At 33.7% G+C, this 124368-nt stretch overlaps 6 protein-coding genes, 1 long non-coding RNA gene, 2 other non-coding genes and 1 pseudogene across 21 annotated transcripts; 2 read left to right on the forward strand and 8 right to left on the reverse strand.

Annotated features, from left to right (window-relative positions):
* Positions 1-15249: 15249 nt before the first annotated feature.
* Positions 15250-37697, reverse strand: LOC137818850 (uncharacterized). 4 transcript variants are annotated; one of them, XR_011082156.1, is made up of 4 exons: positions 37531-37675; positions 37322-37426; positions 17045-17755; positions 16362-16892 (listed from the first exon to the last, which is right to left on the reverse strand). It is a non-coding gene; the product is annotated as an uncharacterized lncRNA (long non-coding RNA). The 4 variants fall into 4 exon arrangements; XR_011082153.1 differs by lacking the exons at positions 16362-16892; positions 17045-17755 and adding an exon at positions 15250-16158; XR_011082154.1 differs by having other exon boundaries at positions 16362-17755; positions 37531-37683.
* Positions 37698-46663: 8966 nt separating this feature from the next.
* LOC137817978 (uncharacterized) lies at positions 46664-47458 on the reverse strand. The gene has a single exon (XM_068621204.1). It carries the CDS (start codon positions 47456-47458, stop codon positions 46664-46666), a length of 795 nt encoding a protein of 264 aa, XP_068477305.1.
* Positions 47459-51317: 3859 nt separating this feature from the next.
* Positions 51318-55100, forward strand: LOC137818863 (protein-ribulosamine 3-kinase, chloroplastic). 6 transcript variants are annotated; one of them, XR_011082158.1, is made up of 10 exons: positions 51383-51492; positions 51830-52007; positions 52210-52300; positions 52401-52475; positions 52546-52634; positions 52739-52857; positions 53728-53868; positions 53948-54013; positions 54357-54433; positions 54786-55100. XR_011082158.1 is itself a non-coding variant. In XM_068622493.1 (9 exons), exons 1-9 carry the CDS (start codon positions 51405-51407, stop codon positions 54930-54932), a joined length of 987 nt encoding a protein of 328 aa, XP_068478594.1. In that variant the 5' UTR covers positions 51318-51404; the 3' UTR covers positions 54933-55100. The 6 variants fall into 6 exon arrangements, 5 of the variants coding, with proteins under 5 accessions (XP_068478594.1, XP_068478596.1, XP_068478595.1 ...); XM_068622493.1 differs by lacking the exon at positions 53948-54013 and having other exon boundaries at positions 51318-51492; positions 51848-52007; XM_068622495.1 differs by lacking the exons at positions 53948-54013; positions 54786-55100 and adding an exon at positions 54526-54686 and having other exon boundaries at positions 51334-51492; positions 51848-52007.
* Positions 55101-56320: 1220 nt separating this feature from the next.
* LOC137818925 (two-component response regulator ARR14-like) lies at positions 56321-75595 on the reverse strand. 5 transcript variants are annotated; one of them, XM_068622586.1, is made up of 9 exons: positions 75279-75595; positions 74410-75161; positions 71066-74309; positions 66871-67037; positions 58600-58752; positions 58124-58498; positions 57962-58035; positions 56654-57252; positions 56321-56549 (listed from the first exon to the last, which is right to left on the reverse strand). In XM_068622586.1, coding segments are annotated over exons 4-9 (1341 nt in total). In that variant the 5' UTR covers positions 67010-67037; positions 71066-74309; positions 74410-75161; positions 75279-75595; the 3' UTR covers positions 56321-56548. The 5 variants fall into 5 exon arrangements, with proteins under 5 accessions (XP_068478687.1, XP_068478686.1, XP_068478688.1 ...); XM_068622585.1 differs by having other exon boundaries at positions 66871-67370; XM_068622587.1 differs by having other exon boundaries at positions 66871-74309; positions 74410-74516.
* Positions 75596-83606: 8011 nt separating this feature from the next.
* LOC137819509 (pentatricopeptide repeat-containing protein At2g36730) lies at positions 83607-85760 on the reverse strand. The gene has a single exon (XM_068623384.1). It carries the CDS (start codon positions 85335-85337, stop codon positions 83829-83831), a length of 1509 nt encoding a protein of 502 aa, XP_068479485.1. The 5' UTR covers positions 85338-85760; the 3' UTR covers positions 83607-83828.
* Positions 85761-92917: 7157 nt separating this feature from the next.
* On the reverse strand, positions 92918-96310 carry LOC137818926 (RAP domain-containing protein, chloroplastic). The gene is made up of 4 exons (XM_068622589.1): positions 96051-96310; positions 94001-95844; positions 93814-93896; positions 92918-93163 (listed from the first exon to the last, which is right to left on the reverse strand). The coding sequence occupies exons 2-4, from the start codon at positions 95835-95837 to the stop codon at positions 93071-93073; spliced, it is 2013 nt and encodes a 670-aa protein (XP_068478690.1). The 5' UTR covers positions 95838-95844; positions 96051-96310; the 3' UTR covers positions 92918-93070.
* Positions 96311-96783: 473 nt separating this feature from the next.
* Positions 96784-96854, reverse strand: TRNAG-GCC (transfer RNA glycine (anticodon GCC)). The gene has a single exon. It is a non-coding gene; the product is annotated as a tRNA-Gly (tRNA).
* A 5546-nt stretch (positions 96855-102400) lies between these two features.
* Positions 102401-104331, reverse strand: LOC137817979 (uncharacterized; annotated as a pseudogene).
* A 2904-nt stretch (positions 104332-107235) lies between these two features.
* On the reverse strand, positions 107236-107306 carry TRNAG-GCC (transfer RNA glycine (anticodon GCC)). The gene has a single exon. It is a non-coding gene; the product is annotated as a tRNA-Gly (tRNA).
* Positions 107307-115603: 8297 nt separating this feature from the next.
* On the forward strand, positions 115604-118165 carry LOC137819442 (pentatricopeptide repeat-containing protein At3g18020). Its single transcript, XM_068623297.1, has one exon. It carries the CDS (start codon positions 115645-115647, stop codon positions 117547-117549), a length of 1905 nt encoding a protein of 634 aa, XP_068479398.1. The 5' UTR covers positions 115604-115644; the 3' UTR covers positions 117550-118165.
* The last annotated feature ends 6203 nt before the right edge of the window (positions 118166-124368 follow it).

The raw sequence follows: 124368 nt of genomic DNA on the forward strand, positions 1-124368 counted from the left end.
GAATTTTTAAGAAATTTTATATAATCAACATTTATTAATATAAAATATTACAGAAAATTAAGAGTAACCTACCTTGACATTATTAGGGTTGTTGTTGGTGTCAACCCACCAATGTAAATTTGGACATTCATCACCAATTAGACAATTACCGTTTATCTAATATTGACATGTAGTTGGTGATATTTTTGAAAGATCAGCATTGTCTTTAAAACTCTTATATGGACTTATTAAATAAAAAAAGTTAACCTTATTTCCGTTTAAGTTTATTATCTTCTATCCTATCCTATCTAGTTAATAACTAATATTATTTATTGGGGATTGATAAAAATATTAGAGATAGTAGAAAAAGTTGTTCACATTTAAGTCTCCTAACAAATTCATTCATTATTAAAATGGATAAGATAATAACTTATTTATAAGATTCTAATCAAATATTTTTTTCATAAATATACAAATCTTTAAAAATTAAAAAAATAAGGAAAAAAATAAGAACATAAATAACAATGGAAGAAGAATTGTTAATTTCAAAAATTGAATCTTAATAGACTAACACAATAATCTTAATAGAAAGAGTTGTTCACTTTAAGTCTCCTGATAAATTCATTCATTATTAAGATGACAAGATAATATCTTATAAATAAGATTCTAATAATATCTTATACATAAGATTCTAATAATATCTTATACATATATATACAATTAGATCTACTAACAAATTCATTAATTATTAAGATTCATTCATTATTAAGATGAAAAGATAATAACTTATATATAAGATTCTAATAATATCTTATATATATAAATATAAATCTTTAAAAATTTAAATGAAATAAGAAAAAAAATTAGGAACATAAATAACAATTGAAGAAGAATTGTTAATTTCACGAACTGAACACAATACTCTAGCTACAGATGTAAGTTTAATATACTAAACCACAATATGTTACTCTCTATTTTCTTAATCTAAGAAGGAATAGGTTTACTTTGTTAGAATTAAAAAAATAATGTTGGACTAATGTTTTTTAAAGAAAATTTTATATAATCAATATGTATTAGCATGTTAATACAAAAGACTACAAAAAAAATTAAGAGTAACCTACCTTGACATTATTAGAGTTGTTGTTGGTGTTTGGATCTTATCACTGCTTAGACAATTACCGTTTATCCAATACTGACATGTAGTTGGTGATGATTTTTGAAACATCATACTTTCTACCTCCATCTCTCCTTGTAAGGAAATGATTCTTTAATGAAATTCAAAGTTAGATGAGTCTCATTGATATAGATGAACTTATGTAAATTTTTGTAATCTTATTTTCATTTAAGTTTATGATTATCTTCTAGTAACTAACATTATTTGTTGGTGATGATAAATATATTAGAGATAATAAAAAAATTTGTTAGACATTTAAGTCTCCTAACAAATTCATTCATTATAAAAATGGATAAGATAATAATTTATTTAATTTATAAGATTCTAATAAAATCTTTTTCATAGATATGTAAATCTTTAAAAATTAAAATGAAATAAGGAAAACAATTAGAAACACAAATATAATTGAAGAAAAATTGTTAATTTCAAGAATTGAATATAAGACTAACATAATAATTTTAATAGAAAAAGTTGTTGATGTTTAAGTCTCCTAACATATTCGTTCATTATTAAAATGGATACGATTATAACTGATTTATAAGATTCTAATAAAATCTTTTACATAGATATACAAATCTTTAAAAATTAAAATGAAATAAGGAAAAAAATTAAAAACATAAATTCAATTGAAAAAGAATTGTTAATTTCAATAATTGAATGTTAATAGACTAACACAATAATCTTAATAGAAAAAGTTGTTGACATTTAAGCCTCCTAAAAAATTCATTTATTATTAGCATGGATAATATTAAAAAAAAAATTATCAAATTTTATGTAATTATAATATGCAATTTTTGTACGTTAATGTATAATATTGTACGCAATTATATGCAATTATTTAATAATAATATAATTTTGTGATTAGTGATCCGAACATAATTAACTTGTAATTTGGAGAGAAAAAGTCTTTATATACTTGTATATATTTGTTGTACATTGAGTAATCTAAATACACATAATGTTGTTGTTGGTGTCCACCCACCAATGTAAATTTGGACATTCATCACCGCTTGGACAATTACCGTAAATATAGACATGTAGTTGGTGATGATTTTTAAAAGAACATAGTTTCTTTTTGAAAGATCATAGTTTCTACTTCCATCTCGTCTCTGAAACTCTTGAAAGGAGAAATGATTCTTTAATCAAATTCAAAGTTAGGTGAGTCTCATTGGTATAGTTGAACTTATTATATATATTTTTGTAATTTTATTTTTATTTAAGTTTATGATTATCTTCTAGTAACTAACATTATTTGTTGGTGATGATAAATATATAAGAGATAATAGAAAAATTTATTAGATATTTAAGTCTCCTAACAAATTCATTCATTATAAAAATGGATAAAATAATACATTATTTAATTTATAAGATTCTAATCAAATCTTTTTCATAGATATGTAAATATTTAAAAATTAAAATGAAATAAAGAAAATAATTAGACGCACAAATACAATTGAAGAAAAATTGTTAATTTCAAGAATGGAATCAAAGACTAACATAATAATTTAATAGAAAAAGTTGTTGATGTTTAAGTCTCCTAATAAATTCGTTCATTATTAATATTGATACGATTATAATTTATTTATAAGATCCTAATATACAAATCTTTAAAAATTAAAATGAAATAAGAAAAATATTTAATAGAAAAAGTTGTTGATGTTTAGGTCTCCTAATAAATTCGTTTATTATTATTATTGATACTATTATAATTTATTTATAAGATCCTAATATACAAGTTTTTAAAAATTTAAATGAAATAAGAAAAAAAATTAGAAACATAAATACAATGGAAGAAGAAGGGTTAATTTCAAGAATTGAATCTAAGACTGACATAATTTAATAGAAAAAGTTGTTGATGTTTAGGTCTCATAATAAATTCGTTCATTATTAATATTGATACTATTATAATTTATTTATAAGATCCTAATATAAAAATCTTTAAAAATTAAAATGAAATAAGAAAAATAAAATAGAAACATAAATACAATGGAAGAAGAATGGTTAATTTCATGTATGGAATCTAAGACTAACATAATAAGTTAATAAAAAAAAGTTGTTGATGTTTAGGTCTCTTAATAAATTCGTTCATTATTAATATTGATACTATTATAATTATTTATAAGATCCTAATACACAAATCTATAAAAATTAAAATGAAATAAGAAAAAAAATTAGAAACATAAATAAAATGGAAGAAGAATTGTTAATTTCAAGAATTGAATCTTAAAAGACTAACACAATAATCTTAATAGAAAAAGTTGTTGACATTTAAGCCTCCTAACAAAATCATTCATTATTAGGATGAATAATATTAAAAAAAAATTATCAAATTATACGCAATAATAGTATACAATTATTGTACGTTAATGTACGATATTATACGCAATTATATGCAATTAATTTAATAATGATAGAATCTCATGATTAGTAATTCTTACATAATTATCTTGTAATTGAGAGAGAAAAAAAAAATCTTCATCCATACACTTAGTATATATTTTTTGTACGAAGTTATGTAAATACACATAATGTTGTTGTTGGTGTTAACCCACAAATGTAAATTTGGACATTTATCTCCGCTTGGACAATTACCGTTTATCCAATACTGACATGTAGTTGGTGATGATTTTTGAAAGATCATAGGTCTCTGAAACTCTTATAGGAAGAAATGATTCTTTAATTGAATTCAAAGTTAGGTGAATCTCATTAGTATAGATGAACTTATTATATATATATATATATATATATTTATTTATTTGTAATCTTATTTTCATTTAAGTGTATGATGATCTTCTAGTAATTAACCTAATTTGTTAGTGATGATAAATATATAAGGGATAATAGAAAAATTTATTAGATATTTAAGTCTCGTAACAAATTCATTTATTATAAAAATGGATAAGATAATAACTTATTTAATTTATAAGATTCAAATCAAATCTTTTTCATAGATATGTAAATATTTAAAAATTAAAATGAAATAAGGAAAAAAATTAACCGCACAAATACAATTGAAGAAAAATTGTTAATTTCAAGAATGAAATCTAAGACTAACATAATAATCTTAATAGAAAAAGTTGTTGATGTTTAAGTCTCCTAACAAATTCGCTCATTATTAAAATAGATAGGATTATAATTTATTTAATAAAATTCTAATAAAATATTTTACATAGATATACAAATGTTTAAAAATTAAAATGAAATAAGGAAAAAAAATTAGAAACATAAATACAATTGAAGAAGAATTGTTAATTTCAAGAATTGAATCTTAATAGACTAACACAATAATCTTAATAGAAAAAGTATTTAACATTTAAGTGTCCTAAAAAATTCATTCATTAGTAGGATGGATAATATTAAGAAAATAATAATTATCAAATTATACGCAATTATGGTATGCAATTATTTTACATTTGATATTGTACGCAACTATATGCAATTAATTTAATAATGATAGAATCTCATCATTGGTAATCCTACATAATTAGCTTGTAATTTGAAGAGAGAAAGTGTTCCTACACTTGTGTATATTTTCTATACATGGAGTTATGTAAATATACACAAGAGAATAAATATATCTTCATTTTTCTTATGATGCTCTTATATAACTTTTTTATATGGTATCAGAGCACAAAATCGGTGCTCTGACAACCTCTCCATTTTTATCTGCTAAATAAGAGATCATGGAAAAAATGCACCAATAAAGAGTTTGATGGAAACCTGGTACAAGGTTTCACTGTCGAACAAATTCAGCATTTGGCAAAGGCGATTTACTCGCTCAACAATAATGGTAAAACTGACACGTTTATAAACGTTGCAGGTTTGTTTGCCCATAACTCGTATATTAATTCTGCTTTTATGAAACCATGGATTTTGGATAGTGGAGCAACTAATCACATTGCATTTGATTCACAATTTTTCACACACTTCATCATCATTTCTTCCAAATGTCAATTTGCCCACAAGCTTAACTGTGCCCATCTCATCTACGTGCACAATTAAATTCAATAACAATATCACTCTCAAAGATGTTCTTTGCATTCCTTCTTTTAATTTAAATATTTAAATCTCATGTCAGTTAGTAAGATAACCAATTCACTAAATTGTTGTTTCATTTTTACTCTACATGGTTGTGTTTTGCAGGATTTGGCTACGGGGAGGATGATTGGCTCGGGTAAACAACACGCAAGCTTATACTACATGTCCCCACTTCCAAACCAAGCCCACACATCTCAAGTTTCGACCGACCCTGATTTATGGCATAAGCGCCTCGAACATCCTTCTCCCGCGTGTCTACAACTTGCATCTTCATTATTACCTATCAGTAAAAATCTCATTCCCAGTCATAATAATTGTAGTATTTGTCCCAAAGCTAGACAGACAAGGCTACCCTTTCCTTTAAGCACAATAAAATATCATTCTCCATTTAATCTATTGCATTGTGACATTTGGGGTCCTCATAAAATCCTAACTCATTTTGGAAAACGTTTTTTTTCTCACTATAGTCGATGACTATACTGTAGGTATTTGGCTAATTCTTTTGAATCACAAGTCTGAAACTCAACATCTCTTAAAATCATTCATTACTTTTGCACAAAATCAATTTCAAACATTTATTAAAACCATCCGCGTTAACAACAGATTGAAATTTATTTCAATACGTAATTTTTTCTCAAAAAATGTATTCAATGTCAACGCACTTGCTTCTACACTCAATAAAATGGAGTAGTAGAACGCAAACATAGACAGATTTTAAACACAGTACGAGCCCTCCTATTTCAGTCTCATTTACCATTAGAATTTTGGGAGAATGTGTTTTAACCGTCACGTATATCATTAATCGCTTGCTATCATCTTTACTAAAAAATATATCACCTTTTGAGATGATATATAATCGCCAACCTTCACTTTCTCACCTACAAACTTTTGGTTGCCTTTGTTACGCAACTGTCGTTTCACTTAAGCAAAAAATTGATATGCATGCTCGACAATGCATATTCATTGGTTATCCTCTCAACCAAAAATGATACAAATTATTTGATATAGATGCAGACACCTTTTTTACAAGTTGGGATGTCACCTTCCATGAAAGTGTTTTCCCATTCTGGCAACAGTCGCAGCCGCAATCCTTACCTCCATTACAAGGTAATTTGCCCGTTATTGACATTGACTTACCCACTTCTGTCCAACATTTACTCGATCAACCTTCTTCTCCTACTCGTCACAATGCACCTGAACCTCCAGCAAACCAACTTTCCCCTCCTACTCATCACAATGCACCTGAAGTTCAACTTTCTTCTCCTACTCATCACATATCACACTATATTTTCTATACATGGACTATTCTGAAACTTTTTCACCAACAACAAAATTAACAACTTTGAGGTGTCTCCTCACCATTGCATCCGCCAGAAATTGGTTTACTCACCAGCTAGATGTGCAAAATGTCTTATTACATGGCACATTGCATGAAATTATTTACATGGACTTGCCACCCCTGCATCATCGACAGGGGGAGAACATTGTATGTCGACTCAACAAATCTCTTTATGGTCTCAAACAGTCATCCCAGATATGGTTTTCAACATTTTCTCACATGATTAAATCTATAGGATTTCAACCGTCCAAGACAAACTACTCTCTATTCACAAGACAAAATAACTCATCATTCCTTTTGATTTATGTGGATGATATTCTTTTGACAGAAATGATTTGACAGAAATTCAGTGTGTTAAAGATAGTTTATTACAACAATTTCGCATTAAAGATCTTGGAGACTTAAAATATTTTCTAAGGATTGAATTTTCCCGTTCCAAAGTTGGTATTTACATGTCAAACAAAAAATATGCGTTTGATATTTTGCAGGATACAGGACTCAGGTGCTCGTCCAGAAAAATCTCCAATGGAGCAATACCTAAAACTCACACCAGACAAGGGAGAGTTATTAAAGGATCCAGTCAAATTCAGGCGACTCGTGGGACGACTGATATACCTCACGGTTACTCGACCTGACATAGCATTTTCGGTTCGGACCTTAAGTCAATATATACAGGATCCACGGAAACCTCATTGGGATGTCGCAATTCGAGTCCTAAAGTACATCAAAGGATCACCGGGATAAGGATTGTTATTGCCATCCGAAAACAATTTGACATTGACAGCTTATTGCGACTCAGACTGGGGAGGTTGTCAGACAACTCGGAGATCAGTATCTGGGTATTGCATTTTTCTTGGTTATTCTATTATCTCATGGAAGTAAAAAAAACAGACAAGTGTATCAAGATCATCAGCGAAAGCAGAATACCGCGCGATGGATAATACTTGTTTGGAGATAGTTTGGTTGCGATATCTGTTGCAGTATTTAAAGGTGTCATATAACTTGCCAACTCAACTTTTTTGTGACAATCAAGCGGCATTACATATAGTAGCAAACCCAATATTTCATGAACGCACAAAACACATTGAAATAGACTCTCACATTGTGCGAGAAAAATTACAAGCCGGGATAACCAGTCCTTCATATGTACCGACACAGTACCAACTCACAGATATTTTTACGAAGGCACTGGGCATGGAAAAATTTTTGACGCTACGACACAAGTTGGGGATTCATGATCTTCACCTACCAACTTGATGGGGAGTATTAAGGAAATAATAATTATCAAATTATACGCAATTATTGTATGCAATATTGTACGATATTGTACCCAAATATATGCAATTAGTTTAATAATGATAGAATCTCATGATAACTGGATCCCTACCTAATTAGATTGTAATTTGAAAACGGAAAGTCTCCCTACACTAGTATATATTTCCTATACATGAAGTGATATAAACACACACATAAGAGAATAAAAACATCTTCTTTCTTCTTACATACAATTTTCTTATACTTATGTGCAGGTTTATGTGCTAGTAGTCTTTTGACGTTTTGGAAAGAGTCTCCTGACTCCCGGTTGGCTAAGCTTGGTTCACTGTGCTGGTAAATTTTCATATCTTGAAGAAGAAGGTTTTGCTGCATAGGTTTTTGGCATTGCTATCTTGGGAGAAGGATATATGTTTTGTTCTTTTGTCACCTAGGGTAAGGATTAATAGTGGTTGTTTTTATAGGAGTTTTTCTTTTGTCTTGTTTTTGCTCTGCATGCAGTCTTTTGACGTTTTGGAAAGAGTCTTCTAACTCCCAGTTGGCTAAGCTTGGTTCACTGTGCTGGTAAATTTTCATATATTGGAGAAGAAGAAGGTTTTGTTGCATAGGTTTTTGGCATTGCTATCTTGGGAGAAGGATATATGTTTTGTTCTTTTGTCACCTAGGGTAAGGATTAATAGTGGTTGTTTTATAGGAGTTTTTCTTTTGTCTTGTTTTTGCTCTGCATGCAGCTAGAAAGAAATTAGGGTCTCCTGAGAGATGATTTTTAGTGTTTTGTTATGGTTTTTCCTTTATCTTTCCTGTATGTGTTTCTGATGTTTGGTTTGGAGATTATAGAGTCTGATGGAATATTTGTTGGTCAAATGTTGAATAATTTGACTTTTGACCAATTTTTGTATAAGGGTTGAGATATACTTAAAATATCTCATGTTTTAGGTATATTTGGCCTATTATGGATAAAAAAGACAAAGATATCCCTTATAAAAACATATCTAAACATAAGCATTGAAGGTTTTTGAGAGTGTGAGTGTGTTGATGAGATTGTTAGCATTTTTGTCGGATATTGGAATCAACAAACTCGTGTTTTGTTTAACAAAAAAATATAGAGTACTGAAACAAGTTGTATTGGAGTATTTGGAATCATAGGAATGTAGTTATTTTATAGAGGATAGATGAAGAGAAAAATGAACAACTTTTGTTTTTCCTACTCCGACTAGATTCAATGAATTGTTTGTTTTTTTCTTAGTTAGTTCTTAAGCCCATTATGTAGGTGTGGTTAGTTGTGGCTTGGTGGCTCTTTCACTTCCACTACTAAAAACTATTAATTAGAAACCAAGAGAAATAATTATAAGTTTATATATATATATTAGATACTATTTTATAGTATAAAAAAATTAGTTATTTTTAAATTATAGTTTTTATTATTGATAAATAGTTTCTAAATTATATCTAATTAGCTACCTAAATTTTAGCTACAAATTATTTAGATTCTAAAGTTGATATCTAATTAAATATAAATTTAAAAATAATTATTTTTAGTGCCTAAGATTTATTTTTATTTAATAATTTTTTTTAGTATTTTTCGTGCACATGTACCTAAAGCAATAGACTTTTATCGAGGTCTCTAACATGTTTGATTTTTTATATGAAGAACTTGATCTTGGAAGGAAAGGTATTTGTGTGCAGGTTACGAGGCATTGAAGGACATTAACTATTGATAATTTTTTTTTTATCAGCAATAAATAAATAAAATTAAGAAGGATACTTCAGGAGTATCCCAACCCGTATACATCAACCACATAGTTACTCTCCCTTTTTAGGGGAGACAACCATTGTGTGACATAACCTGCTTTAAAAAACTGTAAGCATAGAATAACAAACCAATTTGCACCCTCATGACAGAGGACCTACACAGTTATGACAGCTGCCTAAAAAATGCTACATAGACGCAGCAGTACATTATACACCTTTGCATCCAAACACCGCTTCACCACCTTGGCCTCACCTGCACCCTTACCTACATCCACAACCTATACTTCCTACCAAAAGATGAATGTAATATAGTAAAGTATTCTTGTTCTTCTCGATCAGAGCAGAAGCCCACAATGGTGGCCATTTGTGGTGGACCCGTGAAAGGAGTTCAATTTCAGCTTTGAATTCTTGCGCTCCCTGCTTTGATTCCTTTTGAGCTCGCTTTATGGCTACCACTTGCCCAGTGGGAAGAGTTCCCCAATAAATCTTCCACCGGAGCTATTGATAATAATTGTGAAGGAAATGCTGGAAGAACAAAGGCAAAATCTTATACTTGTATTGTTGCAGAATTATTCCCCTGTGTAGGTTGTTCTGTGCAAGAATTCTTTGCTAAAAAAAAACAAAGAAACTCGTGTTACGCATGTTAAAAGAACTATATGTAAGAGCCTATGCTTCAATGAGAGACCCTCATTAACACTGATTTAAATGCAACAGCTACATTCACACCTCTGCAATAATCTGCATTCACACCTCTGCAACAATCTATTAACTGCAGATTGTGATGCTCTAAGCTCATAAAGCTATACTCTGCAGATTTCCTGCCACCACCCTACATAGCACATGATCAATAAACCTAAAAACTAAGTCAAACTAATAGATTTGATAACACAATTCAGCTTTACAAACGTGAGACTACAGCATTTCATCAAATCAAATTATTATTGCTGAAGATATTTTTTTTATATAAGAATTAGAATATTCTTCAAATTATCAGTAAAACCAAGAACATTACATCAGTAATGTCTAATTTTATAATAGAAGAATTTTGACATGAGTTTTAAGTTAGTTTTTACTATATTATATGTGTTTAAGATTTTTTTTCAATATTTTTTTTATCAACAATAAAGATTATATACATATTTTTTTTGTCAACAAAGAATAAAATTAAATTAAAAAAGGGATACTTTAGGGGTATCCCAACCCTTATATACGGCTCACACCTAAGACCTCCAACTCATCAGGAGACCCAATGCATGAGAAAGTCTGCTATATCGCAAAACCATAACCTCTACACATACATGCTTCCTGCTGCCTCTGAGCAATCTGCTAGGAGGATTGCTCTTCTTTAACGCAGTAATCTAACAGAAATCCCAATAGCTATTGATTTGTGATCCCCCTCACTATAGAACTCCTTCCAAAGCCAACGCAAGTCCTTTGGCTTTAGTTCCTTCCAAGATCATACTCAATATCCCCTTGACCATGAGCACTACCACTTCTTTCAATTATCTATCGGCTAGAGCAGTATCATTACCAGTTTTTATGTGCATTATGTTCAGCAGCTAACACAACGCACCAGCTAACATTATATACATATGAACTATTTCAAGGGTGATTCAACCCATATACAAAGAAACAAGAATGACCTGATCACCTAACACCTTCCAAACATCTATAAAAAATACTAATCTTGACAAAAACGAACTTCATCACCAAACTAAAGCGAGTAAACACTTATCAGAGGGTGAGACACCAATCAGAAAGAAAAGCAAGCAGAAAGTAAAGACAGAGATTTTTTTTCAATGTAAGAGTTTAATAAACTTGTATTTTAATAATTTCTATTTCTATTGAATGATAATTAAAAAATATTTTTTTTTGTGGTTTAGAATCTTAATTAAAATTTTCTTTACTAGATATGTCGTTATATGTGTAGGTTTATGTGCCAGTAGTCTTTTGACGTTTTGGAAAGAGTCTTTTGACTCTCGGTTGACTAAGCTTGGTTCACTGTGTTAGTAAAGTTTCATATCTTGAAGAAGAAGAAGGTTTTTGTTGCATAGGTTTTTAGCATTGCTATCTTGGGATATATGTTTATAAGAGTTTTTCTTTTGTCTTGTTTTCGTTCTGCATGCAGCTATAAAGTATGACCTTCTGAGAGATGATGTTTTAGTGTTTTGTTGTGATTTTTTCTGTATTTTTCCTGTATGTGTTTCCGATGCTTGATTTGGAGATTATAGAGTATAATAGAATCTTTGTTGGTTAAGTGTTGAGTTGTTTAACTTTTGACCAATTTTTATATAAGAGTTGAGATATCCTGAAATATCTCATTTTATTTTGTTTATACTTTGCATGATAAAAAAAATGTGGTTATTGAAATATCTCATTTTATTTTGTTTATACTTTGCATGATAAAAAAAATGTGGTTATATAGAAAATAGACAAATTGACTAAATAGAATACTATCTATACTGGTTGAATAAGATTTATGTGGAAGCACCTAATATTCACACACCATTTTCAACATATGATAAATATTCTTGATATGAAATTCATTTAATTCTTCGATTGAATGAACTTGGTCAGCCTCTCTCGCAACTATCATCAAGGTTTGCAACTAGAAAAGTCTTAATCTGAAGTGTGATGCTTTTATTACTGTTCTGATATACTGTTAGAGAAAGGAACAGAAAAAAGAGATTGGAAACAAAAGTTGGTGAGACGTCACTCATACCCTTCATCATTACTACCAAAAACAAATTTAAATTGGAGTCATAAATTTTGTTTGCTTTCTATTAGAACAAATTTGTTTCACAAATTATAATCACAATACTGTAAATAAAAATAGTATATATCCCAGTGAACAATAACAAAATATATGATAGAAAAAAATATAAAATTCTTCTTCTTCTTGAAAATTTTGAAGGTGTACGAAAAATTGCACAATAACAAATGAAATATATTTCCTAAGCTTTCAATATTTTATTAGCAGATAATTAATTATCTAATGTAATAATCGATAATACGGATTAAAAATTATTTTTCCCAATTTTACAAATAGAATAATTAATTATGTTACTTTTTAGATAATCTATTATCAATATTGAATAATAAATGTTGTTTCAATATATTTGATGAGTTACATTAATAACATATTAATAGATTATAATTAAATATAATTGATTATCTTGATAAGTAATGTTAAAATTCTTTCAAAATCTTTTAAAAGAAAGATTACTGTTTGTATTAGACAAACTCTATAAATCACAAACAAAATTTCTTGTACTCTCTATTCACAAGACAAAATAACTCATCATTTACTGCCCTTGATTTATGTGGACGATATTCTTTTGACAGGAAATGATTTGATAGAAATTTAGCGCGTTAAAGACTGTCTTTTACAACAATTTCGCATTTAAGATCTTGGAGACTTAAAATATTTTCTAGGGATTGAATTTTCCCATTCCAAAACTGGTATTTACATACCACAAAGAAAATATGCACTTGATATTTTGCAGGATACGAAACTCACAAGTGCTCGTCTAGAAAAATTTCTAATGGAGCAATACCTAAAACTCACACTAGACGATGGAGAGTTATTAAAGGATCCAGTCAAATACAGGCGATTTGTGGGACGACTGATATACCTCACAGTTTCTCGGCCTGACATAGTACTTTCGGTTTCGACCCTAAGTCAATATATACAGGATCCACGGAAACCTCATTGGGATGCCGCAATTCGAGTCCTAAAGTATATTAAAGGATCACCGGATAAGGATTGTTATTGCTATATGAGAACAATCTGACATTGACAACTTATTGCGACTCAGATTGGGGAGGTTGTCAGACAACTCGGACAACTCGGAAATCAGTATCTGGGTATTACTTTTTTCTTGGTTCTTCTATTATCTCATGGAAGTAAAAAAAATGGACAAACGTATCAAGATCATCAGCAGAAGTAGAATACTGCGCGATGATATCTGTTGCAAAACTTAAAGGTGCCGTGTAACTTGCTAGCTTAACTTTTCTGTGACAATCAAGCGACATTACATATAGCAGCAAACCCAGTATTTCATGAACGCACAAAACATATTGAGATAGACCACCACATTGTGCGAGAAAAATTACAAGTCGGGATAATTAGTCCTTCATATGTACTGACACAGTACCAGGTCACAAATATTTTTACGAAGGCACTGGGCAAGAAATATTTTTTGACGCTACGACACAAGTTGGGGTTCATGATCTTCACCTGCCAACTTAAGGGGTATTAAGAAAATAATAATTATCAAATAATACGCAATTATTGTACGATATTGTACACAATTATATGCAATTAATTTAATAATGATCTTCGTCACTCACGCCATCCAAACACTCCTTAACGTCTCTAAATGTCTTCCTCCACTCACTCATTGTGTCTCTTCACGATGCCTTAGGCAAGGTCCTTGCGCAAGATGTTTGCGCTCCCGATCCTCTCCTGCCCTAAGCCGCCTCTATCAAGGATGACAATGCGGTGATTGCCGCCAATAACCCCGAAGAATATCCAGTCATTGTCGAATCTAGAGTTGGAGACGACACTCTTGGCGTCATTCTCTCCCCTAAAACTGTGGCTTACGTTACTACCAGAGGTTTTCCTTTTCCTATTTTCATTCTCCTCATTTGAGGTTTTCAAGAAAAAGTTGTAGAATAAGTTAAGCTTTTCTCACAATTGCATTTCAGTTTTTGAAGAAGTTATATTCTAGAGTTTAAAGTTAATTTAATGAAAGTTAGGTGGATTAATTGATATTGAGAAAGTTGCAATAGTGTTGACATCTAAGAAAGGCTTGGTGCTTCAGAAATTGGCTTGCTTGCTTGTAGAGCCAACAACTGGGCATCTGAGTCGTGGTTAGGTATTGTTATGTTCTACTAGGATCCTATGACTAGTGATACTAGTTTATGAAAAATGTTTAGCATAACATTAATGGCAAGAGTGTTGCCCATCTCGACACCTCTACCTAAAGCACTAAACATGTCAAGACTAGTGAAATTGACCATGTCCATTTATAAATAAAGGTGGGAAAGAACATGCGATAAGAGAGAAGAGGGAGTGAGGGATGTAGTAGTGAGATAAAAAAAAAAGGAAACAATGATAGAAATCAATCTGGCGCCGATTATTTCTTAAGAACCCTTAGGGTTTTGTTCCATTTAAAGGAGGATTAAATACAAATGTGTTGAAAATGAAACTTCGATGCCTCCAAATCCATAAAGACAGCTTGAAGATCTTGTTGTTGTGTTTAGGGTTTCGTTCTAAGTTGTTTAGAATTTGCAAGATCCACTCCTAATCAATTCACAACTAAAACAATTTGTTTTTTAAAAAAGAAAAAGGTTTTCCAAAGCTAAGTGAAAAACAACCTGTTGATTTCTCGTTTTAATCAGTTGTTTTTCCTCAGCCTGTGAAAGGTCTTTTGAAATGTTTTGGTTTTGGTTAACTTTGTAAGAATTGATGGCTTAAACAAGAGGGGGGGGGAGGTGAACTGTTTATCAAATATTTTCGCAAAGATTGATCAAGAATGAAGCTTTAACACAATTCACAGATAAAGCAATCAAGGAAAGCAATCAAATAATGATTAAGAAACTGTTTGCAGAATTTCAATCGGTTTGGTTGTTTATAGCAGCAACAAAAGCAGAATTAAAACAAACAGTTATAAGGAGTGAGAGAGAGAGATTTACACAACCAATTTTATACTGGTTCACTCAACCTTTAGCAACATCCAGTTCCCAGAACAACCACTGGGTTCCAGTAGTAACCACTCACAGATTACAACAACACAACCACAAAGAGGTGACCTTGAAAACCACAAGACCCACTCACCCTCTTTGCAACCACACACCTCACGTCAAAACACCCTATGACTTACAAGATTTCACACACATTTACAAGTTTATAAAAGTACAATCACAAGAATAATGAAAGGAATAGAAACCACATGAGATTACAGAAATCAGGAAGCTCTTATGATCAAACCTTGTACCAATGCACAGCTAAATAGCGATCTTGCAAAACTTCTTTCAAATCAATCTCAATCTCACTTTGTTTGATATAAAACTTGTGTTTTTTGTTTTGAAAGAAAAACTATATTTATAGCACACTAAACTAGCCATTCTAGGCAGCATTTATTGCCAAAATAGTTTTGATTCACATCCAAAACAGATTAACAAGTTTTTTAAAGAGTTGTTATGAAGTGTTACAATCAATCGGTTGAAAAGTCGTTTTAACCGGTTGAATTGGTTAGGAAATTACATAACCAAGTCAAAAATAGTTTAAAAACCTTCAAACAAGCCAAATGACAAACAACCGATTATTTCAATAATTCAACCGATTGTTTTTCTCTTTGCTTAGAAAAAAACTTTTCCTTAACAAAACAGATTGATCAAGCTTGTGCAAGGGACTAGGAAAGATCTTACAAAGATTCTAAACACCCTAGACTAAACCCAAAATAAAGAGCAGCACAGCTTCAAGCTTCATCATGGATTTGAAACATCAAAGCTCCCATGTTCAACAATCTCCCCATATTTGATGGAGACAAATTCTTGGGATGCTCTTTGGAATGTTCTTACTTAGAATCTGTACAACCTGCATTCATAAGCAAAGAGAGACATATAGGATAATCTATTCCAATCAAACAAGTACCACAAACCAATTCCCACTAGGTGATTTTCAGAGAGGAAAATCAACCAAATCAATGTGAGAAACCAGTCAAACATACAAAGGTGCAACACAGATAAACAATTGGTTATTTCGCAATAATAACCGGTTGAAATTTTGTATCAGAGTTGTATCAGTTTTAAAATTTCAATCATGAACCAGTTATAGCAATGTTCAAAAGCATTAATAGTGCAGATAATAAGAACATTACATATCCCAACACTTCTCCCCCTATTTGTCTTCACAAATAGACAAAAGGAAGGATAAAAAATAGTATAAAAAAAACGAAATTGTTCAAAAACTTAAACCAACAATTAAAAAGAAGGATTGTTCTTTCTTTCAAACTGTAACTCTAGAAGCTGATTCTGAACCTCTTCTATTTTTTCATCCAGGTTTGAAAAACGTGAATCCATATGATTGAACCTTGACTCACAAATCATGAAGATTCCTTTGATTTTCAGCAAATGCGTCCATGCGGTTGATCATTAACCTTTCAAAAGGAGACATTAAAGTCAACCTTTCTCCCATGTAACCATCACTAGGACCAGCCTCTTGAGTCTCAGTAGCAGGTTCCTCTTGAGTTGTTGCATCTTCAAGTTCATCACCAACATTGGTTCCACTAGGGCCAGCTTGGTCACCATCTTTGCTAACCCATCTCCCACCTATTTTAGTAAATCCCATTTTGTTTAGGGATCCACTGTTAATCTCACTTGAGGGCTTGATAATTTTAGCCAACTCCTCTTTAATATCCACTTCAAAATAGTGTAGAAATTTAGAGATTAAAATTGCATAGGGATAGTGGAAGTCACTTAACCTTATGGATTTTTGCATATGGTCCTTGATGGTGTGGATCCAATTGATCTTCACTTTATTCATAATGCAGTAGATCAGCAACAGGTCTTCCTCAGAGACAGTGAAGTGATTGCTCTCCCTTGGTGTGATGATCCATGACACAATGAAAGTTATGAGCCTTTCATCAAGTTTTAGCCTTCTAACTGAAAAATTTCTTATTTTGGAGAGGGGATTCTTGAGACAATTCTTGTAGAATTGCATTTTTTTGAATTCTTCAACTACCCCTATATTCCCTCTGTTGATTCATACCCCAGAGAACTTCAATCCAGTCACAACAGTCCATGCATCATTGGTGATAACCATGTCTACACCCTTAACATTAGAGACAAGTTAGTCACCATTGAATTAAAGGTTAGTATAAAATACCTTCACCAAGTCTGGATAAATGTTTCCAGTGAGCTCAAAAAATCTCTTCAATCTTTTCTCCTTGAGGAGGCTTCTCACAACAGTCAAATTTTGTTGCTTCATCCAAGTGAAGGAGACAAGCTTGGGTATGCTGACAATTTTCCTACTTGTTTCATGTAGGTATTTGTTGATGAGTTCAGATTCTCCTGAGAACCATCCTTCCAGCTTCCCACCACTCCTTAAAGCTCTTGTTTTCATCCTTTTAGAAGATGGAGGAGTTGTAGCCATAACTCAAATCAAAGAAGAACTTAGCACACTACATAGAAAACTTAGAGCAGAGGAAAAAATAAGAACAACAGATTGTTTGTGTGAAAACAGCAGCTAATTGCATCACATATATAGCATAAACCTTTGGTCAAAGTTGGTATTATGTGTGTTGTTTTCAAAAAAGAAAAAAGAATCAAATCTGAACTATAAAGCAGTTTGTGTCAGTCATAACAGAAAGTACAGAAAATCACATGTTGATTTGACCAAACTTTAAAAGCAGTTTTAATTTCCAAGATTAGGAGGAATCTGATTCATAAAGAACATTTATTGCAGAGATATTTTGTATTCAAAGATGTAATTAAGACATTGTTGACCACAAACATGACTGAGTTGAATAGAATAACAAATCAGAGTTCAAAAATTAAAAACAAATTTTCCCAGTGCTGACAGAGTGAAAACAATCGATTGTTTCGAAGAAACAATCGGTTGAATTTCTGCACTAATGAAAAAATTTGAGAAAATCAAATTTTTAACAGCCATGCTATATACAAGAATCCAGGTTTATAAGGCACACAAATTTGTATAAAAAAACAGAAGGAATACAAGCTAATCATAATCCAAGTATAGGCATAGAGAAAAATTCAGGATTGGATTTAGAAACTAATGTTCAAGAATGAGAAGAACAAATAATTATCCTTCATATTTAAGGTACACAAATGTAAGAAATACATAGTATCAGGACAAGACATTGTCTTTCCAATAAATCTTCTTGAAATCCTGATCTTTACTAATCCTTCAAATGGAATCAAGAATCTGCAAAACAAAGCTTGTTAAATCACAAGACTTGATCCCTTAAAGAACTTGGAACCTTTTGTGTTAGACTTATCCTTGGAACCATCAAAACATCTTGGAATCCATTTAAAGATCCCTTTAGGAACAAAAGACTTTCTAAACTTGCAGAACCTAACTGAATGACCTTTCTTCATGCAATTGAAATTTGTAACAACCGGTTGAATCGACCTTTTAACCGATTGTTTTTCTGGTACAGATGAAAAAGGTTTTGAAATTCCATTTCCTTTGCTTTGTGGATAAAAACCTGAACCTGATTTTCCAAAAACACAATTTTGAGATGCAAGAACATCTTCAAAGTTGGATTTTCCAATTGTAAGTTTATCCATGGTTTTCAAAAGATAATGAAATTTTTTGTTGATTCTATAGATAGAAAATCTGAGAAGTCATCACAAACAGTTCTTTCATACCTTTGTTTGAAACTAATACCATTTTCTCTGAAAGTGAAAAAGATCATATTGACAGTGTTGCTAAAAATATCATTGTTTCTGCTCTTGATTCTAATGAGTTTCTTAGAGTTTCAAAGTGTGTTTCAGCTAAAGATATGTGGGACACTCTTGAAAGAATTCATAAAGATTCAAGAAATGCTTGGCTGGACAATGACAAGTTCTCTTCTGGATCATCCTCTGCAGCTTCCAAAATAAACTTATGTCTGATGGCAAAAGAAGATTCTGCATCAAACAGTGTAAGTACATCCTCATCTGCCAAATGTGATAGTTATTATCAACTTCTTGAGGCTTTTAAAGAGGCTCATGAAGAAGCTCATAAATTAACCTTTTCAAATAATTCGTTGAAAAGTAAAAACAACTGGTTGAAAATTATAGTCAAGGTCTTGGAAAAAGATTTGAACAACTCAAAAACTGATTTTGAAAACATAGAAATGATTTATCAAAATTCTTCTTGCAAGTGTGAATCTAGTTTTTGCAAAAATTGTGAATCTCTTCAAAAGAATGGTTTTATCTTGTGAAAATTGTGAATAGAATTTCAAAAGGAAAATCCAACTTTGAAAATGTCTTAGCATCTCAAAATTGCGTTTTTGAAAAATTTGGTATGGGTTTTAACCCACAAAGCAAGAACAGTGGCATTTCAAAACCTTTTTCAACCATTACTGAAAATTAACCGATTGAAAAGTCGAAACAACCTGTTCTTTCTTGTTTCTATTGTGTGAGAAATGGTCATTCTGTTAGGTTTTGCAAAATTCGCAAATTTTCTGTTCCTAAAGGTATTCTAAAGTGGGTTCCCAAGAATCGTAAGGTTCCTAACAATCGAATTAACATCTATGGACCCAAATTTATTAGGGGACCAGATCTTGCCACCTGATTTTAATTTTTGTAGAATTTCTTGATAAAAAAACCAGCTCTTATGGTACTTGGACAATGGCTGCTCCAAGCACATGACTGGAGATGTATCAAAGTTTGTCAACATCATTCTTAAGCAAGAAGGCCAAGTGACCTATGAGGATAATAATAAAGGAAAGATCCTTTGAAAATGTACTATTGGTAATGAAAACAGTTTTCTGATTCATGATGTCTTCTATGTGGAAGGTCTCAAGCACAACCTTCTCAGCATAAGTCAGCTTTGTGATAGAGGATATCAAGTCACATTCAAAACTAACTCCTGTGAGATTCGTCTACCAAATTCAAATGAAGTGTTGTTGGTTGGTAAAAGAATTAATAATGTCTATCTATTTGATATTTCAAATTCCACATCCATTGGTTGTCTTTTGACCAAACATGAAGAATCATGGTTTTGGCACAGAAGAATTGCACACATTCATATGCATCATCTGAACAAATTAATTTCAAATGATCTTGTTATTGGCTTACCCAAACTCAAGTTTGAGAAGGATCATGTGTGTGAAGCTTGTCAAAAGGGGAAACAAACAAAATGGTCTTTTAAACTAAAAAACATAGTTTCCACCTCAAAACCCCTTGAGCTTCTACATATGGATCTGTTTGGTCCTTCAAGAACTATGAGCCTTAGAGGGAATTATTATGCTCTTTTTGTGGTTGATGAATTTTCCAGGTTTACATGGACAATGTTTCTCCATTCAAAAAGTGAGGCCTACATCTGCATTTAAAAAGCTAGCCAAAAGGCTACAAAACTCCTACTGCAGCAACATTGGTTCCATTAGGAGTGATCACGGTGGAGAATTCCAAAATGAGAAGTTTAGCGCCTTCTGTGATAAGTTGGGCATCTTTCACAATTTATTTGCACCAAGGACACCTCATCAGAATCGTGTAGTGGAAAGGAAGAACAGATTGCTTGAGGAGCTGGCAAGAAAAATCTTGAATAAATCCTCCTTACCAAATACTTTTGGACAGATGTAGTCAGTACAACATGTTATGTAATAAATCGTGTTCTTATCAGGCCCATTCTGAAAAAGACTCCATATGAATTAATCAATGTAAGGAAGCCTCACATAAGACATCTAAAGTTATTTGGGTGTAAATGCTAAATTCTAAACAATTGTAAAGACAATCTTGGTAAGTTTGACGAAAAAGTCGATAATGGTATTTTTCTTGGTTACTCCTTAACTAGTCATGCCTATAGAGTTTATAATAAGAGACTTATGACTGTAGAGGAATATGTACATACTGTGAAACAACCGATTGAAAATTTGCAACAGTGTGAACTTCCTAAAGAGTGAAGGATTCCCAGAGATCTCTCAGTACAAAACATCATTGGGCAAATTAATAAAGGTGTATCTACAAGGAGGACGGTATCAAACTTCTGCAACCATATGGCTTTTGTCTCCAAAGTTGAACCCAAGTCAATCAATGAAGCACTCAAGGATGAACATTGGATAGTTGTTATGCATGAGGAACTTAACCAATTTGTAAGGAATGATGTGTAGCTTCTAGTTTTAGAACAAATCAGATGAATCTCATAGAAACAAAGTGGGTATTAAGAAACAAGTTAGATGATATAGGGGTAATCACAAGCAACAAGGCAAGACTTGTTACAAAAGGGTACAATCAAGAAGAAGGAATAGACTATGACGAAACTTTCGCACCAGTGGCAAGATTAGAGGTTGTGAGATTATTGCTAGCCTTTGCCTGTATGAATGGTTTCAAGTTGTTCCAAATGGACGTGAAAATTGCTTTCCTAAATGGGATTGTAAATGAGGAAATCTTTGTTTCACAACCAACCGGGTTTGAAGACTATCTATATTCCAATCATGTATACAAATTCAAAAAAATCTTTGTATGGTCTCAAGGAAGCACCTAGACAGTGGTATGAAAGGTAAAGTAACTTTCTTTTATCTCACAACTATGAAAGAGGGAAGATTGACAAAACCATTTTTATTAAAAAGTCAAATTATGTTGTTATCTTAATACAAATATATGTTAATGATATTATTTTTGGATCAACTAATGATAGACTGTGTGAAGAATTTGTGACAGCATTGCAGGGGGAGTTCGAGATGTCGATGATGGGAGAAATCTCCTTCTTTATTGAATTGCAGGTCAAGCAATCCAAAGAGGGCATCTTCTTAAATCAATCAAAGTATTGCAAGGAGATACTCAAACGATTTGAAATGCAGAATTGCAAAGAAGCCTCAACACCAATGCCTACCGACTGCTATATGGATGCTGATGCAAGTGAAGTTATTGTTGATCAAACAACATATAGGGGGTTAATAGGATCCTTGCTTTATCTTACAGCTAGCAGCCCAGACATAATGTTTGTTTTGTGCCTTTGTGGTAGATTCCAGTCAAATCCAAAGGAATCACATCTCAAAGTTGTTAAAAGGATTCTAAAATATTTGAAGGGAACATCTACTTTTGGACTATGGTATTCCTCTCATTCCCCTATACAACTTGTTGGGTATTCTGATTCTAAATTTGTAGGTTGCAAGCTAGATAGGAAGAGTACTAGTGGAACCTGTCATCTTCTTGGCTCAAGTTTGACATCATGGCAGAGCAAGAAGAAAGCCTGTGTAGCCCTCTCCACTGTTGAAGCAGAGTACATAGCTGAAATGAGCTGTTGTGCTCAAATTTTGTGGATCAAGCAATAGTTTGAGGACTTTGGGTTGAAAGTAAACAAGGTTCCTTTATTTTATGACAATACAAGTGCAATCAACCTAACAAAAAATCAAGTTCAGCACTCAAGAACCAAACACATTGAGATTCGGCATCACTTTATTCATGATCATGTAAATAATGGTGATTGTGAGGTACAATTCATTGCCACTGAAAGACGGCTTGCAGACATCTTCACCAAACCTCTATCCGAGGACAGGTTTTTCTCATTAAGGAATGAGTTAGGAATCATTGATTCACAAGATTTACCTTAATCTGTGCTATTTTTATCCCTTCTTACACTCTATTTGTGAAGACAAATAAGGGAAAAAGTGGCTTTGAGGTTGTAATCATCTAATTCTGCACTTATTATGTTGATAACTGCTAAACTTTGATGATTTTAACTAGTTAATCCTGTTTTTTAACAGGTTGTTTTTCTGCTGCTACATGCATGTGTGTGTAATTGGTTTTCACACTAATTTGGTTTATGTTCCTCTTTGAAAATCACCCAGTGGAAACTGGTTATGTGATACTTGATATATCTGGAATAGATTATCTCTTGTATTTGCATCTTTTTGTGATTGCAAGTTGTGCCAGATTCTAAACAGAACTTCCAAAGCAACCCCGGGATTTTTCTTCAAATAGGGGGAGAATGTTGAAAATGAAGTTTTGATGCCTCCAAATCCATGAAAACAACTTGAAGATCTTGTTGATGTGTTCAGGGTTTCATTCTAGGTTGTTTAGAATTTGCTAGATCCACTCCTAATCAATTCACAACTGAATCAATCTGGTTTTTTAAAAATAAAAATGTTTTGCAAAGCTAAGTGAAAAACAACCTGTTGATTTCTCGTTTTAATTGGTTGTTTTTGCTCAGCCTGTGAAAGGTCTTTTGAAATGTTTTGATTTTGGTTGACTTAACTGTCAAACCAATTCAACTAGTTAAATCGACATTTCAACCGGTTGATTTTTGAATTTCTTAACAGCTTTTCATCAAATTCTTAAATTTGTTTTCAGTTATTTACAAACTGTTTTGGCTCATGATTAACTTATTAAAATGACTAGTTTGATGAGCTATAAAACTATGATTACCCTTCTTATTTGAAAAACACACAACAAGTGATTCATAAAAGATTTTGTGAAAGTTTGGATTCAAGGAAGCAAGATTGCCTTGAGTTGTGCTTTGGTTAAAGAGTGGATTAAGAGCAACTGTGATTTCCTGTAATCAAGTGTAATTTTTTCCATATTCTCTTGTAATTGTTCTTTAGTTTGAATTCTTGTAAACTGTGTATTTGTAAGGTCAGATGGTTGTTCAGACTGTGTGTAAAGTCAAAGAGGGTGTGTGTTCTTGAGTGGTCAAGATCACCTCTTTGAGGTTGTGATGTGTTGTAATCTGTTGTTGGTTACCTGGTGAATTACCAGTGGTTTTCTGGGGACTAGATGTAGCTCTGGTAAAGAGTGAACCAGTATAATTATTTGTGTGATATTCTCTCTCTCACTCATTTAAAATCTGTTTGACTTGTGATTTCATCTCTCCTGCCACAAATAATCGGTTAAATTGTATTTTCAACCAATTGCTTTTATGATAGCAGTTTCAACAAATTTTTTTTCTTGGATGATCTTATTCTTTAATCTGTAAATCAACATCAATCTTCATTCTTAACCAGTATTTGTGAAAATTTTACTTAAACAATTCACCTCCCCCTCTTGTTAAGGCCACTAATTCTTACAAGTTGATCATAGGAAGCAAACCAAACTAAACATATTGGGTTTCTATTTTTGCTTTTTTGCTTTTGTATTTAAAGTTAAAAAGAGTTTTCATTTATTTGTTTAATCTCTAAAATATCCATAATATATTTTATGTATTTCGTAAACATTAGGGGTAATTGACCAAGTGATAACTGACTAATGCCATTGCCAAGGAAAGAGGAATGGTTTACATTTTTTTTTGGTTCTCTTCCCAAACCATAACCTCTCACCGACTCACACCTCCCTCTATTACATTCTCAACATCATCAAAACCTACCCCAAACTACACTAAATTTCCCATCACTTTACCCTATTTCTTCACTTCAATTCAATTTATCATAACTCTGTTACTGAGAGTATTATCATCATTCTAATTTTCACATTGTTCCTCTTAAAACTACAAATGTTTTGTTCCTCCTCTTTCCTACTTTACATGCAACAACTACACTCTTTGGTTTTTAAGTATGTTTGAGACTTTCCACTATAGTAACTTCAGTTATTAGTTTATCAGAGACTTTTGTTCAAGTCATGTATAAATATTGTGTCGGAACTTGGGTCCTGCAGTGAGGAAGGAAAAAGCCACGGGTTGTGTGATTTCCACGAAAGCAGTGAGGAGATGAGAGGAGCAGGGGCTCGGCGCCAACCTCTAGCTCCAGTGGGATCAAGTGTTGGTCCAATGCCTGCGGATGGTCTACGAGCTCAAGGATGCTTAGATGGTACAATATCAGATTTTGTTCACAAAGGGGGCTGGGAAAAAGATGGGTGATGAACATATATTTATTCACACACAATAACCTTAATTATAGATTATTGGACTATAATAATAAATAAATCCATTTTTTAATTAATATTCTTATAATTGGGTTTATTTGGGCCTTAACTATTATTTTTGTTAATTTTGTGTTTTTAAAGTAAATTATCCGGAGGAAGCATCTACCTTTGTTGCAAAAGTACAAGTTGCTTCTTGAACCAAAACAGGAAACAAATTATGAGGAGAAGAAAGAGAAAATAAAATCTACAATATCTCAGAAACAGAATTGGAAGCAAATCTTCTGCAAAATACAAGAATTCTGCAAAGTTGGAAACTTGGAAACTGTTAACAAAATATAAACTAGAATATTTTCCCAAGATCCTTGGAGTAGAAAAATCTATAAAAGGACACAAGCATCAAGGAGAAAAGGGGGAGCTTCATAGGGTTTTCTTAGTTTATTTTCTTCTTTGTAATTATTTTGGTTTGCCTCCGCATGGAAGGCTAAACCTTTTTGGTTGATTATTTTGTAATTCCCCATTGAGTTCTGAGGTTTTGTTCAATAAAAGTTTCGATTTTTAATTCTCTATAGCAGTTGTTTTAATAGTCTGATCTCCTGGAAAACTAGTTTTTGTGAGAGGTTGTACTTGAACGCATGATTGAGAGTCTTCCTTATCTTAAACTTTGGTTTCTTAGTTAGTTCGCATTGTTCTAATTAATTTCTTGGGCGCATGATTCAAGAGAGAGGAGATAAGCATTCTCATGGAGTATATGCATGGAACAAAGTAGGTATTGATTAATCTAGTAGACGCATATTTTGCCAGTGAGTTTCAGTTGAATTAGATTGGCGCATGTTCAATCTGGTTTAACTCTGTTGGAGGATTGAGAAAAGATTAATCTTTAAAGAACCTATGAAGAATTCAATGGTGAAAGAACTTGGGGATCAACCGCTTTTTTGTTGTTGTTTCAAATCTCTTTTATATTTCCTGCATAACTATCTCAATCCCTTTTTTATTATTATTGTTATTGTTAACTTTTATTGCTTGCAGATATTCTAAACATTGATCTACTGATTTTACTATTGGATTCGTTGGGAGACGACTTGGGGTCATCTGCCACAATTATACTATCATTTATCTAGTGTTAGACAAGTCTACGCCAGAATCATATTAATGTGATAGCAAAACGACAGGCTATCAATGGGTCTCTTAGGGATAGTTCTACAATGATGAAGTTCGCGCACATTAACGGAGAAGAGGCAGTGGCTGTGGGAAGCATCTCTCGTACTCTTCCACACCAATGCAAAGTGAAAGGTTTGTGGGAGTTGGGAGAAATAAGTTTCCAACCAAGGATGAAAGCAAATTCAAGTGTGGGTTCAGTGTTAGGTGGGAACTCTTTTCTATCCAGGTTAAACAACAGTCCAGTATCCATCTCTGATGGGAGGATTACCAATTGTAATATCTGATTCTGGAAAACAGGAGCTAATGAGGACCCGATCAGTTTGTGGGAGCTTGGCAAACAAATAGGCCTCACATGTCACGGGAATGGGAAAGAGGTAGTCAAAGAGTTCTAATGTTTGGAAAAGATTACGAGGTCATGAGGATTTATGAGGAGGGCACCAAGAATGGTTTCTTATTATAATTGTAAACCTGCACATAAAAGGCTTAGGAGGGGGCACCAAAGCTAGATATCTTAGACAAATTATAGTTTGTGAGGGTGCTGAATTTGTATGTATTCAAGAGACAAAAACAAACATGTTCTCGGATGCCAGATGTTACTCTTTGTGGGGGGATAATAAGGTTGGGTGGATCAATAACATTGGAGATAATGGAGTTGGTAGTGTGCTATCAATGTGGCATAAATATGCCTTCTGTAATGAAAGGCATATTATGGGAAATGGGTATATAGCAATCTCCGACCAACATCTGTTATCAATGAATAGATGTGTTATGGTTAATGTCTACACTTCGTGTAACTTGGGTGAAAATAGGGATTTATGAGAGGATTTGACTAACACCAAAATGGCACACCAAGGCATGGCGTGGTGCCTATGCGGTGACTTTAATGCAGTCAAGAATGTTAACGAAAGGAAAGGTGTTAGTGAAAGGGTAGCTTTATCAAATGAAATAATTGGTTTCAATGGGTTCATAGACAAAAATATTTTGTTGGATTTGCCTATTATTGGCAAGAAGTTCACATGGTTCAAATCAAATGGATCAGCTAAGAGCAGGTTGGATAGAGTGCTTGTAAACGATGAGTGGCTACATAATTGGTTGGGGTGTAAACAGTGTGTCCAACAGTGGGTAGTGTCTCATCATTATGCTTTAGTGGTGAAGTCTATGGTAAAAGACTGAAGCCCTAAACTGTTCAAAACTATTGATGCATGGCACATAGAGAAGGGGATTCAAGGAGCTAGTGAAAGAGAAATGGATGTTGTACTCTACACAAGGGAATGACTTGATCAAACTCAGAGTTAAGTTGAAGATGCTGAAGAACGACCTAAAACTCTGGAACAGGGATGTGTTTGGTAATCTTGACTTAAAAAAGAGCAGAATCCTGAATAGAATAGAAAAACTTGATTGCCAAGATGCAGATGGCGAACTGGAGGGAAGTGCTAGGATGGAAAGAATGGAACTCATTAGCCAGATGAGGGTGACAAATAAAAAGATAGAATCTCTCACTAGTCAAAAGGCGAGAGTAAATTGGCTAAAGCATGGGGAGTCACGTTCAAGATACTATCACTCAATTCTAAGGTGGAGAAGACTTAGGAATGACATCAAAGGAGTTGAGTTTGGAGGTCAGTAGTGCGAGGAGCCTGAAGTTATTAAAAAAGAAGCGAAAAAACTATTCCAAGACAGATTTGTGGCTACTAAAGACGTTGGGGTTAGAATGATGTGATTCCACTAGCCATATAGAGAATGATTCTTGACATTCTTAGGAATCACCTTGAGCTGGACATTATAGAGGCACTTTTTCTTAGAGTTGGATCATTGTTCTAAGACAAGAACTCACCAAAAACTAGTACCAAATCCCAAACTCATTTGGATGAACCAAATATTGTCAAATTGAATCAACAAAGAGATTAAAACTGGAATTGACCGAACAGAATTGAACAATTGATCAAATGAACCGAACCAAAACAGAAATTAAAAACAAAAACAGAACATAGTGCTGGAAAATAGAAAAACCGAAACTAAACAACTCAAGAACACAAGGCAACATGAACAATTGAAGAAGAAGAAAGGAAGGAGAAGAGAATGCTCATGAAGATTGAAGGAGGATGGATGATCTCGCCACTAGAAGTGTGGAATGCTCCTAGATGAGAGTGAAGCCGCCACTTGAGGACTCCATTGATCCATCAAGATAAGACTAGAGAAGAAGGCTCCAAAAGCTCTCCAAAGGTCACTCAAAATTTGAGTAGAGTTTTCTTAGATTAATTCCAATCTGAATTTTACAAAGGAAGCACCTCTATTTATAGCCTAAGGTGCTGAAAAAATAGGTGGGAAATTTCAAATAAACTCATTTGAAATTCCCACCAAAAACAAGTCACATGGGAGGTGTGACCTTTTTCTACTATGACACCTCCCAAAAACTACACCTACACCTATCTACTAATACACCCCCCTCCTAAAGCTCCTAACTAAAGCCTAAAAGATGCTAAAACAAAAGAGGTTTCTAATGTTTCCCTCTAAGCACCTTCAACTAAAGAAATTACAAAAAGAGAAAATAAATGTCCTCTAGCTCCCAAAGCTTTGAACATGCTTCTTGTAATCCTTTGAGGTGGACTTTGACCTCCATGGGCGTCCTCCATTTGTGTCTCCACCTCTTCTTGATCTTGTGGATTGGCCTCCATGTCCTCTTGAGCTTGATCTCCATCATAGAATAAGTGCGGTTGAGTTTAAAACCCTCTCTATGGAAGAAAATCTTAGCCTTATTGTTGAATTCACTGAGGAAGAAGTGCGGGAAGCGGTGTGGCAATGTGATAGCTCAAAGAGTCTTGGTCCAGATGGATAAACTTTAAATTCATCAAGAAAAGTTTGGATGTTATGAAAAATGCCATTGTAGCAACGGTGGCACAATTCCATGATTCACGTAGCATACCAAAAGGATGTAATGCCTTGTTTATAGCCTTGGTCCCTAAAGTTAGTGACTCTTCGAAGCTTGATCGGTATAGACCAATCTCCTTAGTGGGTTCTCTATATAAAATCATATTGAAGGTGTTGTCTTATAGAATCAAGTCTGTTCTACCATCAGTGATAAATGAGAGTCAGTCGGCCTTCCTGATGGATAGAGGGATGTTGGATAACGTACTTATGGCGAATGAAGTGGTAGAGGAGCTCAGGAGGAATGGGAGAAGTGGACTATGTCAAAAGGTGGACTATGAAAAGGCGTACGACTTGGTCAGGTGGGATTTTCTTTATCAAATGATGCAGAGGTTGGGGTTTCACTATAAGTGGATTTCATGGATCAGAGGGTGATTGGTTTCTACTTCGGTCTCGGTGTTGGTTAATGGAAGATCTACTGAAGAATTTAAACTGACGAGAGGGTTGAGGCAAGGTGATCCTCTAGCGCCATTCTTGTTTATCATAGTAGTTGAAGGCCTTGCTGAGTTAGCCAGACAAGCTATAAAGGCAAATGTGCTATCAGGCTTGAAGATTGGTAGGAATGTGATAGAGGTGTGCATGCTTCAATTTGTTAATGATACATTTTTTCTATGTGAAGACTCCTATAGAAATGTAATCACTATGAAGGCTATTTTGAGGGGCTATGAACTCGCATCAAGCCTGAAGGTTAATTTCCATAAGTCGAAGGTTGTAGGCATAAATGTTGAAAGGAACGTCCTGGATCTCTACGCTAAGATCTTGAATTGTACGCAGATGTTGATTCCTTTCAAGTATTTAGGGCTTGAAGTGGGTGGTAACCCTAGGAGGAAAAGGTTCTAGGAGCCAATCCTGAGCAAACTTAAAGCAAGACTCAGTGCGTGGAAAGGGAGATTCCTGTCATTGGCAGGAAGAATTTGTTTAATAAAATCTATCCTTTCAGTTTTTCCTCTCTTCTATCTATCATTCTATAAAAAGTTGGAATTTGTATGTAAAAGTATCACCAGCATCCAAAGGATGTTCTTGTGGGGGTGGGGGAAGGAAGAAAGAACAATATCATGGGTAATATGGGAGGATGTGTGTAAACCTAAAGAGGAATGCGGGTTGGGTGTTAAAGACATTAGAAAGTTTAACCAAGCTCTTCTGGCTAAATGTAGGTGTCGTTTACTAACTGAAGAGAAAGGGAAATGGAGAGATTTGTTGGTGTTTAAATATGGCTCGACTGCTGATAATAGTAGTACGCCAGTGAAGCTTCAATCATGATGGTGGAGGGACCTGTCTAAAGTCTGTCGCGAGGGAGGAGGTGATGGATGGTTTCAGGAAATTACATGTTGGAAATTAGGAGTTGGCGATAAGGTTAGATTTTCGGAGGATATGTGGGTTGGGAATTTGAACCTTAAAAAAATATTCCCTAGGTTGCATTTGTTAGAATTAATGACCTTAACAAGAGGGGATGAATTGTTTATGGAAAGTTTTTCCCCTAAACCCTAAACCCTAATGAAGATTAATGATGATTTACATATCAAAGAATCAAATCAACCAAGAAAACAAATTGATTAAAAACTGTTATCAGAAAAATAATCGGTTGAATATACGATTTAATCGATTGTTTATGGCAGCAGAGATAAAATCACAAGTCAAACAATTTTTAAATGAGTGAGAGAGAGAGAAGATCACAGAGACAATTACATTGCTTCACTCCTTACAAGAGTTACATCCAGCCCCTAGAAAACCATTGGGTATTCCACTAGGTAATCAACAACAAATTACAACACACCACAACCTCAAAGAGGTGATCTTGACCACTCAAGAACACACTCCCTCTTTGACTTCTTACACACAGTCAGAACAACCCTTTGACTTTACATATACACAAATTACAAGTATTAAAACTGAAAAACAATTACAAGAGAATATGGAACAAATTACACTTGATTACAGGAAATCATAGTTGCTTCTAATCCACTTTTTAACCAAAGCACAACCTAAGGCAATCTTGCTTTCTTGAATCCAAACTTTCACAAAGTGTATTTTGAATCACTTTTCTCTCTACTCAAATAGGGAGGGTAATCCCAACTTTATATCTCTTCAAACTAGTCGTTATAAGCAGTTAAACATGAGCCAAAACAGTTTGAAAACAACTGAAAACAGATGTAACAGATTTATGAAAACTTGTTAAGAAATTCAAAAATCAACCGGTTGAAATATCGATTTAACCGGTTGAAATATCGATTTAACCGGTTGAAATATCGATTTAACCGGTTGAAATATCGATTTAACCGGTTGAAATATCGATTTAACCGGTTGAAATATCGATTTAACCGGTTGAAATATCGATTTAACCGGTTGAAATATCGATTTAACCGGTTGAATTGGTTTGACAGTTTAAGTCAACCAAAGTCAAAGCAGTTCAAAAAACCCTTCACACAGACTGAGGGAAAAACAACCAATTAAAACGAGAAATCAACAGGTTGTTTTTCACTTAGCTTTCAAAAGCACTTTTCTTTTTAAAACCAGATTGATTCAGTTATGAATTTGATTAAGAGTGGATCTAGAAAATTCTAAACTACCCAGAAGTTATCCTGAAAAATTCATCACAACTCAATGCAGAAGTTATTATATTCTTTGCAATCCAATCAAACTTAGCTTTCCTACTATTTGTCTCGGTCCATTCAGACCAAGGCTTATCAACAAACACATCATCTTCTTTTACTTTTGGAATAAAAGGTTCATTCTTTATAGCATCCCAAATTCCTTTATCTGTAAATTCAATAAAAAAAATCATTCTAACTTTCCAGAATTGATAGTTCACACCACAGAATAAAGGTGGTCTATTGATAGAAGCTCCCTCCCAAAAAGGTAACTTGTCAGCCATTAAAACAGGTTTGAAAAACAGAACTTGAAAAAATTTCAAGAACCTAACTCTTGATGCCAATTGTTAGAATTAATGACCTTAACAAGAAGGGGGTGAATTGTTTAAGGAAAGTTTTTCGCAAATATTGGCTAAGAATGAAGATTAATGATGATTTACATATCAAAGAATCAGATCAGCCAAGAAAACAAATTGATTAAAAATTATTATCAGAAAAACAATAGGTTGAAAATAGGATTTAATCGATTGTTTATGGCAGCAGAGATAAAATCACAAGTCAAACAATTTTTAAGTGAGTGAGAAAGAGAGAAGATCACACAAACAATTATACTGGTTCACTCCTTACCAGAGCTACATTCAGTCCTCACAAAACCACTGGGTATTCCACTAGGTAATCAACAACAGATTACAACACACCACAACCTCAAATAGGTGATCTTGACCACTCAAGAGCACACTCCCTCTTTGACTTCTTACACACACATTCAAAACAACCCCCTGACTTTACAAATACACAGATTACAAGTATTAAAACTGAAAAACAATTACAAGAGAATATGGAACAGATTACACCTGATTACAGGAAATCACAATTGCTACTAATCCACTTTTTAACCAAAGCACAGCCCAAGGCAATCTTGCTTTCTTGAATCCAAACTTTCACAAAATGTATTTTGAATCACTTTTCTCTCTACTCAAATAGGGAGGGTAATCCCAACTTCATACCTCTTCAAACTAGTCGTTATAAGCAACTAAACATGAGCCAAAATAGTTTGAAAACAACAGAAAACATATATAACAGATTTATGAAAATCTGTTAAGAAATTCAAAAATCAACTGGTTGAAATGTCGATTTAATCGGTTGAATTGGTTTGACAGTTTAAGTCAACCAAAGTCAAATCAGTTCAAAAAACCCTTCACACAAGCTGAGGGAAAAACAATCGATTAAAATGAGAAATCAACAGGTTATTTTTCACTTAGCTTTGAAAAACACTTTTCTTTTTAAAACCAAATTGATTCAATTGTGAATTTGATTAAGAGTGGATCTAGCAAATTCTAAACTACCTATAACTAAACCGTAAACTCAGCAACAAAGTCTTCAAGTTGTCTTCATGGATTTGGAGGAATCAAAGCTTCATTTTCAACAGCATTCTTTATCCTTGAACCAAGGAGAAAAGGTAGGTGAGGCTGGCGTGTGGGTAGGATCAGAATGGCGATGGAGTTTAAGGTGGAGACGTGCTAGGTTTGTGTGGGAAACTATTATGGAGGAAGACCTTTTAAGGCTCATATCTCAAACCAATCGGTATAAGGATGTGAAGGACTACCAGGTGTGGAGGAATGAAGAATCAAGAGTGTTCTCAGTGAAATCGGCGTACGATCACTTAGCTAACCCCGTAACTGATCCTTGTAATGACCTCTTCTAGTGTTTTTGGAAGATAAAAGTGCTACCCAACGTGTTGTTTACGACATGGAGGGTCTTGTTGGATAGAATCTCAACAACAATGGTATTAAGTAGGAGAGGAGTGTCAGTGCCTACTCCTTTGTGTGCTATGTGTCAGGACAAGGAGGAGTCAAGTCAACATCTGTTCATAGAATGCATGATTGCACAGAAGGTTTGGGCCACATGTTCCAGATGGATTGGTATTCTATCAGTGCAACACAATGAAGTGAAGTGCCATTTTGTGAATTTTCATCTGGTACAGGTGAATAACAATCAAAACTTGGTGTGGAAAGGTATTTGGGCAGCTATTGTGAGGTGTATTTGGGATCAGGGAAACAACCTTATTTTCAAGCAAGGAACAGTTGATGCAAAATAGATTTTCCAGATTGCGCAACTTAAGTCTTAATTTTGGATGAAGTATAGGACTCCCTTCTTTCAATCACTCCTTCTCGGACTAGGTCCTGAATCCCCTTCCATGTATTAGAAGTTATAGGTAAGGGGAAGGAATACAGGAAGGGCAACACAAAGTAGACCAACCCTATCAATGTTGATGCAGTTCTAAGGTGTTGCAGGAATTAATAGTAGCAGCAGAGGTGTTGAACCCCTCCCCAGGGATCCCCCAGTTTCCATATCATTATGAGGCTGGTGTAGAAGTAGGATGTGGACTTTATGTAGCTCTGCTACTGGTGCGGGTCCAGAAGCATAGTTCTCAGGGTCAGGGTAAGCTATGCAGGTTGTTCTGGCTGCATAATTGACGAAAAGTTTGTGTTAGTGATCTCTTGGTCTATCAGATGTTGGGAGAAAGCCTAAGCAGGCCAATCTATGAGAAGCAAACTTCAGTTTTGAGTGCAACCATGAATCTGAATAATTTAGGTAGTAAAATGCTACTCTTTAGATGCTAACTGCGGTACTCTGACGAATCTTTTATCCATATAGTGCAGGTTGCACAATGATGGAAATAGAATTTTATTTTCATCTAGAAGGATATTTTTAAGGTGCGAAACAGAACAACTATGTAGCTCTTGAGGTAGAAATGTCAAAGGTCTATAGGTTCTGCTTTGTGGACCCGTACGAGAAGAAAATCAAAAGCCTGGATGAGGTATAGCAGGAGACATTAGCTTTATGTGCAGGAAATAGCTATGTCTATGAGTAGAATGGCTTGAGAAGATTTTGTTGCAGCCATTATATAATCATGCAGTTTGGCTCTTGGAGGAAGAATGGTGGGAATAAGGTAGAATGAATGGTGCAGGAAAATAGGCGGGATGATGCAGTTAAGACTGCAAAAGTGCCTCTTTGTTCTTGTAAAGGTTGGCCAGAGTTCATTCCATTACTTGCATTTATGTTGGTGTGTGGTAGAGAATTTTATGAAAGTGCTTCTCTGTTGTATAAGGTGCTGCTACCAACATTGAGATTTTTGCAGTTTCATGCTTAATGCATAAGTTTGAAGGTCTAGGACCTTATTGCTTGGAGGATGCTTAGTCCTTAATTTGTAGTTTTTTTTGGCGATGGCAACTTATTTATGGAAAAGTTGCTAGGATGTTCATTCTTGTATAAAAAATGTATAAATACTGTGTTCGGTAACCTAGTGTACCCAGTGTAGCTTTTGGATTTTTTCCTATGTTATCAAAATGTTACTTTCTTTTTGTTTTGCCTGTTATTGCATACAGGTTGATTGAGTTAGGGTTACTGTATTTTGGTTTGTTATTTTTGTAGTGCAGTTGCGAATAAATGTTTTAGAATTAAATAAAAACATTATTTTTTAGAGATAGGAAAAAAAGAACTTGTTGTTAGGTAAGTTTATTTTGAAGTATGTTTTAAAAATATGTAAAATTATATAATTGATAGAAAATTCAATTCACTGCATTTTTTTTCTCTTTTTTATTCATAGAGAGGAGAGATAAAATAATATTAGTTCAACACAGACTCAGTTTTACCTCATTCGTTAAGTTTATAAAAAATGTAATTTTAACTGCCCAATTCTTAAATTATAAATACTTGATTGGAAGTGTTGATTTTATATAAAATAAATAAGAAATATTAAATAAAATATTTTTTTTAAATATATGTAAGATAAATTTGTTATTAAATTTGTATAAAAAAATCGTACTGACTGGTTATCTAAATTAAATTTAAATAGAAATAACCTATTATGATCCCATTTTTAATTTCAAATATAATTAAATTGAAAATAATTTTTGGAAAGAAACTACTCAAACTACTTTTTTTAAAAAATCAAATGAAAAACAGTTTTTAAACTGTTATCGAATATGACTTCAATAACTAAATATGGAAGGTCCAATTTTTATTTTCTCTCTTAATATTCAACTCATATTTTTGTTCACATTGTCTATAGTTTATTTATTATAAATAATGTCAAGATTTTGGGTTCAACATGGAGAAGAGATGTCAAGTGAGGATAATGTTGGTTATGCATCTAGTAGCCATGGAAGAACGAAACCTATTGATAATGTTGGTTCAGTGACCAATATGGTGTATGATGCATACATGCAAGAAACAGACATAACAAGTCATTATGGTGACATGGACAACAATGATGAATATGTAGAAGAGTCACCTAATGTAGAAGCCCAGAGGTTTTATGATATGTTAGCAACTGCAAATGAACCTATTTATGATGGTGCCACTTAGTCAAAATTATCAATAGCCATCAAACTGCTAGCGGCTAGAACGAATTGGCATACACCTGAAAAATGTTTAGACTATTTCATAAAATTGTTGGTTTATGTAGCTCCCAAAGATAATTTCATACCAAAAAGCTACTATGACGCCAAAAAGGTTGTGTCAAGTCTTGGGTTGAAAGCCCAAAAAATTGATTGTTGTGAGGCTGGGTGCATGTTGTATTACAAGGATGACAACTATTTAATGGAATGCAAATTTTGTCATCTTTCTCAGTATTTTCCTTCTAAGGGTGACAATGGAAGATATAAAAAATTTCAATGAAGAGAATGTTTTATTTGCCAATCATTCCAAGATTACAAAGACTGTATGCATCAATGGAATCTGCTAAGCAAATGAGATGGCATACTCTCATACCTGGCCCAAGTAACCCAACTAATAAAATAGATGTTTACATGCAACCTCTTATTGATGATCTTAACCAATTGTGGAATGAAGGTGTAATGACATATGCCTGAACCTCGTAACGTTGTCCCCTTCTACTATATAGACTCCATTTTATAGTAAAACCACCATAACTAAAACCACCATGTGCATGCCTCTGCACATCTTTTATACCCACTCTCATTCATCATGTGTCCTTGTCCCAACACCACTCTATATATAAACCTTCTCTTATTCACCTTTTTTATTAAACTTTAATTAACTTTACATGTCTTCAACTCAAAATTTACCATCAAAATTAGTTTAATATAATTGTTAAGGTAACTTAACATAATCTCAGCATCCAACTTCCTTCTCCAGCTCCAAAACCAAACCAGCTCCCACACTATACCATTAACCACACCTGACCTTCTTATCAATTTGTGCTAAAAACAGATCCTCCTCTATTTTTATAATATACATGCTGCCTAACATCACAACAGCAATGCTCCTACACCTATTATCAAATAATCTACCAATAACCTATGAATCAACATTTTGTACCAAATAAAGAACTGAAGCACTTAAAACAAAATCATCAGCAGTTTAATCCGAAAATCAAACAGAAATTAATCATTAAAAAAACAAAATAGCAACAAATACTTGAAAAAAACACTAATCCAAGGGTTCAAATGTGAGAGTCACTACGCTACACATCAGTTAAAAATTAAATAAAAATGAAGCGAAAGTGAAAACGAAAATCAAATCAAAAACAAAAAACCTTACCTAATTGTAGGAACAACTTGAAGCTACGCTAGAGATTGACAAATTCTGATCCAACGATGCGGATGAACGAATTGAACAGAGAGTGAAAACCAATTGAACGAGAAACTGAAAACGAGTAAGCCGAAGCGGAGACCGAGAGAGTGAGAAAGAGCAACAAGATTGAAAATGAAGGAGAAGAAGGAAATTGTAGGTGGAAGAAGAAAACTCACTCTGAGAAGGAAGAAAAACAGGAACTGACTGCGTGAGATGGAAGAAGAATGGGTATTGTGCGTGACTATGTGAGATGGAAGAAGAATGGGGACTATGCGTGAAAGAAGAAGAAAACTGTCTAAGGGAAGAAGAAAGTGTGTTAAAATTATTTTAAATTGCAAAGCATAAGCAAATTCACATTTTTTCGTAATAAATATTTTTAAATAAATAATAATCCAATAAATATATTAAGAAAAACTAAAACTGAAAACTTATATTCAAGTTTTTAAAAAAAAAAACTGAAAAAACCATTTATATTATTGTTCTTACAACAAGGACCAAGAACACTAAAATCAGGTTGACAAAATTAACTCTTATACAAATCTTCCGAACTTTGGGATGGACTCTCTCGGTTTCTTCTTGGGCTGGATACTCTGGGCTTCTCCTTACATTGGGTGCTCTAGGCTTCTCCTCAAGGTAGATGCTCTCGACTTCTCTTTCGGCTAAGTGTTCTCGGCTTCTCCTTAACGCAGGTTTCTATTTAATTGGGCCTTATTATAATAATATTTATATTTTGTTTTATTCTTTTATGTATAACCTCTCGGTTATGTCTAGTATTTAGCTTTCGGCTTAACCTCTCGGTTTTAGCCTACCAGTACACTGGCCCTCGAGACATAAAGATTTTTATTTAAGTTTAAAGAAAAGTATTTTTGTGTCTGAATATAATATAATAGTTTTGAAATGTGATTTAATTTGATATTAAATGCCTCGTTTTTCGTGCTTTATTTTGTTGAGACTAAGTGATTTGACGTGAATTTGCTGTTTTAATCGTTAGATGATATATTTTTGAACGGTTTCACATTGTTGCAACGTTTCAAATTCTAGGGTTTGTTTTGGGTTATAAATAGGTCTCTCACTCAACCTTTTATGGTTTTATGTGAGTTTCGTTGCTCTCTGAAAGGAAGTTCGTTTTCAATCTTCATTTGTTTCTTTTAAAGGTAATATGTCTATTTCGAGCTCTTCTTCTGCTACTGATGATTTGAGTGGTTTTTCAAGCGCGGGTGGTGAATCTACTGGCCGAGTGGTTCGAGAAGAAGAACACCCTGAATCAAAGTCTTCTTCTGCTACTCCTTCTTGTATGAATGATTCGAATGGAGCTCCTACTGTTGATGTTCCTCCAGTATTCGAAAGAATTAAGCTTCCGAAAAATCTTCGTTCAGGTTATCAGTGGGTTAATCCTAAGGTTCAAGAGTTCTTTTCTCGGTACCGCTGCTAGCGAGCTTTGTAGTTTCCTTTCCCATTCTCAGATTTATTATTCTGATATTGAGAATGATATTATTTCTTTTCGGCGTGTTGGGAATGTTGATAACGTTTGCCATAGCCGAGAGGGTGATAGCTATGAATTTTTTTATTTTTATGCTTGTTTTTTTAGAGATCTTCATATTCGATTACCTTTGAACAATTTTCAAATGGGCGTTCTTAATTTTCTTAATATTGCTCCTACCCAGCTTCATCCCAATGGTTGGGCGTCAATGCAAGCTTTTAGTATTTTATGTAAATTATTATCACTTTCTCCTAGCCCCACATCTTTCTTGTACTATTATAGCTCTCGGCCTGGTAAACGACCAGGGTGGTTGTCCCTTATCAGTAAACCTAATATTTGTTTTCTTAAACCCTTTACCTCTTCATATAAGGACTTTAAGGGAGAATTTTTCAAAATTCTAATAGAGCCAGAAGGAAGGGATTATTTTTTAACGAAGATTCTCCAAAGTTTCCTCTATATTGGACGAAAGATCCTTTGAAGTTTAACTTAATGTCTTTTCACTCAATGGATATTGTCAATCGTCATGTTATTGAAGTTTTTGGTCACCTCTCGTACCAGATTCCCACTCGCGCCTTGCTACAATTGTACACTTCATCAAGACCCCGAGAAGATCTTATTGGTACGTGGTTGTTTCACATGTTCTCGCTTTATAGGATGAGATTTTTAACTTTGCTAAATTTTTTATTGATTTTCAGCTTGATGGCGAACACCAATCCGAAAGCTCGATCTTATTTCACAAAGCTTCTCAACAAAGTAGGTGATGTAACCCCTCGGCATGAGAATGTGGTCAATCCTGTGGTGGAAATGGAGATTGTAGAACGTGTTTCACGTGTTGAAGTAGTTGAACCTACGAATGATGCTCATGTTGCTGGTCCTTCGAAGAAGTCTAAGAAACGCGATAGAAGTAGCAAGAGATCTCATTCTTCTTCTCGGCGCCATTGTCATGTTGAAGGTGGTTCAACTGAACCTCTTTCTGAAACAATCTTTGGTGCTTCAACGAAATATGCGAAGTTTGTTCAAACCTCTTTTAGTGAATCGTCTGACAATATGTTGAAAGCTACTGATGCTGCTTCATTGGCGGATTCTATTATTGAATTGTCGAGCAGAAGTATTTTGATTGGGAAAATGATGAAAGCAAAGAATGGAAATTGTGTGTCTTTGGCTGAGTTTGAAAAGTTGAAGAATGATCTTGCTGAAAATAAGGAGAAAATGATCTCTTTATCTTTGCAATTAGAAGAAATGAATATGCAGAAAAATCAACAAGAGATAGAAAAAGAAGATCTTGGAAAGCAAATTTTTGAATTATAGGCTGAGAACTTAAGATCTGGTGAAGAGAACATTCGACTTCTCAATGAAAATCAACTTTTGAGTGAAAAAGTATCGCAGTTATCTTCTGTTAAAGAATCTGACACAAACACCATCAAACTCATGGAGGAAGAGATAAGTCAGATGAAGGTGAATGTTTTTTAAGCCGAAAACTTTACCTTTGAACAGCATAGATTTGGCTTTGATAAGGCTCTTCAACAAGAGAAATATTTTTATAAGATTCCTATTGATGAAGGCAACTTTGATGTTAAGAAGGATTTTTATAATGGTGAATTAATTCCTGCTAATGAGTTTCCTGAAAATGATGCTGAAAACATTAACGTCGAGAGCTAGGTGGATATGGGTTCTCAGTTTTTGTTTATAGCTTCTCGGTTTACTTATTGAGAAGCAAATTTGTTTTGGAATGCTACGATGTTTGATCAATGTATTGATGTTTGCATTCGTAATGTAATTCCTTTTTTGGAACTTATCGTCTCAGTTTTATAAATTTCATTGTTTTCTCTTGTGTTTAAGTTGGTTTTTTGTTACTATAAATATTATTTGAGCTTTCGCTGTTAACTTCTTGATTCTATCCTTCAAGTTATCTGATGGTCTGCTCAATATTTTCTTTCGGTTATAATCATATATTTTGAGAATTTTGTTAACCATTCGGTTTTCTAATCTTGAAAACTTAGCATTTTTTATAATTTTATAGCTTTTGAAAGTTGTCGGTTATAATTATTTTTTATAATAATCATTGGATTTTAACAATTTAGTTATATTTGTTGGCTTTATACTCATATCTTTCGGTTTTAATATTCGGCTTAAAAGATATCTTAATTTATTGCATTTAATATAACATATATGTTTGAGCTCATCTTTCGGTATTGGTGATCATGAGAATTACATTATGGGAAATATTTAATTTGATATATCTTCAAGTGTACCTTTCGGTTCTAAAGCATGAAATCATTGACCATCTTGTAACCTGGACCTTTCGGTTTTTAAGTGTAACACTATTGATTGCTTTCCATGATTTGAGTGATTAATTTTATTTTTCGGTTATAAGCAAATGTTATCAGAGACCTTTCGGTCCTAACCGCTCAGCGCTGATCTTTCGGTTACTTAATTACTTAATTTGAATGCTTGAAACGTTGTCTTTTGGGTACAAATCCTAATTGGATCTTTTGGTTTCTAAAACCTAAAAGCATAAAATTATTAATGAACTCGGAACTGGGATCTTTCGGTTGGGCTTTGGATGTATAACACCAACCTATACATGATTAACGCATCCGGTTCCATGTTTTCGGTTTTAGTTAATAAAATAACATTTGCAGTTTTAACTTTGATTTTATTTTTGCCACTTAGTATAAATTCAGCTTACGTTTTCACCTTTAATGATGATGAGATCGATACTATTATTGGGAAAAAAAGTTGATTTTATACATCTTCAATTAGACCGTTGAATTGTTAAGGCATAAAATTATTAAACCTGAACCCTTTAGTTGTTGAGGTTGAATTGTAAACAGTTTTATGATATTGATACGCGAATGTGTGGTTGGACCTCTTGGTTTTGTAGCAAAACCTCTCGGGTTTTTTACAAGACTTCTCGATTTAGCATGTTTGGAATATATTTTAATGAGTTTAATATAACAAACATGAGAACTATAGATAATATTTTTTCAATTTCTAAATAATTATTAACTACCTTTCGGTTTTTGAATTATGAAATTATTGCTCTGGACCTTGCGGTTTTGAAGGCATAAAACTATTAAGCATGTTAACTTGGACCTTTCGGTTTTTATAAAGAAATATTCTCTCTGGAGGGATTTCACCTGAAATGAAAGCGTCCAAGACTGAGAGAGTTATAAGGCAATATTCTAACGGGAGGGATTTCATCTGAATTGAAAGCATCCAAGATCGAAAGAATTATATATAAATGTTTTTTCGGGAGGGATTTCACCTGAAGTGAAAGCATCCAAGACCGAAAGAGTTATAAGGAAATACTCTCTCGGAAGGGATTTCACCTGAAGTGAAAGCATCCAAGACTGAAAGGATTATAAGGAAATACTCTATGGAGGGATTTCACCTTAAGTGAAAGCATCCAAGACCGAAGGAATTTTTAAGTAGATGTTTTTGCGTGTGGGATTTCACCTAGAAAAAACATCCAAGACCGAAAAATTGAAAGTTAACAAGATGAATTTTGTCACTTGGTAATGCTTCTTCATTAAACGATAAGTATGTACACAAAAGTCTTCTTTTTACATCTTCTATTTTAACTAAAATAGAACTTTAAATGACTTGCATTCCATGTTCTTGGTATCACTTTCTCTTCCAGAGTTTCTAATCTATAGGCTCCATTTTGCAAATTTTCTAGTACCCTGAAAGGACCTTCCCAATTGGATGCTAGCTTTTCATGTCGTGGATCCTTTCGAGCATCAGTTCGCATTCTCCATACCAAATCCCCCTCTTTAAAATCTCTTAATTTTACCTTTGCATTAAACCTCTTCATCGCTCTTCTCTTTACTGCTGTTTCTTTTATTTTTGCTCGTTCTCTAAGTTCTTCAATAAGATCAAGGTCAGTCCGCAAACATTCATTGTTGATATTCCAATCTTCCATTTGCCTTCGTAATGTTGGTTCATTTACTTCTACTGGTAGCATTGCATCTGTTCCATATGTGAGATTAAAGGGTGTTTCACCAGTTGACGTTTGTGGTGTGCATTTATACGCCCATAATACCTCTGGTAACTTCTCGGCCCATAGACCCTTAGCATTTCCTAACCTCTTCTTTAATTGTCCGAGAATAACTTTGTTTGCCGCTTCGGCTTGTCCATTCGTTTGTGGATGTTCAACTGAAGTGGTTGTGGACTTGATCCCCAAATCTGCATAAAATTCCTTAAGTTTTTTGTCAATGAATTGTCGGCCATTGTCAGTAATAATGGTGTGTGGGATTCCAAATCGACATATTATATTTTTTCATACAAACGTTTGAACCTGCTGAGTTGTTATCTTAGTCAATGCTTCTGCTTCTATCCATTTTGTAAAGTAGTCCACAGCTACTATCATGAACTTGGTTTGTCCTCGTCCAAGTGGAAATGGACCAAGTATATCAATTCCCCATTTTGCAAATGGCTAAGGAGAAGTAATTCCTTGCAACTCTTGCGCTGGTATACGATTTAAACTTCCAAACTCTTGACATTTTTTACATGCTTTAACATAAAGTTCACAATCTTCTCGGATTGTTGGCCAATAGTAACCAACTCTGCAGACTTTAGTTGCCATTGTTCGAGCTCCACAATGTAGTCCACAAATTCCTTCATGGAGTTCTTTAATTACATATTCAGCTTGTTCTCTTGACAGACATTTTAACAAAGGCATAGAATATCCTCTTTTGTAAAGTTCATCACCAATTAAAACAAAACTAGCCACTTTCTTTGCCGTTTTTGTATCTGGTTCAACACCTTGTTCTTGGCTCTTTATCACTTCTATATATGTTTTTATCCATTCATCTTTTGACATTGTAATATTGAAGCATTCTTCTAAACTAACTGTTGGATGACTGAGGGTTTGTTGTATGACTGAATTATGTTGCACTTGTCGTTGTTGGCTTGCTAATTTGGATAACGAGTCTGCTTTCATGTTTAATTCTCTCGGAATATATTTCATTTTGGCCTTATTAAAGCATTGCATAATATTTAATATTTTATGATAATATTTCATTAATAATGGATCTTTTACCTGATACTCCCCCTTGCACCTGTCCCACCGAAAGTTGAGAGTCACTTTTGCAAATGACATTTTCGACTCCCATGTCTCTGGCCAATAATAATCCTGCAACAAGAGCTTCATATTAGGCTTGGTTGTTGGATGTTCTGAACTCAAACTTTAATGCCATCTCTACTTGGAAGTTATCTGGTCCTTCAAGTACTATCCATGCTCCGCTTCCTCTTTTGCTTGACGCGCCATCTACATACAATGTCCACTGCTCTTGTTGTGTTGTTGTCAGCATCTGAATAATGAAATCCACCAGGGATTGGGCTTTGATTGGTCCTCTTGGTTCATACTTGATTCCATATTCTGAAAGCTCCATCGACCATGTCACCATTCTACCTGCAAGTTCTGGTTTTCTCAAAATTTTAGATATTGGATAATCTGTCCTCACAATTATCTAATGATTCTGAAAATATGGTCGAAGACGCCTCGCGGCATACACCAGTGTTAAGGCAACTTTTTCAACCTTGGGATATCTGGTTTCGGCATTTTGAAGGGATCTACTTACAAAATATATCGATTTTTGCTCTGGGTTTTCTTGGATCAAGGCAGCTCCTATGGCTTCATTTGAAGTTGCTAGGTAAACTATGATAGGTTGGGTTGACATAGGTTTAACTAAGATTGGTGGTTCGGCCACTATACTTTTGATTTGAGAAAAGGCTTGCTCACATCGCTCATTCCACTCAAAGGTTTCAGATTTTTTTAACAAGTTTACTATCGATTTAGTTTTCTCAGCCAAAATTGGTAGAAATCTTGACAATGAGTTCAACTTCCCCACCAGTCTTTGTACCTCCTTCAAGTTTTTTGGACTTCCCATCTTCATTATTGCTTCGCATTTATCAGGATTTGCCTCAATTCCTCTGTTTGTTAACATGAAGCCCAAAAATTTTCCACCTCTCACACCGAAAACGCACTTTTCTGGATTAAGACGAATATTGTATTTTCTTATTTGTGCAAACACCTCCTCAAGGTCTTCCAAATGTTTATGTACTTTATCTGATTTAACCACCATATCATCGACATAAACCTCCATGTTCTTTCCAATTTTCTCTTTAAACACCTTATCCATCAACCTCTGATAGGTGGCTCTAGCATATTTTAAACCGAAAGGCATGACTTTATAACAATAATTTGCAGTATCTGTGGTGAAAGTTGTTTTTAGGATATCTGGTCCATACATCTGTATTTGATTATACCCTGAATAGGCATCAAGAAAGCTCATCATCTCCTGACCAGACGCTCCATCAACCAATCGGTCTATGTTAGGTAATGGATATGTGTCTTTTGGGCAGGCTTTATTCAGATCTGTGTAATTTGTGCACATTCTCAATTTTCCATTCGGTTTCTTAACAAGTACCACATTAGATAACCATGTAGTATATTGAGCTTCTCGGATGAAACCAGCTTGCATCAATTTCTCAGTTTCCTCAATTGCTGCCTTCCGTCTTTCTTCTCCTAGTTTTCTTCGTTTTTGAGATATCGGCCTTGCTTCTCGGCAAATAGATAACTTGTGACAAATTACCTCTGGATCAATTCCAGGAATATCATATGGTCTCCAAGCAAATAAGTCTTTGTTGTTACGTAACACTGTAATAAGTTTGCTCAATAATTCTTCAGGCATACTTCCACCTATGTAAGTACATTGTCTCTCGTCCTGGCCTAATACCACAGCTGTCGTCTCTTCTTTTGGTTCCAACCTCTCATCATTCAATCTGGGGTCTAGATCCACCATTGCCACCATTTTTTTAATATCTTTATTTTCTTTCAAATTCATCTTTAAACCTGCTGCATAACACTCTCAAGCATCTTTTTGATTGACATAAATTGTTGCTATCTCCCCCTTCTCTGTTGGGAATTTCATGGCTAAGTGCGGTGTTGAGACTATTGCTCCCAACTTATTCAGAGAAGATCGTCCCAACAATACATTGTATGATGTGGAAGCATCCACCACTAAGTACCTGATTTTGATCTTTTTAGTCTTACTGCCTCTTCCGAATGTTGTCATTAAATCTACATATCCTTTTGTGCTAACTCTTTCACCCGAGAAGCCAATGATTTGTTCTCGGAAAGGTACAATATCTTCTTCTCTCAAGTGCAACCTTTTTAAAGTATCCCAAAACAAAATATCAACTGAACTCCCCTGGTCAACCAAGGTTTTCATGACAACATACTCGACTATTTCTACTGTTATCACCATAGGGTCATCATGATCAGGATCAATTTCTTGAAAATCTTCATCTGTAAACAGCACTGGTGGCAAAGTTCTTCTTTTAAAAATATGATTAACGATTCTGATACTTCTCCAGTGTTGTTTTCTTGCTGACGAGGATTCTTTTCCAGAGAAACCACCTGAAATTGTGTATATAAACCCCCTGACCTGCCTTCCCAAACTTCGCTCCCTGCTTCGCCTTACTGACTGTGTGTTTTGATAAACTCTATCACTTCTTCCTTCTGGCCTTCCAACCCTTCTATCATCTCTTTTTTCTACACTTTTATTTTCTCTTCTTTTGAATCTTTCCACCCTTCTCTCTCCGGTCTCTCCCCCTCTCAAACCTCTCCCGGGGCTTAACTTCATTCTTGTATTTCCCCCTCGGATGAAATGTTTCAACTGCCCCACATGGATCAATTCTTCTATTCTGTCTTTCAACCCAATGCATTCTTCTGTATGATGACCATGATTTTTATGATTCTCACAATGCTTGGTGCGATCTGCTCTCTCTGGTGTTCTTGCTTTTCTTGGTGGTGGTATTATTTATGCTGCCATGGCTTCCTGTAAAACTCTTGCTCTGTTTATATTCAAAGGTGTGTATTGTTGGAATTTTCGGCTTCTAAACTCTTCTCGGGCTCTTCTAGCCATAGGTGCACTTTCTCTTTCCATAACCCTTTTCTCACCTCCATCAACCCTCACTTGGTTTCGGAACTCTCTCAGTTCTTCCATCTGCATAAATTTTGATGCTCGTTGCCTTAGTTCATCCAGATTAGTCGCGGGTTTTTTGCAAAGGCTATCGGCAAATGGTCCCGATTTTAGTGTTATTATCATATGATGCATGGTAACCTCTGGGCTGAGATTTCGAATCCCCAAGGTGACCTTTCCAAAGCGTTCCATGAACATTCTCAACGACTCTCCCTTCTCTTGTCTTATGTTTACCAAGGCAATTGATGTTAAATGATGAGGGCGACTAGTTGCAAACTGAGCACCAAACTTTTCCACCAATGTATCGAAACAATCGACGCTCAAAGGTGGGAGGCGTGTGAACCAACTCAATGCTGCTCCTTTCAGGGTCGTAGGGAACACTCTACACATAACAACATCATTCCACGTATATAAGTTGATCTGAGTGGTATATATTGCAATATGTTCATCAGGGTCTGTACTTCCGTCATATTTGTCAATGGTCAAATTTTTCCAATTGTCAGGTAATGGAGTATTATTAACTATAACATCATAGAACGGATGCTTTCTGGAAGATGCTCCTGCAAAAAACTCCAGAGTTTTCAAGCAATCTTCTCTTAGTTTGGGAACTTTCGTTGTGATGCAGCCTTTCATTCATTTGTGCTCTAGGCTGAATGATTTCGAAGGATGAATTCAAAATTGTTTCCTCTTGTAATTTTCTCCTGATATGAGCATTTGATGCACCACATCAGACAAGGAATATTCATCTTCATTAACGCTAATATGGTATCAGAGCTCTTCATTTTGCGCTTCTCTCTGATCTTTATTTCCCCCCTTTGTTGTTCTTGATTATCTTTTTTTTTTCTCTTTCAAAATCTTTATTGGGTTTAAAAATCTCTTAGGCAATGTTTAATGAAAACCCTAGTCTTAATAGTAGTCACACCATTACATGCAATTTTTGTGGTAAATATGGTCATACTGAGGTTGTTTGTTTTTGCAAAGTGGGTTTTCCTTCTAGTAATGTTAAAACCTCAAAGTTTTCTTCTACTAGAAAAGTCTGCACTTTTTGTAATCGTCTTGGCCACATTGTCGACACCTGTTATAAAAAGCATGGGTTCCCTCCTGGCTACAAATTCACCAATTAGACATCCCAAGCCAATAATATGATTACTACTGACACTTTTTCTGAGCTTTTTTCTAAAGAACAAGATATAAAGAGGATTCAACTTACATCACAGCAGTGTCAATTCCTTACCAACATTTTGCGTCAGCAAAACCTTGAGGATCCTGCCTCTCACACTCAAATTAATCAAGTTGGCACCTTCTCTGCGGATGAAATCCCCAATACTGAGCATTCTTCAACAGGTAAGTTTCTCTCTTCACTATCTGCTATTAAAGAATCTTGGATTATTGATTCTGGTGTCACGGATCATGTTTGTCACAATTTGAACTGGCTTGTACCTTATCACTACCTTACCTGCTTCTAGTCGTTCTAAACCGCATTGTTTTGCTCTTTTTATTAATTGTAATATCACAGACAAAACATTGTGGCATTATAAACTACGACACCCTTCACTTGAAAGATTACATGTCTTAAGCAAACAATACTCTTTTATTACTGTTGATACTCGTCATGTATGTGACACTTGTAGTCGTGCAAAATAGAGAAAACTTCCTTTCACTTTAAGTAATACTGTTACCTCTGCTATTTTTAATCTTGTACACTTTGATATTTGGGGACCATGTTCCATAATCTCTATGCAAGGTTTTCGTTATTTCTTGACTATTGTTGATGATAACTCGCGTTATACTTGGGTTATTATGCTGCATAACAAATCTGAAGTGCATCAGCACATCATTGACTTCACTGTTTTCGTTAAAAATCATTTCAAAACTAATATCAAAACGATTCGTACTGACAATGATGTTGAGTTTGCTATGTCAAATTTTTATGCTTCAAAGGGAATTATACATCAAAAATCTTGTGTTGAAACACCACAACAAAATGGCATTGTAGAACGTAAACATCAACACATACTAAATGTAACCCAAGGTTTACTTTTTCAAGCAAATCTTCCTCCTATTTTTTGGGAATTTGCTGTAAATCATGATGTTTTCTTAATAAATGTTATTCCTACTCAATTACTTAATAACATCACTCCTCATGAAAAGTTGTTTGGAAAACCATATGACATTTCCTTTCTAAAAGTGTTTGGTTGTCTCTGTTATGCTAATATCATTACTGCACATAGGAAAAAATTAGATGATAAATCTATCAAAGGTATTTTTCTTGGCTTCCCGTAAAATACAAAAGGTTATATTATCTTAAATTTAAAGTTTCATAGCATAGAGATATCAAGACATGTAATCTTTCATGAAAACCACTTTCCATATAAATTGGACTGTGGCTTGCCCAAGGACCCTAACACTTTATCTCTCCCTATTTCTAACGCATATAATTCTGCTTTTGATTTTTTTTTCTAATACTGCACCTCCTGCCGAGCCATGTGCTTCTACTCCTGCACCCAATATTGTCCCTCCATCAGCCTCATTATCCTCTGATCTTCCAACAAATAGTGTCTCTGCTCCTGCATCCAACATTGCACCTCCACCAGAATTATCACCGTCTGCATCTCCAGGAAGCAACTCACCCCAATTTCCAAGAAGATCAGCTCATCCTCCCCGACAACCTACCTATCTTGCGGATTTCCACACTGCAACCAACACTGTAAGTAGTAGATATCCTTATCTTCCAATTTTAGAAATGTTATTTCCTCTATCAATTCTCATCCTGAACCTCGGACATATAACGAAGCCTCCAAACATGCTTCTTACCCCTCTCCCTCTAGGAAAGAAAACTATTGGTTGTAAATGAGTATATAAAATCAAATACCATTCTAATGGCACTGTTGAGCGCCACAAAGCTAGAGATGTTGCCAAAGGGTTCACCCAACTTGAAGGACTTGATTTCTTAGACACTTTTGCTTCTGTTGCTAAACTCACTACCCTCCGCCTTCTCCTTGCTATTGCCACTACCAAAAATTGGATTTTAAAACAACTTGATGTCAATAATGCCTTTCTTCATGGTGATCTCCTTGAAGAGGTATACATGATCCCTCCATCTGGCCTCTCTCTTCCTTCTCCCCAGCATGTTTGCAAGCTTCAACGGTCTTTGTATGGCCTTCGTCAAGCTGGTCGCCAATGGTACGCCAAACTTTCTACTTTTCTTTTATCAAATAATTACTCTATTTCTGCTACTGATCATTCTCTTTTTCTTAAATATAATAACGATAAACTCACTGTTATTCTTGTTTATGTTGATGATTTGCTCTTAACTGGCGATGACACGGAGGAAATCAATACAATTATTGCATCCCTTCACCATCACTTCAAGATAAAAAATTTAGGCCATTTCACTTACTTTGTGGGATTGGAAATTGCTCGCAACAGTTCTGGTCTTCATTTAAGTCAACGCAAGTATACTTTTGATCTTCTTCACGAAACTGGCATGCTTGACTCTGCACCTGTGGCCACTCCTATGACTCATACCTCCCGTCTCTCTCCCGATCAAGGCTCCCCTCTTGATGCTGATGCAACTTCTCAATACAGAAGATGTTAGAATATATGGCTTTAAACTAGAGGAGGGGTGAATTGTTTAAAGAGAGTTTTCAAAAACTTTTCAGCCTTGAATGAAATTACTTCAAGAAAACCTTGATTAAGAAATTAGTTTTTCAAAACATAAAGCAAAAGGCACAACACTAGTAAAAACAATCGGTTGTTTATAACAGTTAACAAATATCAAACAAAGTGTATATTTTTTTTTTATCAACAAACAAAGTGTATCATTAAAAAATATATCAAATAAGTATTTCTCTCTTAAGTAACAATAGAGAATTCATGTTTTTCTTTTTCTATTTCTTAAACCATACTTTATAAATAATTACCCTAGTTAACTATATATATATATATATGAGAATTTTGCCAAAGACACTAAATAATAATATGTGTTGGTTATCGTTGTCTATGAAATTCCTAGTGCAAAGAAGGTAATGAAATCCATAAATCACAAAAACATAAGTATTGAGCATCACTAAGTAAGTCGTACTAATTAAAGGGGGGAAATTGTATTTATATATCAAAACACTAAAAAATAAAATTGTATTTATATTATGATTCTAAAATTTAAAAAGTATTTTTTAAGTTTGAAAATATATTTTAAGTATTTCGAATTCTATAATTTAAAGGATAATAATATATTAATAATTCCAAATTTATATACAATCACTTTACAACTTATTATTATCTAAACTCATATAATCAGTATAACTCTCAAATTAATTGTGAAAGTATCATTTCCTAATTTAAAATATATTTTGAATCTAGAAAAAATTTTAAACTCTAGAATTAATCGTATTCTGAATTTTAAATTTCAAAATTTTAGAATTCAGAAAAAGAGTTCACTGGTATCAATAAAAAAAATTGAATAAAAGTACAAAGTTGTCATTTCACATGTGGGAGTGCAGAAAAAAACTTGGAGGTGCAGCAAGAAATTAGCTTGGTCGTATAAAGAAGAAGAAAGAGTGAGGAAGTAGATAGGAGAATGAGAGTCATGTCCTCTTCTACATGCTTCACTTCACTTCCTCCATTTTTTCCATCTTCTCTCACCAAAACCACTAAACCATCACCAAGTACGTCTACTCTGTGACTTCAATGCATTCTAATTTCATTTATTCGCCAACACTTTGTCAATCAAAATCATTTTCTGGAATGTTCATGCATGCGTAGCAACTCACAGTTTTTTCTATTACACGCAATTTCCCTTTTGAAATTATCTTTTTTTCAGTTCATATTGTAATTGTGAGAAGGATATGCATGGAAACTGAAGAAAGTTCAATTTTTTTAACAAATTATAATAACCGTATGACAACTTCTTTTGCCATGATTTTTTTGTGCAAAAATTGTATTATGTAATTTAATTGAGAAATATATCACTTGATGAAAGATAACTGTGGTTTGGTTTCTAAGTTTATAGTTGTTTGTTAGAGTTCAGCATGAGCATGAGTGAGGATCCGGTTCGTGAGTGGATTCTTTCAGAAGGGAAAGCTACAAAGATAACCAAAATTAGCCCTGTTGGTGGTGGTTGTATCAATCTTGCTAGTCGCTATGATACCGATGCTGGTTCCTTCTTTGTTAAAACAAACAGGTATGGCAGATGGAGATTGGACCTTCTGTTTTTGGTTTTGTGGTTAGGTTAATGAGTTGTGCCTTATGATTTCATTTTTTGTTTTGAATGTGTTGTGTTGTGTTGTGTTGTTTCAATTATCTTGGATTGGAGCAAAAGCTTCACTCCTTGCTTGTTATATGTGACAAGTTCTATGTGATTGAAAGTTGAAACTCTATATCAGGAGTATTGGATCATCCATGTTTGAAGCCGAGGCTCTCGGTTTAGAAGCTATGTATGAAACCGGGACTATCTGTGTACCTAAGCCCTATAAGGTGTGAATACTTAACATTTTTCTGTGACTGCTAATGTTTAGTATTTATATCTGTATAATGCTGGAGCAAACTTGAGTTGACTTGTTGCTAGGAGTTGTAGTTTGGACCTCTACCTAATGGTGGTTCTTTCATCATCATGGAATTCATACAATTTGGTGCATCTAGAGGCTATCAGGTGAGAAACCTGGAAATTGCTGCCTATTAGAAGAGTGTATGCTCCTTAATCGTAATTTGGTGCTTGTTAGTCTGAACTAGGGAAGAAGCTTGCTGAAATGCATAAAGCTGGAAAGTCCAGTAAAGGCTATGGTTTCGACGTTGATAACACCATTGGCAGGTTTAACGCACCTTCTTCATGAAAATGATCATTGTTACCATTTATCAGTTATCATCTTTTGTTTGTTATTGATTTCTTGGTATGTAATGTATTTTGTGCTGTAGCACTCCACAAATAAACACCTGGTCATCAGATTGGATTCAATTTTATGGAGAGCATAGATTGGGTTACCAGTTGAAGTTATTATTGGACCGATTCGGTGACAGAGCCATTTACGAAAAAGGTCAATTTGTTCTGATACTAATGTTCTTCCCACTAATTAATTTTAGCTGTGCATCCATACACTTGTGAGTCAGTCTCTTTAGACAAGTTTTTCCTTATCTTCTTCTAGGAAGAAAGAGAAGAAGAAAATAAATTTGACTTAGCTAAAATTAGTTTATGCACACATTTAAAAAAACAGAGAAATATATGAGAGAACTTATTAGTAACATTTTGTTCCAGGAGGGAATTGAATTCCATGAGTACACATAAAACTTTTAACCACTACACCAACAAAGTTAATGAGAAAACTTATGCAAATTAATTCATGCAAGTGTGAAGAAGCTAATTTTCATTTTTTCTTATTTTTCTTTAAAAAGGAGCTTAGAGAGAAACTTATCCAAATAGGTTCATATTCAGAGCGAAAAAAACAAGTAGGTCAATAGAACTTGAACAGACATGAAAGGTACACTAACTTCATTGAAAAAGGGTGAATAGGAAGCTTTCTTTTTTTGTGGATAGTTGTATATATTTTGACCTTTCATTTAGTGACCATTTCCTGTTTTGACCATTCTTCTTGGTGTAACCGTAGAACAAATGTCAGAGAATCTAAGTAAGAGTGTAGTACCTTGAGGGAAGAAAATTTTCAAGGTATTCTAAACATTTAATTTAATCTAGAATGTAAATCTCGAGTAAGAAATATATTTATCGGAAAAATACTACATAAGAAAGTAAGTACAACTAAGCACTATTAGCTATGTTACTCAAACTTGCCATTTGTTCATTATTGCATTTCATTACAATTTTGATTCTTTACTCGTATTAACATATAATGTTCTCTTTGTATTGAAACTCCCAAAATGACACCATACATATTGCTTGACTTGTTCTATAGGACAGAGACTAGTGAAAAGCATGGGACGCCTTTTTGCCAATGTGGTGATAGAACCATGCTTGCTACATGGAGACCTCTGGAGTGGAAACATTAGCTCTAACAGAAATGGAGAGCCTGTCATATTGGACCCAGCATGTTATTGTAAGTCAAGCATTTACAGAAAGATGTTGTATGACAGCTAAAGTTTGGAACCAGATTAACAGTTGAAATTCGTTGTCAGGTTTAATTTAACTCACAACAACAAAAGACTTGTACCATAGGAACACACACAAGCAGAAAGGCAAAAGTAAGAGGGTCTAGTTTGAATTCAGAAAATTGTGACTTTTGATATATGCGGCTCACAATATAATTGCCTGTCAAAATAGTTGAAATAAATTATAAATTGCTGAAGAGTAGACTTCTAAATGAGTTGTAATCCCATGTCTCTCGGTGAACTTTTTCAAAGCCATTTTATTACTGTACGTGGCCCAAAATTTTAGCCTAATTTAAATATTTTATCAAACACATTTTGGAAGACCTTTGTTGAGTTAAGGATGGGAAGTTGGAAGCACAGCTGAATTAAGTTGCATCTCCAGAATTATTAAAAAAAAAGGGCTGACAGTTATGGCTACTGTTGTCTTATTATGCAGATGGACACAGTGAAGCAGAATTCGGCATGTCTTGGTGTGCAGGCTTTGGAGGCTCATTCTATGATTCTTATTTTAAGGTAACACTGTTTACTGATATATGGTATAAATGATTCATAATTATCTTACACCACATTTTCTCTCATTGTGGATTTCTTTCTGTTTTTCTCAGTCCAACCAAATTGCGTTTTGTCAATTAACATCTATCAAAAAGTTAGTTATCTGGTTCTTTTGTGAACTTTCCCTTAGTAAAGAGAATATGTTTTTAGCTTTTCAATCAAACTAGTTTCTATCTCGATATAATTGCCATGTTTCAAATGAACACGATCTTGGTATTGGGTTGGCATGTGAAATGTTGGTTGCATAACAATATTTTTCTACTCTGTCAAAAAGCAACATTTTTCTGATAACATTTTTAAATGATATCTTCAGGTGATGCCTAAACAACCAGGCTTTGAGGAGAGGAGAGACCTTTATATGCTGTATCACTATTTAAATCATTATAATCTCTTTGGTTCTGGATATCGATCATCTGCCATGTCTATAATTGATGATTATCTTGCATTTTTAAGTGCTTAGGATTAATTGGTGCCTAAATAAGTGTTTTAATTAATGATTTAAATCATTATTATCTTGCACTTTTAATGTACAACCTCAAGGTTATGTTTGAATGAGGTTGAAGATTTGTCTACATTACATTTCCTCCAACCACCTCATTCAATGAAATGGAGACATTCATGTATTGTATATTCCATGTCTTTCTTTTATGTCTCTCGGTCCTTGATTCTGTAGTATCTTGTTATTAAATAATCAAAGTTTTATTGCCACACACCTTCTACTCAATCCAAAAATATTATATATATTTTCTAATATGAAAATATAGTTCTGGAAAGGATATTTTGGATTAATCAGTAGACTTTCATTACCTAAGACAATATTTATAAGCTTTCAGAAACAACAAATTCGTATTTCGGATATTCAACATATTTTGAAAGGATGAGATTTTTTTTATTTAAATAATGAACAATAATATTTTAGTAAATGCTAGTAAATAACATCACAATGTCATGCTATAAAGAAAATGTATAAAAACAAAATGAACAAAACCTATGTAATGGTGAGTCTAAATGTTTACTAGGCCTTTGAATTCTAGTGGTGTTACATCATTTAACTAACAAATTTCTTGAAACATTCTTCATTAATTTCAGAAAGGATTATTTTATTAAAAATATATTCCATAATTAATGAGAGATGATCTTATAAACTTCTTAGATGCATATAAAGTTGAACCCCAATTCTAGATTTGTCATAAAAGCTAGGACCATTTTCACCGTCACATATGATTGTTGTACGTATTAAAAAAAAGTCTAAATTGCTTATAAATTAAATGTTTGGATTGTAAAATTGAAAAATATGTTTTAAATAATACACTTTAAAATATATTTTCGAATTCAGAAATAAATTCTACATTACACGATTACGAAGTCTAGAGTAATCTTTGAATTGTATAATATAAAATATATTTTATAATTCTGAATTACAGATAAATTTTTGAATTATAGAGAACCTCTACAATTATGAAGGAGCAAAAAGAAAGTATGGGATTACTAAAAGAAACTGTTCTATTTATAAATTTATTTCACGAGCATAAGAAACAATTAACTGATCTGGTACTTCAATTTAATTCTTCAAAGTTTAATAAGGATTATCTACCTTGTGAAATAGATTTAAAATTCTTAGTTAAAAACTGTTATACTAATTTATTAAATTGTAAAATTACAAGTGTTAGATGAAATAAACATAAAAATAATATCTACAAGTAATAAAAGACAGAATGGAATGATAAAATCCTTTCAAGGTAAAACAAAAGCAAAATGTATATTTAATAAACCCTAAACCCACACTTAGAAAAAAAAATACAGGTATGAAACCCAAGTCCTCATTTGAAATAGCATTTCAGAAAATGCTTCAAGAAAATAAAAACAAGTTTGTCATTAAAGATAATTAATATGGTCAATCAAACATTTCAGTTAGTGAAGCCTACAAATTCTCAAACATACTAAAATGAAAATGAGTATGACTTCTGATAAGACAATTCTATATCCAAAAGTACAAAAAAGACCTACAAATCATCATATAAACTCTATTTTCTTAAGTCCTCCACAGCTTCAAGCAACAGCATTACTCAGCAATTCTCTACACAAGTCAACAAAAAAAAAAGGATAAGAAAGGAGAATAGCCTAAATGATAATAGGAACCAAAGAAAATGTAACATCATGAAGATACATGCATATTCGTACCAGGGATTATACATTGATAAGCAGATATTTAAATCCTCATCACTAAACTTCTGAGTTCCATTAGGAGGGTAAAAAATTTCATCTGTTTTGGCCCCAGAAATGCCATGTTCTTTTCCATCTGATGGTAAAAGAGGAATGGGAAGTGGTGGTGGAAATTGTTGGCACATGTCCTTGGATAACAGTGTTGAAAAATCCATTTCACTTTGTACTGAAAGATCATCCACACAATAGATACATGTGTCCTCACTGAAAACTTTTCCATCCATAGCATTTTCAGTCCCTTGGACCCCACTAACATTGTTCATAAATTCACCAGAGCCAGATGTGTAGCGTGCAGCACCATATGGTTCCCGCTGCTGTAGATAGAATCGATTTTGACCGAAAGTTGATGTCTGATCACTTGAATTTAGAAAATCAAGTAAAGGGTTATGTAGAGAATGCCGATGCATGCAATCACAGATATGAATATGACGGTTGTGCAATTGACGCCTTTTCCTGCTATCATTGTAATTCTGAAACAGATGCTGCAATCCCATATTCAAATCAGATGAATGTACATTGTTGTACTGTTGAATTGGATTAGCTTGTTCCAAATATTGCTGAAATAGATAAATATACATATAGGTTATGATTCAAATACAACATCATAATGCTTAAACAAGTGGAGACTAACTTGCAGTGTGGTGAAATAATTACTAGGGCTGCGTCAGCTAAATCATATAGGAATCTAAAAATATAAGTTGCAAATCTAGAAATAGAGTATGAAAATTTAGAGAGAGAAAGAGAGTATGCTTCTGTCATTGAATATTGAATGGTGAAAAAGGAAAGGAGAAAATGCTGTCATCCAAAAGTCTCCCCTTCAAAAATTTGTACAAGAGAGAAAAATGCGAAGAAACATGAAGGCTTTTTCCCTATTATATTTCCTTACTATTGCAGATAATCTTGCCACTATAATCCCTGAGAAGATCTATGAATACTTTGTAACTAACTGCATAACCTCCTCACTTTCCTGAACACAATCAATTTTGAAACAAAACTCCAAACTATAGTATTTAGCAGCTTCATAAAACTAGGAAATGAAATAAAACTGAAGCCACATTGCCCACTTTTAATAAACACAACTAACTTCAAGTATTTTGAAATACCTTGATGCAGCAGTAAAGTTGCTGTCATATGACTTGGTGATCATGGATTCAATAACAAAAACAAACTCTTCACTCACAGGCCATGGTATAAGGCTGCATACGTAAAAGGGAATTTCTAGAAAAGAGTTAAATAAGGACACATGCACCCTTGAAAAGAACAAACCTGGAAATGGCTTTCAATGTTCTGTATTGCAAGTCCTGGTACATTCCTAAGCTGGTTTCTTTGATTTGGTGGAGCTTTTCACAAGACAGCAAGTGTTACTCTTATAGCGGGCAGCTACAGCAGAAATGGCAAATAAATAAATAAAATCAAGTCCAAACTTACCACTGGTTCCAGCCAATTCACCTCCGAAGAAATTCATATGTGAATCATGAGTCCGGCTAAGCCTCTTCCTACCCAGCATTAATGATTCACTTTGTTTTCCACCTATTTTATGTTTATGTTCTTCAATTATTACACTCCGGGGAGTCTGTCCTCCTGTGTTCATGAATGACTGACATTCTCTATTGTTGTTTGCAATAATTTCCTGTGACTGAATCCCCCCAAAGCCCTCTACACCCCCAGTTACAATTCTTCCATCTTCTATCTGCCACAAGACATACTTCCAGAGACTGCTTAGATCAGAAATCTTAAGTGGCTTTTGAAAATACAGTTTAGATCCTAACAGCTCCGTGGGAGTGTTATTATTAGCAGTCATAACTACAGAAATAATGAACAGACAGTGTCAGTTAAAGATTGAAATCATGAATGACATTTGTGGTTACAAGTAAAACAAGCCAAAGACAATTTGAGAACTTAACGGAAATATGGCATGGTTGATAATTCTCTTATTTTCTGAGTCAGCAAACCTATTTCCATGTCAGGTAAGTGAACCTCAATAAGTGCAAGGTTAAGCTCATTCCTCTTCTCCTCAACAATGAATAATGCCTCAGAAGCAAGTGAAGCGGTCACAACTAGTAGTACAAGAAAGTTGGAAAAGTTTAAATATAAATCAATCCAAAACAATAATTATATAACGTGAAGTGCATTAACTATGAGGAAATAACACCTTCATAGTTTTTGCACCAACTAATAAAATTAAAAACAACTTTGCTATACAACAATATGTAATCAAATCATACGATAATCTCCCAAGAGAAAGATCCATGTACGCACAATGTATATTATCCGACAAACCAAAAGTGCAACTCGACTCTAATTCTTGCAAAACAGATGTTGGCTATGACATAGTTGTTGCTGTATTAAGTAGTGGAAACAAGCTCTGCCATTCACCAGAAAGTCAAACACTCTTTCTCCTTTGCACAAGATACCACGTCAAGATCACTTGTTATTTCAAGAAAAGCACAAATATTGTTGATCCCAACTGTCCCCTTTTCAGGTGGTATAAAATGGAGTCTCATAAGATCAAGAATAGAAGAGAACAAAACATTTGTTTGTGTTAGATATTATTATATATAATTAGATATTATTTGATATTAAGATATTAATCAGCTTTTGATCAATGAACCCTTTTCAGGTTTAAGGAGAATTGGATTTGACTCAAGTTAAGTGTACTAGTATAAAAGAAGTTGAATTTTGTGCTTGGTTTTTCTTATTGTTTTTTAGAACCCCTGGATGCAGTCCTTAGCACTTTCTGAACTTATATTTGTTCTGAAAAAGCTGTTAAGTTTTATCTCTATACTAACACATTATTCAGAACCCCTTCTAGTGTTTTCTTTGCATTTCAGTGGGACTTCCAAAACCTTAATTTTGTATTTACAATTGCAAAATCTTAAAACCTTATTTACAAATGCAGTTGCAAACCACAATTTAAAATCTTGACTAGCCCAATTGAAACAATCTATTAATATAGTCTACCTTTGTATTAAACAATAAAGAGTAAATTATACTCGCAACACTTTTGTTTTGTTAATATTCAGTCTGACACTCCTTTTTCTGAACCTTCAAAACACTCCTTCCTTAATTGATTGATTTTTGTTAGAGTTCACCCCTAGAGTTGAAACGGCATTTGTTCTGTAAAGAGAAAAAGAAACATGATTGCCATGTGTTGTGTTACATTTCTTTTTTTCTTTCAAAATTGCCTCCATCCCTTCTTTAATCAGTTTCCAAAAACCCAGAATATCAAATATCATAAAAATGGAGACTAGTGAGAGTTTTCCACATTTGCATCTCCCACCTTCCATGATCATTTCATCTTCCCACAAAAAAACCCTTTGAACTCCCAAGCTCCAAGCTCATAAATTTCAAACCCTACTAAACCCATTTCAGTACCGGAAACCAAAATTTCAATTTTCCATTTCTGTTAGGACAGAAAATAAGGAAAAGACATGGAAGGTGTATTATAGGAGAAATGTAAAAAATAAAGGTTAAGGGAGTGGTTAGTTAGTTGGTTAAGGTTGGTCTTTAAATAAAGACCAACCGGTTTAGGGAAGTGGGATGATTTTTTTATTATAGTTTTGTTGACAGGAGAAGTCCAGTGTGAAAGGAATAATTGTTTCCTTTGTGAAAGTTCTAATTGTACAGTCTGTAGAAATAAACAAAGGTTATTCAGTATTTCTATGTGTTCTTGGCGTATCTTTGGTTGCTTGTTTTGGGTTCGTAACAATTTGGTCCGACTTGCCGGATCCAAGAGGAAGTCAGAGGTGAAGGAAGTGAGGATGGAACAGAGGACAGTTGCGTTGGAGAAATTAACCAGCGAACAAGGAAGGTTGACAGCGGAAATGAGGGCAAACATTAACGGGTTAAAAGAGAGAATTATGGACATAAAGGAAATGCTGCAGAACCTCAAGAAGGGGGACAAATTGTCTGACGGAGGAGAGAGCTCGGTGAACGGGGAAGAAAGAAGGGAAGACCGGTCCAGGCACGAGAACAAATCGGATGTGGACGAGGAAGGAGAGTTGAAACCGTGGTCCAGGAGGGTGGAATTACCTATTTTTGAGGGAGTGGACCTGATGGGGTGGCTGGCCAGAGCCGAAATTTTTTTCGAAGTGCAGAATGTCTCAACCCGGGAAGGTTGCAGCTGGCTTTCATCAGCATGGAAGGCAAAGGCAGTTCTTGGTTCACTTTTTGGAGAAAGAATTCCAAGAACCATTTTTTGGAGGAGTTTTCCATGGCATTGAATCGGAGGTTTGGGGGAAAGGAAAAGAGATCCGTTTTTGAGAAGCTGGCCAAACTCAAACAGAACGGGAGAGTTGAGGATTACATTCAAGAATTTGAGGGGTTAGTCTCACAAGCGCCAAAGACAGGGAAGGAGAAGTTGCTGGGTTATTTTTTTGTTACATTACAACCCAAGATTTGGAACCAGATCAGACCCCATGATCCTAAAGAGGTGATGAGAGCAATGGAGATTGCTTTAGATGTTAAGGAGGCCTTCAATGAAGAAAAAGGTGGCAGCAGTGGGTACAGGAATACGGCTTCGTTTGGGCGTTCGAGAATAACAGGCCGCACAGAATTGTATAGGGGAAACAGTGGGCCGATGTCCTCTAGTGTGGCTAGCAATACAAGAAAGGAGACTTCCTCCTCAAGCAGAGGTTCGGCCAAGGGAAGGCTCAAGGAACAAGGGGTCCAAGACACTCCCCTACCCGGAGTATGTGAGACGAAGGGAAGAAGGAAGATGCTTCCACTGTGGAGGGGTGTACAGTCCAGGGCATCCCTGTCCAAGAAGAATTTGAGGGTAATCATTTATGTAGAAGATGAGGGAGGCCCGACGGAGGAAAATCATGGGTTGTTGGGGCAAATTGAGGAGAATTTAGATGATGAAGAAGAGAGGGAGTATCGACAAATGGATCTGTCCATTTTTTCTGCTGGGGTCTAACACAACCTCATACCATGAAATTACAAGGGACAGTGAAAAGTAGAACAACAATGATGTTAATTGATAGTGGGGCTAGTCACAATTTCATCTCTGCAGCGTTGGTTAGTCAGTTGGGATTACATGTGGAACCCACACCAACGTATAATGTGAGGCTAGGGAATGGCCATAAAAAGACAGCAAGTGGGTGTTGTCCTGAGGTAGAGGTACATCTGGGAAACTATATGATCAAGGAGACCTTTTTCCTATTTGAGCTAGGGGGCGGACGTGATACTGGGGGTGGCATGGTTGGCAACTTTGGGGGAAGTGAAAGTAAATTGGAGGATGTTAACCATGAATTTTTGCATTGAAGGTAAAAAGGTGCACATCAGAGGAGACCACAAGTTAGCCAGAACGTTGGTGACTCCGAAAGCACTCAAAAAAGAGGAGATCGAAGCTGTGTCCCTTGTATGGGGAATAGAAAGCGTTGACCAGTCAAGCCCAAATCAGTCCAGGAGTATCCAGGAGCTCACTGGGTTAACATTGTCACAAACAGCGGGTTTGAACAACGTCTTGAAGGAGTATGAGGGGGTTTTTGAAGAACCCAAACAACTACCACCCAACAGAGAGATTGACCATAAAATTCCGATTAAAGCAGGGGTAGTCCTATCAATGTGAGACCTTATAGATAACCCCATTTGCTGAAGACGGAGATAGAGAAACAGGTTGAGGAAATGATGAAGATCGGGATAATCAGACCAAGTAATAGTCCTTACTCTAGTTCGGTGATCCTCGTAAAGAAGAAGGATGGCAGCTGGAGATTTTGTGTGGACTACAGGGCCTTGAATAAGGCAACCATCCCGGATAAATTTCCTATGGTGATAGAAGAATTGTTAGACAAATTGTATGGGGCACACTATTTTTCCAAGGAGGATCTGAGGGCAGGGTATCACCAGATCTGCATGCATGAATCAGATATACAAAAGACCGTTTTTCGTACCCACCATGGTCATTATGAATCACTAGTTATGCCTTTTGGACTAACTAATGCGCCTGCCATTTTTCAGTGCACCATGAATGGCATTTTACATGCGTATTTGAGGAAGTTTGTTTTGGTTTCTTTGATGATATTGTGATTTACAGCAGAACCTGAGAGGAACACCTGACACACCTGGAGTCGATTCTAAAGACTCTGCAACACCACCAGTTCTACGCAAATCACAAGAAATGTGAATTTGGCAAGCAAGAGGTGCAGTATTTGGGACACGTCATTTTGGGACAAGGGGTTCAAATGGATCCTTAGAAAATTTCAGTCATCTTATAGTGGCCAATACCCAAATCTTTGAAAGCTTTAAGAGGATTTTTGGGCCTTATGGGGTCTATAGGAGATTCATTTATAACTATGGAAGAATGGTCAGGTCCCTGACGCAGTTGCTAAAAAAGGGAAATTGTGTGGACAGCAGAAAGCACGGAAGCCATGCAACAGTTGAAAACAACAGTCACAACAGCCCTGGTGTTGATGATGTCAAATTTCAGCCAACCTATCTGCATCAAATGCAATGCGTCTGGAACAGGCATAGGAGCGGTGCTATCTCAGAAAAAACAACCAATTGTTTTTTTCAGTAAAGCTTTGGCCGAAACTTCCCTAACAAAGTCAATATACGAAAAAAAAATTAATGGCTTTGGTGTTAGCCATTCAGCACTGGAGACCATATATGCTAGGACAGAAATTCACGGTCTACACAGACCAAAAGAGTCTAAGGTACCTACTTGAACTTAGAATCACCACCCAAAACCAACAGAGTTGGTTAGCAAAGTTGTTGGGGTATGACTTTGACATTGTGTACAAACCTAGAGCGTCCAATACGGTGGCAGACGCTCTGTCACGAAGATTGGAGGAAGAGGAAGAAGGAGCAGTGGAGATCAATGTCTTGTCCAAACCTTATTGGAGGTACATTGAATTAGTGGAAGAAGAAAATCAGCAGGACCGTATTTTAAAGAAGATCATGGAGGAATTAAGAAGCAATTCTGAGGCACACGGGAATTATACCCTGAAAAATGGGAGACTTCATTACAAGGGTCGGATGGTGTTATCGGCATCCTCGAGTTGGATTCCCAGGTTATTACACGAATACCATACTACACCAATGGGTGGACACTCAGGAATTTTTCGCACATACAAAAGAATAGCCTAGTCGCTGCATTCGATGGGCATGAAGAAGACTATCATTAACTATATCCACGCATGTGCGGTGTGCCAACAAAATAAATATCAAGCTTGTTCGCCACAAGGACTACTTCAACCCTTACCAATTCCTAAAGCAGTTTGGGAGGAGATAAGTATGGATTTTATTATCAGACTTCCTAAATCATGCAGGAAGGACACAATTTTGGTGGTAGTGGATCACCTTAGTAAGTATGGTCATTTTATCGCTCTTAAACACCCGTATTCAGCTAGAACTATCACGGAGGTGTTTGAAGGAGATAGTGAGATTGCATGGCATTCCAACATCTATCGTAAGTGACAGAGATTCAACATTTCTAAGCCTGTTTTGGAAAGAATTATTTAAGTTGCAAGGGACGACGCTGAAGATGAGCATTGCATATCACCCCGAAATGGACGATCAAACAGAACTCAAAATAACAAAAAATTCAAAAGATAAATATTCTTTAGCATTATCACTTTTAAGTATTTTGATGTCTTGTCCAAATTGATTTTTTATTTCATTCAAGAAAGATTTATAGACAAAAATTCGGAAAAATCTTTCATCAATAAACTAAGTACATCTAGAGTATTCATCAATGAAGGTAACAAAATATCAAAATCCAAAAAATGTAATGCAACTTGGACGCTAAATGTCAAGTGAATGATAGAAAAAACATATTTACATTTTGACTCGTTTCGCTTGGTAAAAGAGGATCCAACATGTTTTCAAGCATGGTAGTTGAATCGAGATACAAATAGTGTATCGGAGAGCTGATTTTCTGAATCGTGAATCATAAGATTCATAAACATTAACAAATGTAACATGTAATTAAATATACAAGATAAGTAAACATGCAAAGATGTAATTATCATAGTCATTCATATTTCATCATCTTCCTCTCCAACATCTACATCACTCAAGTCATCTTCATCTTCTATTAAAAGTTCTTCTTCAATGTCTTCCTCATCTCCTATGGATTTTCATTTTTATTGGTCTTAGTATTTAAATTTCTAGGACCTATATTAGAAAAATAAAAACAAATAAATTTAATTAGTTCTAGTTTGTTGAGCTTTCAAGTTCTGAGTTGTAGAAGTTCTAAATAAAAATAATGCCTTCGTCTCGCACCGCGCCTCAGCAATTGCACAATTTCACAGAGCTGATGTTCATGTTGTCTGGTGCCGCGCCTCCTACTGTCACGAGTCTGATGGTCGTCGTTGTTGGAGGAGATGAGATGAGGTTCGTGTAGCAAAGGAGAAAAGGTTCACGTGGTAAAAATTTTAAAATTAGGGTTTTTAAATTCCAATTTATTATTTGATACAAAACAAAACGATTCAACGATTCGCACGATACAGTTGCGATACGGGAGCAAAAACGATTATTCCTGCGATTCGTATCATGGGAGGCATGAACTGTATCATTTCGTGCGATTTGTATAGTGAATTGCAAGATACTTACTACCATGTTTCCAAGTTGACACAACTCACTTTAGGACTTGAAGTTTACTAAGGTCAAGAACCATTTGTTTTAATTTTGAGAAATGTGGATGACCCAAACAATCATGAAAAAGTTTAAGAGAAGGAGAGGCAAGGCAAGACACAAAGGATCTAGTCCCAAAATAATACAATCATGTACACTCATGCCTTCACCAATCAGCCGACTTGTACCATTCTCCTGTATAACAAATTAATTGGCATTAAAGGTTATTGCACAATTTAAAGACATGGCTAATTGACTTAAAGAGATAAGGTTATAAATAAAACAAAGTTCAAGTTTAAAGAAGGAAGGAGAAAGGGAAACTTGACCAATTCCCTAAGAAGCAACTTTGGATCTATTCGCTAAGACTATGAGGTAAGGAAATTTAGGAGAAGACATAGAAGAGAGCAAGGACGTATTATAAAAAATATGATCATAAGCACTTGAGTCAATTATCCATGGATTTGCCATGCATTGTGAGATGCAGGTTGTGGAAAACTAGGATATATGGAAGATTACGCTTGGATGCTGGATTTTGACCTCAAGTATTCTTGGCCAAGAAACCAAGGTTCAAAAGAGACCAAGATAAATAAGTTTTACCATTTAGTTTTTCCAAAGTAATTATTGGATACCAAGAAATCAAGCGGCCAGGTCCAACAAATACGTGTTCCATAGCTCGAACAAAAATCCATGACAGAGAAAAGAGGGGAGAAGCCACCTAAGGAGAAGATGCTGATGAAACTGATGATGACACGAGGATGTTTCGGTGAATGAAGGGCGGTGCATGGACTGCACACGCGTTACAGAATCGTGTAGAGAAGTGGCGGGTGAGGAGAACTAGCTTCCATGACCAGTTGGGTTGGGCTCACTCAAAAAGGCACTCCAAATCCAGTGGTCACCGAAGGAAAACAGCAAACAGCAGCAGCGGACGGCAGCCAGAGACGTAGGCAGTGGTGGTAAACACTTTGTCACCATACACGACAGGCAGAATGGCATCGACCCGCTTTAATACCAACTTAAAGTGAAAAAATGTTTAAGAGATCTCAACTTGGATCTCACTTTTTATTCATGTCATATATTTACAAGGATTATATACTTACACAGAAGCTTAAGGAAATAGAAAAAAAGAAACCCCTAGCATACTAAGTCTCAGATAGATACAACACAAATTGCTCAGAAGATAATATAAACTATTCTAACAGATAGATTGGTCATTTAACATCAAAATAAAACTGACAACCTAGTGTTGTTAAATGAATTGAGATAAAAGTTTAACAAACAACAGAGGAGTCTCGAAAGTAATATTAACAAAACTAATAAAACACAACGGGTGTGAAGGTAGTTCACCAAACAATGAACATTGTTGACTAACAGCACAAAGATTATGAATGTGATTAGTTTATCTTCACTTCATTCACTACAAATAATCATTTTCACTTTCAAATATTAGTTTATCATCACTTGATTACAACAAATAATCATACTGACTTTCAAAATCATTGTGGAACATCTGAAATTTATTTAGGTTGCAAAAAATTCAAATGCAATTAAACCGAATATAAGCTTTTAGCTTTTAGAAATATGTGTTCACTGCCACTTACCTTCATATCCAAGGGTATGAAGCATTCTTGACACAGCTGCAAGGCATCTGAAGTTGCTATCTAGGACCAAAACTTTCAAACCCAGTACTGGACAATAGTATTTCTTTGAATCAATTGATTGGAACTTGTATCTGTCCATTTTAGAGAGTATAATACAGGAAGTATATCTGATTCAAAAAATTGTTGAGTGAGAACAAGCAAGGAGATTTTACATTTATACATATCACATTAACCAAATATATTGTCTATAAAGCATTTTTAGCTATAAGCCCTTAATTGTATAACATTAATCAAGCTGTTTTCTGCTTATCAAAAACAAAATCAAGCTGTTTTCTCCTCCAAACCACAAAAGTCTCACAACATTCTGAACCCTCCAAGCAACTCTATTGTCTAGCCCCAAAACTTTCATACCCAGTAGCGAACAATAGTATTTTGTTGAATCAACTAATTTGGAACTTGTTTGCATCCATATTAGAGAGAGTATAATACAGGAAGTATATCTGGGTAAAAAAGTTGTTAAGTGAGAGCAAGAAAGGAGATTTTACATTTAAACATATCACAATAATCAACTATATTATTTAAAAAGTGCTTTTAGTAAATAACCTCTTAATTGTATAACATTAATCGAGCTGTTTTCTCCTCCTAACAACAAAAAATCCCTCACAACATTCTGAACTCTCTAACCAACTTTAAGAGGGAGACAAAAAATAGTTGAGATCCCCCCCCCCCCCCCCCCCCTAGCTGATGTGAACATGGAGTAATTGTCTATGCAAAAAACATGAGGCGGGAATAAAAAGTGATTCCTAGAAGACTTCCAAAAATGACACATGATGAATTGAATACACATCAGAATAAGAGGGATCCAGAGACTCTGTAAGGAAAAAACTGTAATGTTGAGCATAAATTCAAATGCATTTGATTGGTCTACCTAAATTACAACCCTTGATTTGAATTTCCGATTACATTATGAAGTAATATAATGAATTAAAAATAAGTATGATCTCCCATACTGCACATTGACTTTCAAGTTGTCATAGCACTTGAAATATTTTGAACTAAAGTATAAGCAGGCCAATCCTAAGGAAACCACAAAAAATCATACCAAAAAACTGTAAATGAAACAAAAAACAAATTTTTAATTCAATTTTGGGTCCAGTTTTGAAACCAAACGAAACTTCTACGCATATAGATAATTTTATTCATAAAATTAGCATACATTCATGCCCCTCTTTTTTTTTTTTATTAAAAGCAAGTATGTAATAACATCACCATGCTATCTACTATCCTAACTAGGTTGACCCCAAACAATACCAATCATCACAACATATTAGATATTATTAAAAGAAAAAAATCATATACATGATTAGGGGTGTGGGAAACCAAAGCAATCAACAAAAACTAAAAAACCTATAAAAAGGTAACTGATGTGTCCCTAGAAAAATCAATACTAAGAAAAGTAGGCATAACATTCCACCATAAGTCAGCGCATCTATTACCCTATATATATATATATATATATATATATGTGTGTGTGTGTGTGTGTGTGTGTGTGTGTGTGTGTGTGTGTGTAAACTTTCAAACCCATCTCCTTAAGCAGGGTCATACAATTTAACCACCTATTCAAAAGCCTCCAAGAAACAATAGTAAAAGTAGTAAATTCCTGAACTGCATTTGTACTATCACTATCAATAGCATTCATAAAGGCAAAAAGCTCTGCCTCAAAAGTCATCTGCCAACCAAGAGAATTACAAAAACAACCCATTATAGCAGCTCTATAATCTCAAAAAATACCACCACATGCTGCTCTCAAGAAGCCATCATTCACAACTGCTACATCTGTATTACACTTAACCCATTCACACTCCGGAGGTTCCCAATTAACTTGTATTACATGAGTTGCCTTCTTTGGATGACAATCAACTGAAAAAGCTTTGATAATACTAAATTCCTAATCAAAGAATTCATACTTCCACTGTTATGTTACCCACTATATTAACATAAGGATAGATCATATTCTTGATTCTTCACAAGATCTACCACATTCTCAAAATTCATTAAATTACATGTATACCAATATATGTGTAATAGCTGCAGACAACTCTAGCTTGAGCACTCCAATTATCTTGAAAAATAAATAGGATTGAATCAATGGAAGAGCAATCAATATTAATCTAAATTAAACCACTAAGCCAATTCAAAGTTTGACTGCCAAAGAACACTGAAAAAATAGATGTTGTGATGTTTCATTCTGCTGATAACAATGACAGCAAACAGAAACAATGTTGATCTGTCTTTTCCTTAAATTCTCATAAATATGAATCTTGGAATGAATTAATCTCCATAAGATTGCTGATTTTGATGGGGAAATAATAGGATTCCATATAAGTTTATATATTTATGAAATTACTATATTATTTTTCTTTTTATTCTTGATCTTATTCTATAAATTGCAGACTACTATTTTTAATGTTTATACATAGTTCTATATCACTGTTAATCAAATACAAGTTTTCTTGATAGGAATCATCATCTTCTAAATCCAAGTTTGCTTCTTTATCATCTTCATTACACTTATATTTGTAGATTTCCTTTTTGGAAATTGAAATCCAAAAATTATACTCTCCCCCAAAAAAGCCCTAATGTTATTATTCAAAGGGTTTTTTTATAGAATCAACCCATGGTGTTCCTATCCTATCTGCTCAGACCACTACAGAAAACCACTTTACTATGGAAACCCCTATAGCATGCAGGGGTCATTCAACTCGGCTATAGCTCACTCTTTAAAATCCTATATTGGATTAATGTATAGTTTATTTTATTATTATACATTGTGTCTTACATAACAAAAAAAAATCTTCATAAAAAATGCATAAAATAAATAAATAACATAGGATTTATTTAATTGAAACCACTTTAGACTAGATTGTGATGAATCATAATTGACTTGGATGACCGGTACAATAAAAAAATTGTGGAAGTGGAGTGAATTTTTTTTCTTCTCCAAATTTATCCAAGCCGACTTACAAATAAGACAAGGTTAACATCACCTGACACTATTTTGAAGTGATTCTCCAACCACATCATATCACTTTTTTGTCCCTCAATAGTCACAACACAACATAGATGTGACCACAACCATGACCTAAAATCTTATTAACAACAATTGTCAAAGGGAGCAGCAAAAGATTCGAGAAAATAATGTTTCACCTATATTCCATTTCATACAAATCAACTCGGATTAATTATACTATCAAGGGAACTCTTTTAATATTGATATTTAAAACGACTAACAGGGCATTTGGTTAGCCAAACATTTCATATTCTTGTTTTGATGGTCGGTGGTGGTGGTCGCCGACGGTCAATGGCGGTGGCAATAACGGTCAATGGTGCAAGGTGGTGGTGGTGGTCAATGGAGAAAAGACAAGGAAAAGAAAAAGTTGCAGCAATGAAGGCTGCCAAGGAAAATAATTACAGCAATGAAGGCTATCAAGGAAAATAATTACAGCAATGAAGGCTGCTAAAAAAAAATTGCAGAAGCAGAGTCTCCCAGATCAGGAGCTCTGATACCAAGTTGAAAGAGGTAATGAAAGCCAGAAATAATAGGTGTTTAAAGCTGTACAAATCAAATCAAATCAAATCACTAACAAATCTGTCCTAATAAATATAGAATGGAATCTGCACTTAATTATAACATAATTCTCCTGATTATGCAACATGATGTTCTAAGAATAGTTTTCATTTCAATTTTTGTTTTTAGCTCACCACCCACCACTATCAGGCATATCTAGCCTCATTTCTTACTTCAAAATGTGACTTGACACCAACTAGCCTCCAGAAAAGAGTTTATGGTCCTCTGGACAATGCCATAGTCATAAACATTGTCACCATGGCATCAAAGCTAGTGAAGGAACCATTAAAGAATTTGGAGGGAGTGATGGTTTGTTGGGGGTTTAGTAGCAGTGATGAGGGGCTCTAATGATTGCAATTGATGGGAAGACACAAGAAAATAGACAATGAAAAATAAATCCAAATTTTGGCATGTTTTTTAAGACATTTCAAAGAAAATGTTTTCTAATCTTCAATCAAACATATTTCTCCTTCTTTGGAAATAAACACAAAAAATGCTTAAAGTAAATATTCTCTAAAGGTGTCTGAACAGCCTTCAAAAGAAAAATAAAGAAACTTGGGAACTTACCTCAATTACTTGCAACAAATCGCTACTAAACTCCGCTGAACTTAATGATTCTTTCTAGGTACTGAGATCTTGTGCTCAAGCAAAAGAGCAGATGCGGCGGATCTGATGAAGAAGGCTTAGGGTTTGAAGCTGTGCACTTGCATTTAATACCGAAACTTCGGTAATTTTCTAGAGTAAAGTAAATAAATGCATATTTGACTTTAACTGACAAATACAAACAAAGAAATTAATTTAGATGATACAAACAAACCAAAAGTATGAAATTTCCATTCAAATTATGAATTCTTAGCTAAGTTTTTAATACAAATCATTAATCATATAAAGTTGTCAATTTGAAGACAATAAATAAAGCTAAAATCTATAATATAAATGATAAATGATATAGAGAAGCACTAAGAACACTCTCTAGTACACTCTCTTTCATTGGTTGAGATTTGTTGAAAACTACAAAATCAAGCGAGAGAAACGTTAAATAAGAGGTGGGTACCACACTTTTTTGTGATTTTCAATAAATTTAATTAATGCGGGTGTCAAAAAGAGTGCAATAGAGAGTGTGTTCCTAGCCTTTCCCAATGATGCATTTCGCTAGTTGGAGATCTCACATCAACTAGAGATATAGTCAAATTGTAAGATATAAGTGAGTGCAAACTCACCTTACAAATTGGTTTTGTATGGATTGAATTAGGCCTAAATCCACTTTCTAATATTGTATCAAAGCCTATCTTGGTAGGTTTGTTAAGTCTATCTTACCACCCACTACTATAATTTGGGGACAAGACTTTGTTTCACAAGACTAAATATAGCGAAACAAATACAATGCATAAAAGAGTGACAGTGTGAAATCCTTGTTTTAAGTAAGATGCATCCAGTAATGTCCCTACAATTCCTGCTGGTGTCAAAAAGAGTGCAATAGAGAGAGCGTGTTCCTAGCCTTTCCCAATGATGCATTTCGCTAGTTGGAGATCTCACATTAACTACAAATATAGTCAAATTGTAAGATATACGTGAGTGCAAACTTACCTTACAAATTGATTTTCTATGGTTGAATTAGGCCTAAATCCACTTTCTAATATTGTATCAAAGCCTATCTTGGTAGGTTTGTTAAGTCTATCTTACCACCCATTACTATAATTTGGGGACAAGACTCTGCTTCACAAGACTAAATATAGTGAAACAAAATACAATGCATAAAAGAGTGACTGTGAAATCCTTGTTTTAAGTAAGATGCATTCAATAATGTTCCTACAATTTCTTTTCATTGAACAATTTTTTTGTTTATTGACAAAATTTAGTTTTCTTAGCACGGGGATTCGAACCCATAACTGATCCCTCCCTACTTCCACTTTTACCACCAAGTCAACCTTATATATCCTTTCATTGAACAATCTATATTAAACTTATCATACATTTTGGTTTCTTTAATAAGAAATGGTGAAACAAAAGAAACAAAACTAAAAACAATGAAGAGATAATAATGCAATTTGTATAATTGACATGGAATTGCACTAATGCATCCATCTAAAAGTAATATTTGAAGTTACTTATGATTCATCATATGATATGAATGTTGGCTACCAAATTCATATTGAATCATATGATCATAATCATGAATCTTAAGAATCTGTAATCATGACTACAAGCATAAATATCACCTGACACGTGTCAATACCTGCTTCCATAATTTTTTACTTGAGAGATCTTAGGGAACCCAGTGATCACCCATCAGGCTAGCCAACACCTTGATGCATCGAGTTAAGTTCATTCAGATCACTTTGTATGGTCAAATTTCAAGAACCAGATCAAGGTCCAAATACATGGTGTAGCACTAGCATTAAATAATATCACCTAACTGAGAAACCAAATATCAAACACTTATGTATTGACTCATCACTTCTAATCTTCACCCAAATTGTTGGCAGAGGTCTGACCATAGGTGAAACCTAAAGACTCTAACCACTTCCTCTATAGGCGAGATGCTTACGTAGAAATATGTCATGGTGGAGATGAACCCAACCTCTTCCACTGAGAATTTCCATTTATGTATGGTAAGGCCATGAAATTACAGAGTAGCATTATCCGATGAAACTGAAGCACTCATACTAAGTTTTAGTTATTTTAAAACCATTGTCATGATAGGTAGAAAAATAGGTTGAATGATTTGTTGACAGGGTGCAAATTCTCTTTGACCTGCTGGATTAGTTATCTACAGTTTGATCCTTATCATCATTCATAGATACCAATAAAAGTTAGTGGTGGATTAAACTTTATCACACTTCAATCCCACTATTTAATTGGCCCTTGCCCAATATTATGGCTTAAGTTTTTCAATGAACAATCTTCTGATGATTAAAAGTTTTCGGTCAACAACAACATGAAATTTAAAGATCAATCTCTCATTTTATGACAGAGCTATCATTACTTGTAGAAAACACTAAACTCTACAATTTTGTAAAAGTAATGCCAATGCCAGTAACTCAGTTGACCGTGACATGATTGGTTGGAAAATTAAAAACAACCTAGCAACCATGTAAAGTTTCAATATCAAAACTAATTTTTTTGGTACAGATCGTATCAGAACTAACAGTAAAACCAATAATTTGACAACTTTATTTTATCATCACTGTACGCTCTTACGCCGTACAAATTCTTCTAAATGTAATTCCCTGGTTCTGGCTATATAAAAGACATACAGTATAATCTGGATATTAGTTTTAGATGGACAAGATCAAGAACTTGAAGACTAAGAATAACTGCTATATCAAAAAGAGAAAACTATATTCAAACTTGACTAAAAAAATAAAGAGAGAAACTGGTAAAATAATTGGATCTTGCCTCTGAAACTCCATCTAGAGCAGGGTGATGAAACCTGGTATTTGATTACATGCATTCACTAGCCTAAGATCTAGTATAACATAATTATAAAAAAAATTACTGTCACTTGTTAATGTTTCTCCTAAACTCCTAATGGTACTAGGAGATCCAAAGCACAACATGAGTTAGATAAAAGGAAACACTTCACACGTTTTGAAAGGTTAGAGCTTGAGACTTTCCTTGTTTTTCATATCCTTTTGAGGCCCACCCTTCACTGTCAAAGTTCTTGGATAGTTCTTCTCTTTGTTTTCACTGACTTGGGCTAGAATCTTGTCAGGTTTATCTGGTTACTTTTTGAGTTGGTGATGCTGATTTTTCATTTTCTTGGGAAAAATAATTGAACTCTTTCTTGTTTCCAAAAATCCTTCATGTCCTGCAAATTTAAAGGACCAAAAAATACTGTTAGACTCAAACTTGCAACAAAACAAAGAATAACATAAAGCAAAATACAAGTAAATTTAATATAGACAAACCTTTGACTTAGCAGTATAACAAATCTTGGCCATCTTAACTTCTCTGTTTTTCTCTTCTTTTTCCTTCAGTTATTTTCCCTTCAATGTCCTTTTTACTACCTGCTTCTCTAGAAAGACGTGCATATCATAGTAAACCAGATTTAGCTCACAGTCCAAGAGAGACACATGTAATTCAAATTTTATTCTTCACGAATCTATAATGCAACTCCTGACCCCCTAAACTCAATTACTCGACCCAGAACATAATAATGGAAGCAAAACACACACAAATCATCCAAAGAAAATTTTCCAATTTAGAAAAAAACAGTTAACCAACACTCCCAGAACAGAGAAAACTAATTAAATGATTAAATTGTTGTACCCAAACTATAAATATTTTTACAACTAATCCCCCTTCTTTTAAAAAATATTCACCACTAGTAATCCCCTATACATTTTTTCCCAGCCTATGATATTGAAACCCTTTTACCACCATTTCAACATCTATTTTCTTATTCACGAAAAGTGGTAGAACAGGCACCCTAAATACTATGGGTGTCAACAACATGCCCAGAGTGCCAACAAAAACCCTAACTAACTAAATAACTACAAGCTGTTGTATTGTATCAACAAGTCTGTATGCATCAAAACATCTTCTTCAAGAGGATTGCCCACCAAGCGGGAAAAGTGAGAGTGAGGGGATTCAAATCCACACCTCGAAAAGGTGAAAGTTTGTTTGAGATCCTCATTCTGTAATCACTTGCACGAACTCACTGTTGTCACCAACAAATTGATCGATTAAACTAAGTTATCGTCACTAGAATTTTCACAACTAAAGAAAGAAACGCAAGTAAAGTGAAGGCTAAACAGAAAAAGGCTAAACTAAATACCTGTTCGTGGCAAAGACAGAGACTTTGTGGTGGAGGAGAAGCACCCACAAGAGAGTCTTTGCAGTGGAACAAAAGCACCCAAAAGGGGTCCATTAAACGGCACTCATCTTGTTGCTCAGATTTTTTCTTGCCACTTGTCAATATCAACATCGGTGGCAACCATGGTTTTACATAGCAAGGTTAAAGCTTCTAAGACTGCATGTGATGGCATCAGCCACATTTTTCACAATGTCAACGATCAAGGATAGCAATAAACCACAACCTATGGCAGTAACCCTTTGATCAATCTGAATCTATGTTTGTGCCTTCTAAATTTGGATTATGTTCCTCCATAGTGATATAAAATGAAAGGCAGTTTCTTCCTGCACCCCCTGCATTTTTCTTCTTGCATCCCCCACAATTTTATAAATTCTGAAACTAACTTTCACCTTTTATTTCAAATCGGGATTTGAGAGTGTGTTACGGATTCATCAATCCGAAAGTAAATCATGTTGTTTTCTAGATGAGGGGTGTTCTGGAAGTAAAGTTTGCATAAATTGTTAAATTCTGGATTGCTGAATCTGGAAGCCTAATTTCTATTACGGATTGATGGATCTGGAATGATTTTTTTCACTTATGAATTTCTGAAACCGGAATGCATATTTGGAATTACGGATCGGCATACCCAGAATGATTTTTTTAATTATGAATGTTCTTCATTTTTATTTTTTTTTGGATTAACACTGTCATTCATGTATTACTAGAAGCACCAATCTAGGAGGTTACCGGAAGTGTCAATCCAAAAATTTACTGGATTTAATAATCCGGAATAAAAAAAATAAATGTAATTTTTTATATAGGAACGATTTTGTCTTTACACCGTGTACTGGATTTGGTAATCTAGAATTAAAAATAAATAAATGTAATTTTTTATATAGAAACGATTTTATCTTTGAACAACATTGTGGGGGAAGAAAGAAACTGCCAAAATGAAATTACAACAAAAAAGAGAATTTTTTTTATAGAGTTTTTAAGAAGATAAAGAAGGAAAAATGTATTACAATAATAGAAGATCAGAATGAAAGTGAAGGAATATTTTGAGATGTATATGAAGAGCACAGCATTTGATAAAAGGGAAAATGAAACAATTGAGTAACATTAATCTCATTGACTATTAATAGGGCGTAGGATTAGGAAATAGTAATATGCATGTTTAAATCATATTTTAATTTTAAGGGTTTAAGACTTAATTTTGTTTTAATTTATAAATTTATCATGGATTGTTTTTATTAAGTCCTTGACTTGATATACTTGGATATCCTTTTTACTTACACATGTCACTTATTTTTATTTTTATTTAAAATATATATTTTATTGTCTACACCACCTTCCAATTTATATAATTATTCAATATATTTGTAAAATCACTCTATCAGTTTACATTCTCACTCTTTTTCTCCTTTATCTTTTTCTCTTAAAGTTTCGTCTTTTTTCAATGAGTCTTAAACATTGCAAGAGATAACTCAATTCTAATAATTAGAACGTTACAATTGAAATTTTCATAAATAATATTCATGTATATGTAATGACATAATATTGATTTATAGAAAATCACTAGCCATTAAATTTAGGAGATTATATATTGATGTAATTTGAATGCATAGTTATACATAAATTAATTGGAAGAGAAAAAAGTTACACACGCCTAATAAATCATATTTACGCACATTTATTAAAAAAAAATAACTCATTAATTATCTATAATTGGATTCCCTAATATCTTCAAGTTAAAATTATGGAAGCTTGACATGTGTCGGGTGATATTTTTATATGTAGCCATTATTATTATTAGAATCTTACAATTTATGATCGGATCATTTTGATTTCAATATGAATTTGGTAGGCAACCATTCATATCATATGATGGATCATAAATAACTTCAAATGTTACTATAGATGAACTAGAACAATTTCATATCAATTATAGAAATTACATAATTATTTTATTTTATTTTTTACTTTTTTTCCACCATTTTTTATTAAAATAGCCAAAATGATAGATAAGTTCAATATAAATTATTCAATGAAAGGAGATATAAGGTTGATTTGGTGGAAAAAAGTTGAAGGGACGGAGAAACAAATCCTGAGTTCAAATCCCTATTAAAAAAATTAACAAGAATTTCACAATATTAAGAAAATTAAAACAAGAATTTTACAATGTTAATTTTTTTTTTTATTATGTTATAGTATATAAGTGAGTGAATTTGTTTAGTATTTAATAGTCTGTGATAAAAGATACATTGAACAATGTTTCATGATTAAATTTATTATAAAATAATGTGATATCCACTTTTTATTTAATTACTCATTTTGATATTGTAATTTGTAACAAGATATGATTTTAATACTTATATATATCATATATATATGTTAACTATTTTTATTATCTTTCACAAGATATGATTTATATTTAAAAATTAGTTAACAATTCATCATTTGAATTGAAATTTCATTGCTTTGGCTATAAATTTAAAAGTATACAATTTTGTTATATTGAATTTTTTTTATTTGTCGTCAAAATTAAATATGTATTTATTTACTTCTTTATTGAAGTCTAATGTGCATTTATTTACCTCTTTATCAAAAATATGTATTTTTTGATGGTTTGGGTGCTCAATAAAGGTATGAATTGTGTGCATCGTGACCCCAAATATTTGCTGCATATTTTCAAAGATTCTCTGCACAAATTCAGAGCATACAATCTTCATGCATATCCACTCATAACTGCCGTATCAACCCATTCATTTTACTATAAATTTGTGTGAATATCTGCTACCCACATTGGCTACCTATTCTCTGTTCTCACCATTTGAAACAAGAGAAAATTTTTTGGTTCAACCATGGCTTCTTCTTCCAAGAAATAGAAAAATAAGGGCAAGCAAACCACCTTTCAAGGTGTGCTAGAAGGTTAGTTCGCTGGAAATGAAGAAGCAATCAATGCCTACATTCACGAGACAAACAGAAAGCAGATTAATATACCCAAGGTGCTAGATTTCAACTGGCTGAAATCTGAAAAATTGGAAGAAACAAGGGCTGTGTTGAAGCACCAGAAACTGAAAAAGCTGTTGTAATTAACGGGTAATGTATATCCTGACTTGGTTAAGGTGTTTTACACTAACCTCACATTGGATGGAAAGAATGTTGTCTCTTATGTGAAAGGGACCAAGATGAAGATCACAAGTGAGGTGTGGAATTCTGTGGCTGGAATAAAGTATGTTGGACTGAAAGTAGGAAAGGGAAACACCAGTGGAATTCAAGAATTCAACAAGCTGCAATACTATAAAAGCTGCATGAGGAATTCTACAGAGAGTATAAGCAGGTTCCATGCATTTGAACCTCACTCCACGCCTTGTTGCCTACATCATAGCATGGCAACTTATCCCAAGAGGTACAAACCATGCAGTTTTACATGAAGAGGATCTAATTCTTCTATATTGCATCATGAACCAGATTAAGGTAAATTGGGTTTTCATTATCAATGAACACATGCTCAAATAAAAAAGGTTGGCTGATTACCGCTTTCCCTATGCTATTCTTGTTTCCAAATTGATTGATTACTTTGGTGTTGATGTTACAAATGAGAGAAACGATCCAATCAAAGTTGTAAGTGAGATTGATAATTCAACTCTCACCAAAATGGGATTTCACAAAATTGAGGACAAGTGGGTGGTTCTTAAAGGAAAGGACCCTCAAACAGAACATGAAGCATCAAACCTCCACAATGAGGATGAGGATGAAGTTGTTCCCATGGAGGATGACTCACCTGCTACCCAATCTGTGCATGAGGAAGTTGCTGCAAATGCCATAGTTGCCTATCAATCTCCAGAATACTGAGGAGAACCAATGTCTATGTTTGAAAGGCAAGTGTTGTATCGCCTTGATGTAATGACTACAGAACAAAGGGCATACTTTGAAACTACTCAAGCAAGGTTTCAACACCTTGATGATCAGATTGAAGGGGTTCAGGCACAACTTGCAGAGCTTTACTACAAGGATCAGTAGTCTTCTGTTTTTCATGCTTTCTTTATTAGTTTAAAAGTCTGTAATGATGAACAATTTGTCTCTATCTTTTGGACTATTATGGTTATGCTTCTGGTTTTTTTTCTATGATTACATGCTGTTTGATGAATCCAAAGGGGAAGAAAAATAGCTCACCATGCTAGGTGAAGCTAGCTAAAACAGGGAGTTAAATTCTACACCTTTAAACCATTTTACATGTTATGCAATGTTCTGTTTTTCTGGTTTAATTTGTGGTGCAATGCAGGTTTTTAAAGCAACAAGAGCTATGGGGATTTGTCTCCATCAAACAGGGGGAGATTGTTGAAGATGGTTGCTGCCTCTTCAAGATTGTGTTTGATGAAGACTTTTATGTACATTTCATGTGTATTTTTGCTTTGCTTTAAGTGTGTCTTAGGTAGTGCTTAGAGGTTGTTTAAGAGTGGGTTTTTTGCTGAGTAACTCACCTCCTAACCACTGGCCATGTGATAAGAACAAGCATAAGTTTTCTTAAACTGTTTTTCACATGTTTTACAAAAAACACGTTTACTGCATAAAAATAAATCTGTTCTTTTCTAAATAAACATATTCTTTTTTAACTGATGTCTTGGCTAAGTCTTGTGAAAATTAGATTTTGTGCATCATGTATTTTGACTAAGTCTTCTACCTTTCAAAACGACTGTGTTTAAATAGTTAAGCTTTTCTGTTTTCGTTTTGAAAAATAAATCTGTTCATCTGTAAATGAATAGATTCATTTTGTCTCTGGTGTCATATCTAACTTAAACGTTTTTCAGTTTTATCTCTGCACCATAATGGTTGACTAAGTCTTCTCACTTAACAAATTCTCTAACTGCTTTTGAAAATAAATTTGTTCATTTTATTTTCAATCTGTTCATTTTATAACAGCTTTAACTGTTTTTCAAAATTCTGTTATAAGTTGGTTTTCTATAAAATGAGAACTTGTTTCTGAGTTTAAACGTTGTTCATACATTTGTAAAAACAAGTTTTACAGCAGAGAATTAAGAGTTTACAAAGAATTAGCATTTGTTCTTCAAAGATTTCGAAAATCACAAAGTGCTTGTTCTTGGTTTGGTTCCAAAAGCTTGGTGTGAGGTGTTGTTACTGTTCTAGCAATCTTGCCTACTGGTTTAAGGCAGATCTTTGTATCATCAATCAGGTGTAGTCGTTTCACTTTTCACTTCTTGTAATAGTTTGGTTGAACACTCTTCTTGATAGGTTTTCTTGAAGAGTGTGTGTGAGCTAAAATAGGTTTTTTCAGCAAGAGTACCTAAGTTCTTGTAGGTTTCAAGAACAGTGGGAATTGTGTTTGTTTGTATTGTGATTTAGTGATTTTCACCTTGGTTTAGGTGAAGACTGGATGTAGCTCAGTTGAGTGAACCAGTATAACTGCCTTGTGTTCATTCTCCCTCAATCTCTGCAATTAAGTTTCTGCATAATTGATAAAACAACAAAGAAATAAATCGGTTCAATTAAAAATAAATCTGTTCTGTCTGGGCATGGTTCATATTGTTCTTAATTTTTGGAAAACTGGTTGATTTCAATAAGAACACTTATAATCTGTTAAAAGCCATTAGAACAGGTTGATTGTAATAGATCACTCAATAAACTGTCAAGCCATTAATTGAACCTTAATCACTTGCTTGAAATTGAAGGTTGTTGTTTTGGTGATTCACTGTTTTTCGTTCTAATATCAGTGTGTGAGCATCTGGAAAATATATCTGCAGATCTTGTGATTAACCTTGCTGCATAAAATCTTTTCAAACACACAAACAGTGCTAAAATAAATTTGTTCATTCCCATATAAATCGATTTATTTTCTGTAAACTGTGTTAAATACTGTTTTTGCGAGAAGCTTTTAAAAGGTCAATTCAACTCCCCTCTTGAACTTTGACACTATTAAACCCAACACATATGACCATTAGAAAGTAAAAGAGGTTGTCCCAATATATACGAGAAGAATTCATTTTGATTTAGTTATACATATCTCAAGGTTCTATGGATTCTATTTCTTTGGAATTTGGTGTTGCTTATATTAGAATAAGCTTGGATTAGATAACATGAGTGTTATTAGAGATATGATTGCGTAGAGGTTGGTGTGAGATGTCTATGTTCATGTCAGAATACAACAAAGTTGTGGATCATTGAGTTAGGTCACGTCAAAATCTCTTAAGCAATTTGACAAGAACCTTTCAACAGAAATACTCGAAGATCGTGGGGTTGACATAAATCGTCTATTTGAGATGGAGGGAAAATACATCAAAGCATTCATTGATAGGCACAAGGAGGAAGTTAGATAAGCAAAAAAAAAACTCATCGTATTTTTTTATAACTTCAGTTATCAACAACTATGAGTCAAATCTTGAGAACTATGATGATTGAAGACATCTTCGATCAGACAGACATTTGATGCAGATAAATGAAGAATATCGTTAATTTTGTCTATGGGTAATCATGATTTTCTGAAAGTTATGTCATTCCTTGGTGTAAGTTAAGCAATCATAAAGATGACTCCAAAGTTCATAGATTCTTACTAGATTCTCAAGAGAATATGTTCAACTGCTCATAAAATTGTTTATCTCTTTCGTTAACCAACATTCTATTATGTCTTTCGTGTATCGTAACTAAGGAAATATATATAATTGGTCACAATCATATTCTAATGTCTAATTTAGTTTAATAAAAAGTATCTTTTAAAGTGAAGTCAATTAAAATTTTGGATTCTCAAGTAAGGTAACTTCGTGGTAGAAATATCGACAAAGTCAAAGTACTGCGAAATCTCATATGATGTGATTCCACATGAAAAATAAAAGAATAATATCCTAATATTTCTTGGTAAGCTAATTTTCGAGGACGAAATTTTTTTTATTAGGGATAATTGTAAGACCCAAAAGCGAAAGACCCCCTCCCCCCTTCATTTTCTCATCCCACACTTTCTCTCTCCCTCTCCCTTCTCTCTTCAATTTCTCTCCCATATCTCATCCATTCCAAAATCTGATCACGACATGTGGTAGCTGAGGAGTCATGGTACATTTCTACCCGATCAGATTTTCAAACAGAGTAAGTTCATTTTTTACTCTAAAGATCGTGGTAGAAATATCGACAAAGTCAAAGTACTGCGAAATCTCATATGATGTGATTCCACATGAAAAATAAAAGAATAATATCCTAATATTTCTTGGTAAGCTAATTTTCGAGGACGAAAATTTTTTTATTAGGGATAATTGTAAGACCCAAAAGCGAAAGACCCCCTCCCCCCTTCATTTTCTCATCCCACACTTTCTCTCTCCCTCTCCCTTCTCTCTTCAATTTCTCTCCCATATCTCATCCATTCCAAAATCTGATCACGACATGTGGTAGCTGAGGAGTCATGGTACATTTCTACCCGATCAGATTTTCAAACAGAGTAAGTTCATTTTTTACTCTAAAGATCCCTCATTCTCTGTTTTTCTATATGATTTAGTCATCAATCTTAGTGAGACCAGTTGAGAAAAGTGTTTCTCTCAACTTGATTAAGCTCATACTAAAATTTGGTAATGTTTGAATAACTTGCTTTAGGTTCCTAAATTTTGAAGTGATTCCCTTGTTTGAGGTAGAATTTCCATAAGTGAAATTTAAGGTAAAGAAAACTAACTTTAACTTTCAATAATATCCTAGACTAGAAGATTTGAATGTGGATGAAACGTGATCCCAAATTTCAATTTCTCTTGTAGGAATGTTAGTTGATAAAATTGTTTGATTTTATGTTGTGTGAACATGTATAAATATTATATTTTGATAGTTAAACTCCGAGAAGAACATTAAATTCATCTGCATAACTGCTGGAAACCCTCCCTTGCTCTCCAAGAAAGTCATCTAAACATATTTTTCACAATGAAATCATCTTGAAATCTTTGCTCCTTCAACAAACTATTCTTTTACAGAAGTAAAACATCTTCAAATTAACTTCAATCTATATCAATCCAATTTCAAAGTTATAATCTCGATCTGAACTTCCATCATCTTATTGTTTTTAATCTGTGAAAAAAAAATGCTTACCATTGATTACTTTCAATGAGTAAAATCAAATGATTAACTGATTTCTACTCATGCATACATAAAAAGCATTCAGTAAATCCCACTAAAAGAAACTCTAGTAACTTGCATTCATTATATTGCATGATTTTCTAATTTGGTAAGAAACAATGTTAAGCTACACTCCTAAGCTGCAACACAATTAAAAGATTGTCCTCTCTAACCCCGTAAGTATGGTTTTAATCATGCCTAATAGTCATGTTAAAACTTATATCATGCTGACTTTTATTCCAAAATTAAATCAATTTTTGGTTTTGTAGAGGAAACAAAAACTGTTTCGTCTGAAGCTTGCAAAATCATATACCTTAAACAATTGGTAAAGGTAAAATTCTAAGATGTCAAAAGAACTAACCTATGGGTGCTTTTCTAATTTCAATATCGACAAATTACAATGCATTGAAAGCAACTACTACACAGAAAGTCTTAGTTAACCATTTTCAAGTGCAGGTTCAATCCATCGAGTAGATGATACACAGGCATCAAATCTGGGCAAGGATCATACCCTGCGAAGAACCTATGCATGGAGCCACCTAAGTCAACACAACTCTCTCCAGCCATCTTCTTCATTCCTCCATCTCTCATCACCCTCCTCACATTTGCTGCTTTCTCCCACATACCCCCTTCAGCGTACATGTTAGCAACAATAACCAAATTCCCCCCCCTCCTTGGCTCCATCCAAAGTAACCTTTTCCTCACTCTTTCTCCAATCCCTGCATGGTCATGAACATCATGTACAATGCATGCACTTAGCAATGTCCTCCACACAACCGGGTCAGGCTCAATAGGCATCCTCTGTATAAACCCATAAGCTTCTTCAAGACGGCCAGCGCGGCTCAATACATCAACCATGACTCCATAATGCATCATCATGGGCTTGATCCCATGCACACATTTCATGTCATGAAAATATTGGTAACCCTCATCTACCATTCCAGCATGGCTACAAGCACAAAGAACCCCAAGATAGGTCACATAATTTGGGCATATATCATGATTGTTATTGCTACTCATCATTGCAAACAGCGCAAGGGCTTTCTCAGCAAACCCGTGCTGAGCCAACCCCAATATCATTGCACTCCATGTCCACACATTCCTCCTTTCCATTCTCTCAAAAACAGACCTTGCATAGCCCAAGGCCCCAGACTTCCCATACATTTCAACAAGAGCAGTACCCAATTGAACACTCAGAACCATCCCTCTCAAAACCAATTGAGAATGAGCCCATCTTCCCAAACTCAAGTACCCCAACTCAGCACAAGCAGAGAGTAACAACACCATGGAAGTCTCATCAGGCTCAAACCCACCATCCCACATCCTGAAAAAATACACAATCCCCTCACCCAACCAAAGACTCTCAACACAGGCAGTGATAACGGAGTTCCAAGAAACAACTGTTCTCTCAGGCATTTCATCAAACACCTTGATTGCATCCACAATCTTCTTACAACGCCCGTAAAAGTTAATCAAATTGTTACCAACGTACACGTCAGAGTCCAAACCACACTTAAAAGCGTCCGCATGAACCTGTCTCCCTTCACCAAGTGCAGAAGCCACAGCACAAGACTTAATGAGGAAAGGGAAGGTGAGTTTGTTAGGCATGGCGCCACGTTCTCGCATTTTCCGAAATACCAAGACGGCTTCAAGGGGGTAATCGCTCACGGCGTAGCCTCGGATGAGAATGTTCCACGAAATGGGTGATGAGGTGGCAGCGTCATGCACGAGTGCGCACGCGTGGCGGAGGTTCTTGGAGGGAGAGAGGGAGCAAAAGTAGACGAGTTCTGAGAGAGTGTGTGTGTCTTGGTAGAGACCAGAGAGGTGGATTTGTGCCTGGATTTGACGGAGTTGGTCCATAGAACCACACGAGTTTAGGAGAAAGAGACATTCGTGCTTCTTCGAGAAGAACTGTGTGTTCAATGTCGGAAGACGAACCATGCATGCATTCGGCTTTCAACTGTTAGCATCTGCCTTCTCCTTTGTTAGTGTTCACATAAAACTTTTAACTACTACACTAACAAAGTTAGTAACATATAAGAAAACTTAAGCAAATTAATTCATGCATAAATGTGAAGAAGCTAATTTTCATTTTCTCTTATTTTTTTTAAAAAAACAAGCAGGTTAATAGAACTTGAACAGACAGATTGGATACATGAAAGGTACACTAAGTTCATTGGAAAAGGGAGAATAGGAAGCTTTCTTTTCTTGTGGATAGTTGTATATATTTTGACCTTTCATTTAGTGACCATTTCCTGTTTTGACCATTCTTCTTTGAGAATCTAAGTAAGAATGTAGTACCTTAAGGGAAGAATTTTCATGGCTTTCTAAACATTTAATTTAATCTAGAATCTAAAACTCTCGAGTAAGAAATATATTTATTGCAGAAATACTACATAAGAAAGTAAGAAGAACTAAGTGCTATTAGCTATGTTACTCAAACTTGCCATTTGTTCATGATTGTTGTGTAAGAAATTATGTAAATTAATTTCTATAAAGTGACTCACATTATTTAGAGTTTGGGCTTTGAGCCCAAATATGATTTAATAATAATAATATAATAAAGACCCATTGGTTAATGTGAAAAATATATATCTGATGATATACCTATTGGAAAACCTAATCTGATGGAGATTGTGTACTAAAGGCTATAGGGTTCTGTCTCTGCAAATAATAGTTGTCTCACTGTTAACCATCACGAAAAGTGTGTGTGTGACAATCAAGGTAAGTGCTTATTCCTTTTTGATTATATGATTGTGTGAGAATCATGATATGATAAAATCTATATGTGAACACATTATTGTATGTGTTCAATTTACGTTTATTCATGTTTTGACTTACGTGTTGTTCATTAGAATTTGATTCTTTACTAGTATTAACATGTTCTCTTTGTATTGAAACTCCTAAAATGACTCCATACATATTGCTTGACTTGTTCTATAGGACAGAGACTAGTGAAAAGCATGGGACGCCTTTTTGCCAAAGTGGTGATAGAACCATGCTTGCTACATGGAGACCTCTGGAGTGGAAACATTAGCTCTAACAGAAATGGAGAGCCTGTCATATTGGACCTTGCATGTTATTGTAAGTCAAGCAATTACAGAAAGGTGTTGTATTCTATGACAGCTAAAGTTTGGAACCAGATTAACAGTTGAAATTCGTTGTCAGGGTTAATTTAACTCACAACAACAAAAGAGTTGTACCAGAGGAACACACATAAGCACAAAGGCAAAAGTAAGAGGGTCTAGTGAATTCAGAAAATTGTAACTTTTGATATATGCGGTTCACAATATAATTGCCTGTCAAAATAGTTGAAATAAATTATAAGTTGCTGAAGAGTAGACTTCTAAATGAGTTGTAATGCCATGTCTCTCGGTGAACTTTTTCAAAGCCATTTTATTACTGTGCGTGGCCCAAAATTTTAGCCTAATTTAAATATTTTATCAATCACATTTTGGAAGACCTTTATTAAGGATGGGAAGTTGGAACAGCTGAATTAAGTTGCATCCCCAGAATTCTTAGGTGCCAGCTAGGTCTTCTAAATTTTGCCATAGTGGGGCTAATGCAAGACTATAATAATCATACCAGCTTTGGTAAAAAAAAAGGGTTGAGTTGTGGCTTCTGTTGTTTGATTCTGCAAATGGACACAGTGAAGCAGAATTCGGTATGTCTTGGTGTGCAGGCTTTTGAGGCTCATTCTATGATTCTTATTTTAAGGTAACACTGTTTACTGATATATGGTATAAATGATTCATAATTATCTTACACCACATTTTCTCTCATTGTGGATTTCTTTCTGTTTTTCTCAGTCCAACCAAATTGCGTTTTGTCAATTAACATCTATCAAAGTCAGTTATATGGTTCTTTTGTGAACTTTCCCCTCAGTAAAGTGAATATGTATTTAGCTTTTCAATCAAACTAGTTTCTATCTCGATATAATTGCCATGTTTCAAATAAACACGATCTTGGTATTGGGTTGGCATGTGAAATGTTGGTTTCATAACAATATTTTTCTACTGTCAAAAAGCAACATTTTTCTGATAACATTTTTAAATGATATCTTCAGGTGATGCCTAAACAACCAGGCTTTGAGGAGAGGAAAGACCTTTATATGCTGTATCACTATTTAAATCATTATAATCTCTTTGGTTCTGGATATCGATCATCTGCCATGTCTATAATTGATGATTATCTTGCATTTTTAAGTGCTTCTTAGGATTAATTGGTGCCTAAATAAGTGATTTAAATCATTATTATCTTGCACTTTTAATGTACAACCTCAAGGTTCTGTTTGAATGAGGTTGAACATTTGTCTGCATTACATTTCCTCCAACCACCTCATTCAATGAAATGGAGATATTCATGTATTGTATATTCCATGTCTTTCTTTTATGTCCCTCAGTCCTTGATTCTGTAGTATCTTGTTATTAAATAATCAAAGTTTTATTGCCACACACACCTTCTACTCAATCCAAAAATGTTATATATTATCTAGTATGAAATATAGTTTTGGAAAGGTTATTTTGGATGAAACAAAATCGTATTTTCGGATGCACTCTTCTCTTGAAGATATTCAACATATTCTGAAAGGATGAGATTTTTTTTATTTAAATAATGAACAATAATATTTTAGTAAATGCCACTAAATAACATCACAATGTCATGCTATAAAGAAAATGTATAAAAGCAAAATTAATAGAACCTATGGTTAGTCTAAATGTTTACTAGGCCTTTGAATTCTAGTAGTGTTTCATCATTTAACTTACAAAATTTCTTGAAACATTTTTCATTCATTTCAGAAAGGATTATTTTATTAAAAATATATTCCATAATTAATGAGAGATTGTCTTATAAACTTCTAGATGCATAAAGTTGAACCCCAATTCTAGATTTGTCATAAAGGCTAGGACCATCTTCATCGTTAACATATATTTTTGTACGTATTAAAAAAGTCTAAATTGCTTATAAATTAAATGTTTGGATTGTAAAATTGAAAAATATGTTTTAAATAATACACTTTAAAATATATTTTTGAATTCAGAAATAAATTCTAGATTACACGATTACGAAGTCTAGAGTAATCTTTGAATTGTATAGTATAAAATAAAATATATTTTATAATTCTGAATTACAGATAAATTTTTTAATTATAGAGAACCTCTACAATTATGAAGGAGCATAAAGAAAGTATGGTACTTAAATTTAATTCTTCAAAGTTTCATAAGGATTATCTACCTTGTGAAATAGATTTAAAATTCTTAGTTAAAATCTGTTATACTAATTTATTAAATTGTAAAATTATAAGTGTTAGATGAAATAAACATAAAAATAATATCTACAAGTAATAAAAGACAGAATGGAATAATAAAATCCTATCAAGGTAAAACAAAAGTAAAATGTATATTTAATAAACACTTAGAAAAAAGAAATACAGGTATGAAACCCAAGTCTTCATTTGAAATAGCATTTCAGAAAATGCTTCAAGAAAATAAAAACAAGTTTATCATTAAAGATAATTAATATGGTCGATCAAACATTTCAGATAGTGAAGCCTACAAATTCTCAAACATACTAAAATGAAAATGAGTATGACTTCTGATAAGACAATTCTAAATCCAAAAGTACAAAAAAGACCTAGAAATCATCATATAAACTCTATTTTCTTCAAGTCCTCCACAGCTTCAAGCAACAGCATTACTCAGCAATTCTCTACACAAGTCAACAAAAAGAAAAGGATAAGAAAGGAGAATAGCCTAAATGATAATAGGAACCAAAGAAAATGTAATATCATGAAGATACATGCATATTCGTACCAGGGATTATACATTGATAAGCAGATGTTTAAATCCTCATCACTAGACTTCCGAGTTCCATTTGGAGGATAAAAAATTTCATCTGTTTTGGCCCCAGAAATGCCATGTTCTTTTCCATCTGATGGTAGAAGAGGAATGGGAAGTGGTGGTGGAAATTGTTGGCACATCTTGATGCATCGAATTAAATTCATTGAGATCACTTTGTGTGGTCAAATTTCAAGAACCAGATCAAGGTCCAAATACATGGTGTGGCACTAGCATTAAATAATATCACCTAAATGAGAAACCAAATATCAAACACTTATGTATGGACTCATCACTTCTAATCTTCACCCTAATTGTTGGCAGAGGTCTGACCATAGGTGAAACCTCAAAACTCTTACCACTTCCTCTATAGGCGGGGTGCTAAATTAGAAATATGTCATGGTGGAGATGAACCCAACCTCTTCCACTGAGAATTTCCATTTCTGTATGGTAAGACCATGAAATTAGAGAGTAGCATTATCTGATGAAACTGAAGCACTCATACTAAGTTTTAGTTATTTTAAAACCTTTTTCAACCGTGGCCAAATAGCTAGAAAATAGGTTGAATGATTTGTTGACAGGGTGCAAATTCTCTTTGACCTGCTGGCTTAGATATCTACAGTTTGATCCAAATTGCTAAGCTCTGTTATCATCATTCATAGATACCAATAAAAGTTAGTGGTGGGATTAAACTTTACCACACTTCAATCCCACTATTTAATTGGCCCTCGCCCAATATTATGGCTTAAGTTTTTCAATGAACAATCTTCTGATGATTAAAAGTTCTCAGTCAACAACAACATGAAATATAAAGCTCAATATCTCATATTTTATGACAGAGCTACCATTACTTGTAGAAATACTAAACTCTACAATTTTGTAAAAGCAATGCCAATGCCAGTAACTCAGTTGACCGTGACATGATTGGTTGGGAAATTAAAAAACAACCTAGCAACCATGTAAAGTTTCAATATCAAAACTAATTTTTTTGGTACAGATCGTATCAGAACTAACACTAAAAGCAATAATTTGACAACTTTATTTTATCATCACTGTACGCTTTTACACTCTTCTAAATGTAATTCCCTGGTTCTGGCTATATAAAAGACATACAGTATAATCTGGATATTAGTTTTAGATGGACAAGATCAAGAACTTGAAGACTAAGAATAACTGTGATATCAAAAAGAGAAAATTATATCCAAACTTGACTAAAAAAAATAAAGACAGAAACCGGTAAAATAATTGGATCTTGCCTTTGAAAGGCATCTAGAACAGGGTAAAGAAACCTGGTATTTGATTACATGCATTAACTAGCCTAAGATCTAGTATAACATAATTATAAAAAAAAATACTGTTACTTGTTAACGTTTCTCCTAAACTCCTAATGGTACTAGGAGATCCAAAGCACAACAAGAGTTAGATAAAAGGAAACACTTCACACGTTTTGAAAGGTTAGAGCTTGAGACTTTCCTTGTTTTTCATATCCTTTTGAGACCCACTGCCTTCACTGTCAAAGTTCTTGGATAGTTCTTCTCTTTGTTTTCACTGACTTGGGTTGGAATCTTGTCATGTTTATCTGGTTACTTCTTGATGCTGATTTTTCATTTTCTTGGGAAGCATAGTTGAACTCTTTCTTGTTTCCAAAAATCCTTCATGTCCTGCAAATTTAAAGGACCAAAAAATACTTTTAGACTCAAACTTGCAACAAAACAAAGAATAACATAAAGCAAAATACAAGTAACTTTAATATAGACAAACCTTTGACTTAGCAGTATAACAAATCTTGGCCATCTTAACTTCTCTGTTTTTCTCTTCTTTTTCCTTCAGTTATTTTCCCTTCAATATCATTTTTTACTAACTGCTTCTCGAGAAAGACGTGCATATCATAGTAAACCGGATTTAGCTCACAGTCCAAGAGAGACACATGTAATTCAAATTTTGTTGTTCACGAATCTATAATGCAACTCCTGTCCCCCTGAACTCAACTACTCGACCCAGAACATAATTATGGAAGCAAAACACACACAAATCATCCAAAGAAAGTTTTCCAATTTAGAACAAAACAGTTAATCAACACTCCCAGAACAGAGAAGACTAATTAAATGATTAAATTGTTGTACCCAAACTATAAATATTTTTACAACCAATCCCCCTTCTTTTAAAAAATATTCACTACTAGTAATCCCCTATACATTTTTTTCCAGCCTATGATATTGAAACCCTTTTACCACCACTTCAACATCTATTTTCTTATTCACGGAAAGTGGTGGAACAGGCACCCTAAATACTATGGGTGTCAACAACATGCTCAGAGTGCCAACAAAAACCCTAACTAACAAACTACAAGTTGTTGTATCAACAGGTCTGTATGCATCAACCAAGCGGGAAAAGTGGGCGTGAGGGATTCAAATCCACACCTTGGAAAGGTGAAAGTTTGTTTGGGATCCTCATTCAGTAATCTCTTGCATGAACTCACTGTTGTCACCAACAAATCAAGTTGATCGATTAAACTAAGTTATCGTCACTAGAATTTTCACAACTAAAGAAAGAAATGCTAATAAAGTGAAGGGTAAAAAGAAAAGACTAAACTAAATACCTGTTCGTGGCAAACACAGAGACTTTATGGTGGAAAAGAAGCACCCACAAGAGAGACTTTGGGGTGGAACAGAAGCACCCAAAAGGGGTCCATTCGATGGCACTCATCTTGTTGCTCAGATTTTCTCTTGCCACTTGTGAATATCAACATCGGTGGCAACCATGGTTTTACATAGCAAGGTAAAAGCTTCTAAGACTGCATGCGATAGCATCAGCCACATTTTTCACAATGTCAATGATCAAGGATAGCAATAAACCACAACCTAAGGCAGTAACCCTTTGATCAATCTGAATCCTATGTTTGTGCCTTCTAAATTTGGATTATGTTCCTCCAGAGTGATATAAAATGAAATTACAACAAAAATGAGGATTTTTTTTATAGATTTTTTAAGAAGATAAGAAGGAAATGTATTACAATAATAGAAGATCAGAATGAAAGTGAAGGAATATTTTGAGATGTATAAGAAGAGCAGAGCATTTGATAACAGGGAAAATGGTCTTATGAGCGCTTTCTGCAATGTTAAAACAGTGTTTAGTAAGCAGAAGCCACACTCCACAAACACAAATTATTATTTACTGTGACCTTTGAGATATTGTCAGACTTGTTGCATAAAAAAAAGACAACTCATTGAAAAAAATGAGAGCTCAGAAACATTAACTTCATTGATGTGTGTGCAATGACCAAAAATTGACCCACCTATTGGACAGAATTTTACATCAAAAGCCCTTTTGAATTTGCACCAACCAGGACACAAATCTGAGTCTGTATTGTGGCAGGGTTCTATTCTACCACTGGACCACTTGGTGCTTCTTGATTACATATTCTCCTCTAATATTTAATGTCTTTATAAAACTGCAATGAACACAATAGTCTTGCTATCCTTCGTTGCCAAACAACTATATAGATGGAATAGACTTATTTGATAATGTTATTAGGGTCCAAATCACAGGCAATGTTAATTTTAGTAGAAAATTGATAAAGAATTGTCAAAGTCAAGGACTAAAATTGATCTTCTGTAATATTATGAACCAAATTCATTTGTGGTGTTGAACTTAGAGACTAAATTAATTTTAGTCCAAAAAAGATGGGGAGAAACGGTATTTATATGCTTTTGAAATTAAATACTTCTAAGAAATATACATCTCCTTTGCCAAAATTTATTAAGGGAGCTTGGTAAAAAATACATATCTGATATCTCCTTACTCTTGACAAGCAGCATTGGCTAATCACTTTACCAGTTAGATAGTTTCGACATACCCTTCACCTAGATGATTTTTGAGGATGTTCCTAAGGTACTCTACTTGCTCAAACGCCCCTTGAGTTTCCTCCCACTGCAAGAAAGATCCCTATCATCAATAAATTCTTCTGAGACAAATCAATATCCTATCAATAAAAAGGCATTTAAATTGTCTGGCAGAGGAACAACTCATACTGTGGAAATGAGCATTAAAGGGTAATGTGTTTTTTATACACGAAATGACAATTTAGGGTGCCTCTGGGGGAGGTTGCCACACTCTAAGGTCAGATAGAATATGACAAGTTTTGGTTATGGCCTACTGAGATAGTGATACTCATAGAGAGGTCATATTGAGGGTGAAAGAATGCAGCATAATAATTGAACAGCTTCAAGAGGTGAACTTTATCGGTTATTCCTCAACGAAATTTAGAATAATGAAAGGTTTAAACAGATGCAAGAGGGTTATGAACAAATGTTTCTGCTGAGTGCAATTTGAAAGATAATCACTCCAACAGTAAGCCAAAAGGCATTTACATTGGCAAGAATAAATGTGTTTAGACAAAACTCTTGTTACTGAATTTTGTATCCTGCATGTGATAACAATACGCTAACTAATAAAGATGAGAGTTAACACATGACAGCTTCATGGCTTTTATTTTATTTTTTGGAATTTTGTATGAGAAAAATGTCAGGGAATTATAAGGGATAATAAGATATGTCTGAACTATAAATAAGAGATATCACCTCCAGATGGGATACTGATGCGACTTTCCAACCAGAAGCAGTGATGTATCGGCGTTTTAACATGGTATGTCCTAATGGAACGCCTAATAGGCAAAGATAATAAAATAACAAACCCGTTAGTTAAGATTCAACTAGATCTAATAGAATAGAAGGTTACAAACTTAATAAACACAAATCAAATACACACCAGTATTTCTTGAGAAATGTGTTGGACCATCAATCTCCAAAGCAATCTTCTTATCAACAAGCACAGCATCCAAAGTGTAACCATCCACAACATATTCTTTAACCCATTCAAGGCCAGTGCTTATGAGTAGGCGTCCAACCTCTTTTTGAAACGAAGAAGTTATTTTCTGATTAAACCTTTTAGTTTTTCCAGCAAGAGCAACTTTATCCTCAAAGTCACCACATAATGACAACTGAAGATGTGGGAATTCAAGCTTCAAGCACTGGTTTACAAGATGAACTTGAGAAGCAAACATGATATCCTCCCTATAAAACTCTGAAACCTTTTGCTCCTCATAATGGCGGAGAGTTTTCCAGACATGAGCAAAGAAACTCCTATCCATTTGTCCAAAGACGGCATAGGACCAAGCTATACTACCAAGTTGGTCCCTTGTTAAAGTGAGAACAGGAGAGTTAAGAGATCCATTTGAGGCACCTGTTCTGTGAACACTGATTTGTCCATCATTATTTGATGTCTTTTCACTTGTGCAACCTCTCAATTGGCAACTATCTTTGAAGACTATGTCTAAAGAATCAAATACAAGGTCAGCTGGCTCATACAGAGAAGCAAAAGCCCACAAAAGTTGAGCTAGCTCTTGTTCTTGAAAAGTGTGAATTATGTCTGATGCCCTTTTCGACAACTCTAAGAAAAGATCAGGAGCAGAATGCTGCATTGCAGCAAAGGCACCTGCTATATTAGCAATGTTTTGGGAGTTGAATTCCCCAACCTTGGTCAGTGCAACCTCTGCAATTCTATCCATTTCTGAAAGATAAAGCAGTTCACCTCCAATTTTAGACAGTGCCCAGGATATGTTAGAGATTCCTTGAGCAGAGCACTCAGGTAAGGCTGTCATCGCAACACTCACAAGCATAGACATCTCTTTTTGTCGAGCAAAAGCCAGTCTTCGAGTTCTCGTCATGGTAACCTTCTCCATATTCTTAGCAATTCGATGAAGAGCAGTAGCAATGTTCAAGGGGGACAGAGGAGAGGGACTTAGACCTTTTGCAACTGCAACAATTGTTTCATAAGTTACCTCTAAAACATCATCTGCAGTCTGTGCTTCTGTGATTGCTTTGTTCAAGTTGACTTCTTTTCTATGATCAGATGGCCCCGAGAATTGAGAAAGCCTATTGACAAATTCTTCCATTGTTTTTTCCTTCTTTTCTATAAACATTCCATTGGAAAACATACTCACTTTCCTTTTCAAATCATCAACATCATTCACAGGTTGCATAGGCTGTAGGAAGTCTTCCTCCAAACTAAGGTCAAGATCTTCTACATTTTCAATTTTCTTAACTATTTTCTTCTTGCTTTCCAACTTCTTGCTTTCCAACTTCTTCTTGTCCTTCTTTTTCTTCTTAACAGTAACCAAATCCTCAATCAGATGAGTCATGCCCCTTGCTTCAATTGATTTCAGCGCCTTCTTTCTCGCCCTCACACACCAATCCATTTCATCAGTTTCTTCAAGCAACTTTGACCTCTGCACTTTTTCCCTTTTCTTGGTGGGAACCCGGTTACCAAACGGATCCACTTGCCCAAGAAACTCGGATTCCCACTCCACATTAGATTCCTCTCCTTTACCACCACTATCCAGTGCATCAACGCCAGCCCCTCTGGAACTAGTACCATTATCTCTACCTAATTGTGTGCAGTTACTTCTCAGGGTGCAGGATTCAAGTTTTCGATTTAACCTCCCAGTTCTCGTTGTGACCACGGGGAAACTATAACCAATTCTTGGAGTGAAACCAAAGGGTTTTAAGCAACTTTGGTTTAGCAAAGAATTCAATAACCCTTCCATACCTTACCTGAACAAAACAAATTCAACCAAAAAGGTTTCACCATGCAACTCAACCAAAAAACCAACAATAAAAATCAAATATTATCCACTACTTTTCAAAAACAACATCACCCAATTGAAAAAAACATGGTTAGAAATCACTTCCATTAGCAGATTTTGAGATGAAGGGAAGAAAAAATAAAAGCAAAAAGAGAGAGAAAATCTGCTCCCTACCGTGGAAGAGAAGGTGTAGAAACTACGAGTTGGTTTCGCTCTCTCTCTCTCTCGCCTTCTGCAACTGACGGCTGGAGTGTGAAGAGAGTGTGGCTCCTTCTTTGTTCATGAAGTTATCCTAAATGGTTGTTTCCCATGGCTATGGTTCCACTAATCTTAATTACCACCTCTATTTAGATCCTAATCTAGGTTTTAAACATAATATATTTTTCTTGTAAAAAATCTAATATATGCTTCTTAATTCAAGTTTTTTATTTCTAGAATATGTTAGTTGGATATAGTTTTGAAATTATAAATATAACCCCACTCTTTTAATATTTGAAAGTATAAAAATAGTTGTAATTTCATCTTATTATGGACGATATATATTTACTTAAAATTAATTATTTACTAAATTTTTTTCAAACATGCTCTTAATAATATACATTTAACTTAATAAAATAGGTTAGTGTCACATCTCCAAATATCATGCTTTGTTATGTTATAGATAAAAAAAAGTAAACGTAATATATTCAATATCATTTTAAAAAAGATAAATAATATAAAAATATTGTATATTTTACAGAATGATATAATTTTTTATTTTAAATTAAATCCTCAAGCAATAAAAAATAAGGCAAAAAAAATCAAAAGAGAGAGCTCAGAAACATTTTCTTCATCGATATGTGTACACCAATGACAAACCCAATTGACCCATCAAGTGGACAAATTATCATCACAGCTCACACAGAAATGCACCAGCCGGGAATCGAACCCGGGTCTGTACCGTGGCAGGGTACTATTCTACCACTAGACCACTGGTGCTTCTTGGGTTTTGTGAAACATTTTTCTTGTAATATACTACCACGTCTAAGAAAGAGAAATCATGATCTGAGATTCTTCTAAATTGTAATAATGAACAATAATAACATTGATGAGCTTTTTTATAAAGAACTGCACATAACAACAAAATATGTGAAGTGATTCAAATTATTGTGGAAAAAACTCTACTCTTTTGATCCAAATTCATATCATATAGTTAATCTACAAATGTTTTGTGTTGCAGAAATGACAGTGTAAGGAACTTGCAAATTCAAAGCTCTGCTACAATGCAGAGGTGTGTCCTTGCATAAGACAATGCTCAAATTTAAAGAAAATTAGTTTACGAAACAAATCACCAAACAAATGTATTTATTTTATTGAAATTTGAATAATAATAATAAAAGCTACACTTACATCCTCTCTTTATATTATTTTAAATGAGATTTACGTTTTTTTTAGTTTTAAAATGAATATTTGTGTTTCTTTAAAAAAATTAATATACTACATGATGTTTAAAGTCAACATTACAAACGATTATGCGCTTTGGATGATTCTTTAAAAGGGAGATTTCCAAACTCAATGCTTACATTCTATAACTATTTTTAAATGATTTCGAAACTTATTTTGATATTACTAATTCATATAAATCAAGTATCAATCAAACATAATATAAAGTTTTCATATTGTGAAACGTAATATAAAGCACACAAAATATTATATGCTTTAATGTTCTAAGAAAGAAAAATAATTTTCCTACATATTATAAAGTATTATCGAATACAATTATGTCTTGATGATTAATAAAGACTATATTAAAAAAATTTCGAATAAGCAGTGGTTTAGTTGGAAAGTCTTTGAAAAACATAACACATGTATTTTACATAATAAAGAAGTTTTTCGAAATATATTTTGAGGAAATGTATTATTTTTAGATCCAATTAAACTTCAACGTTTTAATCAAATATAAATCTAGAAGAGATTTGGATATATGTTTTAATTTGAATATTATAAAAATAGAAGGCCTCAATAGCGAAGAGATATTAAGATGATACTCATGTTTTATTATGATAATTATATCGTTCACTCATATTCACAAAAGTTCTTACAAAAATTTTAGGAACATAAAGGCGCATATGAAACTATATCTAGAATTTACATAAGGAAAAATGAAAGAGTTGTAGAGCGAGATTTGTGCGAAAAAAGTTTAAAGCCTTATCCAGTTACTATAATCAAAGAAGGAAACAAATACAAAGAGTAATATATTTGCAATATGCAAATAGAAGATAAAGACACGTTCAAGACATATAAAAACATTCTTATTTCAGCATCTGATACAAGAACAAAGATAAATAATGAAGAGAGTATAAAGATGTAAGTTCAGAATGAACCAAGCCTCAATGTTCTAATTCATTTAGTTAAAGAAACTATTTGAAAGAACAAATATGTGATAAACGCGAAGATTGCACTCAAACCAATATTTCCTATTGGAGCGTCTAGTGCATCAAAGATAAAACATCGTGGCAAATTTTAATGAAGAATTGAGATGAAAAGAATTAAATGATCATCATTCACATATGAGGAATAAAAGGAAATAATTCAAATTGTTTCACATGTTCATGATGCGCAAGATATCATCAAAAGCAGAAGCTTCCATAAACAACATATACTAGGAAGAAGATGATGAACATGACACACAAATGCACATATGATCTTAGATTCAAAAGAAACGAATCTAAAGCATGAATGTGCACATTGGGATGAAGTTAGAAACATTTCAAAAGGATTTACACGTCCAAGATGTGGAAGAATCAAATATGATTAAGAGTTTCCAATTTGAGTGTCTAACGACTATATGAACAAAGCAAGAATGCAAACCTTCAATAATCAAATCCAAAAGGATGTATAACGACCTTGAAGATGAAAAACAACACACACAACAAGAATACGAAAAAGAAAACAATATCAATGTTTGTTGTGCTTCATATTGTTTGTATTTGCTTATTAAATCATTTATTCTTTTGGGAGTGTGTTGATACATTGTAAATTCTTCGGTCTATGGAGTTAACCCTATGATCTTTTTGTTGATAGTGTTTTCTCACTTTGTTGAGAGGTCTTGATCTTAGGGGGGGTGATTGAGACTGGTTGTTAATAAGTGTCAGATTTGAGTCATATTAAAATACAGACACTTATGACTATTAATTGATAAAGTAACTATAATATAACTCCTAATTTATGAATTTAAACTTTTTTACATATGTTGTGATTATAATCTGAATAAGAACGATTTATTCACAAATTTTTATGTTAATTCCAGAATTCTAGGGAAGAATGGAGATGAAAGGGCAAAAGGAGAATAAATAAAACTAAAAAGGGAAAGTTGGAACACTCTAGCACTCACCCAAGCCAGAAGCTCCCAAAGGTTCTCACCCAAGCGAGCCCAATCACACCCAAGCGATAAGTCACTTAGCGTAAGCCCAACTAGGTTAAATACGAGGCGTGAAACACAACCCTAAACATCAATTGAGAGAGAAAAAAAAGGTGTTAGAGACCCTAAAGGAGGTAGACGTCAAGGAGAAACATCATGAATCTTCTTTTCTTGCTTCCCATGCTTGTAATGACAAACATGAGTGACTAATTCTACCCTTTGGGATTGAGAGTAATATGTTCAAACTCTTATGTATTAAGGTGATATTTAAATAATATTTTGTTTTTGATTGATGATTGATGTTTTATTTTATTTATAATGCTTATTTACAATGATCAAGATCCTTAGATTTGACTGGAAAGTGTTTCTAAGTTTCTGATCCAAATGATAATGCTTAACATATTTGAATGCTAGGAATAGATTTGAAATGCTAATTATTATCAACATCTAATCGTAATGCTAAGGAGTTTTTATAAATATGTGAGAAATCAATATTTATGAGACTCTCTTAATAATTTTATATGCGAAGAATTGATATAAATGACTTTTATACGAGCATCAACATCAATCAAATGATAGAATATTACTATGATATTCAAAATACAAAAGAGTAAGAAAGATGAACCTCAATCCCAATTGAACCAACAAACTCTTTAACTTACTTTCTTTTTAATTATTGCAATCATAATAAATTCCCAACAAACTTTATTATTTTGTTTTCTATTTAGTGACTTGACAATTCAATTGTTACTTCTGGATTCCATATTCGTGTTTAGAGACAAATTATTACTTCTAAAAACACGATAAAAAAAAGTCTCGGATGTTTTGAAAGGCTTTGAATATTTGTGTGTTTGGAGAGATGTTGAATATTTGTGTTAATAAATGCTCTTAGGCTTTGTTTGGATTAGGGAGTGGAAATGAGGGAGTGGATTTGAGATGATTTGAAGAGAAAGTGTAAAGAAAGTTAGGGTGTTTGGATTAAGGTAAAGAGAGGAGAAAGTGTAGGGAAAGTTTATAAAAGTTTGTGAGTGATGTGATGGATGTGATTGAAATTGTATTTTTTTTAATTGATAAAAATGTAACTTTACACATTTGCCCTTATATTTAAAAATTGATAAAAAAAAATTTTTGATTGATTATTTGTGAATTATATTTTTTTTAAATTAAAATTATTTTTTTGACAATTGAAACATTATTTTCGATACCGTGTTCAAGCTAACTTCGGAAAATTATAAATTATATAAATTTTTTGGATCATATTTATGATTGATAAACATTATTGAGAACAAAGTTGTAATTGTGAATTATTTATTTTTCAATTATAGTTGTATGCAATTAAAAGATTATTTCCGGTATGGAACAAATTATTTCTGATAATGTGTTGGATGTATAATTCGATAAAGGATTATTTTTTTAAGAAATAAATATTAATGTGTATTAATGCAGTATTTTAGTTTATTAAAGCAAAATTCATTGATAAATTTTGTGCATAATAATAATGATTCAGAAAATCATATGAATGATACAATGAAATATGTTTCATTCAAAATAGTCATGGAAGTCCTTAATTTGTTTAGGGATTCGTGTCATAAATAAGATTACAGATTTGAAAAGAAAAACACATGCATAATAAAATACAACCAAATTTTTACGTAGTTTAGGGATTTGTAGTCATTATCTTGACCAGCTTTCTCATTCTTCGCTCAAGAGGCAGGCCAAAGAGTTGTTTTACCGCATTAGGATGACCACACAAGAAGTCGTAACAGTTATCCAACAAATCTTCATCTTGTATGTTCATCTCCACTAACATTTCCCAGATATCAGATTCAGAGTACTGGAAAGTCGATGTACGACGAAGTGTGCGCGTGTGTTCACGAAATATGGAGTTTCGTTCTTCTTCTGCAACAACATGGCGTCTGTTATATTGCAGATTTTCTTCCGTAGCATTAGCCACTCGTTGTGATGACAAAGCGACAACCTCAGATGAAATGGCTTGTCGCTCAGCAATATGACATAACCTATCTGACTGATCACTACCCCTCCCAAGGATATCAGTTAATCCTTCAAACCTTGTGTTAAGCCTTTCCAGTTGCAGATCAATGACGTCCACCATAGGGGCTTTTCTTTTTGAGCCTCTAGAAGAAGAAGTACCACCTGATGGCTGGGATGACTGAGGTGGCACCAATGGGGGTGTCAAATTAGGGTCAGGGCTGTATGAATCAACATTAGGATCAACTGAGCGAGGAGTTTCACATTGAGTAGCATCCAATCCTGGCTCCTCTGGGATGTCCTCCATATTGTGATCATTAAGATCTACATTAAAATGATTAGAAGAAGGGGAGAGATTCTCGAACCGAACTAGGAAACGGATCCAATGACTTCAAAAAAAATTGAACGAGGAGCCATATGAAGTGAAAATCTCATGTACGGTTCTGTAGAGTGGCAGTAAGGGTGACTTATCTGTCAACTTTTCCACTATTACACCCAAAAAACCAAACTCTGCCTTACGTAAAGTTGCCAGAGTACGTTTAACCTCTGGATTTGAAATTACTGCTTATATATTGGCGACATTGTTGTTGCTGTAATCAAACAAGCAGTACCAAATACGAACTTAGAAAGATCAGAAGTGATCAGAGCTGTAATTGTACGGACTTGTAAACAACTAAAACGTAGCAACGGTATAATAATTCAGTATGATGATAATGCTGCAGTTGTAATTGATCAAGAAGGAAATCCAAAAGGAACTCGAATCTTTTGCGCAATCGCCCGGGAATTGAGACAGTTAAATTTCACTAAAATAGTTTCATTAGCACCCGAGGTATTATAAGAGGAAACCACGATATGAATACATTATTTTTGTGAAATAGATGAATTCATCTATTTTGAGACTGAGTTCGACTTGAGGACTGCAATGCTGTTCTTCCACCGTGGCCAGTAGCACGATCAAGCCCCCATAAGTCTTCCATTAACTTGTAGTGCCTGATGGGATTAACACGCCATTTTGCGGCCGAGGGCTTTGCCTGTTCATTAATGAAAAGAAATACACTCATAATCATAATTAGTGGTTAATGTATGCGATAAGTGAACATCAAGTTGAATACGTTACCTTTATCAACGAATCCCACACTTCATCCTCGGCCTCGAAAATTTTCGTGCTTGGGTTCCAAGCAAAACCACTCAGTCCACTAAATAGATCATGGATCTCACGCCATTTGTCCTTAAGGCTTTTCTGCCTGTTCTTCACATTATTTTTTGTAATCCCTACCAATCCAGTCTGATGTAAGGATTTAACAATGTTTGTGTAACCCTGCGTCGTCCAACTACCATCAATGCGGTTACCCATAGATGCCTCATCGATCATGGCATTCAACAATCGGAAATCCATGTCGGTAGTCCATTTTTTGTGTTCACGGACAGCTGCAGATGACTCTGAAGCAATACCCTTCCCGTGATCCATGATAAAACCTAATAAAAAAGGTTAAACTTTTGCAATAACATAAATAGTTTCATACGTAAATATTAATAAAGGTGGAATGTCAACATTAAACCATGAAATTGTTCTTACAACAATATAAATATAAGTTCACGGATGTTACATAAAATTAATTATTACAATAACCTGTCCACATTTCATTCGCTATAGTATCCCTAATTTGTGACCCGAGCCTGTAGTCATCCTCACGAGTTTGCGAGTGTGACACATCTATATCTCCTTGCATCAACTCACGGTCAACTTCTTCCAACAAAGAGTCATCATTATCCACCCCGCGAAGAAAGTTATGAAGAATACAACATGCTAAAACAATATCGGTCATAGTGTCCACAGAGTAATGAGGCTCTGTTCCGCTAGCGATAATTGGAAATCGCTTTTTGAGGACACCAAATGTTCTTTCGATAACATTTCTTAGTGAGGAATGACGATGATTAAATAACTCACGGGCATTTTGTGGACCTCTTCGGGAATACTCTTTTAGATGGTATCAAACTCCGCGATATGGAGTTATAACTTGGGTTTTGAGCATAAAACCTGCATCTCTAAGGTAGTATTTGCCTACAACCATCCATTAATAATTGTTAATTATAAGTGATGTGACCAAATGAATATTTATTGCACTTGAAAACACACTCAACTAACCTTCCGGAATGACCAATGGATCCTCTCGTACAAACGCATCCTTCAATATCCTGGAATCAGAGGCTGTTCCTTCCCACCCGGCAAGAACATATGTGAATTTCATGTCAAAATCACAAGCAGCAAATACGTTTTGCGTTGGCCAGTCTTTTCTTCCACGAAAACGAGGAGCATCAACTCGGGGGACTTTAACACGGACGTGAGTGCCGTCGATGGCACCCAAACAATCCTAATACACAACAACTTCACATTTATAAATAACTTGCATTGCATACAACATGAATTAAATATTTAACTATTGTTTCTCATATTCATACCTTAAAGTATGGGAAAAATCGATTGTTGTTTAAGATATGAGGTTCAACCTCAGTCCCAGCTGGTTGAATTAAGAACTCTCCATGCAACATCAATATTGCCTTCAAAACATTATGAAAGTGACGAGACACTGTTTCCCCGGACCGATGAAAGAAGAACGAAACACTTCGATTCTTGACGTTATGACCAATGATGTGTAAAAATTTAGCCACTTGTTCTTCAACTGTAGATCGAAATGCATCTTTAACCATATCCGTTCCTCTTATTCGTTGACATAAATTAATAAATGCTTCCGGACTCATGCGAATAATGTCACGACATCTTTCAGTATGGACCAAGTACGACATCAATTCTTGTCGACGACGCTCTTTTTGTGGAATAAACTCCGGTATAGGATTATTTGTCTCGGTTAACACACGCAATACGTTCAATCCATATCCAATCATGCAAAGAATTGTCATTGCTGCTACTTGTGTCCGCAAATTGATTTGCTCTTGTATTTGTGAAACTAGTGTGAAATCAACACCAACTACATCGGGATTCATGTCATTCGTGCTAGACATCTCGACATTTTCGAAATACATAGACCAATGGTTATCGTTATCCATGGTCACAAATCCTTCACAATCATATAAGTTTAACTATTATGTCTAAAGAACCACATTTTAAATAAATAATAATACTCAATTTTGTTTTACTTTTAAAAAAAATTAAAATATTATATATAAATTCTGTAAAGTATTATAGTTATAGTTGTATTACAAATTCAAAATAATATTTATAAATTTTTTTTTACTTGATTTTAGAAAAAAATAAATATTATATATAAACTTTGTAAAGTGGTATAGTTATAGTTGTATTATAAATTCAGAATAATATTTATAAAATTCTTTTACTTGATTTTAGAAAAAATAAAATCTTATATATAGACTATCTATAAATTAATATTTTAAAATATTTAAATACTTTGTATACTTATAATTATTTTATAAATTCGTTATAAAATTCTTTTACTTGATTTTAGAAAAAATAAAATCTTATATGTAGACTATCTATAAAGTAATATTTTAAAATATTTAAATACTTTGTATACTTTGTATATTTATAATTATTTTATAAATTCAGAATAATATTTATAAAATTCTTTTACTTGATTTTAGAAAAAAAAAATCTTATATGTAAACTATCTATAAAGTAATATTTTAAAATATTTAAATACTTTATATACTTATAATTATTTTATAAATTCAAAATAAAATTTATAAAGTCTTTTAGTTGATTTTGGAAAAAAATAAATATTATATGTAAACTATCTATAAAGTAGTATTTTAAAATATTTTGTATACTTATAATTATTTTAAAACCTATTCAAAATAATATTTATAAAGTTTTTTACTTGATTTTAGGAAAATTTAAATATTTAAATATTTTGTATACTTATAATTATTTTATAAATTTAAACTGATATTTATAATTTTTTTTACTTTATTTTAGAAAAAAAATAAATATCAGAAATAATTTAAATATTAATAAGTTTGTTTTAACTACTAGAAAACTCATTCAAACTTTCATTAATGAAATTTCATTAATGCTAATTAATTCTCATCAATATACTCATCAATGTGATTTAGAAAATCCTTTGAAAACTGAAAAGGCAACAACATTCTATTAATTCTATTAACATAAATAAAATAAATTACAAATTCCTTCACTCCACATTTCATTCTCAGATTTTATTCTCCAAATTCAGAATCTATGTATGAAACTTACCTCCAGAAACCTAGCGAAAACGATGCCATCGCGAACCACCAACGACCACCGAGCACCACCAGTGGAACCACCACCCACCACCAGCAGCGAAACCGTCCACGTCCAACGACCACCAACAACGCCGCCAACGGACAACCGCTCACTTCCAACTGTTGTGAACCTCCGACAACCGCGCACATCCACCGCGTACCTCCGACGAGCACCTCCGACCGCTTCTAAGGGTACTCCCTCAACTCAAAACAAATAACCCACCTCCACTCCTCTTCCATATTTATCATCCCTCTCATTTATTCATCACCCACACACTTGAATTTATCACCAAACAATGTACGAATCCCTGTTTGTTTGTGCTGTGTTTATGCAGGGAATCTCATGCGTGAGAATGGAGAGAATATTGGAGCTGTGTGTTTATGCAGGGAATCTCATGCGTGAGAATGGAGAGAATATTGGAGCTGCATTGGCTCTGGCATAGGCATGGCACGAGCATGGCACGGGCATAGGCATGGCTCATAGGTTAGGTGAACCATGGGTAATTTGGTAAAATGAGAAACTTTCACTCCAAATCTTCTCATTTCATCAGGGAAACTTTTTACCCATTCATCGCTTTTCTTCGTCCCTAATCCTCTCTAACTCCCAAATACAAACACCAAATTCATTTCCTTTTCAATCTGGGTGAACAGTAATCACCCGGATACAAACACAGCATTAAACAAATTATTTAAGGAACTGGACGTAATCCAAACCATTGAGTAAACTAGTAGAAATAATGTGTGTACTTTTCTCTATTCTTTGTATATTAGATATTGTGTTTGCTTTATTATTTTTCAAGTACGCAAATCGAGTTTAGACTTCATTTACTCTTCCTTTTGAAACCTATTGTACTTACACATCTGATCTCTTGCTCATTTGTTTGGCAATACCACCAAAAAAACTATACTACTTGCAAACAAATCATGAAAATAAACAATATTGTTGTTGGATTCAAGTTCTCTAAATTAAAATATTACCAATAATTAAGTATAAATCAAAGCTGACATTAATGTGAGATATATGATGAAGCGATGAAAACAAAATACAAACATATGACAAGAAACAATTTAAATGTTTATCCAATCTAAACAAATTTACTAGATAAACCTAATAAAATTATACATTACTTATAATATAATATAGTAGCTATACTAACAACCTCGACATACCAAAGTCTACATTTGGATGTGAACAACAAATAAACCCAATCATATAATTTTGTTTCAAAATATATATCATCAATTGACAAGAAAATAAAATTTTGGAATAGAATTCCACAATCAAAATCTCATTCCAAAAAAACAAATATGGAATGCAAAAAATACGTTATGAAAAGAAAAAAAAATCAGGAAACAAAATCTAAAAATACATTTTGGAAAAGAATTTTTAAATTTCAGAAAAGTGTTTTGGAAATCCAAAAACATGTTTCATAAAACAGATTTCAAAAGATACTTTTGATGTTTAACTCCTCTTTTACTTTAATTTTAAAATAATTTTATACTTTCAATGCATTTTTAAATAAATATTATAACTCGATTATTCAATAACTGAGTGTAGTAGTTAGATAACTTAAAAAATTGTTATTGTTCCAATATCCAACCAAAAAAAAAAACAGCGCATGAGAGAGCTCAGAAACAGTTTCTTCATCGAAGCGATGTCGTACAATTGACCCATCAATTGAAGAGTTAATTATCATCACAGCTCAAACAGTATGCACCAGCCGGGAATCGAACCCGGGTCTGTACCGTGGCAGGGTACTATTCTACCACTAGACCACTGGTGCTATTGATTTCTATCAATCATTTGTCTTTTAATAATAATTTGGAAAAAGATTGGGCACAACTAAGAAAGAGAAATCATGGTTCCAACACCAACTAAAATCATGATTGGGTACTACAAGCAAGAACCCTTCAGCCTCCAGGAACAGGTTTCATGATCTGAGATTCTTCTAAATTGTAACTAGTACGTTGACAGTGTAAAGCACGGGAATTTTTCTAATATTTTATATTTAAATATTAATATTAATAAATTTATTTAGATATACTATAAATTATTAAGTTGATGAAATGAAATTAAATATATTGTAATAGTATAAGTTTACATACTTTTAGTATATTAATAAATTTAATATAATATAACATAAATAATTAAAAATTCATGAATATATTTTTTCTATAATAAATACATTACAATACAATAATAATATAATAAAATAATTTGAATAAATACATTATTATATAAACAATTATCTAATACTATTCACCAACCTCATGCTATCTTCTTACTGTAATTTAATCTGCAAAAAAAAAAATGTGTGTTTCTTTCCGAAACAGATTGTAGGCAAAATCATATTAAATTATGAATTCACCTTTTATGATATAAATTAAAATAAAATGTAATGTAATATAATACAAATAAAACATAATGAAATATAAATACAATGAAATACTATTATATAAATAACTAAAGATCTTAAAAACCATACAACAATAATAAGCATATATAATAATGCCAACCTATTATAAATATACCAGATAATGAAACAAAATTGTAATAATTTATGTATTCACATTTCAAGAAATGGATGAACAAATAGAATATGAACACTACTAAACAGAAACATATAGTGAATATAATATAAACACAAAGAGTACTGACACTTTAGTTTTCCAAAAAAAGTCCAAGCAGAAACATAAATATGTTTGAGCTTTCTTAATAACTGGTAACTATTATGCTATGAGAATAATAAAAGAAATTATGCTGGATAGCTTAAACTGTGAATAGAAGTAAGCAACAAAACCCTGATATGAGAAGAAGAATTTCTCGTATCACATTCAAAGATAATCTTGTCTCCTTCACGAAAAGAATGAAGACTACATAAATTCTTCCACCCTTTGCCAAGTTTAATCCGTCTAGAAGGAGGCTTCCCTTTCAAGACCTTGCATTCCACATCCATTAGTAGACCATGCAGAGTAACCTTATTAAATCTCCCTTGTCGAATATATTGTGAAAATTTAGCAGGAAGATCCTACAACAATATCGAAATAATAAGAAAATAGAAATGAAGTAGAATATAATAGAAAACATTTTTAAATAAATCAATTTTGTACTAACCAGATAACTGAGTTTGATACTTAATCGAGACAACTTTATGGAAAAATGATCGAAGGGACCAATGCTTAAGGGTTCATTCCCTTCAATTTCTTCCAAATAACGATTTACTCCACTCTGAGAGACGTCATCCATATAAACAGTTATATGGAAGGCGTTGTGACCCACATAACGGAATAAAATGTAGTTATCATTTATGAAACCATAAAAATCAAACAAATTAAACCATCCACTCAATATTTTCGGCGACAATAAATTTTCGTTATATTCCACTATATGGACGTTTCCTTCTGAATCAGCCAGGGTCCACTCCTTTCCCAGTTCTTTTTGAAACTCGATGACGAAAGCCCGATCTACATAACCAAGCTATTGCTTTTGAAATAAAGAAAAAAAAATGTTAGCAAATGAAGAAAATGTTGAAAAGAAGAAATTTTGGAAAAAAAGAAAAATATACATACTTCCCCACGGCTGTTCATGCACCAAAAGACTCCTCTTGTTTGAAGTCTAATGATTTCTTCAGGGCGCCATTAAATGAGTAATGGAGAAAACACCAAGAACTCAGTAGGAGAGAAAAAAAATAATAGAGAAACCACCAGAAAGAAAGTAGTAGAGCACCAGAAAGAAAGTAGTAGAGGAGGATATTTTATAGAAGATTTAAGTAGAAATGAGTACTGTTGTGAATAATAAAAAGCACCACAATGTTATGACCTTTGGTTTGTCCGGTGTCTCTATCATTTCAAGTACATCATTAATTAATTAATAATAATAATATTAAAAAATAACAATTAAACTGAATTATAACAGGCATACTACAATATAATAATACAAAATACGTAATTATATAATATATATAATATTATATATTATGTATATAAATTTTTTAATATTTAATTATAATAAGAATAAATTTAAATTTAAATAATATTGAAAATGAATTAAATTTTAATTATATAAAGAAATGATTGTTGGGAAGCGAAATTTAAATTTAAACTATTAATGTTTAATGTTGAAATGATTATCTATATCTACCAAATCTGATAGGGAAGAGGAATGAATATTTTGAAAACTGTGTAAGAGAGATTATATTAGCCACGTGTATCTGAAAAAATACAAAATCAAGTAAGTCAGACTCAATCTAAAAAAGTACAAATCAAGTAGTTGACAGTATCTGTAAATTTGTGAGTTGATTGCTATCAGATATATGGAAAGCACGCATGTATCAATAAATAAAGCCTTTAAATATTTTTTTTGATTTAAAAAAATTGTTTTATTTAATAATTTTTTTTAATAATGAATTTGTTCATTTTTAAGAAGTTTGATGATGAGAAATATAACATAAAAAGAAGTCGTCCCAGAAAAAAAAATCAATTCTGACAACATATAATTATTTGACATAAATAATAATAATAATAATAATAATAATAATAATAATAAACATGTAAATCCAAAGGTTAAAATTTAAATAATGTTTAAAATAAATTGTTGTGTAAAAAATAAATTTTGAAATCCTAAAATTTGGAAATTGGGATGAAATGATTACATGCTTCATTAACTCTGCATAGGAAAAATCAATTAAATTTCAAAAAAAGTGTATCAGGAAAATACAAAGGGCACACTCTATCTCAAAATAAAAATAAAAATTATTGAGTTAATTATTCTGATACCTATTTAATGCAACCATGTATCAATAAACAAAAGGCTTGAAAATAAGAAATGATCTAACTTGTATCTTGTTGACCATAATATTGAGATAATATGAGCAGAGTAACTTATATAATCATTTAAGGTATAAGTTATAAGTAATAAAAACAGATCATGATTAAATAACAAATCATTGTTAGACATAGCATGCAATTTGTCGTAACAATATTATATTCAATTTATCAACTATTTAAATAATAATTCTTAACAATATTATATTCAATTTATCAACCATTTAAATTAAATAATAATTCATTATTCAATTTAGTACATGTATTTGAAGAATAAGTATAATGTAATTGACATACCTGTAAAGTTTCTAAAGATAAACAATGTTACATAAAATTTCCAGAAAAATATTTTATTATATTATTATATCAGTTATAAAAAACAAATTGTTTAAAGTAACGTAATTATTATAACAAATTGTTTTAACTGCAATATTAAGGAAACCTGAAACAATTTGTTCAATGATGAAACCAACACATTACACAAAGAAATTAAATAATATGTACTGAGTAACGAATACAAACTAAAACTGTCCAAATAGTAAAACCGCTAAAAATTAATAAAACACATTGTTATTACTAATAAAACAATTTTTAAATTGTACACAAAAATGATGACAATAAGAGAAAATAGTTTGATAAAAGTTATAAAAAAAATATGAATAATAGATTTGTAGAAAACAAAATAATTTTACATTTCTGTAACAATTGTTGACAAATAGTTCTACAAATTAGTACATATGATTTCAAGAATAAGTATAAGGTATTATACATACCTATAAAGTTTCTTGAAACAAATAACTCACCTGAAATATTCAAGATAAAAATTTATTATATCAGTTATAAATAAATAAAAAAACTGATTAAAATAAGATAATAATAAAAATTTATATATAATATATAAATGTATTGAAGTTTAAGAAATTGTTTTATATGATTTGAAGAATAAGTATAATATACCTGTAAAGTTTCTTGAAACAAATAACTCACCTGAAATATTCAAGATAAAAAATTATTATATCACTTATAAATAAATAAAAAACTGATTAAAATAAGATAATAATAAATTTTTTTATATATAATATATAAATGTATTGAAGTCTAAGAAATTGTTTTAACTCTAATATTAAGAGTACCTAAAACATTGTGTCCTGTGATGAAACCAAAACATTATACAAAGAAATTTGAAAGAGTAATTCTACAAATCATCAAAATATAGTATGAATATAAATTAAATAATATGTAGAGAGTAACGAATAGACTCTAAAGCTATCCAAGCACTGCTAATAATACATAAAATTTCATCATTAAAATTACTTCTATTTCAATCAATGTTGATATTTGTCTTTAATATCTTGAATGAGATATGATCATCCAGTCCGTAGCCCTCAATAGAATTTGACTCCATAAATCAAGAATTTCACATTGCCTTTCAAGAGCCTGAATAATAGATTAAGTACACAAATAGATACATGAAATTTGTAATAGTAATAATAAATTATGTAAATTAATAATTTAAGTAAGCATACCTCATCAAGTGCTTAAGAGAATAAATCTTATGAAGTGCTTCAGAGAAGCATCCCCATGAAGTGCTTTAGAGATTCATCATTTCTGAACTTTAATGTTACAAAACTGTTTCTTCTTATAAGTAATTCCTGTAAAACATTAATTAAATTAACAAACTTTTACAAAGATATGTCAGAATAGGATCTAACACATTCTACAATTGATAAAGAATACGTACCATACTTTCAAGATGACCATGAATATTTGTGTCAAACAAAAGCATTGATGAAAACCTATCAGAGATAGTGTATATTAGTTCTTAAATTGTTGTTCATATATTACAAAAAAAGATATGATAAAGAAAAATATATTTCAAATAATTAAAGAATTTTCATACCTCATATGTAAGGCTGTAAGTTAATACTTCAAACATTTTCGAATATTTCTTTGTAAACCACGTTAGTAGTGAAATTTGTGGCAATACCATTATCATGCAAAATCAATATCTTCAACCCTTTCTTAGATTTTACTCTTGAAAGAGCAACATATAATTGTCCGTGTGTAAAGACTGGAAGGGATAGATATAGACCAACTTTGTTCAGAGTTTGACCTTGACTTTTATTTATTGTCATGGCAAAACACAAAGATATTGGAAATTGCCTTCTTTGAAACATAAATGGAAAACCTGTTTTCGAAGGATTCAAGTTCATTCTCGGAATAAATATTTGATCACCTATATTTTTCCCAGTAATAACTTTGGCACCAATAACATTTTTCCCCAAGTGAGTTACCTGTAATCTTGTTCCATTGCAAAGTCTATTGGCTTGATCAATATTTCTTAGAAGCATTATTGGAACTCCGACTTTTAATTTAACACAGTGATTGGGAATTCCAGAGCATTTGATCTCATTTAAAAATTCAGTTGTAAACCACTCAGCTTGAGCATTTTCTTCTTCTTCACATTCGCAAGGACTGTCTGAACTTAAATAAGTAACTTCAGATCCTGATATTAATGATAAAATGAATTCATTCACTTGATCCACACATTCTGTTGTTGGACATATATTGCACCATCATCAAAAGAACCATCAGATGTGACATTGTTTATGTAGGAGGGATAAACAAACTCAATCAACTGCAGTAAAGGTTGTTCAACATCTAAAATTAAATTCTCTTTCGGTATTTCAATCATTCCTTGTCCCAACTCATTTAACTCCATATCTCCATCTCCAATGTGAAGTATCCAATCAACAAACTCTTTTATTTCTGTTTGACTTTGCATTGATGTATGACTCTTTAATCTCATATTCTCTGTAAGTTTTAAGATTTTGCAATGTTTCCATAAGTTAGAGTAATTTACTGTTGCCTTCACAATGTCATATTTTGATCCATTTTTTACAACAGGTAATATCTGACGAAAGTCTCCTCCCAATACAATTACTTTACCACCAAAAGGTTTAAGAGCATTTTCTTCACTTTCAGCTCTCATGACATCCCTTAAAGTTCTATCTAGGGCTTCAAAACATAACCTATTAATCATTGGGGCTTCATCCCATATAATTAATTTCGTTTTGATCAACAATTTGGCCTTAAGACTTCCTTGAGGAATATTGCAGGTTGACTCTTCATTTATTACCAAAGGAATGCAAAAGGTAGAATGAGCTGTTTTTCCTCCTGGAAGTAACAAAGAAGCTATACCGCTAGAAGCTACATTTAACACAATCAACCCTTTTGATCTAATACCATTGGACAAAGTTTTCCACATGTAAGTTTTTCCAGTTCCCCCATAACCATATAAGAAAAGAAAACCACCAAGGTCTGACAGGACTGCTGTCATTATATTTTCATAGACTTCCACTTGCTCAGGAGTAAGAGTTTGAAAAAGAGAACAATGCATTTTAGACATTTCTATTTTGTCATAATTCAATTCATCAATAATGAATCTATTTTGATAAATAAAAGAATCTAAATGAATAGGTTCTGGCAGACTTGGAAAATCTTTCAAACACTTACCATTTGAAATTAATAACTCTTCTACTTGTAGAAGACAAAGGTTTTGAATTTGAGCACTTGAATTCTAAGACCTAGGAAAGAAATTATATGTCATACATCAATTATAAATCATAAATTATAAATTTCAAATAAAATAAAAAAATTATACCTGGTAGGACAAACTCCTTTCTTTTTTGGTATAAAATATCATCTGATAACAACTTCCATGTTTTGTTCCACACTTCATCTGGTCTAGACATAGTATTCATCATTAAAATGGTAACAAAGAGTCTTCTCAACTGATTTCCTGAAGCAAGGTCACTGCACTCTATAATGACATCAATAAACTCTTTATCATCTGCTAATAGCCCCATTGCATAACATGCCTCTTTATATGTTTTGTGAATGAAACCATTAACAGTTTTGATATTATCATAGTTACAACAACCCTTTTGATAATTCAACAATAACCTCAAATAATATAATTCCCCTGACCCTGCAGGAATATATGTTAACCTTCCAATATTAACAGCAATTTTCCTTGGCTTCCACTCTCCTCTGTCTGCCATCCAAACAAAATATCTAGGGTATTAACAGTAAGTCAAATTTTTTCCCAGTGGATAAATTTTATTAGCTTCAAACCAAGCTAAAAACATTGTTGTTTTATGTTGATTGAAGTTCAATATTTCATCAATGTCTTCATTGTCTTTAAAAAGAATTGGTTGCTCGTACAATAGATGAAAAGTTAATCGTTGAACTGGAGGCCATCTATGATGAATATCAAAGGCAAATATTCTCCACACAGCTTCACATGGAGATATGTATCTACAATCATAATACTGTTTAATTTCATCAATAACTGGGGTCTATGTAGAGTCTTTATCAGCAGTAGTAATTTTCAAATTGGCTCTACCTGGACCCTTGTTCACATATTTAAACAAATACTTGATTGAATTTGATTTGTTGCAATATTCTGTGTTAACATGGGCTTGATACCTCAATAGTAGCAAAGGGCTATATGGCACAACATTTCTATTGTCCAACTTAATTCCATTTTTAAGAATGAATGTTCCATTATCTTGACGTTTATAACATGCATATCCATCCTCATCAATAGTAGTCAAAAATTTAAATTTCTTGGGGTAAAATTTTGAACATCTACCATTAATCATGCAAGGTGAACTTATTCAACTTACCCCGCAAGGGCCATGTATCATGTAGGTTGTTACTGCCTTCGACAATTTAGGATATAAAATTGCATCGGGTAATTCTGTAGAAATGACTCCATCAATATCTGTTGGATTTCTTAACTTATTCTCTCCATCCAACCACAGTAGTATGTGGGCATGGGGTAAACCCCTTTTTTGAAATTCCACAGTGTACATACCTAAAAGAATATGAAATAAAATCTTCAAAATGTAATACATAATAATATAGCAAAGAAACTGTTTAATATGGGTTAATGTGGATTACCTGCATTAACTTTGCCAAAATAGTCATGTTTTTTGAAGTCAATCATCATTTGATCTAATTTCATCTTGAAAACTCTACAAACAATGTCTGGCTTATCGGCAGCAGTTAATCCTTTTGAAGTAACAAAGTCACGTATTTCTGACCAATTGACGTCACAGGTAATAGTGATAAATAAATCCGGATATGCTCCTCAATTGTTATATATATAGATTTATGAGAAAAGAAAAAGAAATAACCATATATACTAATGGAAAAAGGGTATCTTAATTCTAACAAGTTATTAGTTCCGAATTTCTTTTGAATTGTGGTGAGAAGTGTAGTGCTGCAACTATGCACACAAGCTTGGCGCCAATTATCCGCAGGCCCAAACTCGTTCCACTCTCAAATCTCTCTCGCTCTCTTTCACCTCACAACTCCCAAAATGCACCCTCAAAACACAACATCGCCACCATCATTCACTCCCTCTGCGACGCTCGCCGTTTCTCCGAAGCACACCATCGCTTCTCCCTCTCCCTCGTCTCCGGCTCCCTCCCCGACGCGCGCACCTGCAACGTCCTCCTCGCTCGCATTCTCGCTTCTCGAACCCCTCACGCAACGTGGCGCCTCATCCAATCCCTTATCGCTTCCAAGCCCGGTTTCGTTCCCTCTTTGGTCAACTACAACCGTCTGATGGACCAGTTTTGCGTTGCCCATCAACCCCTGGACGCTCACAGGCTGTTTTTTGACATGAAGAGCCGTGGGCATTGCCCAAATGTTGTCTCTTTCACCACTTTGATTAAAGGGTACTGCTTGGTTCGTGGAATTAGGGACGCGCGCAAGGTGTTCGATGAAATGCTTGAGAGTGGCGTGGAGCCGAATTCGGTGACTTACAGTGTTTTGATTCGCGGTGTTCTTCGGGAGAGGGATGTGGAAGGTGGGAGGGAGTTGATGTGCAGGTTGTGGGAGATGATGAGTGTGGAAGCTGAAGATTCGGTGAAGACCGCGGCTTTTGCAAATTTGGTTGATTCTTTGTGCAGGGAGGGGTTTTTTGGTGAAGTGTTTAGGATAGCTGAGGAGTTGCCGTTCGGGAGTGGTTTTTCTGAGGAGGTTGCTTATGGACAGATGGTGGATTCACTTTGCAGAGTTGGGAGGCATAATGGGGCAGCTAGGATTTTTTATGTAATGAGGAAAAGAGGGTTTGTTCCGAGTGAGGTGTCGTATAATTATGTCATTCATGGGCTTAGCAGGGATGGTGATTGTATGAGGGCTTATCAGTTGTTAGAGGAAGGAGCCGAATTTGGGTTTATTTTGTCTGAGCATACTTATAAGGTACTCGTGGAAGCTCTTTGCGAAGTGTTGGATGTGGACAAGGCGAAGGAAGTTTTGAAACTCATGCTGAGTAAGGAAGGTGTTAACAAGACTAGGATTTACAACATTTACTTGAGAGCTCTTTGTCTTGTGAACAATCCGACAGAGCTTTTGAATGTGCTTGTGTTTATGCTTGAGAACCAGTGTCACGCTGACGTGATCACCCTCAACACGGTGATCAATGGCTTTTGCAAGATGGGTAGGGTTGATGAAGCATCTAAGGTATTGCATGATATGTTAATGGGAAAATTTGCTGCACCTGATGTTGTGACCTTCACTACTTTGATTTCTGGTATGTTGGATGCTGCAAGAATCAATGAAGCTCTTGATCTGTTTCATAAGCTGATGCCTGAAAATGGAATAAAACCTAGTGTTGTGACTTATAATGCTCTTCTCCGAGGTTTGTTCAAACTAAAGCGACCAAATGATGCATTGATGGTTCTTGATGACATGGTAAATGATGGCATTACGGCAGATAGTACCACATATACAGTTGTTGTAGAAGGCCTATGTGAATCTGACCAAGTAGAAGAAGCAAAGAGATTTTGGCACAATGTTATATGGCCTTCAGGGGTTCATGATAATTTTGTTTATGCAGCAATTCTGAAAGGGTTCTGCCGCTCTGGCAATTTTATGGAGGCTTGTCATTTCTTGTATGAGTTGGTAGATTCTGGGGTCTCTCCGAATATATTTAGTTATAATATTCTGATCAACTGTGCGTGCAATCTTGGTCTGAAAAGTGAAGCTTACCAAATTGTCAGAGAGATGAAAAAGAATGGACTCACTCCTGATTCTGTGACATGGAGAATTCTTGACAAGTTAAATGGCAAAGAGGGGAAGGACATCGATTTTGAAGATCCTACCATGTCAACATTTGATGAGGCATGACATGAAATTAGGTTTGTGCTTTAAAATATTCAAAAAAAATTGTGGTTTGATTCAAAGGGTCTAAAGCACGAACTAACAGGAGCTTTGAAGTTTGAACAACTTAAACGAGGAGCATTAAACTAGAAGGGGACCAATGGTAAAATTCTGGATTTTCTCCATATAAATACGAAACTGGGTTATTAAGCCCTGCTTCAGCAGATATGCGTGATACGATATGTGATCTTGAATAGAGATGAAAGAGACTGAGTTTGAGATAAATTTTGTGGTGTATGAAGCTGCTGAAAGGTCTGTGACTTCACCGAAAGAAAAGCAAGGACAGCAGATTTATACACAGTCAGCATTGCATTGCATGTATCAAACACTAGTTTATGTACGAAAGGTCCATAGACAAGCTCCAACAATGAAGCTATAAGATGAAATCTTCTGCGGTAAGTTCAATCCATTAACCACTCGAAATAACTAGCCACAATTATTATGTACAAAAAGTAGGCTACAATAGGATTATGAATTTTTTTATAACACAAAATGAGATTTTTTTTAAAATTTTGGTACAGGAAAAAAATATATTTAATCCTTATTTTTATGCACCAGGATTCTCAAATAGATTTGGCTTTTACTAGCAGTGCTGTAGCCCTTTTTTCTTCTGCAGCTGATAAAAGCCAATATGCATTCTCTTATTCTTGAAAGTACTTCTGAGCATACGGTTGGATTCAGGCTAACCTGAAATCCAACATAACCCAAATTTAATATTTCAAATTTCTAAATTTATATCCGACGTCTAACTTATCATGTCAAAATCAGATATGAGTTATTCGGGCTACAAGTTAATTTAAACTGGTTATTCAGATTTGATTCATATTGAGTTTTTTTTTTAAACACTTTTATTTTAATTTTAAATAGATGAAATAAGTATACAAAAAAAATTCTTTTAGTAATGAAGCACGACTTTATATAGTTTATTATTAAACTTTTAGAAAAAAATTATCTTATCAAAACTAAATTTGAAAATATAAATATTAAAATATCACTTTGGGATGGATCATATATCCATAAAACTATAATATTCTGTCAAAACTTGACTGTTATTATCCATTTTACCCAATTTTATTAGTCTAATATTACCCACTCACTCGAACCTGTCCTGTTTCTTTACTCAGATTACTTGAAAGGACATGTTTTCATTTTTATTCTTTTGTAGAGACTAATTAAGAAGTTGAGATTGCGTTTATGTAGTTTTCATGCTGTTTTGAAATGTTCGGTATTTGAGTTGAAGTTGGATAGATTCATTAAGAGTAAAAACAAGTTGAAATAACTAGCCAGAATTGTAATCTACAAAAAAGAAACAACTACTCTGTTGTCCATTCAATTGAGAAGAAGGATAACAGATCAAAATAGTGAACCTTGATATGCTAGCTATGCTTTATGCTCATTGCTACATCACTATTACTTCCTTGAGTGTATCTCCATTTCGCAAAATAGTACATATATTGATCCATCACTATTTGTCCTTGAGTGTATCTCCATTTCCAACATTAAGGAGCACAATTACTTCCTTGATAGTCATTATTGATGTAGGAACTAATGGAAGAAAATAAGAAAAGACAAAAGGTTGTAACAATTAATTGAACGTAATTGCACAAAATTGCAAAATTGATCTTATTCATTTTGATTTATTCAATCATATATAATAAAATTACAATTACTGGAAGCTATAAAATAAGAATACTAACCCGGCCTTAAACTAACTATTAATGCAATATAACGGTAAAATAGTTTAAGGGTAATAAAATCAGAATTAATAATAATAAAATCTGAATAACCAACATCCTCCCTTAATTCTGATTTGGAACAACCTTCCCAATTTGAGTTATGATATTGTTTTTCTCAATCACCATCAATTCTTTATTCATATCCTTTTGCCATTTGGGGTGTTGAATGACATCGACAAGTCTCACGGGTTTTGATTCTGCAAGAAAAGCAAAGTGAACCAAATCTCCATTGTCATCAACTTCATAATCAAGATTTACTTCGCAATCTTGAAGATGTACAGGTTGTCGCTGCTGCCTTCTTGGTCGCTCCATCATAGTTGCAATTGGAGTTGCAACTTCAGGTTGAATTACAACTTTAGGTTGAACTGCAGCTTCAGGTTGAATTGCAGGTGCTTCAAGAGTGACTTCATCTTCCATATCATCGTTCAAAACATAAATATATCGTTTTTTCGAATCTATTTCAACTGCTGCATTCCATTGTCATTCCTCATCTTCGGCAAATGTAACATCACGACTAATAATCACCTTCTTTGTCATTGGATTATACAGTTTGTATCCTCCATTTTTATAACCAATGAAAATGGTCTTCATTGCCTTATCATCCAACTTCGATCTTGCTGTCTTAGGGACATGGGCATAAGTAATGGACCCAAATACTTTCAAGTGTTGCACATTGGGTTTGATTCCGCTCCATGCCTTAATCGGAGTTGTGTTAGGAACACTCCGAGTGGGTGATCTGTTTATCAAATATACCGCACATGTTACGGCCTCAGCCCAAAAATAATTTGGCATACCTTTCGCTTTAAGCATGCTCCTCATCATGTCCATGATTGTTCTATTCTTTCTCTCAGCAACTCCGTTGTGTTGAGGTGTGTAGGGGCAAGTAATGTTATGTTGCAACCCTTCACAGTGCCTCTTGAATTCATTAGACTTGTACTCACTTCCTCCATCACTACGCACCATCTTAATTTGTCTGCCACTCTCTCTTTCAACAAATGCTTTAAATATTTTAAAGCAGTGGAATACCTCATCCTTGCTCTTCAATACATAAATCCAGGTTTTTCTTGAAAAATCATCAGTAAAGGTTAAAAAATACTTATTACCTCCAACTGATGATAGTTCATCGGGCCACAAACATTTGTATGAACAAGCTCCAAAGGAAATTTTGCACGCGAAGACTCCTTAACAAATGGTATCCTGTGATTCTTCCCAAAAGTGCAAGCCTCACACAATTGATCAGGGTGATGAATATGGGGTAAACCATTCCCTAACTAAATTTCTTTTGGAAAGATTTTCCAAACTCTGAAAATATAAGTGCCCAAAGCGTAAATGCCATAACCACGATTCATTATTCACTATTGCATTCAAGCACTTAAAATCACCCATATGAATATCTACTGGAAACATGCGATTTTTTGATAAAAAGGATTTAAGAATCAAACTACCTTTTTTTATCAAAAATTGATAATTTATTTTCAACTATGTGCATCACATAACCCTTCTCGGCCAGCTGCCCCATACTCAACAAATTACTTTTCATATCAGGTACATAGAAAACATCATAGATGTACCTATGATCACCATAATGTGATAAGAATTCGCCCTTTTCTAGTTACCGGAACGAACCTACCATCACCGAATTTCACTTTTGTGCGAAATGAGTCATCCAAATCTGCAAACAACTCCTTCTTACCACACATGTGATTTGTGCAACCTGTATCCAAATACCAAGTCTGATTGTTTGGAGTTTCATTTGATGTGGCTGCCATTAGTACTGCATGATCCTCTTCGTCTTGTTCGTGATTACTTTCTTCTTGAGCTCAATTGACAACATGTTTATCACCTTTTGATCTGCACTCATTTGCATAATGGCCACGTTTATGGCAATTATAACACTCAACATTTGATTTATTATAAATGCCTCCTTGTCCTCCGCGCCAAGCGCCTCCATGATTTTGGCCACCACGACCTTTGCTGAAATAGCTACCATGTTCATGATAGGAGCTACCAATTGGTTTTTCAATCTTATTGTCATTCATCCGCTGCTCATGAGCTCGTAGAGAACCAGACAATAACCTTACTATCATTTTTGAAATGTCATTGGCCTCTTCAATTGCAGCAACAACATGTTCAAATCTGGGAGTTAAAGATCTCAAAATCTTCTCCACCTTTGCCTGCTCTGAATGTGTTTCACCATTGCTCTTCATCTGATTTGTCAAGGCAAGAACTTTGTTTATATAGACATCAATAGTCTTTGTGGTTTCCATCTCTAGCAATTCATATTGGCTCTTAGGGTTTGAAGACGCACCATTTTGATCTTATCATCACCTTTATAATTGGTTGACAAAATTGTCCAAGCCTCACTGGCAGTTGTTACTCCTTCTATATGCTCAAACGTCTCATCATTCATCCCTTGATGAATGAGATACAAAGTCTTATTGTCCTTCTTCTTCTGATCACGATGCGCTACTCGTTGCGCCTCAGTTGCATTAGCAGCTAATGCAGACACTCCACTCTCAACGACATCCCATAACTCATGATAATCAAACAAAACTCTCATTTGCACACACCACTGATTGTAATTTTTTCCACCAAGCATAGGGACTAATAATTGGGTAGAGTTCATGATAACAAACTAGCTCTTGATACCAATTGTAAGAACTAATTAAAGGAAATAAGAGAAGACAAAAGGTTGTAGCAAATAATTGAACGTAATTGCACAAAATTGCAAAACTGATCTTATTCATTTTGATTTACTCAATCATATATATAATAAAATTACAATTACTGGAAGCTATAAAATAAGAATACTAACCGGCCTGTAAACTAACTATTAATGCAATATAACGGTAAAATAGTTTAAGGGTAATAAAATCAAAATTAATAATAATAAAATCTAAATAACCAACAATTGAGGTGTTCATATGCATAAGTTGAGGTACATACACAATCTGTTTGAGGATATATCCTGAACTACAATTGACAGATGATCAAAATATAAGAAAATAAAAATTGCAATTCAAAATTACTTGATTTGATGCGTAATTACGAACTCCAATCTAAAATCTTTGTATGGGAATCATACTAAGATAGGCTGGAGGACAGGATATCAAGAGCAAGGAATGAATAAAATGCACCGGCCTTTCTAATTGCCAGAAAATGAATATATGTTCCAGCTATATACAAAAGGGAAAAAGTATACATCAATGTTTGTACAACTCTTTAAGTGAATTTTGAAAGAATTTTGAATTACTTTCTGTGGTGTGTATCCTTCGCATTGAGAGGAATACAGATTTTATTGAAAACCTTTACTTACAATACAAGCCTTTAAATTCTATGATCTGCTGCTCCTCCTGTTCGACCTTTGAGGTTGAAACTTAGAGAAGGGGCAAACGTTCCCCAACCAAAACAAACAATTAACCACTACCATCATAGTAATGAAGAAAATTATTTGACTGAGACTGCAAACTAGATATACTTCCTTGACCCCAGCCTTGCTGCACACGCTTAAGAGTTTTCAGTGCAATTCCCCTGCAACCATCCCTGTCAAATAATATAACAGATCATTAGTAAAGATGGAAGAATATGCAGCATAGGTAAATTATGGATACCACTCATGAAAAGGGCATAGCCATTGTAGAACTTGTGACAATCAAAGTTTCAATGATAAAATAGTAAGATCCAGGTTTGCATTTAGTTTGATAGAACTACAATATTTAAGATGACAAGTTGGTGATAATTTTAAATGTCACATGATAAAGCAACTCTTTCAAAGATGAAAAAAATATAAAACGTCTTTATGTTTGTGAGTTCAACGAATTGGAGTTGGAAACTATCTAACTAACAAGGTTTAGAAATGAGAACCCTCAAAATCCAGCACGTTATGTTGTCGAACACATCCAAAAACAATTTTCACTCCCACTATCAAATTAAGGGATCAAATTAAGAACCTTGTTTTCCAAATATGAACAGAATAAAAAAATATGGAATAATTGATTATCTTCATCACCCATATGGTTATACCTGTTAACTATGTCCTTCCAGTCACTTCCTCCACCATTATGTAGATTTCCAGGAATGACTGTTTCTGTTTTGATAATGCCTATCGACAGATCTATCTTCTAATGTCAATTCCATCATCCTCTTTGCTAGTTCATCCGCTTTCTGTTTGTGTCCTCTTTTATTTAAGCCATCAATCACTGGCATGAATGATGCATGGTCGAAGCCATATCTATTATCAATCAATTTATGAAGAAGGCTACTAGCATCTGCTAACCTTTCATCCTGGCAAAGTCTTTCAATCAAATCTTTACACATGAAATTCTTCAATAAGATACACCAATCTAACGAAGCTTCAAATAGCTCCTTTGCTTCAGAGAGTTATCCTCCGACAAGTAATTCATTGAACAACAAACTGTACAAGGCTTCTTTGTGGCCACATATACTCAAAGCTACCTCAAATATCTCAAATATTTCACAAGCTACTATAAAATCGCTAGACTTGCAGAGGACTTTAATCAATATTTTGAAGGAAGATATATTAGGAGATATGCCCTTATCCAACAATTCATGTAAAAGAGTAATGGCATCATTTGCTTTTCCTCCTTTGCAGAGGCAACTGAATATATCTGGACATATCCCTTATTCTCTCCTCATCCATCAATCAATATATTTAAAATATTTGCTTCTTACTTCCTAAACCTAGGATCAATGCATTATAAGTTTGAAGAGTCTTGCTACAACCATTTCTCTCCATATCCTTCAAGACACGGAAGGCCGATCATATCTTCCTTTGTTTTCAGAAACTCCATATGAATGTATCGTAAGTTACAGAATCAGGGAGCAAGTTTTTTGCCAACATCTCAAAAAACTTTTATTTGGCTTCTTCTAGCCTCCCAGCTTTGCAAAGTCCATTAATTAAAGTTGCGTATGTGATTCCATCAGGCAAGCAGTTTAATACATTACTGATTGAATTAATGAGTGGCAAATGTGTTCCCTTTATCAAGGGATGTTGGTTGATTAGTCCACATCTCACTTGCAATTTCCGTTG

This window comes from Phaseolus vulgaris, chromosome 10 (genome assembly GCF_000499845.2).
Source record: "Phaseolus vulgaris cultivar G19833 chromosome 10, P. vulgaris v2.0, whole genome shotgun sequence".
NCBI lineage: Eukaryota > Viridiplantae > Streptophyta > Magnoliopsida > Fabales > Fabaceae > Phaseolus > Phaseolus vulgaris.

Coding starts and splice junctions, on each gene's coding strand:
- LOC137817978 (XM_068621204.1), bottom strand. CDS start 47,458: ATGAAAGGCTGCATCACAACGAAAGTTCCCAAACTAAGAGAAGATTGC.
- LOC137818863 (XM_068622492.1), top strand. CDS start 51,405: ATGAGAGTCATGTCCTCTTCTACATGCTTCACTTCACTTCCTCCATTT. Junction 52,301..52,400: donor GTGTACCTAAGCCCTATAAG/GTGTGAATACTT, acceptor TAGGAGTTGTAG/TTTGGACCTCTACCTAATGG. Junction 54,434..54,785: donor TCTATGATTCTTATTTTAAG/GTAACACTGTTT, acceptor TGATATCTTCAG/GTGATGCCTAAACAACCAGG.
- LOC137818925 (XM_068622587.1), bottom strand. CDS start 67,009: ATGGACAGATACAAGTTCCAATCAATTGATTCAAAGAAATACTATTGT. Junction 58,753..66,870: donor TCATACCCTTGGATATGAAG/GTAAGTGGCAGT, acceptor TTGTACTACTAG/TTGTGACCGCTTCACTTGCT. Junction 57,253..57,961: donor ACATTGAAAGCCATTTCCAG/GTTTGTTCTTTT, acceptor TATCTATTTCAG/CAATATTTGGAACAAGCTAA.
- LOC137819509 (XM_068623384.1), bottom strand. CDS start 85,337: ATGGTTCGTCTTCCGACATTGAACACACAGTTCTTCTCGAAGAAGCAC.
- LOC137818926 (XM_068622589.1), bottom strand. CDS start 95,837: ATGGAAGGGTTATTGAATTCTTTGCTAAACCAAAGTTGCTTAAAACCC. Junction 93,897..94,000: donor ACATTTCTCAAGAAATACTG/GTGTGTATTTGA, acceptor TTTGCCTATTAG/GCGTTCCATTAGGACATACC. Junction 93,164..93,813: donor CATCAGTATCCCATCTGGAG/GTGATATCTCTT, acceptor TCTTTCTTGCAG/TGGGAGGAAACTCAAGGGGC.
- LOC137819442 (XM_068623297.1), top strand. CDS start 115,645: ATGCACACAAGCTTGGCGCCAATTATCCGCAGGCCCAAACTCGTTCCA.